General features: G+C 35.7%; 1 long non-coding RNA gene across 3 annotated transcripts; it reads left to right on the forward strand.

Annotated features, from left to right (window-relative positions):
• The first annotated feature begins 58,965 nt into the window (after positions 1–58,965).
• Positions 58,966–111,280, forward strand: LOC144287429 (uncharacterized). 3 transcript variants are annotated; one of them, XR_013355236.1, is made up of 5 exons: positions 58,966–59,239; positions 60,027–60,087; positions 63,859–63,946; positions 65,989–66,219; positions 67,453–67,619. It is a non-coding gene; the product is annotated as an uncharacterized LOC144287429 (long non-coding RNA). The 3 variants fall into 3 exon arrangements; XR_013355235.1 differs by lacking the exons at positions 65,989–66,219; positions 67,453–67,619 and adding an exon at positions 111,074–111,280; XR_013355234.1 differs by lacking the exon at positions 65,989–66,219.
• The last annotated feature ends 32,899 nt before the right edge of the window (positions 111,281–144,179 follow it).

The raw sequence follows: 144,179 nt of genomic DNA on the forward strand, positions 1-144,179 counted from the left end.
TTTATTTAACTGGGATTGTTAATACCAGGGGAGTCTGACAAAGTGAAAGCAGGGTAAAAGTTAGTGCAACTCAGTTCTTGTAATGAATGAATTAAGGTTAAGAGGAAAGAGGTAGAAGAAGGAAGTTAGGGCATGAAGAAAATGGAAAATTTTAGAAAATGGTAAATCCTTTTGAGTTTGACACATAGGAACAGTCATTGTGCAATTGTGAGTTGAGCCCTCAGAGTGGAGTACTTCAAATTAAGATTATGAACGGTTTGTACAAGTATTAGTAACAATAAGATTCGAGGTATAAAATTTAAGTACATTTTTCGAAAAATAAAGATTATGAAATCTTATGTTGCCCTCTCCCATACCGAAATATCATTTGCTCCAGTGAAACTAAAATCTTTGCTTTCACCACCCATTGGTCCCACTAATCTTCCTCTTCTCTATGTCTTCCTCAGGTTGCAGAATTCTACTAGTTTTTCATTTCCTCTTTGAGCAATTCTTGGTGACACTGATAATACACTAATTCCCATTAATCAACTATATTACTAATGTTAATATAAATTTTTCTAGGTTTCAAAGTGATTTTCCCCAGAAACTAGTTAACAGGAGCTTTACTTATAATGATATGCTTATTTAAGATATACTTATCACATAATTATCACAAGTTCATATTGAATGTATTAGGCATTTGAAGAACAAATGGACTAATAAAATAGTGAATGTATAAGTGAATAAAAGAACCAGGAAGCCACTATTTTCTTCTAAAATTTTCTAGATATTATTGAGATACCCAGACACTGGATTGACTAGATTACTGATCTGATGCGGTTTGACATGTAAATATTATTACTTTTTATATCTTCACTTGGGTTGATGTCTTAAACTGAAATGGAATATAAAAGACCTGAGTGTGACATCTGGTGCTGTTATTTAATTGATGATGAACTTCAAAAATGTCACATAACTCACATAAACATAATCTCTATGTTCTTAAAAAAGTGCATTATTAATCCATGTAATGGTGACATCAAAAATATTTGTATTCTGTGGTAGTTACCAAAAGTGAGATCTTGGTCAATCCACCTGAAACTTGTCTTGCCCATTCATGATAATGCTATCAATCACAGAGCTATTAAGAAGTTGACATAATGTGATGTCTTTTCTATAGCAATAGCTTAAGGAAATAATAAATATTTTTATAATCTCATTTTATTAATTTTGGTGAATGAATGTTTTATTTATATTCTCTAGTGCTTATATTAAATATTCTCATTTAAACTTTGAAAAACCTAAATATCACATATCAATATAAGTTAGGTTGGATAAATACTGGAAATTGATATACAAAAGCTCTGCTATACCTAAAATATAAACATATATATGATCCTATCTGTATCTTAATATATTGATTGTTTATATTTGCTAGGTTTTCAGCTTTGTATTTTTTCTATTGTGTAAAAAGAAATTTTGTTTTAAGCTTCATGACTTTGCTGAAAACATATATTCTTTTTTTTGTTGTTATTTGGTAATGGGTTACTTTATCTCAATGACATAAAAATATATGTTTAACAGAATTATTTATTATTCGATTATATTCTCCACTGCATTACATTAAGTTGCTATTTTTTCATTGAGAAGGTTTATTACTAAAGACTCTTTATAAATAATCACACTATATCTATATCATGAACAGAGCGAATAGATTATTTGCAAGAGAAAAATTAATACAGTTCACTCTCAGCACTGGTGGTCTAGAGGCAAAGAGTTCAAAATACAGACCCCCCCCATATTAAAAATACTCTGAAGATCATGAAAAATGCAGCTTCTATAGACCCAAAATCTTCAATATGACACTCATGAAATCATTTGGGTCTTCAAATATGTTACACTGGACTCATGGAATCCAGATACTTCCCTTTACCGGCCATTCACTTTTCATTAATTGGTCTGCTAAATTTGAACAATGATTATGTGTTAGATATTTAGCTGACTTTTTATTAACAGATTAGTTTAATACAGAAGTTCTATACCTGTTTAGTAAAATACATGTGAAAATAAATCACCCCATATAAAATGATTGGATCTGTACACATGAATAAAGAAAATTCTGGAGAATACGAATGTGGACATGAACTTGGAAGAGTTCAGAAACATCTCACATTCTATAGAAAAATTAACTTTTTAATTAGGTCTTGCAGGAGGAGAATGTTAGATTTCCTTCTGCCAATAACAAAGGCATATAAAATTTGGGAGAGATAAGATCTTGCAAGATTCTAAGTGACAGGCTCTGCAAATGACCCCTCACATAGCTGGAGTCAGCTATGTACTGTGGCCAAGTGGAAATGACTGTCAGGAAGTCTTTGACATTTGTCACAACACGATCTTGATGTTCGTCGGGAGAAATCATTTCCTCGATGTACAAACAAATGCTAAAACTTTAAAGCATCACATTAAATTTAATTAGTTAGTGTATTTTTTTACTTTACTGCACTGGAAATTAGTACATTTCTTTAAGCAGATGTTCATTCCTCTTGGGAAATTTATATTATTTCTGCCTCTTTTTAGAATGTGTGTCAGAAGACAACCGTACTCTATAGTATAAAGAGCAGAATCTGTGGGGTAGAGAGAATTGGAATAAGGTTCCAGCTGCACCCTGCAACAATTGTGATTGCTAAACTTCTCCGGGCCAAATAAATAATAAAATATTTATAAAATAAATAGTAATTTATTTTACTAATAAATAAAGTATATTTACTAATAAAGTATAACGGAATGAAGGTGACATCTATCCCTCACCTGTACAGAGATGTTATAATGCAAAAATGAAGCAATCAGGAGTCATAATGAGTAGGCCTGGTAGAAACTTCAAAAAGCTGAGTCTTTTGTTTTTTTTCCCTTCCTTTTACTCAGAAAATATTTATTTTATTTGAAAAAGTAAAATAAAGAAATGACTTCAATGGGACAAATGAGAAACAAGTTCACTTGGAAGTCTGTTCAATTATCAAACAATTATCATTAAAAGAATGTGTTATATTCTTCATATATATATGCTTCATATTAGTAAGCTTCATATTAGTAAGTTTTTAAAAGTGTCATGGATTCCTTTTGCAAATGCATTTGTATACTCTAACATGAGAGTAAGTTATTGGTATTCCATAAATACTCAATTAGATATCATTTATTTCTTTATAAGTTGCCATGAAGGCATGTTACATTTTTGTATCTGCTATTTTTTCATATGACTCCTTGGGCAATGCTGGGTTAGGACATTTGATTTACAATTTTGTCACTCTTTTCTTGAGTCTAATTAGCAAATATTATTTCCTTCTTGTGTTCCAGCAACTGGACAGAAAACCATTGGTGTTGACTGCATTTAGTAAAAGAGCCTCTTTATATGTACTCATAAAAACAGACATATTTGAGATAAGTATCTCTTAAAAGATCATAAAGTTTAAAAAGGCATCCTATGTCATGCTTATATTAATATAGAAGTACGTAAATGTTTTTGCGCCTCTAGTTGAAATATAATTCATAATATAAGTATTATTATTATTGTGTACTTTAGAGGTTCAAGTATAATTGGATCAAATTTCTGTATTTGCTTGCCCTTAGAATTTTATTTCCAATTTTGTATTTTACTTTAAAAATGAAATAGATATAGGAAAGGAAGGAAACATATATGTGCAACCAATAAGATTTCTAACTTTAAAAGACTGTAAAATCATTAATTGAAAGGTTTCTTTTACAGTGAACCTATACTTTGTCCAGTCAGTATCCATATTATTTTTTTTTCCTATGGAACATGAAATGGAAAATTCTATTTATTAAACGTTTATATTCTATACTTGACTGCATTCTCTATTAAACTTTAGCCATATGGTATAGCATCTGTTGAAGAAAATTCTTGTCTTTGTTAGATTCTGGTTTTAGGTATAATTAATTTGTCCTTCAAGATGCCAATTTACCTGCTACAGGTAAATATCACTTTCTATAGCCCAAATTACAAAGCCAAGCACTAGGAATATGTTGAAAAGTCAGGCACTATGGCTTCCCCTTGCAGTTAAGATATAGAAATCAGAAGAGCTGCTGTTCCCATCCTTATTCCAAGAATAGAAAAGTTAAGCAAGACTAAAAAAAATTACAGATTTGTTTCTGTTTGTTTAACCCATCAGAAAGCTGCAAGTGCTATAAACCAAGTACACTATAATGCAGAGAGTGAGGAGCCTTTCTTAGAGATGACCCATGGCTGTTTGCACTGCTGCTTGACAAGTCACGTGCCATAGGTGAGAGAGAGGAAGAGAACTAGACCCTTTGAAATACATATCCATCACCTCTGTAAAGGCTGATTTGGGAGATGGGAATCCAGAGAATCTCTAGTTCCACAGTCAACCTACAATTAGATTCAGATCTCTTCACTGGCCTTCATCTAACATATTTAGATACTTTTCTAAAAAGATGAAGGATAGTTAGATTGCTTAGGGACATCTGTGGAGCCTTATCCACACATAAGAAGAGTCTGCTGATGCTGGACATAGAGCAAGGGAGCCGAGGGAAATCTCTTTGAAGACTTCACTGACAGGACAGCTCTGCAAAGATGGAGATAAGCTAGGAAAGCAGAGCTTTCTCAAGACACAGAAAGCCAAGCGTAGCTTGAGGAAGTAAAAAAACTCCAGTGATGCAAAAAAAGCTAACAGTTGCATTTTGAGGAAACATCTTAAATGGTTTGAAAAACTGGGGGCTGTACATCTTAATGATATCTCCAGTCTTGCTGAGGTTTGGTTTCAGGCAATGTTGAAGGGAATGCCCTGATTCTGCCTGCAGAATATTTGGAGAAGTTAATGAATTGAATCTAAAGATGCTGCAGGAAACTTCCCAACTAGCTTACTAGGAAAATAAATTCACTCAGCTTCACATTCTAGGATGTCAACAAAAGGAGCAATGTGACTTTTTCTGATGTAAATATTAGGTAGTTCATATTTTTATGTATGTTTTCATTTTCTTTCTTCCCCAAAGTGTTTGCTACGCACTAATAAAAAAAAAGTATAAGATATCTGAAGTCGGAAATGTGGATTAGAGGCAAAATAGTCTGTAGAAGTAGGGTCGGAGATCACCAAAATACTAAAAAATTCAGACAAAAATTTTTAAGTAAAAATTATAAATATATTTAGAAATCTGGCCTAAAAGATAGACAATGTGTCTGAACACATGAGGAATTTAAGCAGAGAAACAATAACTATTAATAAAAAAAGGAAAGAAATAAAACTATCTCTAGTGACAAATGACATGATTACTTAGGCAAGAATTCTAAGGAATCTACATATAAAAAAAATCTAGAGCTAATAAGTTCATTCATTAGAGTTGCTCAAACCAAGATCTGTAGGAAAAAAAAAAACAATAGCATTTCTAAATATTAAAAGTAGATAATAGGAAACTAAATAAATAACCATTCACAATAGCTTAAATACATATGTTTCTTAGGAAGAAATAACGAATGATATGTAAGACTTTTACAATAAAAATTACAAAATATCCCTGAGAATAAACTCATATGTATTTTGCTAATTATTTTTTAAAAGGTGCCAAAGTAATTCACTGAGTAAAGAATATCTTTTCATTAAATGATGCTGGAATAACTGCACATCCACATGAAAAAAAATCCTTCTTACTCATACATTTATCTGAGCTGGATCATAGACTGAAAGGTAAAAGAGAAAACTATAAAATTCTAGGAGAAAACATAGAATATTTTTATGACCTTGAGTTCAGCAAAGATTGTTTAGAGTTTGCCAAGAGCACAAACCATATAAAAATTGATTAAACTTCATCAGAATTAATATTATAGGCACACCATCAACTGAGGGAAAATATCTGCAAATTCTACATCCAGAATATGTAAAGGAAATACATTTCAAAAAAGAACAGCTCAATTAAAAATGAGCAAAAGACAAAATACCTCGAAAAATATTTATAAGTGTCCAAGAAGCACAACAAGAGATAAATGCTCCACATCTGTATCATCTGGGAGATGCATAGTCAAATATAATTTTATTTTAATTTGAATATGCATTTCTGAGATAATTACTAAAGTTTAAAATATTGAAAATAGTAAATGTTGACATGAATGCAGACCTTGCTGACATGTTTGAAAAAAAAAATACAACTTTGGAAAACTTTATGTAGTTTCACAGAAAGTTAAACGTACATCTACCCAAGGTAGGTATTTACCCAAGAAAAATAAAAATATGTATCTTTAAAAAGTGTTGTATAAGCACATTCATGGTAATCTAGTGCATATTAGCCTCAGATAGAAAGAACTCATATGTCCATCAACATATGGGGGCAGCCCAGGTGGATCAGCAGTTTAGCACCACCTTAGGCCCAGGGCATGATCCTGGAGACCCGGGATCGACTCCCACGTCGGGCTCCCTGCATGGAGCCTGCTTCTCCCTCTGCCTATGTCTCTGCCTCTCTCTCTCTCTCTCTCTATCTCTCTGTCTGTCTCTCATGAATAAATAAAGTTTAAAAAAATGTCCACCAACATATGGATAAACAAATTGTCCTATATGTTATACAAAAAAAACTAACCATTATGCAATTAAAAAAATACTTCTAATACAACCAACAACATGGATGATCTCATAAACACTGAATTAAGCAGAAAAGCTACACACATACAAACACACACACACACACGCACACAATGATTCTATTTTATGTCTCTGAAAAAGCAAAACCTATACTGGGTGATAGAAGTAAAAATGGATGGTAGGCAGTGGGATACTGATAGAGAAGTGATCCAATGAAACTTTTCTGGGAGATCAAAATGTTCTATATTTTGATTGAGGTGGTGGTTGCACAGGAGTATCCAGTCATCAAAATTCATTGGACATTGTGATTTGTTATATATAAATCATACCTTAATATAGAAGATATTTAAAAGATTTTTTTACATGTGTAGGGTAGGCACCATAAACTTAAACCTTCTCAATGGACACATATATCAATTTTTAAAAATTTATGACTGAAAAAGCTAAAAAATGAGAAATATTCATATTGTGCAGTATAGTGCTTTAATTTTGTTACAATGAATATAGTTCTTTCCAAGGAATTTTTTTTTTTTTTTTTTTTTTTTTTGCTGTTGACTCATCACATAATTTTTCATATTTAAGCCCTGGTAAGTGTTTAGTAGGAAATGGACCAAAGCAGTATACAGCATATCAATAAGAAGACAACAATTGAAAGGCAAACTTACACTTCAGCTTTGCAGGCTTCTAAGCTAAGGAGTAGAATTTAAGAAATGAAAGTTTTAAAAAAAAAAAAAAAAGAAATGAAAGTTTTATATGAATTACAAAAGGTTTTATTCATACATTATAAATGTGATTTACTGGATGGAATTGTTTTATCTTCTGAAAGCATTTTTCTTCTACCTTGCACCACCAAACTAATTAACTTGGGAGGGAGTAAAGCAATGAAAAGATAAATTTGCCACATTAGCTAATATAATAAATATATCTACCATATTCAAAAGAAGACTCTTAGAAAAATTTAAAACTTGTCACTCTTGTTCGTGCACTCACCAAGTGCTTTCTATATGCTACACATCTCCTCATCTCTTGTTTAAATCTCTCTTAAAACTGCTCACTACAAATGTACTACACTTTTCACTCTTTTTTAAAATTCTAGAATTATCTTTTTGGACAAACATGTCATTGGATGCTGCATTATCCTACTTTTCCTATGATAATTCATGCATTAGATCCCACAAAAAAGCCTGGGTGGCACTGTTGTCACGCATTTATATAATTCCAAGCAGTTGCATTTAGCTCAGTGCTATCCCCAAAAGGACAAATCAATTTAATGTCTCATAGAAGAAATAATAACAATATTTTTAAAGAGCAAATAAGACCAGACACGAACAGTACGTGTATGCTTTAATCCAGCAAAATAACAGCCATCGTCCAATTTCATCGTCATTATTGAATGCTCTTAGCTATTTAAAAAAAAAATGATCTTAATCTCTCCCTTTTAAAGAATATTGGGATTGCTTCATCCAAATGGGATAGCTCAAAACAATGTTGATACGGACCTGGGAGCAGCTGGGAGAAAGTTCAAACACAGGTCAGCATGCAGCCTAACTGACCTAAGATTTCTACATCTTTAGCCTAAATTAGAAGAACACTAAAAATCAATGTACTGTGATGTGAAATGGCAGTTCTGAGTTTGTACACAAACAACGTGCAGAAATGTAGACAGGGTGTTGCCTTATAGATATGATGCATTCTGAAAGCCCTGACAAAAGCGTGCAAAAATAAAACATGAAGAGCTCCAGGCTCTCACCCTCCTCCCTCAAAACCTCAGATGAATTAAGTGGGTAGTAAAATGCCCTTCTACTGAACTCAGTATAGCCTATAAAATTTATATGGTTTGTAAAGAGGTACTTTATATGATAACTCCTCTGATAAGGATGAGGGAGAGAGAATGAGACCCAGAACACAAGTAAGAGAAAGAGACAGAATAAGGCAATCATTAGTGAATTGGACATGTCAAGGAACTGATAAGAGGTATTTTCTATTCCAGGGCTTTATTTTATGCATCCTGTCATGTCACCTTGTATATATGTGATTTATCAAATGCTAATATTTTATATTATATCACATTAAAGTTAACCATTAAAGAATAAAATCAGTTTAACTGACCTCAATCCTGTATTAACTCTGCTATGTGTGTCTGAATGATGTCTATAGGTTTGCTGTCATCTGACTACGTTTATGAAACATCTTAGCTAAGAAAAAGACTGAAGAGAAATTAGGATTTCTTCCATTTTCTATTTGCATAAAAGAGGGGTAGAAAACTTTAAAAAGCCACCTAAATAAGTACATTAAAGGTGATGGGAAAATACTATTCACCTATGTCATTATTATTCCACAGAATATTAAACTTGTTCCAGATTCTTCTGTTATCCAAGGAAAGAAGGCAAGGCAAAAAATACTATAGCATACACTGTATTACTGCTTAATACCAAAGATGCCATTTATATCAAAAGAGATTGTTACTTCCCTGGGTCTAAATTATAAAAAGAATTTGTCACTATAGATCCTTATATTAGGTATTGATCAACTGGTGGGAAACAGTGGTTTACACAGCAGTCAAAAGTAGTTTGCGGAAAAGCAAAGATTTCCCCAACTTGTCTTGTTCTTGGGTCAATCTGGTATAATACTCCAAGCCTCCTAGCTTCATGAAGGCCCTTCTCTGTGGTCTTACACTAATTTTAGGTGTTTCCAAGTTTCATTTTACTCTATGCTGATCCAGGTCTGGATCATGCATATGGATCACTCTATGCTGATCCATTATACTCTACAAAGATCCAGGTTCTGTAAAGAGAAGCCATGCAAAATGTCAAGTTCAAACATTGCCTGTTGATCTCTACTCTCTTCTATTACACCCTTTGTTCTGTTTAAAATCCACCAAATGGTTATGTGGTTATAATAACAATTGACTATTATAGACTATTAATATGTAATAAAAATCTTTTTCTAAAATTCTGAGAGGAAGTAGTGTCAATTCAGGAGCTTCAGGCAATTTTGAGAATAATAAGTTTACCTTTGGCATTTCTCAACTTCATTTGAATAATAGTTTAAAAATTTGTGCACACTATGGAAGGAGGCATACACATGGGCCTCATTCATTTACATCAATCAATATAACATGTGTATGTCCATTCTATAGTTATCTATAGTTTTCTACAACTAAAATGTTTATGAAAGTAAAAAATCAGCATGTAAATTGGTTGTAAATGCCTACATTAGAAATCTTGTTGGGGCACCTGGGTGGTTCAACCAGTTAAGCATCTGTCTTGATCTCAGGGTCCTTAGATGAAGTCTTACCTCAGGCTCCCTGCTCAGAGAGGAGTCTGCTGCTCCCTCTGACCCTCCCCCTGCTCAAGTGTCCTCTCTGTCTCTCTCTCTCTCAAATAAAGAAATAAAATCTTAAAAAAAAAAAAAGAGAGAGAGAGAGAAAGGAATCTTGTTTAGGTAGTATGTAAAGTGTCTTTCTCTGAAGAAAATGCACCTGTATTTAAAATTCATATAAAATGTATTACCAACAAATTGCAATATTTCTAATTAAACTTTGCTTTGAAGCGATATTGAATTCTTAGCCTACATAGACAGTCACAACAATTGAACGATTTGATTAAAAATGTAGACCATTGAATAGGAAGCATAGACTTAACATGCTTTATAGTGTAGGTCTCCCTCACTATCCAAAAGCAGACCATCCTTTATGAAATCTTTTGAAAGCAGAAATGGCATAAATTAAAAGAGTAGTTACCATTAGTTAGTATGGAAAATTTTTAAAGCACTCCCAGACACCAAAATTCATCTTTCCTAGGTTTTTTCTAAGATCTTAGCATACTTCTTGCCAATGGATACACAAAATAAATCAAGGTAAAGCCCATGCTCACAGACACAATTCAAACCTCTGGCCACTTGATGCTGAGAAGCTGAATGTGGTTTCTTGGGAAGAAGCTTAGGGGCACTAGTCTTGCTGCTCAGAATGTGCCCTGCAAAACCAATGCTGAACTTTTTTTTTCTTGTTTACTTTTTTTTTTTTTTTTTTCCATAAAGGTGAAAATCCTCTTTGGGTTGATTTTAGTTAGTGAGGACTTTTAATGAGGCCACACTTTGGAATGCTGGAGGTAATGAAGGGCTCAGTAAGCTGATGTGAACTTTTCCAGAACATGACATGGTAAAGGCTCTCAGAGGCAGTCTTGCCAAGGCCAGAAAGACTCTGAATACAACATCTCATACTTGTGGGGATTCAGGAAATGAAATATGATGAGTAACAACACCTAGTGGGTTTCTAAAAAGGCGGTTGAGAGTCATACGGTTGGTTTTAAGAGAGAATCATTCTAAGAGAGAAACATTTTCTCAGAGAACTACGGAACAGAGGGCAGGGGAGTTGGATCAGAAACTGGTGATTTCCATGAAAGAATCCCATTTGAAGTGTGTCTCTGCATCCTGGCTGTGTAAGAAAAGGACTGCATGTTATGTGAATAAACCTCTTTCCTTTCTTCTTCATAATCCTTTTACTTTCTAAGGTAAAACATGATAAACCTACATCGTTTCGTGGAGTGACACGGCGGAAAATAGAAGTGAGGCAGCCCAGGTGGCTCAGTGGTTTAGCTCTGCCTTTGGCCTGGGCGTGATCCTGGAGACCCGGGATCGAGTCCCACATTGGGCTCCCGGCATGGAGCCTGCTTCTCCCTCTGCCTGTGTCTCTGCCTCTCTCTCTTTCTCTTTTTCTCTCTTTGTGTCTCTCATGAATAAATAAAATCTTCAAAAAAAGAAAAAAGAAAAAAGAAGTGAAGGAAGCCCTCCACCTGCATGCCTATGGCCAGGAAGCAGCAGCCTTCTAAAGGCCTGTGTCTAGGACGACCAGGTAGTCCACAGGACAGCAAGGTGTACATGGAAGTGCTGGGGGAAGTGTGGACACGATGGAGAAATCTGAGGAGCAGGTATGGAATAACTGCATTAATTTTCCCACATACAGTGGGAGGAGTTCCTTAAAAAGGGGGAAACGTCATGGGACGCCTGGGTGACTCAGTGGTTAAGCATCTGCTTTTGGCTCAGGGCATGATCCCGGACTGCTGGGATCAAGTCCCACATCAGGCTCCCTGCATGGAGCCTGCGTCTCCCTCTGCCTGTGTCTCTGTCTCTCTCTCTGTGTTTCTCATGAATAAATAAATAAAATCTTAAAAAAAAAAAAAAGGGAAACATCAATTTTCAGAGTATGTGTGTGAAACATGGAATCTGTAAGAATACCGTTGCTTTCTAAATGTACGTATTCCTTACTTGGCTTTAAACACCCTTTTTTTTTTTTTTTTTTTTTTGCCTTGTGACAGTGTTTTGAGGCTAATGGTTTAAGCTGATACTTGTACCCTTGCTCCAGCTACATATTTGAAATTTAAATTTTGTGAAATGAAAAATGCTTTCATCAGGCCTTTTATTACTACTAATTCAAAAACTTCCTCAGAGATGAATGAATTGGCTCTACCCCCAGCTGGCACGCGTGGACCCTCCGTGGGCTGGGAGGGGTGGGACACATCTGCCAAAGCCACCACACCTGCTGGAGCCTAGATCTTCAGAAGGTGGGCTGGGAGATGGCTTTTTAACTTGCCGGCTTCCCAGTGGAAACAAAGACAATAATTTGCTCTATTAGATTATGGCTTGTCTTGGAAATAATCCAGCTTGGGAAATGCTTTAATTTTTGCTAGCATTCTGAAGAGACCATCAGTGAAAGAGTGTACTGTATGCATGAGCAATTCAGGAATTAAAAGAATGATTACAAATAACACCTCAGTTTTGAACTGCAAGGCATGTGAAATGTTCCAAAAGGGTATGTCTCAGAAGTATAACCGTACCTCTCAAACTAAAACATTGCTAAATGATCCTATCAACCAAGAATTAGGAAGCTACCCAGAGGTATCAGCATTGTTTTAGGAGGGGATTGAATCATATATTTATCTAGGAAAGGAAACTTTGTGCCTCATTTTCACTGTCCTTTTGTTCTTATTGACTTTTGTCATAATTTAGAAACAGAGCAAAACATTCCCAAACACAAAAGCCAAATAAACCTCGCTTTCTTATTACACCAGAGAGCTTCTAAGTAGCAGAGGATTTTGATTTAGATTCAGGCATTAAAATTAAATCACACATCCTAAGGAAAAATGATCTGTAATAATGAAAGCCACACACATGGGATATGAAAGTGCTATTGAATAATGAAGCAAACTATAGTTGCAGTGTGTGGGGCCAGTATGATTTAATGAAGAGTGCTTTTGAAAACAAATTTCTTCTTCGTGGTCGTCTATCGATCGCTGGCATATTAGCAAACAAATTACTGGAAGAGATGAATATCATAAATTAGAAAGGAATTATTTCTTCTCAATTAAAGTTGCTTCATTTTATGGATGCGTCAGGGAGGCTGTTAAGACGATGCCTGTAGGTACCTTTGCCAGGCGTGGCAGGCTCATCAATAATAGCAAGTTATCAGGGCCACCATCCCTTACCTGGTACCCGGTGACACCAGCCACCGGGTAGTGAGAAATCGTGTACTTCTGATACTGGCATTTCTTTCATTACTGGGCTCCTTGGTTCACTTCTCCTAACACCACCCAAGCTAGTGACCGAGGTCAACCTTTTTCTGCATTAATTCCAAGCCACTTTGAAAGCTCTGAGTTTGGGTCTCTTGCTTTTCTCTTCTTTTAAATCGGTATCTTTATCATGTTGGATCCACTTTAAGATTTTCTGATTAAACTGTTTATTAATGATAGTTTAACCAGGTTACAGAGTTCTATAACATTTTTTTGAAAACATACTTGTTTTTTTCCTGCTGAGTGATAAAGATCATTATAGTAAATACCTTTTTATTAGCAGATTAAACAGATGACAATCGGAATTCACTGAACTCATGAAAAGGGCTTTATCCACCCATCTCACTTTTTTGTGATTTTCATGCCACTAATGTTTTGGGAAAACATTGAGCTAGTTTCAATCGCTTTGATTTCAATCACAAAAGAATGCATTTTCCAGTTAGTCCTCATAAACTGGAGGCATTCTTGGTGGTGGGAAGAAAAAGTGCCAGTCCAGCTATTATCAAACCCCTGCCTGACCTCTGCTATGTGACTCTGCATTGATTTTACTTCAATGTTTGACTTCTAAGGAATTCAAAGTATGTAGCATGTCAAATAACGTTTAACAATATGTTAAAAAGGAATTATTTTTATTCATATTTATAGAGAATATAAAAGAAAATAAGAAAAAGGAATAAAGAAACAGTTTTCACAGTTGTGAAACTGTAAAAAGAAATCCCTGCCTTAGAGATTTGTGATGAAAATAATATGTGAACATGAGCAAAAGGGCTTTGAAACTACCACACATTCTGTATATAAGAGGGATCGGTGTGATGGAAATTGAAGAGCACTGATGTCCAGTGGTAACTGAACTTGTCACAAGACTTCCCAGAGATCAGTTGGGTCATGAAATTTTAGAGAAGTATCTGGAAGAGTCTTCTAAGAGAGCACCCAAATAATGGCCTCTTACTCACAGTGTAGAATGAAAGGCTAATGTTAAAATATCACAAATATTATTTAGTGGCTCATGACAGCTATTCTTAGATGTTAAGAATGGAGACGTTTAAGATACATCTGTTGGTGTTAACATAGAACAAAACACAGAAGCTCCAGGAAAACTGCACAGTCAGTAATTTTTTCTTTCCCACTTGCTGCTATAAATAACTGTCTTCTCTTTTCACATTATGGATGCTTTTATATGGAAACATCCAAGTGAAGAGAATGCAACATCACCAGATTAAATGAAGTGCTTCTATATCATTTTAGGACATGCTCTAGAAAAATTAAGATGTAATTATAAGGGAGAAAAAATACATGAAAAAATATAGTTTTGAAAAGTCTGGAGGCCATAGATTTATTCAATATATATTCACAAGTACCTGTAAAAATGTCATAGTTTTAAAATTCAAATACTCTTACTCTGGTGCCATAATCAAATACAACAAAATTATAAATTTTTAAAATAAAATTCTAAAATTTTAGACTCATTCTTCAAATACACTTATGTGTGTGTACATATAAATTTTGGGGATACATGAGGGTCAAGAGGGTCTTCTGGCACCCTATCTGTGTTTTCCTGTACCGACCCTGTTAGTCTACAAGCACAATTTAAATATCACTGAAATAGCTCTGCAAAAGTAACATAAGGCTGCTCATCTTTGGCTTTAAGGCACGAAATAAAACTAAAAGTACAGAAGTCTGACTTTACCATGAGCAACTTTTATCTTTAAAAGTACTTGTCAAAAAAATAAAATAAAATAAAATAAAATAAAAGTACTTGTCAAGAACTAACCATTTCTTCTACATTATTAGAGGTAATATTATCCATTTAGTAGAAGTAACAAGCTTCGTAGTATTCTCTGTAAGTTATTCTAGATAAAGTTAAGATGATTGAATTTGAAAAAAAAAAGTCTGATTGAATTATTCAACCTGAGTCATGTCATTATATTAAAAAATATCAAGATGTTTTTCTTTGCAACAAATCCTAATATATCCAGTAAATGACACCAGTACTACCCAGTCCCTTTCTACATTGCTTCCCTCTTTTATTATCAACAGAACATGTCCGTGAGTTCACAAAGAATTTCCGTTAAAAAAAATGAGCCTTACAAAATACATAAACCACAAAACTATTGTCAACAGTGCCACATGATTCTCTAAAACATAAAGTCCAATTAAAATACTTTTGGTGTAGATAAAGTCTGTGAATATACTATAATGTGAAGATAAGATGCTGAATTGACATTTATTAATCATAGTAAAATGTCCATTAAAATTAAATAGTACTGTGTTAAGCAGAAGCATTCAGGATGTCATAAGACAAATCACAGAATCATGGTTAGCTCCAGTTTCAATTGTAACCTGAGATCTGACGTTACATTTGGTTCTTCTCTGCGATGCTCCTAGTTCTTTCTATGACTGGTATGTGTTCAGCTTCATGCTGGCCTGTCTGTGGTCCCTCTCCATGACCGGAAATGGTTCCTTATTATCAATCCTAACAATGAATAACTGCCAACCAAAATGACCATATTTTACTTGATGCTATTCAATTTGGGGAAAACAAAGTAAAAGCCAGCAACGGAACAAACACCATTTAATTTTGCAGTTCCTTGAGATCTAGGCAAAAGTGGAGAAGTTTGTTTGCCAAAAGTGATAGCAGTGGTTGTCAAAGGAGAGCAGGTAGTGGACGTTAACTGAATAATCGAAAATAACAGACTCCACGAGGCCAGGTGGGTGTGCTGACTTCAGGTATGATTTTAAGAAATCAAGTCCCTCACTGTTGTCACATAAGACCTTAGAGAGGAACTAAGGGGTGACAGTGCTTTGTTTTCATTTTTATTTTGCTTTGTTTCTCCTTCCATTTTCCCAAGAGTCTGAAACCATGTGCAATCATCTCCATTATACCTTCCCACAGTGTACTTACCTTAAGCACTCGATTTTACTTCATGTTTGTCCATACTCATCACCATCACATCAGAGACAGAATCTAAAATGCATATTTAGTTTGAAAAGGTATAGATCAAGCCTCTGGGTTAAAATAATATGCAAATAATAATATGCAGAATATTCTATGTATAACAACCTAATTGGGTATTTTCTTGATACTGTGTGTATTTTTGCCTCTGTTCATGGTGACCAGCCATCTGGGTTCACCTTGACTGAAAGATATCCCAAAATGTGGGACTTATAATGCTGAACCTGGAATTTCCTAGCAAATCAGGATGGGTTGGTTACCCTAATTTTTCCTGTACATATTCTCTGTTAAATGGATGTGGCTAGCAATGCAGTGACCTCCAGAAGTGGAAATCTTCCCAATTTTGTCACTTTAGAGACAATAAAAGTGGGAGTATTTTCAAAAGAGAAACATAAGTGAATTTAGCAATAAAGTGTGAGACGTGAAGTATAGTGAATTAACAATAAATTTGAGTCTCATTCTGCAAAGGGTATTCAAGGGGAAAATTAGTATTCATCTATAATGATCAATTCATATATTATCATTTTCACAATGGTAAAAATTCTTGCCACATTAAAATGTAAATTAGGCATACTTCAAGGCATCCTACAATATTCTTAGGGAACACTTCCTAGTCAGATCTTTAAAATAAAACTCTACATGTACTAAGCAATAAGATACTCAACAAAGTTTATTGACCAAACTCAGTATTTAACACATTAAATAATCAAATTTCTAACACTCATTTGTATGATGAAAAGTACTGAAGAAAATGTTCTTTTAAGACAATGCTCCAAAGTTAGTCATGGGTCAATAGTGAACACCATCACTCTCCTCCTTATTTCAGTTATGAAATCCAAGTAGAGAAGGACCACAACAGAGCTCTCTATGAAATAATTCTTAAAACTACTGGTTGGAAAAATAAAAATTTGAAGTGCTTTCAATATAAAAAATTAATTAAAATAATTTTTATAAAGTTTACTTAAATGCACTCATTTCATTATCTTTGGTGAAACAAGCATTTACTAGAAAATCTAGTAGATTATTTAGACTGCCTTGATAATATCACACATACAAAAGGATATTATGGGGGCAGCCCCTGTGGCTCAGCGGTTTAGCCCCGCCTTCAGCCCAGGGCCTGATCCTGGGGACCTGGAATCGAGTACCCACATCGGGCTCCCTGCATGGAGCCTGCTTCTCCCTCTGCCTCTGTCTCTGCCTCTCTCTCACTCTCTCTGTGTCTTTCATGAATAAATAAATCTTTTTTAAAAAGGATATTCTGTAAAAGCATATTTTTTCTTTTTATTTCCCCTGTTTCTCATGTCCATCCCACTTCCTAGTGTTTCCAGGACAGCCACCAGGGCAGTCCTTGCACTTGGAAGCATGTCTCCACGTTACTGCTAGCACTCTAGGCTTTGTGATGGTCATTGTCACTAATTCTAACAGCATGCTAACTATTCTGCTTCTGTGTGTTGCTACCTTTCCCCATACACTCCATTCTCCATACAGATGCTAAAGGCATCTTTGTAATTAAAAAAAATAAGATTATTATCCCTTTGTCGAACATCCTCTAGTGGTTTTGCTGGGCCTTAGGAGAAGTCAGAATTTCAGTTTAAATGAGCTGGCAGGCCCCATGCTTCCCATACTCATCTGACACCACTCCCCAGGATCCTCTTCTTACACTATCAATTCTCAAGGATCCACAACTCTCTCCCTTCCTCTTCACCAGGTCCAGATCTGTTTCTCTCTGAGGCTCTGGCTTTGCTGCTCTTCAGTCTGTACCTTGTCCATCCAACCCAAGATGGATGCTGATTCCACCAACCAACCTCTCCTCTGTCACATATCATTCTGTTTTACCCACAGCAATTTCTGAATCTGAACTTAGCTTTTAGTTTCATTAGTTTTATTTCTTGCCTATCCATTAAAGGGGACTCCTTGCCATTTTATTGTTCTATTTCCCAGATTCTAGAAGACATGCATAGTAGATGCTCAACCAGCATTTGTTGACTTAACAAATTATTGACTACTCTGTTTTTCAAGCTTAAGATGAGATTTTTTTCATTAGGGGTTCAATGTTTAATTTTTTAAAGATTTTATTTATTCATGAGAGACACACAGAGAGGCAGAGACACAGGCAGAGGGAAAAGCAGGCTTCCTTCAGGGAGCCCAATTCCAGGACCCCAGCATCACTCTCTGAGCTGAAGTCAGACACTCAACCACTGAGCCACCCAGACTCCTCCAGTGTTCAATTTTTTAAAAACCTAAAATTGATATATGTTTTTCTTGTTCTAATCATCCTTTTTCAATTAATATTTTAATCTAGGGTGGAAACTTAAATGTATTTCTTGACCCTTGATCACACTATGTAGCTTTTAAAATGCCAGAAAAAAAACAAATATTAAGTTCATAATATAAAACTGGAAGACTTTTTTACTATATTTAGGCATTAGCTAAGATTGGAAAGATACAGCAACTATCCTATTTGCAAGATATAATTTTCTCTATATTATTAAACATTACTTGTGGAATCTCATATATAAAATAAAAGATAGCAATTAAAATTAAACCTTTACTAGAATTCAGATGTGTAAAATAATATGCTTACTCTCTTTTTATTTTGTGGCAAATCTATGGAAAATATCTCTTTCTTCATTTAAAAAAATGTGCACTGATTTTAATTGTTCAAAGGTAAAGGGCTTTTTTTTATGTTTTTCACATATCCAATGCTGTTGGATGAAAATACACACAACATACACACATACATACACATACAAATACATACACACAAACACACTCAAGCATACAGACATACATACATGCATCCATACATGCACATGTAACCATGCAAATATGCATCCATACAAACATGCACACACATTCACACACAAACATACACACATGAATATAAACACACACAAACATACATGAACACGCACACTATATATAATATATATAATTTACATACACAGAATGATATTACACATGCTATTTGGAAACATGCTTTATTCCAGTCAGTAAGAGATGTAGTTCCATGATAATGTGTATAAATACATGTTGTTTTTCTAAACAGTGGTAACAAGTGCCTTGCATGGCTATGTCATATAATCTATCTCTACTTAGTTATGGAATTTACATTTGATGTACCTTGCCAGACTGCTCTATCAGAAGCCCATATGAAAATAAACTTCCATATTCCACACCATTGAAAACTGGCAACATTGTGTTTTATGTTTATATATACACACACACACATATACAAACAGTATATAGGCTAAAACAGGTAATAAAGGTTATGATATTACCATTACTTACATTTTCACTATTATTCTCGTTTTCTAAAAACCATGGAGGCATTTGTTCTTTCTCTATATTTTGAATGCCTTATTTATAGAGAAAATGTGATTACTGAAGGTTTGAAATAAGTCACTTTTAATTCTATCTAAACCAGCATTGTGTGAAGTAGTTCTCAGAGAACTTTTGCTATATATCTCAAAGCCATGAGTGTATTCATTTACCTATTGCTTCCTGAGTCACATATGTTGTCATATTTCCCTTTACATTTTACTTCTTTTTCCATTTATCCATTTGTTGATTAAAAAGATTTGGTTTTGATTGTTGACCAAGCAAAAAGAGAGAGAAAATTAAAAATAAATAAATAAGGTATAAAATTTTTGAGAAGTTAAAACATGCCAAGAAGGAAATAAAAGATAAAATGGATTAAAGGACATTGGGAAGGTTGGTGTGATGGAAATGGAGGAGACATTTGCAGTAAATGGGATTCTAAGGTGGTCTCATTCAGAAGGTAAGATTGGAGAAAAGGCTTGATGGAAGTGAGGAAGTTAAGAAAAACAGTTAGTGGAAGACTTTTCCCAGCAGAAGGTATGTTTGGAGCAAAACGCTTTGTCAAGAGTGCATCTAATATGTTCTAGGATTAGCAAGGTCCTACACTGTTGAGCAGAACTGTACAAATTATCATTGCACAATTATTGGCATTCATCTAGATCCTCTGTAGCTCTCTATGTTGTAGTCCTGTTTCCTGACCTTCCATAGGAGACTCTACCTCTCAATGCCTCAATTGTCTCAATTAGAAGATGAAATCATGAAAGATATTGACCTTAGTGTGTAGATGAGAGCAATAGATGAATTAAACCATTTAAAACAATGCCTAATACACTGTAAGAACTAAAAACAAGCTAGCTATCCTCATTGCCACCACCACCAATGTCACCATTTCTCATCCAAGAGAGGTTTGTTTTGTAAATATCAAGCAGTTGGGCATTTTGTTATTTTGGCCAATTGTTCACCTCAACATTTAGTCTAGGTTGGTCCATGTCAAAGACATATATTTTTTTTTCAACCCTTCAGATGTCCAAGGTGAAAAAAGGCACCTACATCCTGGGGAACCTATGATGTGTCTTTTACAGTAGATGTTATTAAAAGTCTTGTCCTGGAGCCACTGTCAGATTGGGAATGTCCTGATCAATGAGAAATTCACCACTGGTTATATTCAGGTGAAATCCTACTATTTCTTCAGCCTTACAGTTTGCTTTAATAAAAGGGTTTCTTTGGTTTGTTTCTATTTTGACTTTCTGTTGTTATCCTTAGTTTCCTCCATCCCACAGACACACACTTGTTCTTGATGCTCCTATCCCAATGACTGCTCTTCATATGCCATTTTCCTTTCTGTTTCCAACTCACTTCTATAATGCCATCTTGACTGATGAGTGGAATTCCAGCTGGAGCCATTTCTCACTTGGCATTCTCAGTGATTTTTTTATCTGTGGTAGAGGAAATAGTATGGGCATGAGAAAGTGAATATCCTACATTTCTGGGCTCTCATTCTTGATCTTTCCCCCCAGATTTGTGGTCCTAAGTGAAGAATTTTTAGTTATATTTTTTTGCCTTTGTTAATTTCCTTCATATTCATTGTGCTATATAATGCTGTGCTTTCCTAAAAATGGGGTCAATTCATGGATTTCTGGAATCTGCATTTAATTTGTTCAAAAGTATTATTGATGTTCTATCCTAAAGCTTGTGGTATGAGCTCAGGGTCCCTCCCAAATTCATTGTTTATTACATAGTCTGCATAATGTCTCTCTTGTTCATTTTGGTCAGAGGATTAGAATACTAAAAGTCAAAGGGCAAAAAAGTTCAGCATTAGGAACTCCTGAATAATTCACCCATGTAAATAGAAAAAAATTCCCATTAAACTTTGCCTTCAACTCCTTAAAACTCATGTCATATATATTATATTCTATATTATATATGTCTAAGAATGTAAGTTTGTGGTTTGTAAGTTGAGTCTTCTCATGTTGCATACAGTAATTCATTTAAATTTTATTTTTCTATAAATATAAGGTTATAAATCATAAGAATATGTTTCAATATTGTTCCCACATTATTGATTACTTTTCTGAGATTCTTGTGGGGCCAAACATTCATTCTACATTCTGTTAACTACCATTTGCATAGCTTTTTGTCCTTCTAGATGATAAGCATTTTACAGGCATATAGTTGCAATTGTGATCTGAATTTTGCTTTCCCTTTAGCACTTGACTCCACAATGGCAAGCAGATGTTTTAGGGAAGAATATAATGTATACTTTTTCTTTAATGAGAAACTTGATATTCTCCTATGAAATGTTCCATTTACTTTAGTCTTTTGGTATGATGATATTTATTGGGAGGGGGAAGACGAAGGGAAGGTGTTCAGTCAATAACTGCTTATTGGTAGCTTTGCAGACCTATCAAATATAGTCTAGGTTGACCAGCTGTCATGTAACAGGGAGAAAGCCTGCTGGTGCAGTCTGAAGCCATGGGTCTAGTTCTGGTGTGTTTTACTGATAGCCCTAGTGAGAAATCATTTAATTTATTTGATCCTTAAATTTCTCAGCTATAAAAGAAAAAAAAAAAAAGGCTGTCCCCAGGCTTTTTCTATAAAATACACTCATCCTCTTATTTTAAAATAGAGTCAATATAAATTTATTAGTAAACATATCTGAATTAACTGAAATATCTATTCAGGAATCTTCAGCTGTGTGTCTGGTTTGTGTGTAGGCAAGCCAAAATAGCAGCTGAGTTGGTATCATCTGAGATCTGCTCAAAGCCTGTTTGCCCCAAATCATCACACCCCCAGCCTTCAGGTTTTTTGTTTGTTTGTTTGTTTTGTTTGTTTATTTTTTAAGATTTTATTTATTTATTCATGAGAGATACACAGAGAGAAAGAGAGAGGCAGAGACACAGGCAGAGGGAGAAGCAGGCTCCAAGCAGGCAGCCCGACGCAGGACTCCATTCCGGGTCTTCAGGACCACACTCGGGGCTGAAGGTAGTGCTAAACCGCTGAGCCACCTAGGCTTCCCCCCAGCCTTCAGTTTTAATTGGTCATGGCTACATCTACTTTGTATAGGCCCCTACTGACTTACAGACTTTCACCTTCATTCACAGGCTGTCATGGTGCCAGGAATCAAGCTTACTATACAGAATATCATAGTATATGGCAGGTGGTGGCATATTAAAAGAATGAAAAAGTGAATGATATGGAAATGTTAAAACAGCAAATCTAAAACATTAGACTCCTGTAATTTAGGTTATCAGTGTTAGTAACACAAATTACTTTCCAAACAGAGGTCATCACCTGATTAGTATTGGAAAGTTAGCTTTAAAAACAGAAACTGTTTTTATTTTTTACACTCAACTTTTTAGCAAATCTATAGCCTGTGACATAAATCACATGACAAGCCATTTGGTTTTTTTCACTTTATTATATAATTAACAGTAAAATGAAAGTAAATTCCACAAAAATCACTAATGCTTTTTTAGGCTTGATCTATTATTATGTCACTATTTCCTTCAAGCGTTTTGTGTGCTGCTTTTGACGCCTAAAATACTTCTTCTAAAATGGGAAATGAGATGGCTTTTTCAGCTGTCATGATTTAAAGACAATCTTTTACAGTACCTTTTGCAGTTTCATTTTTCTAAATATCTACGTCTACTTCCAATGCCTCTATCTGTAACTAAAGTACTTTTTCACAAGTTAGGAAAAATAAAATCTGATATTATCCTGAACACTTGGGCTAATAATATTTATCAGGTATTGTTTGAAATACTTTGCTTTTTAAATTAACATATCTTACTTTTGAAAGACAGCATGTATGATCAGTCAGCCCATAAATAATTAAGTGGTGCCCTCTTGGAGAGATTTACTCCTTTCTTCTGATTATGGTGGAGATTGAATTTGGGGTTCAGGATCAATTTATCAGTTGGCAATTACTCTTGACTTCTAGTAGCAGAGACCTGAGTGCATTGCTTTAAACATACAAATGTTTATTCTCATAAGTAAGAGTTCTCTAGAAATGGCACTGCAGAGCTAGAATGGGTGCTCCATCAGGTAATTAGGGAAACTTACTCCTAGCAGTTCTTCCATTTTATTACTATCTTCCATTTTTCAGGACTTGATATGGAACTCATAATCCAATATGGTTTTAGTAGCCCCAAACTGTCATGTCCAGGTACCTGGCATGAAGTGGTGTGCAAGTGGGTAGAAAACCTTTCAAGGTTGATGAGAAAACTTGTGTACTTCCTATTTCAAATAACAAACCTCTATCTATATCTTTTGCCTGATGCATGTTGCTCAGTTCCACACACTTACACAAGGCAGGCCATACCCCACGTCTCATCTTCCCATTAGAATTAGAGCTCCAGCAACAAAAGTTGAAGACGTTTATCTTATTCTTCTGTATATTCCTCATGACTCCTTTGGTTTAAATGCCTACTGACAATTCTCATTACAAATTCAGTTTTGTTTTTGATGCATGGGCATTTCCCTTTTTTTTTGGACTGACCTGTGGCTATGCATTGAAGTTACATTCAATTGTTATATTTTCCCCAAATATGTGTTTGCACATTAGCTTTGTCTAATATAATAGAGTCCTCAGTATCAATCATTGTGTTATATGGATAGGCATTATCACAATGAATTACAATTATGTTTCTAGAGACTCTTCTACCTCTACTCATTTTTCATTTTGGAGACTTTCTCCATGGGAGAGTTTGCTCAAAAAACATAAGGTTGAGTGGCAGAAAAGGGTATTTTCCTTCTACTTCCACCACAACTATCTGTACTAAAGCACTTATTGCCCCAAGTGGATGTTGTGGAGATAAAAAGGTGGCCAGAGAGCAGTGCATAGTGTATGTGAACTGGGGTCCAGGTCTCCAAATCCACACTGCCAGGTGATATGACTTTTGTGGTACTCACAAGCATAGAGTTACTTCTCTGCAGAAATGGTCCCAGAGGAGTGGTTTTATGAAATTTCCCAGCAAGCTTTTATGCACTAATTTTAACAAATATCCCTTTATATGTACATCACCAGTGACCTTTCCTCCTTAATTGTTCTAATTCTGAGCATAATTCACAACAAAATCAATGGACAATGTTTTCCAAGTGAAACAGTTGCTATAAACCCTTTTTTAAATTAAACATCTAAGTAAATTTAACCATTCTGTGATAACATCATGTCATCACGATGAATATATCATGTAAATTAGAATACGGCAAAACTGTATTTTTAGTACTTAAAATTAAAGGATGGCTTTCTGTCATTCAATATAGTTGATCTCTGCTTAATCACTATGGTTTTCTCCGAAAAGCCTATGTGACCATAACCCTATGAACATTCTTTAATATTATTTTCTGTAGCACTGCTGTCCCTTGATTTATGATTATGTGTTACGTTCATTGTTACATCTTTCAGCATTTATTTGCCACATGGCCTCTCCAATTCCCTTTGCATGGAATTAAACACTTTTTAAAATTTTTTCATTAAACTTAATTCTTGCCTTAAGACTTAAACTGAAGTGCAATTTCAAGATTATTTTACAGTCTATGGTCTCTTGATAGATCTTATAGTCGTCTTTACTTATTTATGTTTAGATGTCATAAAATCATATATAACTTTGATCATGACACCCTATTTTTTAAAAGATCTTTTATTTTTAGATAATCTCTATGCCCAACGTAAGGCTCAAACTTATGATCCTGAGATCAGGAGTCACAAGCTCTATCAACTAAACCAACCAGGTGCCCCTTGACACCCTGTTATGTTTTTATCTGTGATATATTGTTTTGGGGAGATAAAAGAATTAAAATTTAATTTCTTTTCATTACTTTGAAAAAATCTATAGATATTTCCATACATATCACTTAAAATAATAAGTTGTGCCTAGTGTATATCATTTATATAACCAATTCTATGCCAATAAAAATAGTAGACATATCCAAAACATACACTATCATATGCAATAGATGGGCATATTATAATCATATCTAATAGGTTCAATTTCAGGATTTTACTTCCAAATACATGCTTCACAATTCATCTTCAAGGTTTTTGGTTTAGGGTTTTTTTTGTGTGTGTGTGTGGAGTTGTAAGTAAATAATGACTATATAAGAAGGATAAGAAGACTTAAATTCTGGCATTGTTCAAACCAAAGGCTTATTGTATGATATTTGACTAATTGCTTAAACTTTCTGGTATTGATTTTGTCTATTTGTATATAATATTTTATCTTGCTGACTTTGAAGGATTTTTATGATGAGATGTAATAATAATAATAATGATAATAATAATAATAGAAATAATACAGTGATTTTAAAAAGTTAAAGCTTTTTATGTGTATAAAATAATTAACCTATCAGAAAAGTGGAGGGCTGTTCTTTTCTCCTCCATTTAGTTCTCTAGAAGTTAGTCATTTTATCAAGTGATTGATTAAGTTTTTTTTTATTGGTTAGATACTTGCCTTCCTATAGCTGACATTCTAGAAGGTGGAAATAGACAATAGATAAACACGCGAATAAAGTTGGTATATCCTGGGAGACCTGGGTGCTCAGTGGTTGAACATCCTCCTTTGGCTCAGGCTCTGATCCCTAGTCCCAGGATTAAAGCCCACATCTGGCTCCCTGCATGGAGCCTGCTTCTCCTCCTTCTACCTACGTCTCTGCCTCTCTCTCTCTGTGTCTCTCATAAATAAATAAATAAATAAAATCTTAAAAGAAAAAAGTTGGTATATCCTGATGGTGAAAGTGCGATGGTGTGCATGTGGCCATATGAGAAAAGTAACTCACTGTGTAGAATTGTGTTTGACTGGGTGGAGTGACTTTAAACATGGTACTCATGGAAGGCTGTTCTGAGCAGATAAAATATGAGATAAGATTGCAGAATAAGAAGCTAGCCAGTATACCAGTGAGAATGAAAAGTGATGGTGCATATGGCATTGAAGAATGAGATGGGTGGATGAGTACTATAAATATATGGTGGGAGGAGAGACTTGGCTATATTTGTTGATAGATTGGATATGGAGAATTAGGAAAATAGCTTGACTTACATATTTTTGGTTTAAGAAATTGAATATATAGTAGTATCATCTACTGAGATTAGAAAGAATGTGAGAAGGGCAAATCCAGAGCAGGAGAACAAGAGGTCTATTTTGTACATGTTACATTTGACATATATGTGCAACACCCAAGTGGAGATGTCAAAAAGGATATATGCATTTGTAGTTTAAAGGTAGGATAAATGTCAGAAATATGTATTTGGTAATCATCAACGTATGGAGGCTATTTGAGACCAAAGAGTGAGTTCATGTAGAGTTTGTATAAAGATAATGTGGTATGAGAGAAAGACAGAGAGGGATTGATCGTATGAAGGTGCAAGACTGGTATTCAGCATTTGGTATCTGCTCTTATGATCCGTGATTGTGTCACAGCCTTTTGAAAAATATTTGAAATAACACCCAGGAGAAGAAAAAGGCAAAAACCGAAAGAGCCATAAGTAACCCAGATAAGAAAGGCTCTCCAGTGTACGTGGAAAGACAGAATTTTACCAAGGAAGATATGGCCTCTGTTGTACCTCCATAGGCAGAGAGTGAGCAAGGTGTGGTGTTTTCAGGGCAGAATAATAAAAGATTTCCTACAAGAATGCTCTCAATATCACAGTGAATTCAGAACCAAGGTTACTTTTGTAAATGAGAAGTGGTGGAATGGTTTTTGAGGTTTGGGAAGAAAAGAGAATGAAATATTTTTCTGGAATGATAGGAAACCATCTTTCTAGTGTCACATAATAAGATGGGCAATGAGGGCATTTTGCACCTCTCCGGTACCTGAAGGAGAAACAAAGTTTGAGCAACACTGAAACAAGATATGAATATTATTATTCTTGTTATTGTTCTACAAGCATCAGTGAGGATGTGGGTAGCAGTTCTCACTACTTTGCAAAGTCCCTTTAGCCTTATTTCCTCTACAGGTGTTTTTGTTACCCTCAAACTGAGATTTAATCAGAGTGTATTAGATCTGGCAATGACCTCAAGGACCGTTTTTTCCAAGTGTGCCATTTTATACGAGAGATATGTGAGGCCCCTGAGAGCTTAACAATTTATGCGATTGTACAACTGAGTTGTGGCAGTCAGGAGAGCCTTGGTCTGCTGAGTTTTAGTTCTGCTCACAAGAATTTAGAATTCCTCCAGTAGATGCTTTTTTCAATCACCAAATTCCCACAACAGTCAATTTTAGATACCAAGGTATTTTCTCCTCACTAGGGTCACATGTACAAAGAACAAATCAGGAAAGATACATTAAAAAAAAAAGTCATTGTCCTAACATTTCCTTTGTGAAGATAAAATCAAACATGGAAATATATATTGCAGTTCCAGAAAATCAGTCATCATAATAACATTAGAACTTTTCAAATTAAATGGTTTATTATAATATAAAAGGAATAACATTTTCCGTATTATTTTATTTTTTTTATTTTTTTAAAGATTTCATTTATTTATTCATAAGAGACACAGAGAGAGAAGCAATGACACAGGCAGAGGGAGAAGCAGGTCCATGCAGGAAGCCTGATGTGGGACTCAATCCCAGGACTCCAGGATCATGTCCTGAGCCAAAGGCAGACACTCAACCGCTGAGCCACCCAGGCATCCCTCCACATTATTTTATAACATAGCTAATCGTTCACTCCTTCCACAGAAAATTATGATGATCTCATTTTCAAAAAAAACTAAAATGATGTACACAACTATATATAAAATGTATCTACACAACTGAGAAATTTAATTAATGTTATTTTCTATTGACTTCTATTTTTATATACTTGCACTGTCTATAAATGCAATTTTAAAGTTCCCAAGTGCAGTAAGTAGGCACAGATATGAATTTAAAGAGTCTCATTAGTGAAAATTGCTTTTGAAGTTGCAAATAAAAATCCATTTATTTTCATATAAGATCTTTCCAACAGAAGATCTCAAAACATATTTAATTGAGACATGATTTATATAAAGCAAAAGAGTGCCAAGTAAAGTCTTTATTTTGACTTCACACAAGAGCATATTACAAGGATAAATGGCCACTGAGTATCTGTTTCGCAAAGTAAAGCATGGTAAAGATATATATATATATATATATATATATATATATATATATATATATTCCAAAAACTCTGCACTATGATCCTGAAAGTTTTCATCTCTTCTCATTTATTATTTCTTCCATAACTCATTAGACATCTGATGAACCTACACATAGGACAGTTAAAGTGGCTTTGTGTCATCTATCACATTAAATAATAATCAAGGTAATTGGTCTAGTTTATTTTGCTGCTAATCAATTTTTCTTGTGAAATTCTAAGACAATGAGGAAACTCAGACTACGGATAAAATTTTAACAGCAAAAGTCACGCAATTTTTTTTCACCAATATAATTTTATATATATTTTTTTCTTTTCCTTTTTGGTTTCCAATATAGAATGTCTTTAGAAAATATCCAAGTAAAAAAAAAAAAAAAAAAAAGGGAAATATCCAAGTAACATTTTTGAAATAGCAATATACAATTAAATTACTAAATTAGGAAACATTCATCTGTATGGTATAATAGATTGTAAATATTAAGGTTCAGTGATCCAAGGAGAATGTTTCTAGAGAGGTAGAGTTTCAAATTATGAGCCACACATGAATAAAGCAAATATATTGAGTGTTTTTATTGATGGTATTTAGTTAAGTGCATTAGCAAAAAATACAAAGAGATAAAATTGTATTTATATCATGTCTAATATGTCTGTATAGATAATATTTCTATAATATACATTAATATAAAATGAATAATAAATAGAATGAATGGAATTTATTATACAAATGCTAAGTAAGACTTTTTTTAAAGAAACATTCTGCAAGGAAAACTACAGTAGAGTCCAAAACTAATAAGCTAGGTCAGCAAAACTTTAGTATTGGGAATTAGATTGGGTAAAGAGAGGAAGAATAGATTTTCTAAATGTCTCAAATTTATTTGCAAAGAGAAACTGTAGTAAAATGTCTACATAGATGGAGAGATGTGTGTTTGTTTAAAATAATATAAAATATATTTAATTATGAGAAAGTGATTAAAATATGCATAATTTAATAAATATCATCAAATACATTTAATTATTAGGATTTCTTGCTTAAGAGAGAAAGCAAAATTAAGCCAACATTTTAAGAAGCAGTGATTTAAAATTTGGAGTGCATGTCTGTCAAAAATAGTCAAGAAGTAGATGGTCCAGAGCTAGTACACCAAGGGAAGGCATACTCAATCGTGTTTTTTGTTTGTTTTCATTTTTTAAACATGAAAGCTTTCAGAACATACAAAGTAAACACAATAGTATACCTAAGCCCCCATTGGTCTGTCACCAATTTTAGACAATTGTCAACATTCTACCATTCCTGTTTCACTATATAGTCATCCACAATCTGCACTCTACATTCACTTTTTGTTATAGTTTCACAAATACATATATAAAGACAGAGAAAATTTCCATCACTTCAGAACATTCTTTACATTTACTAATATGCTGTTCAGATCTTTGAAGAAGTGTCTGAATCTTTTACCCACTTATTTTTGTCAAATTGTTTGCTTTCCATGTATTATATTTTGGAGAATTCTTTGTATATTCTGGGGTAAAACGGCTTTTACCAGATATTTTATTTGCAAAATTTCTTCCAGTTTATATATTGTTTTTCATACTTTTCAGTGTCTTATGGAGAGTAGAAGTCCTAAAATGTAATGTAGCTCAATTTATCAATATATCCTCTTATGGATCATGCCCTTTTTGTATACCACCTAAGAAATCTTTGCCCAGACAAAAATGTAGAGATTTTCTTCCTACAGAGATTTCAGAGTTTTAGGCTGTATATTTAACCCTTCGAGTTTATTGAGATAATGTATATATGTGATACATGGCATGGAAGAAATTTTATTTTCTTATGTATGGATATGCCATTATTCCAGTATCGGTTTTGAAAAAAAAATAATCTACTGCATTGCTCTTGCATGTTTGCCAAAAATCAAATTTCATAATTATCTATTTGCTGCTCTTGACACTAGTACCTCATGCTAATGATGACTGTGGCTTATAGTTGTGTTGAAGTCAGGCCTCACAAAAATGCTAAGATGTCATTCTTCATAATCAAATGCCTTGAGCATGCTCAGTTAAGTTACATTTTAACATGTATTTTAGAATGAACTTGTCAGTTTTAACAAAATGTGTCCTAGGATTTTGATTGGGATGACATTAAAGCTATAGATAAATTTAAGTAAAATTAGCAATATTTTTTCTCATCTATTACCACAATATATCTCTCCATTTATTTACAACTATAATTTCTTTTATCAAAGTTGTTTAGATTTCAAAAAGGATGCCTTGCCCACCTTTGTTAGATTGATCCCTAAATATATATTTTTGATGGTATTTTTTTTAAGATTTATTTATTTGAGAGACAGAGAGAGTGTGAAGGTGGGGTAGAAAGGAAGAGGGAGAGAGAGTCTAAAGCAGACTTCTCTGAGCTAGGAGCCTGACACGGTGTTCCACCTCACAACCTTGAGATCATGACCTAAGCAGAAACCAAGCATAGGATGCTTAACTGACTGAACCCCCCAGGCACTCCAATGGTATTTTAAGTTATACTTTTAATTTACATGTTTGATTGCATATATATATATATATATATATATATATATATACATATGCAATTAGGCTTTTTTTGTGGTTTGTTTTTGGGTTTTTTTTGTGTGTGTGTGTGTATTGATCTTTACCTTCCAACATTCACGTATTGTTTCTGGAAAGGTTTTTGTAGATTTCATAAGATTTCTCACACCAATGATCATATTGTGTGAATAGAGAAAGTTATATTTCTTTATTTCTGATCTGGATATCTTTTGTTTCATTTTTGTGCCTTATTTCACTGGCTAGTTCCTTCCCCCAACACAATGCTGAAAGATATGGAGAAATAGATATTTTCAGCTTGTTCTTGATTTTATGTAAAAAACGTTTGGTTTTCCATTATTGTGTGTGATTTTAGATGTAGGGACTTTGCAAATGTAAAGGATGTTGCATAATATGAGGAAGTTAACTTTAGTTTATAGTTTGTTTAGTGTTTTTATCAGTAAGGGATGTTAAATTTTGAGAGGTTTTTCTCAATTCTATTGAAATGATCATATGCTCTTTGAGATTTGGTGGTTGGCATCCTTCAAAAATATGGTTCAATTCATCTAAGTTGTAAAAACTATGACTAAAGTACTCTGTGGTTTTCCTGATCAGTAGGGCTAGAGGATCATAAAATTCATTAATCTTCTCAAAGATCCAGATTTATTGTTTTTCTATTTTATATTTCATTGATTCCACTTCCAATCTAATCCTTATCCTTTTATTTTTTCTAATTTCATAAAGGAGAATCTGATTTGAGATCTGGTTTCATTTCTAATATTGGTGAGGATGCTATAAAGTTCTAAGTACTGCTTTAGCTGCATCTCATAAAGTTTAATATGTGTGACTCTGCTTCCATTAATTCCAAATATTTTGTAGTTTCCTTTTCATTTACTCTTTGCCCCATGAATTACTTTTTGATTTTTTGAGGTATGATTCACATACAAAAAGCTGTACATATTTAGTACATACAACATGAAGGTTTTGGAGAGAAGTATACATTTATGAAATTATCACTGTAGTCTGTGTCATAAATATACCCATTATCTCCAAAAGTTTCTATCTAGTGTCATTTTAAAAAAGGCTCATTCTTAATGAAAATCCTGTTATGGTGAATTTATTGTCAATTAATGTGTTTATTGTTAAAGTAGAAAAATCTAAACTATCAAAGAACTTGCCTTTATTTAAACTTTATTTTTTAAAGATTTTATTTATTTATTCATGATAGACACATGGAGAGAGAGAGAAAGGCAGAGGGAGAAGCAGGCTCCATGCAGGAAGCCTAATGTGGGACTCGATCTTGGGTTTCCAGGATCAGGCCCTGGGCTGAAGGCGGCGCTAAGCCACTGAGCCACCATGGCTGCCCCTTTATTTAAACTTTAAAAAAGAATTATTAATGAATCTCAAATTGTCATTCTATTTATCATCATTAGTCAACACATTTTTATGATTTTTCAGAATACTGTTTTGAAAATATTTTTACTTTTTCAAACAGCCCTTTTTGTAAAAAAGAAAGTTATATGTTGAAGCTCCAGGCTTACAAAAAAGTAAATTTGTCAAATTAGAAAAGAAGTTGGCTTATAACTTCACATAACAATAACTTGAATTGTAAGAAATTGCCTATGCTTAACCACTTGACCTTCAAAAATGGCATTGTATGGTTCCACCTAACACTTACTATACCTGGAGGAATGAATGGTTGTTGGATTTTCCTTGAGTATTCCTACAGGCTCCCTGAATCCTCTCAAAGAGCCATTAGTCCATTTTTCAAGGAAATAAAACATGTTTTATTAAACATGCTCTTGTTTAAAGAACATATATTATAGCACTCCAGGAAAAGTGCAAGAGCAAATGTAAGATTTTTCTCAGATCTTCACCACATTAAGAAAGTGCTAATTAATGACAGTGCATAATTTGAACAATTGCTATGACAAACTTCTTCATAAGCCTATATTTCAAGGTTTGGAGACGTTCTCTTGATTTGAAATTAAATCAATTCCATCCAAAGGCACTCAAAGTAATGAAAATTCCTATCAATTAATATAGAAATAGGTAGTCTGGTCAGGCACAGATCACATCTTATTATCACCTAGTCTATCTTTAGTGTTAAGTATGCCATTTATATTTCATTAAAATAACATACTTCTGCAGAAACTAGATGTTCATTATTTTAATAATGGTATTAACTTAGAAATATACAGTAAAACCAATAGAGATGCAAAGAACAATGGTTAAAATAGCATCTTTCCACTCTGGCCTAGACTCAAACACAACTTCCATCAGATATCATGTCATATTAATTCATAATATATTAAGTTTATTCTTTCAAATGCAATGTGTAATACAGAACAATGCACATAATCTGTTTTCAATAAATATTTGGAAAGGGATAAACAATAAGAGAATAAAGAAAGAGCATAAGAACGCATGAAAAGATCTTTGAACTTTTCCATCTACTTTGCATTTAAAGAAACAATATTTACAGACTAATGAAAAATTTACAAAGTAGGCAAGATACCTGATTTCTCATTAGTTATTTTCACATTTCTACATTATGATATTTAATCTTAGGTATGGTATCCTTGAAAAAACTTTAAAGATCTATCAATTAATTGACAAATCTCCTTCCTCATAATACCTTTTAAACACATTGTTTCATCATAAAGGTAACAAATTACACTTCCTGAAAATAAAGTCAGTTACTTTTGTCATCAAAAACAGTTCATTGGAACACCTAAGCAGCTCAGGGGTAGTGTCTGCCTTCCACTCAGGGTGTAATCCTGGGGTCCCAGGATCAAGGCTTATATCAGGCTCCCCACAGGGAGCCTATTTCTCCCTTTTCCTGTGTCTCAGCCTCTCTATGTGTCTCATGAATAAATGAATAAAATCTTAAAAAAAAATGTTCATCAAGGGGCACCTGGGTGGCTCAGTTGGTTGAGCATCTGCCTTTAACTCAGGCCATGATCCTGAAGTCCTGAGACCAAGCTGGTGTCTGCTCCCTACTCCAAGGGGAGTCTGCTTCTGCCTCATTCTCTGCCCTTCCACCCCCACTCATGCTTTCCCTCAAATAAACAAATAAAATATTTTTTTAAATTTCATTAAATTAAGTATGTATATCATAGTGCTATGTGTTCTATAAAGAATTTTTTTAATATGTGTGTCTGCTAAGAATTAGTGGTCTCAAATAAATAGCACTATATAAAATAAAAATAAAAAAATAAAAAATAAAAAAATAAAATAAAATAAAAATCATTAGGCTCAATTCTTTTGGAAAATAGGACAAAAATAAAAATAGAAAGACAAAAAAGTTATGCTTTAATTTTTTTCTTAAAATATGTAAAGATTTAATTCCTGTTGGCATAACCTGAGTAGACTCCAAAGTGAACAGAAATGCAATTTGCAAGTCCAATTTGGTATAAGCTCCAACTTAGAAAGTGGGCCTTAGCTTCTGTAATTGTGGAGAAAACATTTGTGTGTGTGTATGGATAAAGAAGCCTCAATATTGCATATGGTACATTCTATGGAAACATTTCACCCAATTCCCTGTGGTTGCCAATGGAGATCTATTCTTGTAGGATCATAAATTTTACAGCCAAGCAAAACTTTTTCAATGAGCTGTGTTGCTGTCTTCTTTATTTTCATTTCTGTGTTATGACCTATTCTTTTGGTGCTTTAAGACAGTCACCAAAATGCCAAAGGATTTACTGAAACTTTCCATATTCCATCCAAAATGTTTTACCAGTGAGGGGAGAAAACCATGGTACAAATTTCAACCCAAACTTTCGGAGAAACACTATGATATCCTCTCACAAAGCATAAATATTTGCACAGTGGGTTACCAACAAGGCCTTCCATTCTTTTGTGAACACGAGAGACAACCAAATATTGAAATGTATGGGGGCACTCAAACCAATATGGCATGCATATTTATTTTGTAAGAATGTGAAACACCATGCTTGTTTTACAATTATTTTGAGCTAGTTATTCAGCTTGACATAAATGATATCAAAAGTCAAAAATGTCAATTCCTAAATGAAATAAGAAAGAATCTTCAATAATACTTTGTAATTATTAGTGTTTCCAAACTTGGTATTTTCAGGAGAAAATGAAATAGGAATGCCACTTTTCCAGATACGGATTCGAAGAACGGGCTAGCACAAACAGGCTAGGTCAATCTCTTTTCACTTTTCAGACTCCATTTCTGTGTCTGGCTATTTCTCCTGGAAACAGAATATTACCTTTTAAGTATCCTTAGAATTTCAGTCAGAAAAGAGGGCACAGACATTGGAAGCTCCAAACACTGGCTCTGAAGATCAGAAAACTATGGCCAAAGCCAGAGAGCTTCCTGCCCTTTCCCAGACTCAGGTAATGTCTATCATTACAATCATAATAGCTGTTTTCTTTCTTTTTAAAATGCCATAATGCTTATACATGTTCTGCAGTGTTAGCATTTTAATTAGTTAATATTATTACACTAGAGGAAAATACATTTTGACAAAATTTATTATTTGTTTATTTATCTATCTATTTATTTATTTAGTAGGCTCCATGCTCCCAGCTTGAACTCATGACCCTGAGATTAAGACTGAGCTGAAATCAAGAGTTGGACACTTCACCCGGTGAGCCACCCAGGCACCCCAGGAACAAGCATTTGAAATGATAAAAGAAGATTACAAACATTCCCAACCACCTAGAAGTATTGGCACTATATTAGCATGGCCCCCTTTTGGTCTCTTCACTTTGCTGGTTACACATCAGAGCTGCTTCTGTATGTGGACACCACTTTCTCACACTTTCAGATGTCCTTCAACTTTGTTTTTTATGGTGACATAACCTTCATATAAGTGCTTTATAAGATTTATTTTGTGTTTAACTTATATCCCACTTATTATAAATTATAATGAATGAACATACCTATTCATAAATTGGGGCCTCATTATGTAATGTATAACTTATTATTTTATCAGAAATAAAAGTTACAAGAAGGTACTACTTTCAGTTATGAAATGAGATACTGAGTACATTAAAAATTCTAATGAAATGGAAGCACTGACTGATATTGAACTGACATTGGTTTAATAACTCCTCAGTTAACAATGCCCTGGACACCCATTCTGTATTTGTGTTTAGAGAATATAATGTGGCAAAAAGCACTTCAGTGGTGAGATTAACTATACTGACCATAGCCAATTTGCTTGTACTCAGGACTATTATGTCACACGTTAGATGTATAACCTCATGCAAGTTAGTTTATTTCTTTCCCCCTTTATAACAAGGGGGGTTGCTAACAGTACACCTTATTTTGCAGAGTAGCTGTGAGGATTAGGGAGTTAATATCTGCAACTTATTAGAACAGTATCTAGTGCACAGTAAAACACAATGATATTAACTCTTATGATTGAAAAAAATAGATGAGGTCATTGAAGCTTTTCTAATCCTTCCAAGCTCTCCTTTCCCTCACGTATACAAATTTCTGCTTACTTTATGTCTTTACGTCTTTCAGGCTTACACAGGATCTACTAAAACAGAAATAGAGAAACATGTGCAGAGACGAGAGGAAATCAGAAAAATATCTGATCTTTTTCTGAGTGCTAGGTACTTCTCACTGAGTTGAGCACATTGCAAACTCAAAGTGTCTCCGTAACCCACCTCCACACTGACTGGATCAACTGTCCTTCCCATTTCTGCTCCGTGCTGTGTGGTGGGGAACCCTGGACACCCAAGTCTTCATGAGGAGGTGGCCTCATTTTGGAAGACTTCTCCCACCTCTTGAATTTTTCACCATGCTTTCCAAATGTTTAAGGCTATGCCAATTGTCACTAAAATTGTATAATTTAATAAAATGTAATAATCTGATAAAATGTACTTGTGAAAGGAAAGGAAATTGGTATTTCCAAAAATAAGTGGACACATTTGGTGAGATTTGAAGAAGTTGCAGCTCTAAAAATGGCAACAAAAAACTGCCACTCAATTAGGTATTTAAGAGGCAACTATAAAAGATGTGGGAAAATCATAAAATCCGATAGGCTTCAAACACACATGGATCTTCAAAAGTCATCAAATTCTTCTTATCCTAAAGAATAGAAACATTGAATTACAGAGCATGCATTATAGATTTGATCTTACTAAAAAGCCATCAGGAAAGTAAATCAGAAAAAAATGTATTCAAAATATATGAATTAGTTGTACCCTCTTCCAAAAAATATTGCACTGGTTATTTATTTGGTTGTTTTACATTTTATTTTTAGAGCAGCTTTAGGGTTATAGCAAAATTGAACAGAAAGTATAAATTTCCCATATAGTCCCTGTCCTGGTATATGTATTGCCTCCCACATGATCAATATTCCACATGCATTTTTAAAAACTTTCATTTTCAGATAATGGTAGATTTATATGGACTGTATAAAAGCATACAGAGAGAATCCTTCATGCTCTACACGTATTTCCCTCCAGTTGTGACATCTTGTGCAATTATAGTAGATCACAACTTCTGGTAGATCAGGATTTTGACCCTGTAGAATCCACTGACCCGATTCAGATTTCACTAGTTACACAGACAATCTTTTGTGTATGTGCACTTAACTATATGCAATTTTATCACATGTTTAGGTTTGTATGGCCACCATCACAGTCAAGATACAGGACATTTCCATCACAGAAATCTCTCATGCTATACTATTTATTTAAACAAATACATGTGAGGCATCTGAGTGGCTCAGTCAGTTAAGCATCTGACTCTTGATTTCAGCTCAGATTATGATCACAAGGTTGTGAGATTGAGCCCCAACTCGGGCTCTGTGCTGGACATGGAGCCTGCTTGGGATTCTCTCTCTCCTCCTTCCACCCCCCTCCAAAAAAAATATAAAGCAGAAAAAACAAAATGAAAAACAAATATGTGTAACATAAGCGAGACAGGGTTCTATGAATCTCCAAAAAGTTAGCTCATTAAATATTATTTTTTAAGAGAAAGAGAAATTAATGAATTTCCCTAAGTCATAGACCTAGGAAGTATCACGGTTCATTATTAAGCGTAGCAGAAACCCACAACATCAAGATCCAGAGTTAATGTCTCAGATTTTATGTTTACTCATACCACAATTGATGAAAGAACTCCTGTGTGTCTGTTTTCTGCTAAAAAATATACTTAATATATGTTTATGTTTTTTGTGATTTACCATTTTAATCATCCTTTTGAATTATTGAATAAATACTGCTCTTGGATGGTCTGATAAGAAGGTTGACTTACAGGGTTAGAACCTACAAAATTTTCTTAACTTAGGCACAATAAAAAATACAAAATTATATATTTTCATAAAACAAAATCCAAAAAAGAATCTAATGTGAACTTAGAATTTCTGTTAGAACCATAAAATTGACTGTCAATATAAAATTATTCAAAATCCAAGAAACTAAAAGCCATGACTAAATGAGATTCACTTTATTTTTCACATATCACCAAAGCAGATGGGGGACATTCTTTTTTGTCAATAAAGAATGGATTTGTTATAAGGAATCTAATAAGAGATGCCTATTTAAGCATCTACTATGCGTCAGAGCTTTGCAAAGAGATTGTGATCTCAGTTCTCATCTTTATCCTAAATGAGTCTGTAGTCCAGGAGGTATATACTGATAAATGCTAATGCTCTGGGATAAATGGAACCCACAAAGGCAGTTGAAAGGGAGATGAGGGGTAGTAGTCAAGGAATACTTTGTGGGAGAGATGACAAAGTCATCTAAAATGTAGAACTGGAAGGATTGAATATCTGGAGGTGGAGTAATGATGTTTACTGATAACATAAGGAAACTACTAAAAATAACATGGGAGATACATTGGACCGTGATAACACAGAGGGCCACAGTGGTACCAAAAGAACTACATTTTGGCATATATGTCAGGTGACATTAAGCCTAGCAAGAAGCCAATAGCAGAATTTCACCCCTGACTCCTAGAGCCACTGATGTTGCCTCCCTGTTTTGCCAAACTTCGAATTCTATTTTTGGGGATCTATAGTGAATATTGCTTGGGATACTGCCATTAAGTATCTCACACTGATCATGAGCACAGGTTTAGATTAGTATTTACCTGGTCTTATATTCCATAATTTTCACTTTCTAGATGTGTGAATTAAGCATAACATTGGTTCTTAGTGCTGTGTTTTAGAAAATATGGAAAGTAATTGAATTCATCTTGAAAGTTTGCTATTAAATTTCAATATAAATATATTGAATATATCTAATATATTGAATGTATATATATTTTAATAGAGTTTTAACCCTATATCACAGTGCCTGGCACATAGTAGCCCGCCAAAGGCAGATGTTACTGTTATCTTTGCCTAGCAATAGCTGACTATTTTGTCCAGATTTATAGTATTTGTCATGCATTGCTGGTGTTTTAGTCTGAATTCTGCTGGTCTGCTTTGATCCATTGCTGACCATTTCCTAATAGGCAAAAGGATGTGTTTTTATCTAATTCAGGTCTTTGCATGTGTGTGCCACCATAAAGTTATCATTTGGCTTAAGTTGCATTTGCTGTGAACATAATCCTGAGAGATGGCTAGGGCAAAGGGAGGTCAAAGCCTTGCATTCTCGGCACAGGCAGAAATATGTATAACAGCAAGAGAGCTCAGGGAGGAGTGTCAACAAGCAAGATTTCTGAAGTATAACACCGAATAATTAATAATACTGCAATATATGTTGATGGTATCATTTGCCCAATTTACATTTATTATTAAGTACCTACTCTGTATCAAACACTGGGGTGAATGCACAAAATAGGTATGATTCCAGTTGCAGCTCAGTGAAGGAGACAAAATAAAGAAATCAGAGCATAGATAAATACATAATTTCTGATTTTCATCAGGGCTATAAATTTGAAAAGAGAGAGAGAAAGACTTGAAGCAGGAATTAAGGTGAACATCTAATTTGGTTTCAAGAGTCAGAAAAGGCCTCTGAGAAAGTGACAGGTGAGTAATCACATGAATAACTGGGTGGCCATCTTGTGTGCTAGGTCCTTGAAGTGTTCCATTTTACATTTTACAACATATACTAAAATACAAAATGTCTTTATCTTCATTCACAATTCTTCCACCTCATCCAATTTTATAGTCAAAAAAAATTTTTAATGAGTAGGTTCTAAATATTCCACCTGCATTTAAGTGGCAGAATTGAAAATTCTGAAACTAGTATCCACTGTTTCTTCTTTAAAAAAAAAAAAAAGATTTTATTTATTCATAAGAGATACAAAAAGAGGCAGACACTTTGGCAGGGGGAGAAGCAGGCTCCCTGTGGGGGAGCCCAATGTGGGACTCAATCCTAGGACCCCAAGATCATGATCTAAGCCAAAGGCAGATGCTCAAACTGCTGAGCCACCCAGGTGCCCCTCTGCTGTTTCTTCTGATCTATACTTTATTCCATAGACACGCTTTCCTCTACTGAGTCCCATTATTATACGGAGTTCCATAAATTTTAAGAAGCAAATCAAAAGGAAATCACACATTTGGAAGAATGTACGCATTTTTACTGTGTGAAAGATAAATGCAATGTGTCTTCCTTTGATCAGAGAGGAGCCTCTGAAGAATTAATTCTACAGTAGACAGAGGGATAATTCGCTCAGCATCTTTGAATTTCATTCTGACTTATAAAATGATTCATGTTCCTCTGATATTTTAAAGATCACTTGTCATTACATTTTCCTAAGTTGTCATTTGATAGATTCAAGCGGCCCTAAACAAGCACCTCTGATTCAAAACAATGATTCTTTAATTTCGGGCTCCGCTCTACTTCCTGTCAATGTAACAGTGTCCCAGCTGATCTCAAACCAAGATTCTGTTGAATGTTTGTGAAACTGATAGGCTGTTCATTTCCCTGGCACATATTTTCATGTGTTGCTCAAGAGCTTTTAGAGGTATTTTCAGGATTTGAGAGAGCCAACAGAGGGAGACATGTGCAAGAGTGGAGATATACAGAGTGGATGGTAGGGGTAGAGAGAGAGAGAGAGACAGAGTCAGAGATGTAGGGAAAACAATGAAATAATGGAATGGTTTCTAACTGCTCACTATGGAAGCCTACTTTTGAGAGTGCTCCATAGTGAGAGCGCTTGTGTTAGGGTTCTTCAGAGAATTGGCTCACACAATTTTGGAGACTGAGAAGTTTCATGAACTGCTGTCTGCAAGGAAGAGACCCAGGGAAGCCAGTGGTGTAATTCAGTCCAAGTCCAAAGGGATAGATACCAGGCAAGTCAATGATTTGCATCCTATTCCAAAAACCAAAGAAAATGAGATGAGAAATTGTAATTCAATCAAGCAAATGGTAAGCAAAAAAGAATAAAATCCTCCTTCCTCTGCCTTTTGTTCTATTTAGACCCTCAATGGATTAGATAATGCCAACCCACAGCAGGGAGGGCAATCTACTGAGTCTACCAATTCAAATGCTAATCTAATCTAGATTACCTTCACAGGTACACCCAGAAATAATGTTAATTTGGGCATCTCATGACCAATCAAAGTGAAAAATAAAACTAATAAAACTAATCACAGTGGTGTTAGAATCAGAAGCTAATAAGTTTTCTTATTTATTTTTTAAAATATCTATTCATTTTATTTGAAAGAGAGAGGTAATGAGAGTAGAGGGAGGGGCAGAGGGAGAGAATCTCAAGCAGACTCCCTGCTGAGCAAGAGCCCCACACAGGGCTCCATCTCACAACCAATGAGATTATGGCCTGAGCTGAAACCAAGAGTCAGATGCATAATGCCTGAGCCACCAAGATGCCCCAGAAGCTAAGAAGTTATTTTAATAATAACTGCAACAACAAAACCTTTTCAGAATCTATTACAGTTAGGATTATAAGGACCAGTGAGAGGCAAATTTGAGTTGAGCTCAATGCTTCCTTCTTCCACCTCAGACACATGGCTATTGTGATCCATGAATTTGTGTAATCTGAGGACTCATAAATTCTTAAGAGACAGAGTAAGGTATCTCAATGAAGCAATCAGAACAAGCAAAATTGTTTGAAATTTTTTGGAAACACATAGGAATATTCCCAGAAATTCCAGAGATGATGTAAAACAACCAAGGGTCACTGTTGTATAGTTCCTATACAGTTATAAGAGATGGAATCTAAAGTCCTAAAATTAGTATATCAATGCTCATGTAAGCACTGTTTCCCCATATGTAAAAACACATTCTTAAAACCTTGGTTTGGGTCACTGTGATACCAAACTACATCATTACATCCAAGAGTAAATAAAGAACAAGGAGAAACATTTCAATAAATTATTAATCAATCAAAATGAAAACCAGTTAGTTAACTCACTGCAATTTTCACTTTTCAAGTAATTTGACTTGTTATAGATATAATCATAGTTTTTAAAAGTATGACCAGTGGAGTAATCCCTCCATGTACTTTTAAAATGTCCACACCTTTGACTTTTTCTTTTTTATGAAATTATAAAGAGATGTCACTAATACTGTATTTATAACTTAAAATGTTAGGATCTAATCTTTGCATCCTATTTAACTTATATCTTATTAAAGCTACAAATTTGAAAACCACTAATTATTTAAGGGACATTTTTAAGTTCCCTATACTTCTAACTTTTTAAATAATTAGATTAACTTATTTTACCACCTTTCTATTCAAAAGGCTGACTTAGTCTTTGTCACATGTTTAGAAATCAGATACCCATCACCTAGTGGCACATATGTAAAAAACGACAAAAACAAAACAAAACCCCAAAACCCAAGTTGGTTGTGAAAGAGTGTATTTTTCAAAAATATCTTCAATATTATTTGTCATCATGCATTCACCTCCAGAATCTTGCCATTCCTCCATCAAGTGGCACAATCTATGCCTCCTCCCCTTAAATCTGGTGAATCTTTTTGACTGCTACAACTAATAGAATAAGAAAGAAGTGATGAAATTAAAACCAAAACGTGAGATAGAGTTTTTCCTCTGTATTTCTTTCATTTATTGTGAAGTTCGGTATCAACAAAGAAACCCACATAGAGAAGAATTGAAATCACAGCTCTTATCTTTAGCTCCTGGTTAGTAGCCAAAGATTGCCAGACATGTGAGAATTGGACCATCTTGGAAATGGATCCTCCACCTTTATGGGAGCTGTCCCACAACTGATGTTCTATAAAGCACCAACCCACAGCTGAGAGGGCAATCCCTGCAAAATTATAGATTCATAAATAGATTAACTAGTAGTTGTTTTTAAGGCCTTAAACTTTGTAGTGATTTATTTTGAAGCAATTATTAACCACTATATCAAATGCTAAAAGAATTTAAGTTTCCAAACTTGATAAATAAGGCAAAATTAGGATTTCAAATTCTTTAACTGATATGTTGGAGCATTGTGTAACAGGTCTTCAAGAGGATTATTTAATTTTCTAGCTGATGAACCTCAGTTTGGCTGATTATGCACACTTGATTAAGACACAGTCTCTGTACAGTTATGTGTCAGCTTATATATTTTTTCTCCAGCAGAGATGCAAATGATTTCTGTCCTATAGAGAGAATAACCACAAAAGTTACAGTCTTATTGCCCTATAGAGCAGTAAACAGTTTTAGATCTATTAGCAAATTCTTTTCTGTATTCTGTAGCTGTTTGAATATTGATACTCAGTCCCTTAAGGTGTCTTTGAACCAGAATTACCATTCTATTTATTACCTCACTAATGAGCTACAAAAGTCTTTGGTATGTGTTCATACTAGAATGATAGTCATGTCTTTACTTCTTTGAAAAAGTATATTACAACATGTGTAAACTAAATATAATTTTAATTGAAGGAAGCTGGTGATATTAGTGAAAATAATGGAATACGGACCACCAAAAATTCTCTCCAATATCACAGCAACAGGAAAAGTGGCAAAAGTGGTCAGAATCAATATTTTAGAACTCTTAATAGAGCCAATTGCTTACAGCAATCTAAGGAGTATGCATTCAAGTAAAATGACTGGATTTTAGTAAGAACACTGAGATTTGTGAGATTTTTACTTATGTCATTTCCATCCTGCTCTCTTCAGCTCTGCAGGAGCCTTGAAAAACCAACAGGCACAATCATGGTCAAAGCAAGTTGACTGTCAGCTACAAGTGGGAACAGAATAAGAAGGAAGCTCCTCCAAAACCTCTTTTCAAGGAAAGTGTTATTATTTAACCTGTCTAGGGGTTCCCTGATTACTCCACTTGAAAGAATGTTTTTATCTGACCTGACTCAGAGCTTACCCAGTAGAAAATCCTTTTCTCTGGGGACATTTGTCAAAAACAATTAGCGGCAACTCTTTATTTTCAGCTGTCTCAAGTCATAGATAAGAGTTGAGGAAAGTCACATACAAAGTCATAGATAAGAGTTGAGGAAAGCAATAGGCTAATAAAAAAGCTTAAAAAAGAAAGACTGAAAAATGTAAAGCCCATAAGGGCTTTGAAAAACTGACATATTTTTGAGAATCTAGAAGACCACAAGCATGCATAGAGCTAGTACACATGTCAGAAAGACTTGAAAAGGTGCTAATCTCTCACTTCTGGCTGGCCTTGAGCCTCAATGGAAGCAAGACCTGAAACAGAGTTGCCAACTCTCTGGTCAAGCATTGAAACCACAGCCATGATATGCAAAGAACACTCTGGTAAAACTGGGAGATAAATGGTTCCAAGAATATAAAGAGATATGTGACCAATGATTAGCTGACTACTAAGTTAACCAGAGGCTTCATGACCACACATGACAAAAACACACACTTCATGATTAGTTCAGAAAAGTCACTAAGCAAACAAACACCATTACCACCAATAATAAACCCTGGGGATGAAAAAAAAGCTGGTTTCCAGAGTTGTCACATCATTACATTATTTAAAATGTCCAATTTCAACAACAACAAAAACAACAACAACAACAACAACAAAAATATGAGGCGTGCAAAGAAATACGAAAGTATGCCCATACACGAGAATAAAAACAATTAATAAGACTCTGCTTGTGGAAGCACAAACATTGGATGTATCAGACAGACTTTCAATCAGCTATTTTAAATATGTCCAAAGAGGGATCCCTGGGTGGCTCAGCGGTTTGGCGCCTGCCTTCGGCCCAGAGCATGATCCTGGAGTCCCAGGATTGAGTTCCACATCAGAAGCATGGAGCCTGCTTCTCCCTCTGCCTGTGTCTCTGCCTGTGTCTCTGCCTCTCTCCCTATGTCTCTCTCTCTCTCTCTCCCTGTGTCTCTCATGAATAAATAAATAAAATCTTTAAAAAAAATAAATATGTCTAAAGAACTAAAAGAAATAATCTCCAGGGAAAGAGAAGACAAAGTGAGAAGTTTGTCTCACCCAATTGGGAATACCAGCAAAGAGAGAAATTATGAAAAAGATCCATAGAAATTCTGTAGTTAAAGAGTACAATTATTATAGAGAAAATATAATAGAGAAGTTCTGTATCAGATTTGAGACAGTATAAAATTAATCCATATTGAAGATTGTTTGATTCAAGTGATTTAGTCAGAACACAAAGTAAAAAGAATGGCTTAAAATGGACAGAATTTCAGAGATCAATGTACATCATCAAGTGATCTATAAAATAAAATTTACATCTGCCAATTTGCTATTATACTCAAATGGGTGTCTAAGATGGAGAGAAAGTGGCAGAAAGAATAATTGAAGAAACAACGGTCAACAACTTCTCAAATTTGAAGAAAATTAGTATATTCACATCTTAGAAGCTCAACAAACCAGAAGCAGGATAAACTCAAAGAGATTTCATAGCTAGACAAACCCTAACTAAACTGTCAAAAGACAAAGACAAAAAGAGGAAAAGTTACTCATCACATACAAGAGATCTTTAATAAGCTTAACAGCTGATGACTCATCAGAAACCATAAAGGTCAACAGGTAATAGGGCTATACTTTCAAACAAAAGAAATACACTGTCAGAGAAAAATTCAATACACAGAAATGTTATTCTTCAAAAAATAAGAAATTAATAAATTACAACATCCCTATATACAACTGAGAAATAGAAGAAATATTAAAGAGAGTCTTTCCAGTCTAAAGAAATGGATGCTTGACAGTAATTCAAATACACAAAAAGAAATAAAAAGCACCATTAATTGTAACTGCATAGGTAAATATAAAACATGATATGAATGTATTTTCTATTCATAACTTTTTTCTCCTACTTTATTTAAAAAACAATTTCATAAAATAATAATTATAAACTTGTGTTGATGGATGGACAATGCTAAATATGCAATTTCTATGATAATAACAGCACAAACAAGAGGTCAAGACACAGAGTAATTTTTTTTAATATTTTATGTATTTATTTGACACAGAGAGAAGACGAGAGCATAAGCAGGGTGAGTGGAGCAGGAGAGGGAGAAGCAGGCTTCTGGCTGAGCAGGGAGCCCTACAGGGGGCTTCATCCCAGGACTCTGGGATCATGACCTGAGCCAAAGGCAGATGCTTAACCAAGTGAACCACCCAGGTGCCCTAGGAGAAAAGTTTTTTTATACTATTGAAATTGTTATTCATTCAAACTAGATTATTATAAATTAATAATTTTGCTATATCTCCATGACAGTCACTAAGAAAATAACTCCAAAATATAGTAAAATAAATGACAATGGAATTATAATGGCACACTAGAAAATATCTATTTAATATAAGAAGATACAATAATGGAGCAATAGATGAAAGAATAAAAGACATAGTACTAAAATAGAGACATAAACTCTATTTTATCAGAAATTATAAGTATAAATGGACTTAAAATTCAAACCACTCCAAATCCCCTCCAAACATCAAAATTATACAGACAGTATATGGTTGAATATCTTGAGAATTTTGACCTAGTTTTGAATTTTACTGGCTAATTACATTATGGGTATTATAAATCCTTAGTCAATTACACACTATTTTTAAAAACATGGCACAAAGCTTATTATGCAGCTACAACAGATGGATATTTTGTTAGTCTAGAATTTATATTATGGTCTTTCCCTCTTCTTTATCACTTTTATAATAAACTCCAGGCTATAAACCATATAGAGAAAAAAGGGAAGAAGGAAAATACAATTTTATCCATGCAAAAAAGAACAAACCTAAAAAGAGATTATTAATTTCCCATAAGCAGGATACAATTTTGGTAAACTTAAACACTTAATGTACATAGTAATTTAAAGTCTTCACTACAGGATATATTTGAAAGTAAAGCATCAATATACAATTATGTTTTTTTTTTTAGATTTGTATTTATTTATTCATGAGAGACACAGAGAGAGAGAGAGAGAGAGAGAGAGACAGAGACAGAGGGAGAAGCAGGCTTCACGCAGGGATCCTGATGTGGGACTCGATCCCGGGTCTCCAGGATCAGGCCCCGGACTGAAGGCGGCGCTAGACCGTTGAGCCACCGGGGCTGCCCTACAATTTTAATTATTAAGATGCACTTCCATAGCGACTTCTATGAGGAAGCACTGAGAGTTACAAACACAAGCCTATGTTAAGAACGTTATGAAAACACTCTTAAGAGGCTGACCATTAAGAGGCTGACTTCAGCTCAGGTCACGAACTCTGGGACCTGGGATGGAGCCCTGCATTGGGCTCTGCACTCACTGGGGAGTCTGCTTCTCCCTTTCCCTTTGCCCCTCTCCCTGCTCAAGTTCTCTCTCTTTCACTTTTAAATACATAAATAGAATCTTTAAAAAAAGAGAGAGAAAGAGAGAGCATTGTGAGTGGCATAACAAGTATGAATAAGCTTTCTCCAACTCTCAGCTTGGCAAGGAACACCTGGGGGAACTGTTAAACATGTAGATTTCCAAGGCTTCCTAGTAGAGATGCTATTTTATCAAATTTGGTTGAATTATGGTTTTAAGATGGGTCCGGGTTGTCTGTATTTTTGTAAGCAAGATCTAAATGAATTCCTGAAGCATGCATTTAACCAATTGCACTTTGAGAAATATGGCCACGGCACTATTTTTGTTTGCTTTTGACTCTGATCACAGAGCTATTGTGTTCAGGTTGATTACATATCTAAGAAAAATTTAAACTGTTCTTGACTTGAAAGTTTTAAGATATCAAATTGATTATTTGAGAGGAAATTAATTTACACTGTGAAAATAATTATGATCAATTTACTAAAGTAAACTTTGGTACATGTAATTATAAGAACTAATATAAACATATATTTGCCAAGTTAACATTTTATTCATTTTTTTTTTGCCAAGTTAACATTTTTTTAAAAGATTTTATTTATTTATTTGGGAGAGAGAGAGAGTGCATGAGTGGAGGGGAAAGGCAGAGAGAGAAGAAGAAGCAGACTCCCCACTGAGCAGGGAGCCTAACGTAGGACTCAATTCCTGAACCCTGGAATCATGAGCAGAAGGCAGACACCCAAGCAACCGAGCCACCCAGAAGTCCCCCAATTTAACATTTTTATTAAATATATATTGTTATATACTGTATATTATATATATTTTATATGTTTAACAGAGTAATGTACACCAGTTCCCAATGCCAGAGAAGGACTCCAAATACATGAAGGGTAGCAAAGATTTTCGCTATGCTAACTGCCAGGAATAGAAATCAAACACTTCTGCCCACTGTACCTTGGAATCAGTCACAAAGAAAAGCACAAAGCAGCCAAACACTGAATGGAACAGCACTTTTTTTCACACAGGAAAGGGCCAGAACAAGATTAGCTTCAGTAGTGAGCATCAGTCCCCCATTGCCAGGGGTCGCTCTCCATGCCCAAAGCAGGACAATCACCCTATATCCATCCCTTCTGTGTGCCACAGTTGGAAGACACTGTCCTCTCCCTCTGGAGGACAGATACATTAGTAGAGTTGGCCAGGTGTAATAGGATGCCTGTACTTGAAGTAGAGACAAAACGAATACTCACTGAGTCTGAAACAAGATGCTCTGACACAAAATGGTTAAGTCCACAAATCGTATGGGCTTTTTATCTCTTGGTAAGGAAGTGTTCAGGGCCCAAGGCCCATTCTTAAGCAGCTGAGTGTCATTAGTTGAAAGACTGCATGCAGGAGATTGCCTTTAGATATAAATATATGTAATACGTATATTTATTTTTATAGATATCTTTAGATTTTCATATGTGATATATATCATTTGTTAATTATATATAACACATTTAATATATGAGCATATATCATAACACTGGTACAAAAGCTTTGATAATCTCTATCAGGTATGGTTGGAAAAATACTTTGGAGCGTTCACAGACCTCTTCTTCTACCTCCAGGTTCTTCATTGACTTCTCCCATGTCCCACGGCATCAACCCTTCTTCATAGCCATTTCAGTCAGCTTACATAAACTGACCAGGATCCTATATTAGCATGAATTTTAAAAGTTAAATTGCAGAAGGTAGGATTGATTGCATATGTTATCTACCAAGCACCACTGTACTGGGTTCTTTGCAAAATTCCCTTACTATTTAATTGAAATTACTTAATTTGTATCATCCTATGCTTTGTCTTGTTGTGGGTTGTTCGTGTTTTTTTATTTGTTTTTGTTGACAGAATTTTGTAGATCTTTCAAGTGCAGAAGAAAGGCTTTTTCTAGTGTGTGTTCTGAAACATTCCTGCAACAAAGCTCTGCTCACAGATATGACAGTGGGAGATGCACTACAGTGCATCAAAAAGCTTTAAAGTTTTTTTTTTTTTTTTAATTTTTATTTATTTATGATAGTCACAGAGAGAGAGAGAGGCAGAGACATAGGCAGAGGGAGAAGCAGGCTCCATGCACTGGGAGCCTGATGTGGGATTCGATCCCGGGATCTTTTTTTTTTTTTAAAGTTTTTTTTTTTTTTTTTTAATTTTCAAAAAGCTTTAAAAGCACTATTGAAAGCAACTTTAAGACAAAGTACTCACTGGAATATTAACCTTATGCCCCTTCCCATTGCTTAAAGAAGTGGTTGAAAAACAACTTGGCTCTGTGTCCCTGCAGCACTTCATAAACTAAAACAACATGGCCCTGCAAGATCAGTAAATAAAATTTTGAACAATATTTGTACGATTAGCTATACACTTGGAAATATGTTACCACCAAATGTCATCTATTAGTAATAATTAATTCTTTCATCATTATATAAGTATTTAAATAGAATGTCTAATTTTTCTTCCTGCGTGCCAATAAATTTCCTTGAACATGCACCCCAACGTGGAGATGCCTGGTTTAGAGAAATCTTCCATTGCATGTTGGCTTTTGTTATGGCTGTATCATTTGTAAATAAAATTTTCTCCTTTATTTCTCCTCACAACAAATATTGTTTCTTTTAAAAACATGAATTCCAATCTACATTGCGGTTGTCATGAGTATGGTATGAAACGAATCAGTTTACAAAGTTCTTTCTACTATTCTTTCCTTCTATCTAAAAAGGCTCATAATTGTACAGATGATGCTACCAGATGTGATGTTTCAATAGCATCAGGCATTCTTAATACCATCTGAATTCAATCTCAATATGTATACAAAAGCATCACAGGTGAAAAGAAAAAAGAATTCCTTTAGACTCTTCCTACATGCCAATGGTCATGCTTCTGGCAATCCTGATGTTTCACTTATAATACCACCAAATTAGATTTGCCCTAATCTTTCTAATTCATGAGTGTCTACAGCATCCTTTGAATGGTTCTTCCAGCATATATGAAGTTTTGATAATTTATTTTATAGATGCATGCAAATTGTCCACAGGAACTAGCGCTTATTTTTCCTCTTTTGAATATATTTTTTGTATTTTTCCTGTCTGGGTTTTGTAAGATTATTATAGAAATTGAGGCAACTTATTGGATTCATATAATGGATAATATTTTATATTTATTTCAATAGCACTGACTTTCAACTGCTATAATTTTAATCCCATCTAAAAGCAACAATCAAAAACCTATGTGAGCTGAAAAAGAAAATAAATAGTTTAAATCCTTGGTTGTGGTGTATGTATCTTTTTGCAATTCAGCTGCGTGAATTTGTCATCTAATCTTTTCTAAAACACTCAGCAGGAACTTTAGGAGGGCCCATCAGATGCAATCACTGCATGATCAAACATTGGGAAAAGGGAGCTTTGTATTTTCCAACAGGAAATAGGATTTAAAGCATAACCTGAGATCGATGGTTTATTATCTTTCATTGGACCTCAGACTCTGGTTTCTCTTGTGAAGTCCTAAGCTGTTAAAATTTCAGATGCTTGTTTGACTAACAGTCACTAAATTGTAGGAAATTAGTGAGTGTTTTGAGTAATTTAAATATTTTTCCAAAGGTACACATTTGTAAGATAAAAGAGAAACTGGATTAGAGTTCATTAAAAAGAAAATAGGAATTCTAATTTTAAGTATTGCATGAAGTCAATCTTATTCAATCTTTTTTCTTTCTTTCTTTCTTTCTTTCTTTCTTTATTTATTTCTTTCTTTCTTCTTTCTTTCTTTTTCTTTCTTTTTTTCTTCTTTTCTTCCTCTCTTCTATCTACCTATCATCTACCATGCTAATTATTCATCTATCTATATATCTATATCATCTGGCTTATTATATGAGATTCAAACAGATCATAGCACACTCCATTTTATAATCTGAATTTTGTCTGTTAGCTATATAGCATGTTGTTATTTATATTTTTATAAACATTCACCATCATTGCCAAGAATAGAGTGTCATACTGATACCTGTGAGTTGTATTTCATTGATGGATGTTGTAACAGACACTATGGTTTGCATTCCTGATAATTATGTCCTTTTCTCTGTCAAGTTCCCAAATCTGTTTATGTGTCCACTCATTACTTGTATAACTTGAGGAAGTTCAGACTATTCCATTCTCCAGGAAAGAGTTCTGAGGGACTTAAAGGAATTAATGTGGCCCATTCCCCTTTATAGAGTTTTTGGGATGCAAATGAGAGAATTCTGGTAAATAGGATGTAACAAGTGGTACTTTGGATTAAATGTGCTGCAATTAATATGAGTTATAATCGTCAACACTAATATGTTCAAGAAATACTTCTAGCAGGACTCAGATAATCTGAAGAAATCTCCAAAGTAATTCCACTTACTTTTCAGAGGTTGTGATTTGAAAATATAATATCTGACACATTTTCAACTTTTGAGATCCAATTGTATTTTACGTTTTCATATTCTGGTTATAATTTACTTAATTATTTTTAGAAAGTTTGGATTTGTAGAACATTACAGTACTGAATATTAATATTTATCCAAATGTCTCAGAGATAATGACATTCTGCCCTATATTTGTTTATAAACTAAAGTTGCCTGAGTTCTCTGCCAATCAAATGCCACTTAAGACCTCAAAAGGAAGCCCTAGCTTTTCACAGGGTAATGGAGTTACACTATTGGGTGAGCATAAAGCAAAATATTTATATGACATTTTGTCCTGTCACAATTGTAAACATTTTTTAGTAATTAAAAAATATTTATGATTATTTCTTCACATGTCCAATGAAACCAGCTTCATCTACCGCTGTGAGGAAAGACTGAGGATTTGTAATTTTTAACAATATGGCTTTTGCTTTTTGCTAACTTATTTATTCAACAACTAGATTAACATTTTTTTGTTCTCACAGTGATTTACTTAAGGATACCGTAGGGACAGTTTGAGCACTTAGATACAGCAATTAGTTTTGAATACACACAAAATACAAGAAAGAGAGGTGATATCACATATCAAATACAGATCTTTTCATTTGCAGGTCTTGCTTTTCAGAAGTAAAGGAGCTTTCTCAGAGTCCTTGTGATTTTGAGGTAGCAGAACAGGAATGTGTGAATGACAAAGGAGGAGGAAGGGCTGAAATGAAAGCTCTGTAAATTCAGGAGGAAAATCAGGGATGTAGGATTGTCAGTTGCATGTTCCTTTTGCTCAAATATATCCTATCACTCTGCCCAGCACTCTGCAATTAATTGAGAAATATGTGTGCGTGTATGTAAGGTAAGAATTATGAATATATGGTATTTTTTTTTATCCCAGGGATTACCTGGTTCTTCCCAGACCATATTTATGAGGCCTTGAATTTCACAGCACAAACACATCTAAAAATGGCTCCATCACAAGTGAATTCAATGACAGAGGAAATGGTCTCTATACTGCATTTGATTCATCCATAATGAATGTAAACAGGGTCAGTTCTAGTCACCAAGTATAAGCCTTTTATTTTAAATTTACTATATGACAGGGATTCATTTTCTCTCCAGAAATGTGATGCTAAATATTGACCATTTAAAATCTAACAAAATGCTGAATAGAAAAGATTAATAAATCAAATGAATTAACATTGCAAATGCCTTTGAATTTTGCAGGTTGCCATCCAAACACTGATTTTATTTGACTCCATGGTACCATTATGCTAGCTGCTGCTCTAAATTTAGCTCATTGAATGCCTGATGAAATGTCATGTACTGCAAGTCCATTATACGCACATCAACTCTTCCATCTGCAGTTTGCAAGTTTAGACAGTTATTCTTTGAAAGAACTCTTAATGGGCTTTAACATATGATAAATTGTGAACTATTTCACCTAGGACAAGGCTCTCCTAGTCAAAACAGGTGCATTCCCTCTTCTAATGTAAAGACAAATTCAAATAAAGCAGTACCAGTATAGCCAAATTTTTTGTATATGTTTATAGGTATCCAAGGTACAGAATCCATTTAGTCAAATAAAACAACAAATATAAAACTGATGTTATTTATTGAAAACAAGAAAGCAACTCTAATAATAATAATAATAATAATAATAATAATGGAGGTTTCTTTACGGAAAACTCAGGTTACACGGAAGACACAATTCCATTAAAACTCACAGAAACTCTTCATGCGGGCGTTACTTCCCCTTTTATAATTGTGGGACTGGATCTGATGGAAGTTAATTATTTTTGCAATAGTCAAGGGGTTAATCAAAGCAGAGTTAGATCTGGGGCCTGGAAGCAACTAGTTTTGAAGCCATTTGGCTTCGTAACCATTCTACTAGGAAATTCTTATTCCCTTCCACTCTCAACAATTTGAGTTGCCATAGGCTATGGCTTCTAATTTGGATTGAGAAGATCAGAATCTGTTTGAGGTAGAACAGCCAGCTCTGGAGAAATTGCCTCAGCGTGTTCCATACCTTGAACTTCACAAGCTAACTCCCCATAGTAGGGCAGCGCTGCATTCAGGAAAATGCTTCCCTGTACTAAGTGAAGAGCGTGAGTCAAGAGACAGTGAGGATCTGCCCTGCTGCCCTGTTCTCAGTTACTGAGGGCAGGGTTGGTTCCCCAGGGGAAAATTAGTTCCTCACTTAGGCGATCAATATTTAAAATAATAGAATGCATTCAGCCACCTGCTAATTAAACACAGCTTTATAATCAATGCAAGTTGCATGTTTTGAGGCAAGAGCTCAAGAAATCATACAACTAATTATAATTAAATTACATTTTCAGTCTTTGAGTTCCAATTCCTTGCATTTTAAGACCATGTGTTTTCTTAGATATAAATATTTGGAATGCATACTCAAAGTTTTTCTTCCTCATTTTTTAGCAGAAATAACTGAAGTGATGTGACAATCAGTCTACGCCCTCCGGCTGCAGTTTTTCTTATCTTTCTCTTGCATATTAAGTATTTTTTTTCTCTTTTTCCTTTTTTCCTATGGGGCAGCGAGGGAAAGCAGGAAAGTGGGTCTGGACACATGTAGGCGATGGCCGCTGTCCCCAAGCCCAGGCACTGCAAAGGGGAAGCTTTCTCAGAATCCAACACCCCCACCACCAACAACAACCCATCTTCCCTGGGAGCACCCAGTGGAAAGTCTGCAAGAGGTGCAAAGCTTTCTCAGTCTGCAGCCTTCAAGGACTTCATACTCTCTCCATAGCCCATAGCTGGCCTTTTGAAATGCATGATAAATTTCTAGCTGACTCTTGCCAGCTATTGTGTGTTCAGGGGCATCTCTCCCAAATAAGCCAACACTCTGAACGTGCTTATTCCTGATTTGGGGATATTTGATTGCCTTAAGCATTCATTTCTTTTTAGGTTTTAAGGAAAGTTGCTAACTTACAGCCTGTCCTTCATTTTCTTGGTTGTAAGGGGAGGAGCAGTACATCCCTGTTCATCACACATCCAAGTTTCAGTGGCAGGCACAGGGACATAATTGCAGTGCATTGTTCTCATAACAATAACAGGTTTAATAAGATAATAGTGCAAAGAAGGAGTCCTTGTCCCAGTCTCTTGGAGGAAGAAAAAACTCAGTAGGAACCTATTAAAAAAAAAAAAAAAAAAAAAAAACATGGGATTCCAGGAAGAAGGGGAATTCCCAGGAAGAAGGTAGAGTTTGGGAGATGGTCTGCATGTGGAAGCAGCATTTTTGTGATCAAGGGAACCATGAACAGATTGGGACTGTTACAGCTTCAGTTCTGAGGGAAAAAGTGCCAAGAAGAAATGCTAAAAAGAGAGATATAGTCCCAGATACTATTTGCCATTTTAAGAAGCTTAGACCATGTCCTCTTATGACAAGTTGTGGCAGGGTTATACAAGAAAGTTAAGTGAAGAGCTTTACAGTTTACATGATTTTTTTTTTTTTTTTGAGAGAGAGTACATGTGATCAGGGCAAGGAAAGGGCAGAGGAAGAATGGGGAGTGAATCTTAAGCAGGCTCCACATTCAGCACAGAGCCTGACATGAGGCTCGATCTCATGACCCTGAGATCATGACCTGAGCTGAAGGTCTTGGGTAGAAATCAAGAGTCAGACACTTAACTGACTGAGTCACCCAGGAGCCCTCAGTACACATGAATCTTGAGTGTATGTGCAAATGATAGATTAGAAACACTTAATGGATGCAGAATGGTCCCTCAGCATTTTATAACAAAGATAAGAGAATAACAAGATTTTATAACAAGATAACAAGATAACAAGATAAGAGAATATGTTACAGCAATCATTAATGTGGATAAAGAATAATAGTATATTTGTTAAACCTAGGAAGTATCCTAAAATTTAGAGATTGACTATAAGTAATGGATAAGCTGATAAATACCTCCAGGTTCTTCATTTGATATAGGACACAGAAAGAAAGAGGAGCAGGTTTACTCAGAAGAAGATGATTTGGGGTTCTGACCATAAGAAGCCTGAGATGTGTATAGAACACCAAGAGCAATGCTCAGCATGCAGTTGAGCGCATGACCCAGGATGCAAATGAGCTGCCTGGTCTTGAGGACAGACTTGTCAGTTTTCAGCATGAATGTGCTGGTTTGAATCCTGTAACCAGGTGGAATGATCTAGAGATGGTGGAAGGGAGGGTTGGGATGGGAGCCTGAAGACACCACCCTGTGAATTCCAGAAAGAGCTGAAGAAGTGATGCTCAGAACTAGCCTGGAAGAAACAATTGTAAAGCCTTCAACATTGCTGGCATGCTACCGTGGACACCAAAGGACCGGAGCTTTACAGTAGGTTTGGAAAAAAGAAGACAGAGAGCTCTAGCAAGGGATGGACTGAGGAAAAAATAAAGGAAAGAAAGAAAAGAAAGAAAGAAAGAAAGAAAGAAAGAAAGAAAGAAAGAAAGAAAGAAGAAAGAAAGAGAAAGAAAGAAAGAAAAAGAAAGAAAGAAAGAAAGAAAGAAAAGAAAGAAAGAAAGAAAGAAAGAAAGAAAGAAAGAAAGAAAGAAAGAAGGAAAGAGGGAGAAGCAAACGAAAAAGACATTGCATCGAGCAATTAGGAGGTCAAATTTGAAAAGGCAGGCTCTGGATCATGCTGCAGGCAGAAGTCAAATTCCTAAGTATACAAGATATGCCAGACAATGAGCAAGTGAGGACAGACTATTTTTATGGGGAACGTAGAAGAAGATAATGAGACTAGAAGAGATATGCTGTCTTACTTTCAGGGAACATTGCAAATGATGATGTCATGAAGAATCCAGTTGGACGTGCCAAGACTAAAATGCCATTAGCACGCACGTGCATAAACATTCCAACCTGCATCGGAGACTTGGATTAACCTGAAAAGCCAAGCCATGTATCTACCCTCTCCTTCGTCTCTTCCCATAAATCTCTTTATCATTCCCTTTTCTTCTCTCTCTTGCCCCCCTTTTCTCCTCTGCCCTCCTTGCTGCCGTCTCTCATTTTTCTCTCTTTCTCTTTTTATCATTTTCATGTTTGCTTTTCCCTTTTCCAATTAAATACATGTAAAATTTATCTATGTTTAAAATAACCTCCTAAAAAGATGAGGGAATCAAGGCAAAGAGAACACTAACTCATGGGGGTCAGTTAACAAAAAAATCAATCACAAAGGGAACTTGGGAGCTAGGAAAGTGTTCTTTAAGGCTGGATGGTAGATATCAGTGATATGAGCTGTTGCCTTCCCCTGGGAACAGATGGATTTGATAAACTATCACCTTTTTTTTCTGGAAGCTTAGTAGTGCAAGGCTCTATCTCTCCATCTTTACATAATACGTACTATTTCAAGAAGAAAAGGAAACAAACATGCAATACTCTGTAAAATTCCTATGATAACATTCTCTATCCCGAAGTTAGGCATGCTTAGTATCTTAACGTTTCTGTTACAGAATCAGAAGGAACACGTGTATACATTCCTTCCTCTCGAGCCTCAATTTGATAAAAATCTGTAGTAGGTTTTTTTTTTTAAATGTTCGCCATTTCTTCCACAAGAGGTATTATGAACACACCAGAGCCTTGCACTTCCTTGAAATACTTTTGCCCTGGAAATTGTCCAGAGACATATCTCTGCTTTTCTCCATCCATGTGTCTTTGAGTGAGCCTAAGATAGAACCAGGAGTCAGACAGCATCATGTGTGCCTACAGATGAACCACAAATGGTGACAATTAGGTAGCCGGTTCCTTGTCCAGGCTTGACATCCTCTCTGCCCCACTGCATACCAGACAGACAAGTCCTCTTCACTGCAACAGAACACGGTGCTTACAGGCATGATCTGAACATGATAAAGGCAGGCAGAGTTGGAATATTCCTTAAGGAATTTATTTTATTATTTTGCTTCTTTCCTAGTTTTTTTCTTTGGCCAACATATGCTCATTTCTATTTAGGGCTTCACTCATTTATTCATTTATGGGTCTTTGTATAGTAATATTTTATCCATAGACCAAGAAATGTTTTAAAATACTAAAAAATGGAAGAAGAATGTACAGAAGAGAGCTAGAGGTATTTGGTTCACAGTTATTCGGTTCACATTAATTTGTACTTACACAAATTAGTAATAATTTCTATTTATTTTATTCCATATCTAAGTGTTCTATTTAATGTATGTAAATGATGAAGCACAATAATACAATCAAAACCACACAATTTAAGAGTAAGAACATATATGTGTGTATATATGTACATACTTATACATATATGTGCACACATATAACTGAATACAACATAAGACCATATAATAGATCCCCTTGGAAGATTGATATTGTGACATGTCCACAGCTCATATGATTATTATAACCAGTTCCACACACTTTATTACTGTGGTAAGTTGGAGATATAAATAAAATAGGATTATATAAGACTCCATTTTTGCAAACTTGAGAAAAGAGAGATTGTCCAGCAGGCCTTGAAAGAAGTAAGCCACCATGTTTTGAAAGGGCATCTGGACAGCTTCCAAGAGCTGAGAGCAGTTGTCAATTGACAGCCAGCAAACAAAAGGAAATCTTGGTTGTACAGACTCACGAAATGAATTCTGCTAAGATCTGAATGAACTTGAGAACTGATTCTTCACCAGACAAGCCCCTAAATGTGGATGCCATCTCTCGTGAACCTTGATGACAGCCTTGGGAGACCTTGAGCATTTACCTGACTTCTGACCCACGGAAACTGTGAGGCAATAGATGTTTGTTGTGTGAAGTCGCTAAGGCTGTGGTCACTTCCTATGCAACAATAGACATTAATTTAACGTTGATGAAAACTCACCATGTAAATGAGTGATCAGAAATACATACTATTCTTGTAAAATGTCTCAAAATACCTGATTACACTGTCAGTGTTAACATCTTTTAAAACAGTAGTCATGGCCTATAAAAGATGCCTAGGTGTTTATCTATGTCATGTGTGGATAGCACCCAGATAAATCTCAGGAAAAATGTATATGAAATGGTCAGTGTGTTAGCGATTATTGATATGGAGTGTTCACCTGAATGGTGAGCATGAACAGAAGCATGCTTGTGCCAACAAAGAGTAAGTATGGAATCAAGCATGTGGGTGTGGGTGGTTTGGAGATTTAGTGTGTGCAGGCTGTGCTCTCCGGGTAAGCTTGCCCAGAGTAAGGTATGGAAGGTGAGCTTGTCAAGGACAGGCGTGTTTGAATGGCCCATCTACCTGGGCCTGTAATTGTGTCTGAGCAAGTCAGCTTGTATTTCCGGGTTCATGTTTTTTTGGTTGTTGTTCTCTCTGTATGGATGTGGTATAGATAACCAGATTTCCCCAGCACACATTATCCTTTTTCTCCTTTCAGTCAGAATAAGTGCTTATTTTTGCAGAGATAGGATGTAAAAGTAATTGGTGCACTTCTTGTTTATATTCTTAAAAAAAGAGGTTATCCGCCCTTCATTTTCTTTTTTTCCACTTCCTTTTGGCTAGGACATGGTAAAAACTGGAGTTACTAAATTGGACCCAGAGATGGAAAAAAGACATTTAAAAAGGCAGACAAATCTCACACTCTTGAACAGTTCAGAGATGGACCTGAGACCATAACAAATTTTTATTTTGTGTAACTCATTGGATTCTCAGTGTGTTCTGTTTTAAGAGAAAAAGGAATGATATCTTGAACCCTTACCTAACATAGACTTGCCTGTATCTCTCTCTGTATCCCTCTCTGAGTCCCAGGACACCTTGGTAGCATTTCTGCCTCAGAGCTCCCTGCAATTTACTCTAGGGCTTCAAAAATACACAAACTTTTGCAAAGCTCAGAAGCTGACACTTCAGATGCTTCAACATCTTTCTCCTCATTTCTCCATATTTTTAGAGAAAGAAGTTCACCTGGATGTAGCTCAGCTGGCAAGTCCTGAATATGAGTATCCATGGAGGTAGTTTTATTCAAATCCTTTTTGCCACTTACTGGCAGACTTTGTATAAGTCAATTAAAACGTTTAAGCCTTAATTTCTACATATGACAATTGATATAATAATAACTCTCTTTTAACTCTCTTAATAATTATATTATTAAGTTAAATAATTATAAGTTGCACATAGAAAACAGTTGGCAAGTCAAAGTTAAGTATCTTGTCATTGAATACTGAGTTGAGACTGATTCTTACATTTGAAAAATCGCATTATACCTCTGTTGATATTGATGATGACGAGTCAGTGAAGATCCAATTATGGAGCAGAAGGGAGACCTTCAACTCCATCAAGAATAGGTTACATCTGAGATGCCTGTTGTATACATAGGTACCATTGTCTACCAGCTCCTTGTATATGCAATTCAACACTTCTTTATGCAGTTTGAAAAATACATATTGAGTCATGATGTAGGGTCATGGTTAAAAACATAAGAAAATGTAAAAATCATAGATAAAAGGAATGTAGAACAAGAAATGAACAGAGGAGAATCTGGGAACAGATTGCCTTGGACTGACACTTGAGGAAACATTAAGGAGAAGTTCCAGCAAAGGAAACCAGAGTTACATTCAGAGGATGGAAAGAGAACTAGGGGAGAATTGGGCAAAGGAAGATATAATGGAAATTGAATTGATAGGAGGGGAAAGTTAAAGAAGCTACCCTGTGACCTACTAATTTCTTTCATCTGAAACTCACTTGAGGGGAAAGAAAGGAGACAGATGGGCAGGTGGCTTGATCTAATCTCTTTGTCACCTGGACCTCTTATATTTGCAATGAGAAAGAAAACTTATCTCTGAAATACCCTTAGCAGGATGTCCCTGGCTAAGGGTCACTTGTAAGAAATTGAGTCTAATATCTAGGAGGAATGGCTCCCTGGAGAATGTCACATAAGCTGCATAACCCTTAACTGGATATAAAATAGAGATATAAATAACCTAAATAATCACACCATGTTAGATGAACATGGACCTCATTAGAAACCTCATCTATTACTCTGAACCAGAGATGCATGAATGATGCCGGAATGCAGGATCCTGAAGAGCTACCTTTGGCATCCTACACCTTTCTCTGCTTCAACTGGGCATTGAAATTACCACTAAAGCTCAACAATCACTAAAATTTCTGATTCTATTATTCCACTTTGACAATAAGATCCTCTGTGTTAGTGCTTAGTCAATAAAGAAATGTTTCAGAGAATACAGATAAATAATGCCTGAAAATATTGGTTGGATTTTTTTTTCATTTGGGCAAGCATTAGTGGGCAAACACTGGCAACATTTGTTGTCAGCAAGAATATAGTTGGCTGTAGATGAAATAACACATAAGGACTTAGAGACATCCATTCAAGCATTAAGAAGGTGAACTGAGAACAAAATGGAGGAAGTAAGTTTTCTCTGGAAAGATATACAGAGAATGCTTTTGTCCTTTTCTTCCCTTGGGTCCTTTCTTCCTCCTTTCCTTCCTTTTTTTTCTTTCTTTCCTTCCTTTCTTCCTCTTTTAGTTAAAGAGAGAAGTTGAGAGGAAGTCAGATTCAGAGCAGAAATTAAGGAATTTTCTATGGACAAAAGAGAAGCATCTCTTACTTTGATACCAATAGGAAATAATAAAGGATAAATAAGAATCCTAGAAACTTTTGGAAATGCAGAAGTTGGAGGATATCCTATTTGATGGCTTCTATTGTTTCAACAGTGTAGGCGACAAATATGGATATAATGGGGTTGAATTTGGGCCCCGAAAGAGGAGCGTAAGACTCAAACTGTAGCTGAGCAAATGAAAATAAGTGAAGGATCAAAAAGAATCAATGATAATCAATTGAGGTGCATTTGTTATTGGATTTCATGATACTACAGCATTGCATTTAACAGAATATTATGCATTTATTATTGGACTTTATGACATTCAAGCATTATATGTAACAGAATATTCTACCTTATGGTACTCCTCTCATATGTGCTGAGACCATTGTAACATGCACATATGAAATTCATTGTAAAAAGTTCTCTCTCTTAAACTTCTTTACTCAAGCCAAACCATGAATATTTATTTTGCAGTTTGAAAACCAATAAGCAAATTATCTGTCTTTAAATTTCTGACATGTCTGTTCTCGTGAGGTCTTTCCAAAGCCTTATTTTCAATAATTGTTCTCTTTTGTTGTTTTGTGACTGACCTAAAGTATCTAAAAATATATTTTATTAATCTCACTGTGTCTACTACATCCTGGAACCTAGGTCATAGAGTTTTTGTATTTGTTGTTTTTTGCTGTCCTCATCTTAGCTTCAGAAGGCAACGTTTTGTGTTTTATAAGAAATAGGAAAAAGAAAACCCTACCCATTTGCAAAATTTCACAATATCCACTCCCATTCCCCATTTTACAATACTCACACCCATCCCCAATGAAAGTCACTTCTACATCTTTCTCCAAAACAAGGATTATACAGCATCACATTAAGAGATATAAGAGTGGGAAGCCAATTTGTAAGGAGTCCTGAAACATTATACCAATACATTAATGAAACGCAAATCAGCCCCAAATAAGCACTCTAGTTCATACACATCTAAATTTATGGAATATTTTTTCGTATACACAATGCAGTCTCAAGTGTTTAAAATTCTGAAACACACACAAAAAAATAAATAAATAAAAAAAAATAAAATTCTGAAACACAGGAATGCAGATTCTAATGCTATTTTCTCAGAGTATGATATATTTTTACTAATTTAAATTTTAAATCCTTCCCGGTATAATAAATTGTCCATTTCAAGGAAAAAGTTAGAAAAGGAAACTGACAAGAAAATAACTAGGTAAAAGCAGAGACAGGTTTACGTCTTTTTAAATCATTGTCTACTTTTTTAGTGTAAATAAACTTATAAAGTAATCTGTTTTTCCTTGGATTTAAAATATGTTATGAAATCATGAATAGTGATAGAAAAATTAGTGATTAAGAAACAAGTTAGAAACAACATGTATCAGTGTGAAATACATTTCTTCCCATTCCATCTAAATAAATTTTAATCACTAAAAATATTGGTTTTTAAAAGAAACAATTTGGTATATTATTTGGTGACTCCCTGGTTTCATTATGGCAGATATTTACCCTATGATAAATATCTAAATGATCACTTACCTTTAAAATATACCCAATTTAGCTAAACTTTACGGGCTTGGATCATACCCACCTCTCTAATCAGTGCACTCTGCCCCCAAGGACATAATTAATTGCATAGAATAATAGCAATTTATTTTCATTCTGCATACAAAATGGAGGAAACAAGACACAATATCATAAGAAAACTAAGATCACTAAGTATTATCTTATAATTCTGTTTGGTTGGTGTAAGAAACTTTAGGAGAGCTGTAGCATACTTGATCTGGGAAAAAAAAGAGTTAACATACACTCCACTGACTTTAGACCTTGTTACTTGAAGTTTCCTGATCGAAGAGGAGCCCTCTTTACACTCTTCAGTGCTATTGACCCCTGAAATACTCCATGGAATGTCCAAACAATGAGAACATTTTCAATCTATAGCAATTCAATCCAGCATACACTTTTATTAACTCATTTTAGGCCTCTCTGTGTCATCGATAATCCAGGATCAATATTAGACATGATTCCTACCTTCTCATGATCTTCTTTTGACATTATAAATGAGCCATGTAGCCTCTATGAAGATCAGGAAGACAAGTCATTCATATTTCCTTAACGTTAATAATTCCTTCTTGGTGTGATTTTTCTCAGAGAATCCAAACATAGGTGATGTCAACAGTGAGAAAAGAGGAAGTAAGATGTGATTTGATGACTGACATATTCATCACCTGATCACTTGGTAAGCAAGGAGTACCACATGCTAAGGGTACATAGTTAAAGATCATCCCTGACACAAGATGGCAGCCTTATTAATGAATATTTCACTACCAGTGACCAGAAAAACATTCTGGTGGAGAGAAATAAGTGCATGACTTAGGCATTTAAAATATATGCAGAAAGCAATATATATAAAGAGTTGACTGGCCATTGAAAAATTGTATTAATTTCCTACCTTAATCAGCTTAGGTTGTCATAAAGAATATCAGAGCCTGGGTGGTATAAATCCCAGAAATTTATATCTCACAGTTCTGGAAGCTGAGAATTCCAAGATTAATTCCAATTAATACTAGTTCTGGTAAGAGTTATCTTTTGCACTTGCAGCTAACCACCTTCTTTCTGTGTCCTCACATAGTAAAGAGCCAGAGGGACCTCTTGTGTCTCTTCCTTTTCTCAGAAGGTGGCCAATCCTATTGGATTAAGTCCCCAATCTTAAAACCTCATTAAGCCTTTATCACATCTTTATAGATCCCATTTCTGAATAGTAGGGCTTCAAAAATAAATAAATAAATAAATAAATAAATAAATAAATAAATAAATAAATAAATAAATAGTAGGGCTTCAATGTTTGAGTTTGGAGGGGACACAAATAGTTCATAATACTCTCTGAAGAGAGATAACGAGACACTGAGTGCTATTACCAAGTAGTTAAAGGCTAACCATGGGAACTAGAAGTCCTTTCTGAAAGTTTATTAGGAGGTCCTTATCTCCTGTAGTGAGAAAGGGGACTAAGCTGAAGAATAGACTCAGAACCTGAGAGCAGTGGATCTCCAAAGAGGCTTAAATATTCAGTAAAAGCCAGCTTTTAGGCTAAATTTAGGACACTGCTTATGAAAATCTGAGAACCTGATATATAAGGTAGGATTTCTGGATGGATGCACTAGCAGATTTTGGCTTTGCAGACCCCCTGGGCTGTCATTGCTTGGGGAAGAAGCTCACCTCTCCTTAGGACATATAATCCTTCCCTTCTGATTAAAGATAATACACAAGAGGACAGAAATTCACCTCCAGGAGCCTCTGATAATGATAGTTTAAACTGAACATAATCTGCATAAGGACCTGCTGGGATTGACAGAAGAGGAATGAGATTATACAATAAAGGAGCTGCAAGAATTACTGAGCACATTTTTGTAGTATCCAGGGGAACATCCGTGGAATTAAATTTTGAGTGTGCTTGACTAGCAGGGCTAGAACTAAAGACTGGATAAGAAAGAATTAGTTGACCTGGTAGTACTTTCTTAGGACACAGAACTCTGACAGAGACCTTGAGAATGGGGCAAACACATTGGTAGCATGGGCATTTGGACCCGGGGGAAATTGGGGGACAAATCTCAGTGACTTATCCATATCTGAGTTGCTATCCCAGCTAGGAAAGGAGGGTCTAAAGAGGCTGAGGGGGTGGGCATGATATAATAGATATATTCTTCAATACCAGAGGACCTGTTCAAGGATGATGTTCCAAAGGAACACCCAGAGGATGTACCATTCTTCAAGGTCACAAAGAATGCTCTGGTGAGAGAGATACCCAAGTTCAAAGGTTGCTCTTCCTTGCAGACTAGGACTAATGTTAAAGTGAGAGGATCTTCTTTGAAATGATAGGATAAGGACAATTGTTAATGCATAATAGAAAAATACTCATATATAGATTTCACAGACCTGTAAAATTCAAAATATATATGGGAGATTGGCAATTGGGTTGGCACCACTTATTTTTTCTAGTAAGAATATAAAACAAAACAAAATTAAAAAACTAGATTCTACATCCAAAGTAGAATCTTTCATTGCTGTCATTTCATGAAAAGAAAGATATTTCAATAACTAATTACAAAATGAAATAATTTCAACCCTTAATTTAAAGGGTTTAATTTCAACCCTTAATTTCAACACTTAATGAATAAATTTGGCCTTGGGAGATTTTTACTGAGTTGATCTTTTCTTTTTTCTTCCTCATTTTGACATGGACCAATAAAATCTCACTGTGGAAATACACTGGTTGTTGATCAGCACTTAGCAAGAGTTAAATTAGATTTGGTTCCAAAACAAACCATATGCACCAAGGATAGTGAGCAACTCCATGCCAAGTACTTTGATGTGATTGAGAAGACTCAGATTGGAAGGTCTGAGACTTAATAATAATGTATTTGCTCCCTACTGAAGTCTCTTTTACATCTGTTGGGGAAAAGCTGCCTCACAGCTCTTGCTTGAGATGTTAAAGCAAAACTTCACCAGATACAGGTAAATGCAAATTTAAATTGGATTAGCTGGCAATGGATCAAAATTAAGACAAGTGAAATTGCCATCAGATCCTGAAAACATAATCTGTTTGATTTTTTGTGTGCGTGTAAATCAAGGTTTTCTCTTTTCACTGCTAATCAGAATAATATACACAAGGAGTGGCACTCTTCTTTTTACAGGGAGTAGGCTATTTTTCATCAATATCAATTAAATATGCTCAGTCTTAAATGTGGGTTGCACATAAAAAAAGGAGAAGACAATAAGATAGTGATAGAGTGCTGTAGATATATTCAGACCGATCCAGGAATCAGTTGTTAAAATTGCCTTTGGATAGGGAAGTCCAAAGAATTCTCTTGTCATATTCTTGTGCTATCCATTGCCCTGTACATTACAGTCTTTCGGGATCCCTAATTTTTGTGTATGATTCCTGTATTTTTATGTGTTTCAGAAACCTCAAATCTGTAGACGTATTCTGAATCCATTTTCCAGTTCATTAATCTTAGCTTTATGTTTGATTCTCCATTTGATTTGTTCTATTGGTTTTATCCCCACTTGTGGCTTTTGTTAATTATAACAGCAGATACCATACACTTACGTAGAGTTTATGCGTACCAGGCATGCATAAAATGTAGAATCTAATTTCTACCCACTACTATTACTTCACTTGTGGAAAGGCCAAAACTGGGGTTCAAGAACCAGAATGTTGGGGTCAGATAGAAAGGAAATCTTGACTCTGCTGATGAGTTTGGATTTTGTTCAATAATGAGCCAACAAGGGAGGGTTATGATAAAATTAATTTAAAACAGCAACCTTAATGACAAGGTAGGTGATAAATTAGAAAGGATTAAGACATGAGCAACCTTAGAAAAATAGTACAGGGTTTTAAGTGAGGGATTCTGAGAGGCTGAGATAGAAAAAAATTCCTTGGAGATGGAGAGTAAGGAGTGGATTAAAGACCTATTTTGAGGTAGAATTGACTTACTATGGTATGTAATGTAGATAGTATGGGACAAATTAATGAATCAACTCAGTGAAAATTGGGGTTTCCATTGTGGAGATATCCAATCAGAAAATATGTGGGAAGAAACCAGAAGAAATAAAGTTAGAAGGAAAATATCATGTCGTGGACAATATGTCTGTAGGATACAAAGGCTGTTCTGAAGAGGTACCTTTTTAAAATGAACACTTGGTCATATGTCTCACAAAAACCAATGGTAATATTTCTGTTCTCAGAATGATGTTCCACTGTTCAATATGTTCTAACAGAGCCTCTAAAACCAGACTCCATCCTCATTTTTGAATCAAGACTCACTTCAACACAGTCATTTGCTCTCTCTTTGAAGTTTTTTTCTTTCCTGTGAGCATCCCCCCTCAAGATCACATTCAAAAAATACTTCTACTTCTCCTCAATGTGTCTGTAAATATTTTTCTCATAATGGACTTCATTGAATTTAATGTTTACACATTTGTTTCCCTCAATACAGGACAGATGCTGTGTTTCACTTGGTTTTCTGGCCCAATAGCCAATGTAGCTAGGGCAGATTAATGTTTGTTGAATGAACAAATGAATGAATGAATGAAAGATTAGTTGAATAGCCAATGTCCATTAGAGAGTTGTAATTATAAATCAAGGGTCCCAAAGATAGGTCGTTCAAGAAAGATATTTAGGTGGCACCCAGAGAGAAGATCATTTTAATGGGAAACCATTGGTTAAGGGTTTCAAATGTTGAATAGGATGAAGACTGAGAAGAGGCTGAGTTTGTAATGAAAGAAGCAAGTATGGACAGAAATCATGGTTGGAGGATGGTAACTATCATGAGCATAGCATTGGGCAGTGCCACAGCAAGAGTATGATGATTTTTCTATCATCTATCTATCATCCATCTATCTACCTATCATCTGTCTATCTAGCTAGCTAGCTATCATCTATCTATCATCTATATAATTAGGTGGTTAGTGTAGTACTCTTTGTCCTTTTTATAAGGCAACTATAGAATGTATATGGGCCAAGCCAATTGAAATAACTGAAAATGTCTACTGAGAATGAATGTTCTTTTACAGCTAAGGTTCAAACAAAGAAAACTGGCATAATATTAAGAAGCCTGGACATCTGTAATGTCATACTAAACAGACTAATTCCTGAGAGATAAAAGTAGAGCTATAAATATAAACCTAAGTTCAGTTTAATTAGTGAGCTCATAGAATATATTAACATATACCCCCTTCTCAAATTTTGCACTACATTTTCACCTGGAACACATCAGAGCTACTTGAATATGGATTTATTTTGCTATAGAAAAAAATAATAAGGCTTAAAATATTTTAGTAAAGTGCCCAGGAAACATGTTTTGCAAAGTACTAAATCAGTTCATTTATTTTGATGGTTTAAATTTTGAACTCATCAACCAATCCATGTAATAAGACTAATTTTTCATTTAGTGATATTTCTTTACTTAAAACCAAAACTAACACATGTCTTTATGAGGTCTAAGATGAAATAAATCTATACATGGGATAACTATATTTTTAAAGCCTATATAGGCTAATTATGAAATTAGTGAAGTGTTACATTTAATTCATTGGGTTAATTGACCTATTTAATTGTGTTTCTCTTTAAATATTATATTGATTATAAAAGAATACCATAACCCCATAATTAAACAGAATTCACCAAATTATAAAATGTCTTTTCTCATAATTGATTCTATTCATAATATAAAATATCAATTTGCTGATCATAATTATGGTGTAACACACAACACTTGAGTATTAAAAAAAAAATGGTTTAGGTGACCTGTTACTCAATGCAGTAAAAAAAAGGACTTCAAGAGCTTCTGAAATAGGTCAAATCATAATGGTGATGTTGAACTTTTCAACTGAAAATAATAAGGTTTTATTTCCAGTGTTCACTGACCTAGCCTGAAACTTAATGTAATTTAGAAATAGTTTAGCTACATTTGGACTTATTTAGAAGCAATTGTTCACTCTGTGTCCTATTAAAATGGTTATCTCCGAAATGGTTGCTGATATCTGCATTGGCAATTCTGCTACAATTTGAGAATCTGAAGTGATCATGGCAAAAAAACAGTTACTGTTACTTTTTCCAAAACAGGAATTGATTATTAAATCATTTTGATTTTGGTGTCACTGCATATAAATACAAAAGCACTAGTATTATATTACTTTTTTTTTTCAAATTACATAATCATTGTAGCATGGGGTTGTGGTCGCACTATATTTTCTGGTTTATTAACTACTGCAATATTAAGAAAAAGAAAAAAAAGAATTTTCTTAGCCTAATTTCCATTTTATCATGATTGAAGAAAAGTATACTCTAGATCAAATAACATCTATCCTTTATATCAGGACATGTTAGATGCAGTTCAGACTATGAAGTTAAGCAATATGATAACTGATTCCACAATTAGATTTATTTATTTATTTATTTATTTATTTATTTATTTATTTATTATTTTATTTATCCATGAAAGACAGACAGATAGAGACATAGGCAGAGGGAGAAGCAGGCTCCATGCAGGAAGCCAGATGTGAGACTTGATCTGGGACTTCAGGCAAAGGCAGATGCTCAACTGCTGAGCCACCCAGGCATCCCCACAATTAGTTTTAAATTTTCTATTTACCACAATAGCTACTGTAGAAAACAATGTACCATCTGCTTTCATTCTGAATTTGTCTTCATAGGAATGTGAGGGCAGCCTGCTACCTCATGTCAGCATCCATTATAAGGCACCATGCAATGTGACATGACACGGTATGACAGATGCAATCCAACTCAATATGGCACCTGTGAAGTCATTGCAGATGAGGGAGTAGAGCTCATGTGCTCTCATATCTTAGCAAAGAAATATTGGAGAAATGCTCAGGTATTTTGTTTTAGTTGTTTCTATCAACCTAATTTTTAAAGAAACAAAATGTGCTCAATTTATTTTTCTCAAAATTCTCAAAGGAATCGATATGGTTAAGTAAAACTAGCAATCTTCATTTCAGCTGTCATTTCTCCCCAGATAATATTTCACAGGCAGAGGATAAAATTATTCAAAGTAAAATGGTAATAAAATCACAGCTTTACATTCTGAACATATTTTCAGTAGAAGACACTTCTTTAACCGCAAACCTATAAAATTGCGATAAACAACACATCCTCAGTATTTAAGCATATGGTATGTTGACAGTTTTGTTATTGTTGATGTACAAAACTTTGTTGTGGTTCTGATTTTGGGTTACATGTGTATTTTTCTTCTCCAAATAGATTGTAATCTTACTGAGGACATCCACCATGTCTTATGGCCTTGAATGAGAGAGAGAAAAATAAATACCCTCTAACAGCTAATATATAGAATTTAAGATAATTATAAAGGTATTTTGAAACTCATGATAAGAAATGTCAGTTCTTGTAAATCTTGACAAGATTAAATAAAACAAATATTTGCTTTAAAGTAGAAGCTCACAGTAGCCAAACTACAGAAAGAGCCCAAATGTCCATAGATAGATGAATGGATGAAGAAGATATGGTATATATTTATATGATGTAATATAAAAATAAAAATAAAATAAAATCTTGCCATTTGCAATGACGTGAAGGAACTAGAGGATATTATGCTAAGTAAAATAAGTCAATCAGAGAAAGACAATTATCATATGATCTCACTCATATATGGAACTTAAGAAACAAAACAGAAAAAAAAAAGAAACAAAACAGAAGATCATAGGTAAAGGGAGCCAATAATAAAAGAAGAGGTAATCCAAGAGGGAGACAAAGCCTGAGAGACTCTTAATCATAGGAAACAAACAAGGTTGCTGGAGGGAGGGGGTAAGGGGATGGGGTAACTGGGTGATGGGCGTTAAGGAATACAGGTGGAGTTATGCGCCCTGGGTGTTGTATAAAAGACTGATGAATCACTGACTTTACCTCTCAAACTAATAATACATTATATGTTAATTAATTGCATTTAAATGAAAAGAATCAAGTAGAAGCTCAAATTCATTATGGGTATGGTACATTTTTAAGAAAATATGAAATTTAAATTGATCTTAGAAAAAAATATATGTATTTTTTAAAAAATTCGGTAGGCATACTATGAAGAAAAACACATTTAAAAGGTTTTCAAAAAGGAAAGATTTTTTATTTCAAAAGCCACAGTATCAAAAATTATTTTTACATTTCAATAACAATACGGATATACTATTTTCATATTTAAGGAAGATTTATACAAATGGATTAATATGTTTGCCTCTTATAAAGTAGAAAGATATAATCTTAAAACCTGAAGATCTGGGTCTGATCTCCATGCTTTTCTGACTAAGTGATTTCTGGCAAGTTTGTTGGACTCTTGGTGATCTACTTGCCTTCTGAATAACATAGTCAATATGACATGATCTTATTTCTATTAAATCTCCATAGCACAAGGACAAAGTGCAAATTCACTTGGTTTCTATCAGAGTAAATGCTATGAACACTTGCGTTGATATCACTGACAACCTAAAATGAAAATCTCTCTCTCTACCTCTCTTGTTGTGCATATATATATATTTGTACCTGAGTATGTATACATACATATGTGTACACCAGTATATACACATAGATAACTAGCTTTTACAAATAAAAATAAGAACTACATCTAAGGACCTTGGCAGACAGAAAAGCTACATAAGGTTTTAATATAATTAATATAACAATCTAGATTATGTCATTGGACATTTTCTTGGATTTTCTCTCCTTACATGAGTCTAGTCAGGGTCTGAGTATTGTTTCTTTTTTTTTTTTTTAAGATTTCATTTATTTATTCATGAGGGATATAAGGAGAGAGGCAGAGACATAGGCAGAGGGAGAATGGGCTCCCAGTGTAGAGCCCAATGCGGGACTCGATCCCTAGACTCCAGGATCACAACCTGAGCCAAAGGTTCAGGGAGCCATCCAGGTGCCCAGGGTCTGTGTATTGATGTTGTCATATACCTTCTCAGATACTGCATGTTTGGCTATATTTTAGAGGAGATGTCAGCAATGTGTTTTGCCTCAAAAATATAAATGCAAGTATATGAGTGATGAACCAAAAAATATCCACCTTCTGTTTGATTAATGTTGAAACCAGATAAAGATAATAATGAAATCTTCACAACTGTCTATTCTTCCCAAATTAGAAATTACATTGGACTCAATATCAGTGGCATTTACAGTCTTCTACCGGACCAAACAAGCAGAGTTATTTTTGATTTTCCTTTTTCCTTTGATGGTGATAGTCAGTCCTTTATAGATTCAACTCTTTCCCTGTCAGTCTCTAGACTGACCTCTTCCTGTGGTAACAGAATGTATTAACAACTTCTCTCGTTTCTTCTTGTCTCACAAGGTAATCCAGATATTAGGACATAAGGTTAGGTACCATTTTCATTCTGCCCCTTCCATGTTTCAACCCCCCCAAGAAAAGTGTTCATATCTTCATATTTTATTCAATCCAAACACAGAATAAGGTATCACATTTTCTGTTGACCAATATTCAAGTAATAATGCTGGTATTTTTTTTTCTGTTGTGGTAATTCTGTGTTCCTAATCCTAAGAGACCATCCTACATGCTGGTCTTACAAAGTTAAAGCAAATTCACCATAAACTTGTGAAACTTTATCAAAATATATCATACTATGTATATATTTTCAAGGTTCAGGTCATTTATTCTTACTTGAATAACTTCCTTGGTAAGTTTTCACACCATATTAAATATTGCCTTGTGACTAACCATTTTATAATATCTTTTAAAGCACTGTAATCATGTATGTTTTATTGAGCAAGCACCATTTATAAAATGTAAAGTATTCAATAACAATATGCCACTTAAGGAAATTTTCATTTCTTTATGGTCTTTTATTGCTTGCCCAGAGGTTTTCATAGTTGGGAAAAATGAGTATGGGTCTATAATCTATTTTCTGAATAAACAATGTTATTATAAGCATTTTCAAATTATTATATAATCAGAACAGTTATCCTTTAGAGGTCACAGGCAAAATAATTATACTAGCAATTCGACTATACACCATATATATTATCTCAGTTGATCCCCTTACAAGTGCATGATCTGGTAATATTATTTCCAATTTTACACATAAGGAAAATTTTAACTTTAAGATATTAAGGGATTTGCCAAATATATCACCCAACTAGCAAATGGACAGCCCAGATGTTCGGACCCTCTATTAACAAAGTTGCTCATGCTTTTTATCTATCAGTATGTTCACTTACTCCAGGCATTTCCTCTAAAGCATTTGACTCTTAGGTCTGCTTTACTTTTGTGTTTGTATATTAGGTCCTTGGACTGAGAAATAACCTTCTATCTCCTGCTTACTTTTGAAACAAAATGCTGTGGTTCATAATATCCATCCATGTCTACATGACAAAGTAGGTTTGTTCTCAAGTAACTTCAGTTAGGTAGGTCAGCCTCATTTTCTGTCATCCCAACCATACAGTAAAAATAATTAGTCCTAATCCACTGAGTTCATTTCATATCTGAACCAGACATTATTCATGAAGTGTAGCTTGGTGAAAGAAATCTAGCAGTAATTTCATGGATTTTAACAATTATGAAAAAACAGTAGCATCTCATCTATGAATGAGATTAAGATTGATAATGATACTGGAGCAAACTATTACATAAAAATGAAATAATACCCTAAACACGCATTACTTCTTCATCAAATACTATAATTGATGGAAAAAGGGTTCCTCCTTCCTTCCTTCATTCCTCCTCTTGTCAATATCATCCTACTCCTTCTTCTTCTCTTCCTTTTCTCTTCTCTTCTTCTCCACCTTCTTTTCAGTTTTTAAATGGTCTTGGCTCAGATATTTTTATTCAAGATATTTATTTGTATAAATGCTATGACTACTTATATTTTCATAAATAATTGCAGAATGTTTTCCTTTTATGATATGCAATGACAATTAGGAGGTTTATATTTCATTACCTCTTATAAGCCACACACCATGATCTATACATATCAGCCCAGGCAAGCTTTCCAATAATCATGTCCTATTTCCCCCATTTAATAGAATAGACAGTGTATGTAGGTAGGTCAGTGCTGGAGTTGGGACCTATGTCTATCAAACTCCAAAGTCCATGTATTTTCCTCTTTTGTACTTCAAATAGAATCTCCAAAGAGACTGTTAGGTCAGGTAGCCACAGGTTTGAAAAAGTTTGCATTTTAACTTTAAAGAAATAAGTTATAAAGCTGTCCTATGTAATGAAGCTTTTGATCATAAAAAAATTAGAAAATAATGAAAATAATCTTTCTTTAAATTTTTAGATGAAAAAGTATAAAAATCTAGAGCTATTGGCTGCTAGAGCCGAAAATAGAAAAGATTACCTAGGGAATTGTTTCTGTACTATATTACTGCATGCAGATGTTTTCCTAATTGTACTGCTTAATAACAAATAAATACTATACCTATAGGCTTTAATAGTTTTCAATAAATAATTTCAGTTTAAAAATATGCTCTTCTCAAGTAACCACCCCTGTACATTTATTTGTTCTGATCAGATGTAGGGCCATTTTCACCTGCTAGGAGAATGTTCAAAATTTTAGCAAAAGGGGAAGCTACACAGTGTCCTGACAAACTGCATCACAAATTTAAACTTATAAAATGCCACTAAACATCTCTTTGTAATATTAATATATATATACATATATATATATCACTTATAATTAACAATTAAAGTAAAGATGTTAATAACTAATTATTGGAATTTTCAATATAGGAAATCAGTACAGGAAGCAAAGGGCATGTGATATGCACCACATCTCTACATGGTCCATCTCTTGATAAACATCTTACAAATGCCATTGAAACTTCAGGATTGGTAATTATAGGTGGATGGAGGTGCCAGAAATTTTGTTCTTTTGAGGAGACAAATTAAATGGCTTTGGGAATGGAATCCTTTCCCATGTACTACATTTTATCTATACATTTTCCTCCAACTCATCAATTCTAAAATCAAGATGCATCTAGGAATTGATGACATCTTTCATTCTTTGCTGGCAAATAGTAGCCACTGGCAAAATGACTACAATTCCATTTATTATCTTACAAAGCAAAAAAAAAATGTTTTATTGTATCTAACAATGTAAAAAAATCCCACAAATAGATCACATTTTGTCACAGTTTGCAACTGAGACATGTGCAAAATGGTTGTCTATCACCTGAAAGCAACATAAGGAAGAAAAAGATGACATCTCTTTTGGAATATATTAAATAGGTTTCAAATTTTCCAAAGGCTGAAGTGATCAGTATATATGCTATGTGGAATTATTCTTAAGCATGCATTATAATTTATAAACTTTTTTCTTTCTGAGCGATACATAAGATAATAGTATATTTAATCATTAATGGCCTTTTTGATTTAAGCAAAAACAAAGTCTCTTTTATATTTGCAGTAAAGCCTGCAATTTCATTATTTAGATTTTTAAGTCTTTTGTTCAAATGCACCTTAGAGAGATTCGTTGCAAATTTTATTAGAAAATTCCTCACTAGATTGATCAAAAGGCGTTCTGTTCAAGTACTGCTCACAGCATGGGGTGGAAATGGCACAGGATAAGAGGAAATGCACAAGTCACTATGGAAAAGATTCACAAAATGTTGACAGGTGCCTGATCCATCAGCAAATTGGAGAAGGACATTTATTACACAAGCAAGCAAATTGTTGCTCAAATATTGACTTACTTAAAATTAATAATAATTAATTAATCTCTGCTGCTTACCCATGATATGATACTCAAGATATAACAGATAAAGTGAACCAATCATTTGTAGAGGCTTCTAAAAAAATACAGTCGGTACATGGAAAACAGTGTCTCAGGGTGAATTAAGAGATAATAATATTTTCTCTGTTCAAGTGTTTCTGAAACATTCTAAGTCAATGATTTTATCGGTGTGTTTTCCTCTCTGCTCTTGACAGTATGAAAATTATTTTGCAAGAGTTAAGTAATGGAGAGGCTTTAGTAAATCTTCCCCAAAACTATGATACTGTTTAATAAATTATTTCAGCCAGGGAAGTAACATGACTGATACACTTTCCATATTGTTCTGCTTTCCTGAGAAAATATGAACAAATGCAAACGAAGACTTAATCGGAAACACGTCATTGGGTTGGCTTTCCCATTAGGATTTCATTAAGATCAAAAGGTCCTGTTTCATCCATTCCAAACCTTCACCTGGGGAAGTGATTTTATGAATCACGATCTGCTCCTACAGTCTTGCTTACTAGACGGGGTCACAATGTTACCAGAGCAGAGGAGAGGACGTGGGGGGTAACCCCTGCATTCCTAGAGAGTAGACACATGTGTTCTACCACTTTTCAGACTTGTTATTTATAGGTGCATCTACCAGTTTCTGTTTGTCAAAGGCTTGCAACAAGTAACCCACCGCTTTCAGAATAAACTCATCAAATAGACTGCTCATGTTCTATTCATGTAAGAGGAAATCAGACGTGGAAGCTTTCTAGCCTACCCCTTTGGTTCCCTTCACTGAGGACAACATGCCATATTAAAACATATCCAAAGACAGAGCATTATATTTCATTAACTCTCCCTATGAGAAATGAAATGTTGAAGCTTGTGACACATTTGACCATAATATATTTGAATATGAGTTGCTGATATGTTTTATCAAAAAGCCCTTGATTTTTAAACCTAGAACACTGGGATTCATTAATAGCCCCTTCATATCTCCCTTTATATTATTTTTGCAGCATTTTATTTAATCAAGTGAGTGGTTAGTGTTCCCAGGGCCTCCCTTACCACCCACACATACTTGCTGACATTATAACACTGACAAGGAAATAAATGCTTAAAAAATTGTGGGCTGGGAGTGAACTTTGCATGCCCTTAACCACTTAGCTAGACTCAAGTAATGAAGCCTCCTAAAGCAAACCCACCACTTAGGCTTTGTAAGTGAAACAGAAACAATGTTTAGTTCAACTTGTTATCTATAGAGGCATAAGTAGATGAGCCTTTTTTTTTTTTTTTTTTTTTTTTTTTTTTTTTTACCCTGAAGGACAACATCATAACCTTGGTGATTTGCTTAGAAATTCTGGCTTTCAAAGCTCAGCTATGGAATGCTTTTGGGGCATGTGCTTTCCCTATATTCCTGCACAATGAAAAGAGTCACTCTGGTTCCAGATATGTTTGCTGTGTTCCAATAGTTGGTTTTATAACCCATTGCCCTAAACTTGACCTTTTCCTATGGAAAGAGTGTTGAAATGTGGCTGGCTTCTGAGGCAAATCCATAAAAGCCAATGTAATGCATACTGAACACAAGTGTGATTCCAAATCCATAGAGGTCTCAGCCCCCTTTCCCTTGTGTCAATATTATTTCTATAGGAAAATCCCCTAAGCGTTCCAAGTGGGGAGGCAAGAAGCATCCAACTCCAACAAGAAAACAGAGGCAGCTCTCTGCCTCACTTCCTGCTCATCCTACATCTCTGAGGGAGACACCCCCCCCCTTTTTTAAATATATTTTAAAATATTGCCTTTTTAAATGGCAATATAGCCATTTGGGATTGGGTTAGTAACTCCACGAAGATGGGGTTATAATTATGTCAGGTCAGGACTGGTCTTCCCAGAAGGTTGTTGGAAGGTCACATACTCTTGTTAGTCTCTCCTTAGAACAAAATTTGCTTGGTTACCTCAACACCACCTTTCTTACACTATCACATGTAGTCAACATTTCGCCAGCTGTTTCCCTATCATCACCACCAGCAGCATCTGCCCTGAGTGTCTCTAGCTTTCATTTTTGCCTCCCCCTAAAAAGTGATGAATCATAGTGATGGTGGCAGCAATAGTGTAATCAGGCAAGGAGTAAACCATTCTCTTTGAACCATGGTTTTATTTTGACTAAATGAGAAACTTAATAGGAGTTTTCATATTTCAACAAAATATCAGATTCTTTCAGACTGACTGTTCATGTTCATATGTTGAGATTATAACCTCCAAAGTGATGGTATTTAGAGGTGGGGCCTTTGGGAGGTCATGAAGGTGGAACCTTCATGAATGGGATTAGTGGTCTTTTTTAAAATGTTCCAGAGAGCTCCCTCACCCCTTCCACCACATGAGGACACACAGAGAAGCCCACTATCTATGAACAGGAGATAGGTCCTCAGTAGATGCTGATCTATCAGTGCCTCCATCTTGCATTTACCCTCTGGAACTGTGAGAAATAAATTTATATTGTTTATAAACCACCCAGTCTGTAGCATTTTTTTTTTTCATTACAGCAGCCCAAATGGACTCAGACAGATTAAGAAACTTCTGGTCCTTTTACCTTTAGTGGAGTTAGTCATTCTCTTAGAAACATTCAAAATGGGACCTCTGTTTGAGAAAATGATTAGAGATTGAGAAGAAAAGGGACTCATGGGTGAGCATTACAGTCAGAGTGAAAAGCATTATAGAAATGAGCCCTGTTCTTGGTCCTCTCTATAAGGTGATCAGCAGAGGACCTCACTACACTCATCCAGGGGTTACAGAAGATTGGACTCTTGGGGGCAGCTCACAGAAGGGCAGAACATACACAGGAGGAAAACCCAAAGCCATAGTTGTTGAGTGGAAGCTAATTCAGTTACTACCTAGAATGTGCCACAGGAGAAGCAAATGTTCATTTGTAAGGCAAATGGAGAGTGACGAGACATCATGCAGCAAGGGACTGTGGGAGTTTCTGAGTGAATTCTGTTAAAAAATCAACAGTGCAAAGAGCATATTTATGAAGCCGCTTGTGTTAATCACAATGTCAAGGCTTATGTGAACCAAATTAAACAAGAAAACACAACAAAAAAAATCAAAGTAGAGATATAAATTCAGTGCTAAAGAGATGATTTCGTTCATGTGGGTGTGTCAGCCCCCAAAGTCAGGGAGTACGAAATGAGTTGACTTTTAATGGACAACTGCATTAATTTTTTCCTTTTTTTTTTTTGAAGTCTTAATTTAAATTTAGATAACAGAGTGTAATATTAGTTCATTTTAAAATTATTATTAAATAAAGTCCATACTTTATTCAGATCTCCTTAGTTTTAATTTAATGTTATTTATTTATTTATTTTTTTGGTTCAAGATCCCATTCATAATGCCATGTTACACTTGTGTGTCTTGTCTCCATAGACCCTACAGAGCCATGATGGTTTCTCAGATATTTCTTGTTTTTCACAACTTTGACAGTTTTAAGTGCTGGTCAGGTGTTTTTTCAATTGGGATTTGTCCCATGATCAGGCTGGGGTTAAGAGGTCGGATTAGGAAGGCCACCTAAAGGTAAAGTGCCATTCTCATCAACTCTTATCAACATGATATCTTGTTTATCCATTTATTTTCATTTATTTAATAAATCTACTTATTAAAATTTAATTTTGGTTAAAATTCAATACCAACTTATTTACATTTTGTTCAAATCATTCTGATTTTGGCCATTGAGAGCTCTTTGACTTGGCTCCTCTATCCCTTTAACATAACCGATCATCATGAATTAATTTTCTTCTGTATTTTTTTTCTAGAAGTGTTATAGTTTTACCTTTTACATTTAGACATGGAGCTAGAGAGTATTGTGCTAAGCAAAGTAAGGCGGTCAGGGAAAGAAAAATACACATGATTTTACTCACATGTAGAATTTAAGAAACAAAACAATTGATCATAGGGAAAAAAGAGAGAGGAAAACCAAGCCGTGTTAAGTCTTTGTTAATACTCTCAACATGAAATCCACGCAGAAATATTATTTCTTCCTCCAAAAGTCTACGTTAAAAATTTTACCAGAAAACAGACTGTCATGTTTCAGCTTAGCAGCGATTCATAGGGCACTCCCACACTTTAAGTTTACCTCTGATCATAGCAACTGTTTCCAGCTTTGCATTTCTTCTGTATGTTTGCATGAATTTAAATTACTTTTCAATAGCTTGTGTATCCTTGCTTATGTATACTCATTTTTAATCCTCTGTGAGTATGTGTCCTCTCTGCAGCCAGTTTATAGAATCTTCAGAAAAAGAGTGGAAGAAGCTGTTTGTTTGAATCTTTGTCTCATGCCTAGTACCAGACCATTCATGTTTGTAAAAAGTGTACTGAGCAAAGGCAAGCTGTTCCAACTCAACATATTTACTTCCATGTTGCATAATCATTCTGCTAGTCAGTCGTTAAATATCAATATGTCCATAATAATAATAGAAGGACTAGTGATAATAATAACTCTCATTTATTTTTACGGTAATTCATTTTTGAAGAGTTTTAAATTTATGATTCTAATTGTGAAAAATGAATGCACGGAGAAATGGACGGACATGAATATGTCTTATCTCTGTTGATGTTGTAAGGTGACATGACCGATTTTGGCATATCTAGTATTCTTGTTCAAAACTCCAAACTCATGATGAATGTCCTCTGCACTCTGCCTTCAATCTTTCTAAAAGCAACAGCTAAATCTCAATCACATTGAGCAAATGTAAAAAATACACAATGTTTCTTTGTGTAAAATGTTTCTTGCATATATTAATATCAAAAGCAACAGTGTACAAACATTCTAAAATGTCCATAACAATAGTGACACAAAGTATACATGAAAAGGAAGTGAGTAATTTGTGACTTCAAATTTGTTAATTTTGCTTGACAGATAATTTAATTTTGTTTTAACTGCCTTCGTATACAAGTTACATATTTTCCCATTTCAAAAGATTCATGGACTAAAATAAACTATAGGTAGTTAGCAAACATTCCCAGAAGTGACAAGTTACCTCCGGATTCTTTGGTACTAATAAATAATAGGTGAATATAGAAAATCGGGATGTGAAAAACTTAATAAAGAAGATTTTCTGTGTCTAGATGAAAAATATCTATCAATACGACTTACAGAAGCTGCTGGATCAAATCCATACTTAAAAATCTTAACTCTAGCTAAGAAAAAACACGAATAACACATATTTATGCATTCTTACAAATCATGGAACGCTTTTTTATAAGATGAAATACAAACATTTAAGTGAATTTCACACTTGCCTTTAGAGACTGTTGTCTTATATGAATCAGTTTGTGAAAATGAAATTTTAACATTCCAAAAATACATTCTAACTTCAAATGGAAAGAAAAAAAAATCCCTTTTTTTTTTTCATCAGATCCATATGGTAGCAAGACCAAACTAATGGCCTTAAAACATTTCTCTAAAGACTTCTCAATTCCTTTAAAATAATTTCAAAATTGCTGTAAAGCCTCTATTCACTAGAGGAAAGTATCACTAAAAAGTTTATCTGCTAAATGAGAAAGGAAATATGTTCAATTTAATATGTAGTATGAACACCTAATAATAGCAAGACCAGCAAAATATCTCTCTCATATTAGATTTCAGCTTTACCTTCACTAGATGGGATTTCCTACTGGGAGGAATCTAACTTTTACACTTTCATTAAAGCCCAGGTTCGTGGAGGCAGAGGTGCTGAGCAGCGAAGGGAGGGAAGGAAGCAGGGGGCAGCAGTGCCCCATGCTGACCCTGGGGTGAGAGACTGGGCGCCTCCTGGGATCAGCAGCTTCCTCTGCCTTGTTCTGCAGGACAGGACGGGAGTCCCATTTCCAACCTCCAATTCGTAGAAACATGCTTAAATCATTCAAACATGTTAACTAGAAATGGGACATTTGTCCACAATTGGACACATTTGATGCCTTGAGGTTTTGTTTTTTTCTGTGTTTATGTTTTTTCCCTACAACTCTGAAGCACCCATGCTCCCCTCCTTCAAACTTGGAAGGATTAGCACAAATTCCCAGCCCACTTTGGAAGGAGATAATGCTTTTGTCCCTGTTCAAGGGTTATCCAGTGGAGCCAATTTCTTACATGGCAACATCCAGAGGCTCATGTGTTTGCCTCTGAAAGTCAGGCTGTCCTTTCCCCGCATGTGGGGACCAAAGAGTGCCAGGTCTCTAGTGTGACAGCCTTGACAGTAAAGGAACCAGAGAAGACAGCCCACTTTGGTTGGCTCTTCACTCAACTTCTGACTTTAACAATGGGACCTCCAGCCACTGGGCAAAGAACAGATGAGGAAGTGACAGAGAAAGCTTATTTCTTCATCCAAGGAATGACCTCAAAAGACATTCAAGCTACTGTTTTCTTTTTTTGGGGGTGGGGGGTGGGGGGAGGGTGTCCTTCATGATCCTTTTATGGAAGCATGGGTTTATTATCTCTCAGAGATCTGATCTAAGTATCCTGTATCTATAACTCTATCTGTATTCCTATCAGTCTCTCTATATAGACAGAAATGTAATCTATTTTTATTTCTTCATATAAGATACAGATCTTGTAGGCAGAGAGATAGGTTAGGAATATGAAAAAAATACAAATTCAAAGCATGAAATTTAAAACAATCTGGAAGCCACCCTAAAGAGAACTTAACCTAATTAAGGCAAAAGCAATTCAACAAATTTAAAATCAAGTAGGCATCAACTCAATAAATAAAAGTAAAATGGTAGAAAACAGCTCCAACATCAGAAAAGTATGCTAATACAGAATAAAGTATATATTAATGATGTAGATAACAGAAAAACAAGAATTAGAGACATGAAATTCATCCTTTTAAAAATAAAAGATAGTAGGGTTTTTTAAATAAAAGAATAAAAAGATAAATCTGAACCATCAAAAAATAGAGATAAATAAAATAAAAACTCAGACCATAAAATCCAGAATGGCAGATGTAGCGTTTTGCTGCTGTCTTTCTGGCACTTAAAATGTGTTTAGGGCAGAGCGGGCACTGATTTTATTGTAGATTTATTTTTTAACTGATACAATAGCCTACAAAAATATATCTTTGAGGATTTAATTTCTTACATAGATAAGCCTAGGAAATAAAATTAATATCTATTAAAAGCCATAGAAATCAATTCGAAAATCTCCAAAATATGTAAACTTGTCAAATCACTAAGGTGTACCCTTGAATCTAATGTAACATTGTGTGCAACCATACTTAAAAACAAAAACAAAAGAGAAATAAACAAAATTTCCAAAATCTAACAATAATAAAAAGACATTGGTGTTAAAGATCTAATTCACACTTAGCATAAAAACGCACACCATCTAAAAGTTAACTTGTGTATCTCTGTGTAAGGTCTGTCTGTCATCTATCATCTATCTATAGAGACACAGAGGATTTTTATAAAACTATATGAACAAGCATAAAAGTATTTTTTTTTGCATAAAAGTATTTTAAGCTTCAATTTATCCCAAGTAAAATATAAATGAAAATAGCATATTATCATTTTGAGTTACTTTAGCATATGATAAAATGATTTTGGAAGTATGAATGAAAAGAATTTGTCAATATATTTTTTAAATAATAATAATGAGAAGACTTGATATACAAGATATTAAAATACATTTTAAAGGACTATATAATTTAAATGTTCTACTCCTGAGTTGGAAGGAAAGAAAGAACTTAATGGAATAGAACCAAAGTGCAGAAGTAAACCTTGATGCCTAGATTTTAGTTTATGCTAAAGATGACACTATGAAAAAATAATAAAAGAAATATATGATTAATAAATAGTTGTAGAGTAACTTGTTTTAAAAATAATAAATTAGTTCTTCTACCTTATGTCAAATATAATATATATAGATAGCATGAGATAATAAAACAAAATTTAAAAATAATAAAATATTGGTAGATATTTCCTTAATTTGAAAGTAAGATTTTGTAAGCACCTATACAAAATCATTATAATTTAAAATGTTACATTTAATTTTATACACTTAAAATTATATAAAAGCAAAGAAAATTGACCTTTTAAACTTGCTAAAACTGTAAGAAGAAAAATATTGGTAGTATATGACCAGTGGTTATATAAAAGATTTTAATATCAATCAGAAAACATCTATCAACAGATTTTTATGTGAAATAAAAAATCCAATAAATATGCACTTATAATAGTTAATCTTAGAAGAGGACAAAATGCAATTTAAAACAAGGACAATCTATTTGTCTTATAATTTTAGAAATCTTAAGAAATTTGTATTAGGTGCCGTAAAATGGACAGTTTAAAAAAAATCTACTGTGGATCTACTTTGAAAAAAAAGAAAAGATATAGTACAGTATTAACTTTCATATGAGAATAAGTGAAATAACCTAAATACCTCCAAAATCTGATTGATCCACTAAACTCCATGTATCTATAACATAGAAAATCATGAAGCTAACAAAATTCCTGTTCTCAAAGAATACTTGATGATAAGGTAAATAATTAGATGTAATATTATGTGAAAACATAGGAGTGATTCACATAAATAAGCAGCAAAATTTCACATTTGCATTTATTTATATGTATGTAATTATGTTTATGTGGACCACTGAGTGAGAATAATCTCACCAGGAGAGACAAATATAGACCAAAATGTTAGGATCTCTACATATGCTAACATACGGCTATTTTTCCTTTTTTACTATGTATATAACATTGAAGTTTTATAAAGTCATTATGCTGTTTCATAATTAAAAAACGGAAGTTGCTTAAAAGTAAAATATCATTTTTAAAAAAAGATTGAGAAATTTAAAAAATCAATACATATATACATTTGAAGATTCATAAAATTGTTTTTTATGATTTTCAAACAATAATTCAAATCAATTAAAATTATTAATTTTTATCAAGTAACAGGCTAATTAAATTCTCTTAATTAGCCTATTTGCATTATTGCATCTGTGTTTTCTCAAGACCTATGGTTCATTTTAATAGCAGATTTCCTTCTGATATTAAGAAAAAGTTTCCAAATTACAATGCTTTGAGACCTTTGCCCACTCACAATTAGATCATGTTAGTTTGCTTTATTTCATTTCCTTTCCCAATGTCTGTTTTTAGAAATCAGGGAAAAAGGTTTTTTGTTTTGTTTTGTTTTGTTTTCCTCAAATGAATTAGAACTTAAACAGGAAATGTTCCAGAATTAAAACTCTCAACAATGTATTTGGACAGGAGACACATTTAGAAGGACTGTTAATTTTTATCTGAACGGGCCAAACAATAGAAATCATATGACATATAGATACATCTTAAAATGAGACACTCTCACGTGACCATTAGAAATCTACATGTAGGCAAATATAAAAATGTGACACATTCCATAAAGGGCAAATATGCTTCTTGAAAATATATGTTTATATTCTACAAACTACAAAGGTCTTACTGTTTCTTGATTTTATATCTTTCAGAGTCCTAATCATTTCTTTTTCCAATACTCTCTTTTAAGGAATAGAGAATCTGGGCACTGAAGGAGAGCATGCTTTTCCGCCTTGCTCACTTTATTGTGAGGCATCCCTGATTAATAAGATTTATGGCTGGGGCTTACTCTGCCGGGCTTTAGGGCTATTTTATTTTACTGTAGTCTCCACTGTCTCTGTTCTTCCTCAGGAATTGAACTTTTTACCTCCGGGAATCCATATGCTCACTGGATTGCAGAAAACACCAAATGCTGCTTAATGGTATTTCTGCCTCAAAAACTGTAACAATTATTTTCATTTCAAACTTTATGGCCAATGAAAAAGCTCAGGAAAGGAAAGAAGCACTCTATGTTGTGCTGAACATATACAATTCATTAATAATTTACACTAAATATAAGCAGGAAAAGGTCGAAGTGTTCCCAAACTTTAAATGTACTTTTTCCCCCTTCTTTTTTCTAAATTTTATTTGGAAAATATTTTCTGGCCTTTTGTAAATCTAGTACCTCGCAGATTTGGGCATTTTGCTAATATACAACATTTTTACAAAGAATGCTTAAAGCTATCAATGCACATGAAATCAAGATCCTACATTTCTGGGGAAGACTTATAGCAAAGTATTTCAAAAGTAAATCCTCTGAGGGTGATACTAGGTCCCTGGTTTGCTCTGTTCTTCATTTGTTCACATTTTGTTCACTGTTAAGGACTCACCAGAAGGAAATTAAGAATGAAAGTACTGTTCTGTGTAAGAATCTTCAGTGGGAGTAAGATGATATATATCAGCATTGACCTGCAAGTTTGGTAATAAAAATCTGACCTGTCATCTTTGACCCAAATATTTGTAAATATTCTGCTTCTGGAATTATCACCGTGGCATGCCCCGAGCAAATCCAGAGCAAAGAAAACTCAAAGCTAAGAGTCTTCCGTGGAAGTCATTCACCGGCCTTATGAGGGGGAAAGTAGCAATTTTCCCAGCATTGTCCTTTATTTGTCTGTTTCCAATGCTTTTTTGCGTAAAAAGACGATTTTGAATTTGCTGATTTGCAGCATCTTTTAGCATACGGTGTCTTCTTCAAAGCGATTTTAAAAACCTTTTGTAGTAAACGGGGGGAGGGTGGGGGGGACAATTTCCCCATCTCTATCGACGTGTTCCTTGTAAAAATAAAATTCCCTCAGAAAATGTGCAGTATGCTTAATCCTAAATGAAAGTAGTTGCTGCAATGCTATTACTTAACCCCGAGGCATATGTGATTTCCAAAGAAACAAATTCAGCGTTTAATTAACTCTGAAATCCTCCTGTAAATGGAGCTCATATGTGTGTGTCAGGTTCAAGGCAGGATGCATTTAGAGAAGGCCACGGCTCGGAGGGCTTGCGGCCCTGCAGCCTCCGGCCTGCCCTATCTGCGGCGGGCACATTCCGCACATGGCTACATGCTCTAAATTAGGGAGCGCGGGGGGTCATCGAGAGTGCACAGATTAAAATTGTCAATAGACCTCAAAAATGTCTCGGAGGCATGAATGAGCCTGTCACTTTCCCTCGGCCTCTCCAGCAGATGATGGATTCACTCTGTCCCCATCACAGAAGCCGTGAGACCTGCCCGGGTTGGTCCGTTATTCTGCATCCTCAGCCACCCTGAAACAAACCCGCTCTGCTGGAGCCGAGGCCCGTGCAACAGAGCTGATGAGGGCCTGACACATCGAATTAGAGGGCCCTGCAAAGTGGCCTGGTGACTCCATTGTTGCAGGGACCCGGGTCTGGCTCCACCCGGCTTGCCAATGACACGAGTAACTTTGTTTCATTTTAAATGGGGTGTGTGGGGGGGGACTTTTTGCTAGGGTGAAGTCATTATTACTCTGACCCTAAATATTTTATTTTTAGACACATTCCTCAGCCTTGCATTTCCCCAGCACCTTAAAATCCGGGTTTCCTGCCGACCAGGAACTGCATTCGCAAGGAGGCCGATTCACATATGACTTTACATCAATGGGATGGTGTTTTATAATACTATAATAATAGTATTTATAATACTATGGCGTGAGAAAAAGCAAGGCAAATGACTGGCAAAGGAAAAAAACAAAATGTGTGTGAAATGTCCTAAATTTTTTTTCCAAAAAAAAAAATAATAATAAATTTTAAAAAATAAAGTAATTTTTTCCCAATAAAACCACGTCTATGAGTAGAACTAGGATGATTCGGTAGGATTTGGCACAGCAATATAACCTTGTTTGAAAACTATTTAAAAATGACTAATCATCTTCTAAGAGGTACAGAACAATCAGAACAATTACACCTCTGATGCTCATAAACATCCTTTGGATACATTCACATATGAATTTACACAGCAAAATAAATCCATCTCTCAGTAATAGACTCAAAGTTTTTGAGTCAATATTCCCCCAAAGATGCTTACCATTAAATACATCATCATTTCTATTTATGCAAATGCATTATTCTTTCTTCTTCCAACTCTAGAGAATTTGGAAAGGTCACTGTCCTGTTTTTCTCTGGCAATCCTGCAGCTAATACCTTTCCTGCAGTCTTACTTGCTTGAAACATCAGTTGACCCCGGCGGGGGGTGGGGGGGTGGGACAAGTAATATATAGAACAGAGGTTAAAGAATAATGGATTTTTAAGTCACTAATTAGTGGCACATAGTATCTTTTCACATCTCAACTCAACAGAGTGAAGTTTAGATTATAGAAGAGAGATTGGTTGGATATGCTAGATCAAGTTTTAGAAATAAATAAGAAACCAGAGTTCAGCTGGCCTGACCCTCTTCCTCAAAATGCACACGTTAATCTCTCTGCTCCATGTGTGGCCGCTCAGGAGCTAGGCTGTAGTGCACCCACCGGATGGAACCTCTGCCCTGAGTTCTACAGGCCACCTTCTAGGGCACTTAATTGAAGCGTCTAATCTTAGACATTTTTCAGATATTTGAGGGATGTGATAATGCCAACAGAATGTAACATATAAAAACAACAGTTCATGAAATTGTTATTTTTCTCTGACATCTTTTATAGCTTTTCAAGTTCAGACTATTCAGGGAGGGTTTGGGATTGGTCCAGATTTCTAAAATTTGATAAAAGATTCAACAAAGTCTGTGTTTTATTGCTAATACTTAGATATTCTTACAATTGATTCCCTCAGCCCGGACTAGTCTAATGATCATTGTGAAATGTAAATGTGATAAAATGACTTAACCTCAAAAACCAGATTGGCCTTTTTATTGCATACATGTCACAAACGATGTGTGACTACAGGGTGGTTTGGGGTTTTCCTCATACACATGATGTCTGATGTTGCAAAAAAGAAATGATGGTGTTTTTTTTTCTTAAAACTTTCAGAGGTTGTAGGAGCACTCAAGACCACCCACAATTTTTATATGGTATAGGGGCATAGGAAGAAACAAGTTCTCATAACTTGTTATGACTCTTTTGCTTTTGTTGTTACATCTGTAATAGAAACTGTGAGTTGAGGACTTCCCAGAGGGTAGGGCTCGAGTAATGTGCTTCCTGAGTTGGATGGAATTCGGAGGATTCCAGGCACCAGGGGCCACAGCTGATCTCATGATCCATGATGATGGTGTTGGACAGCTGGTCCTGTTCAGTTCCTCTGTCAGAAGAGGCAAGAGGACTTTTCTCAAACACTGCATTTGTATCTGAACTTAATTCTTTCTTGAAACATTCAAAAATTATTCCACACATGATCACCCATTCCCATGCCTACCCATAGATATCTCAGAATCGCAAACAGTAGACACTTATAACAGCAGACAATTATGAAGCACATCTACAATTGCAAAATCTGCTGTGGTTAAGTCTGACAGTATATAGAACTGTTATGCTATTTAAGTGGTGAAATAATTTACCTAAGGTTATTTTCACTCAACATATTAATGAAAACAATGATATTTTCCCCAACATGCTTCAATTAAGCAAAATACATAGGACTGAAATGGTACATAGAGGAAATCCTCTGGGATTAGTCAATGAGATCTTATCAATGAAATGTGAACATTGAAAAAGTGGCAGAGTGCTCTTTCAACGAGGTGAAGCTGGGCAGTAATAATAATAATAAATCTTATCAAATACATAATTTATCAGGTATAAAACCATTTTCTGCTTACATTTCCATTATTGGAAATCACACTGTAGCCATAACAATTTAACATGTAACAACTATCAAGTAAAATTCATTCTGTGTTTTTAAGACAAAAATATACTACCATAATTTGTTTTTTTCTACCATAATTTCTACCATTAATTTGAAAATTAATCATATGTTAGCTTAAATAATTAATGTGTCATATAATCAAACATATAGTGTATGAACACAAATGTGAGTGATAAAATAAAGATAATATAAGATAAAAATATCATTGCAATCAATTAACACTGCAATAAGACAGTACTTCTTTCCAGATAAATATATAAATGATTTTAATGCATTAAAAATATATATATATATAGTATTTGAAGTACAGTTTTTAAATTTCTGTTTTTCCAAATTGCCAAGTGTTTGCACTATTATCTTATGATACTTTATTGTATTACTGTAACACTACCATATGATTTTCATTGTCAGAATGACAGATACTGAAGTCAATGTGGTTTGAAATAGACAACTCAAATGAGGTGGAATAAGTGTTGCTAATACATCTAATTTTTAATACCAGCTTGTCAATATAAAAAATATAAATTTATCATCCTTTTAAGCTAAGATTTATTGATGTAATAATGCTGAATTAAAAAAAATTCTTTCACACTCTTAAAAGAATTCTATTTAGATTTACATCAGGGTTTTATTTTATTTTATTTTACTTTCATTTCAAGAGTGGAAGTAGCAAAAAAAATTTTGAAAAGTTCATACAGAAGAGTCACATGGTTGAGTGAATGGTTATGGCATTTAATAAAAGGAGAGTGCTTGAAGGGGAGAATTGGGAAGAAATCAGTGGAAGGGAAAACCATTGTTTCTGCTTTGTCTAAACTTGGTGCATCTACTAATGAAGACAGCAAGTAGGGAGTCAGATGTAGGCATCTGGTGGTCAAAGAATATGGCTGTGCTGCTGATTGCAATGTAAATTTGAAGGTTAGTGTATGGATGCCACTTGTCATGGGACAAGTAAGGTAACCTTGTGGGGGGAGTGCAGATATACAGATTAGGGGTGAGGGGGAGCCCTAGAACAGGGCTCTATTTGGTGCATCGATAAAGTAGAAAAAGAAAACAACCAAAGAAATGTGAGCACATTGCCAGTGACTGGGTAAAATGTCAAGAAAGCCGAGAAAAGAAAATTTTATGAAAGAGAGAGTGCCAAATGCCAACAAGATACAATCACATGAACACTGACCTTCAGGTGTGGCAAACTACACAGGACCAGCTCTGGAGGGATGCTCTAGAAGTCTGATCAGAGTAAGTGGAGGTGAAACTGGGAGATGGAATAGTAAGTAAGGCAGGATGAAGGGAAACTTTTGGAGAAATCTAGCTGTGAAGGAAGGGAAGTCAGTACAAAGACAGGTAGGAAGAGCATAGGGGACACAGGTGTTGAGGTGAATCTTTGAACAGTGACTGTTCTTTCATGGCCACACCTGGAGCAGTTGACCTTAGGGGTACAGATGGTCAGAAGGGTGTTTGAAGAGTGAGGTATAGTTCTTGACTGGTTTCATTGTTTCATTCCTGTGCTGAGAGTCAAGTGGTAGAGGAGTTGGTGATTTGAGAAGGAATGAGACTGTCCCCCTAGAGAGTGGGAAAGACAATTTACTAGAGAAATGGAGTTGTATAACCCCATGGTCGAGAGCCTATTTGAGATCAATGGTCATATACTTGATGTGAGTCCATCCAGCAAGTTTCTGAAATTTTTATCCAGCAACATTCACCTGCATGTGTGCAGCCTCTGCAGGGGACAGAGCTTCTGAAGCAGCAATATTTCCACAGGTGAGTGTGTCCCCCACTTCAGAAGGGCAAGGAAGTTAATGATGCTCACAAGAGCGTGATTACAGTGCTAAGTGCAAAAAACAAAGTCTGGACAATGAGGATAGTCAAGATACAGTAAAAGCCAAGCAGGATCGGTGCATTCCTTGGTGATTGTGATGGACAGTTGTGTAAAACTGGAAGTTGGAAAAGTCAGAGACAGGTGAATCAAAAGCAAACATTTGAAATCAAGATGTAAAAGTGACACAGATACTGATGATGGGAAGAGGCATAGCAGGGTGAAGTAGCGCATTTGAGAAAACGGTAGAGGAAAGGAGGTCCAGGCATGGACAAGCCAGTGATGTATTGGGTGGATCATCCTTGCGGATGTTCTGGTTTCCAAGAATGATGCAAAGGCAGTGGGGGAAGCAGGAAGGGAGACAGTACAAGTCATGCTAAAATTAATACCAGGAGAGAAGCGGTATGGAGAGGTCATTAACTAATCCTCACTAGGAGGGGAAATGGCAAGTATGATTTCATGGAATATACTCCCAGTCTTCTGGGCTTGAACGGAGGGGTGTCTTCAGTAACACTAAGTATTTAGGTAGCAGGATCTGGGAAGCAAAAGTTAAATCATGATGTGTACCGTAGTTTCCAGTGTATACTTTCTATCATACGTAGATTAGCAATGTATAACACTGGATAAAATTCTCAGGAGGCCCTGAGAGAGAGAGGAGCAAGGAGAGGTCATGCTTGGTAAGATAATTGAAATTAAGTTTGGCAGATACAGGAAGTATCTAGTTTTAGAAATTATAATTAATTCTTGCAAATGAGAAATTCAATAATCATATTAATCTTAAGACCTAGATGTGTTAAAAAGCAACAGAAAAAATTGGAAAAGACATAAACTCAAAATAAATCTCTATTGTAAAGAATGAGTTAGGAACTATAAGGAAGTATACTGCTAAGGTCAGATGCCTTAATTTTGCCTGTATATATATGGCTCATCAGGGACTGATTTCAATGTGAAATGTGTGTGTTTGTATGTGTGTGTGTGTTTAATAATACTATTTAGGTATGCTTTAAATAACATTACACTTAAAACACATTTGAGGCTCTGGAAATTTGGTTGTACTAAAAAGTTCAATAGTAAAAAGTATAGGTATAAAGGAAAAACAATAAAGCTACTTACTATGAAATTAAATATTTCTTTCAATTCATAAGTTGTCATAGTATTATAAAATCTATACTGGTTTCACTACATATTTGTGTATTGAATAAAAATGCTAGTGGTCATAGCTCTAAATATTTCACAGTGAAGCCCACTATGGATTTTGATCAATGTTCATTATTAGGTGTGTTTTCTGGGTATAGACTTTACTACAAGAAACTTCGACAGAGACATAATCTTTAGAGATGAAATAATGGTTTAGAAATTTATATTTCTTCTTTTTTTTTGAGAGAGAGAGAGATAGAGAGCACAGGGCCAGGGACAGAGGAAGAAAGAGAGAAGCAGACTCCCCACTGAGCACATAGACTGGGTGGAGGGCTCCATCTCACAAACCCGAGATCACTACCTGAGCCAAAATCACAAGCCAGACACTTAACTGACTGAGCCACCCAGGCACCCCCACAATTTGCGTGTACTTCACTTAGTAAGCTTGCTGTACCCTATATACATTTACATTGCAATAAACATTTAACCTAGTGGATTTCTCCATGAGTATTTTGATAAATGTAAAATTAGTGATATCCAAACATAAATTCAAAAGAAATATAATCATAAATTCAAAAGAAATATAATCTCATGGAAATGTCATTTTGCTATGGGTGGGCCACACTTTTTATGACTGTCATGTAAATACGACATGAATTAATTATAGCATGATTTTATTTTTGTTACATTTCATTGGTGAACATTTGGATAATGTAATTAAAATTAAAATGTGCTTGTTCTTGGGTGGCTCCATGAGAAGCAAAGCTAGGAAATAAAAGTAGATTCAAATTCACTGAATCTATGTGATTAATATTTAACCTAGGCATCCAGATTAGGGAACGTTAATTACATTTTAATTTGAATGCTCTCATTAGATCACTGAGAATAAATGTTAATATTAGAATATTTAGAATGTTAGGTCTTTGTGAATTTGGGTGATCTTTCCACCTTGAGAAGGAGATAGTCCAGGATGAGTTTGGAAATTGTGATCATCTAATTCTAAGAATAGGGACTTTGACTAGATCTATTTCTCCCAACAAGTTTTTAATAAATGTAAATTTTGGTAATGAATCTGTTCATGTAGCATGATTAATATTACTATTTGAAGACTGACATCTATCCACCTGTAGATTAATGTTGCCATTTGTCCTGTGGAATCAGGATGGAGAAATAAGAAAACACATAACAAATGTGGTGTTTCTTTGATTAGTTACTTGACAGGGGCAAGTTCAGGTAAATATTAATCTCAAAAGGGAGTGCCATACTTCAGTTAGCAAAAAAGAATACGAGAAGAACTTTGGGGTTAATGGATCCTAAAATGACTTGGGAAGTCTCTCAGAATGTTATTGTTCAAAAAATAAATGAAAAGAAACTAGATTAATGATGATAGAAGGAGACATGTATTAATTACTAGCGGAAGGAACAATGGTAAGCACTTCACATGTATAATTTCACTTTATATCTGCATCAATCTGAGGGAATAAAGCCTGATCTCAGTTTCCTTTTCCTTAGAAAATGCTAGTATTGGATGATATTAAGAAATCTGTTTGTAACTAAAGTTGGGGACCGGTATGCAAACCTGGGTTTATTCAATTCAAATGCTATTATGTTCTGCAGGCCTATTGGATGATTCATTAACAAAAGTAAAAATAAAAGAGCTTCATGGGCATAAAAGTTTGGAAAACCATGTTTTGTGTAACAGATATCTGTTTTGAAGTGCCAACCTACATTCATGTATTAATATATATGAAGCAAAATGTATTAATCATGTATTAATATCCATGAAGCAAAATAAAATTTAAAAAGTCTATGTCTAAAGGAAGAAAAACATTTCATACTTATCTGTTCTTTTGTATTTAGCTTTTAATTTTAAGCTATCAAATCAATGAAAAATATCTGGCTTAGAATCCTGGGACTTGAAAGGTAAAACTTGACAGGAGGGACTCTATTCACATGTATAAAGGATAAAGGATAAGCATAAAGGACCCACAGATTATGGCACAGATGTGTACAAATATGTGTACATTTTGATTCATGGCAAATAGATTATAAGCATGCTGTTGATAGGAAAGTAGTAGGCCATGCACAGTTTTTAAATCTACTCAGTTAAATAACTGGAACAGATTTTTTTAAGAAGAGTAAAACTGCTTTCAAGTAAAGCTTAATTAACCACATTCTACACCAGGATAAAGATTAGCACAACAACATTTCTAATATTGTGCTGGACTAACAATGTCTGAAAGAATCTAAAGCAATGCTTAACGTAACTTTTCCCCTTGAATCAGAGACGTTTGGGAAATATAAGAAGTTGTGATATTTATGAGATATTACATGAAGGTATAGTCCACCATTGAGGTGGATGGCCTATATCTTTGAATGGAAGGGAATAACATCAAAACAAAAGTTAGAATAAAACATACGCTAGGGGGGAATACCACAAATAATGTTTTTACTTAATGTAGCATCGATCATAGACAATTTTAAAAATATGTCACCTCCCATAGCCTTCATGCATAAATCATATCTGTCATGTTATTTTGGTCTGCAGTATATTTGTTCTAATATTTCCCTGCTTGCTTAATTTTGGGATCAAATGCATCTGATTGTTTATACACCAAATGCCACAATGATGATGGTAATTTCTATTCTGTGTTCTATAGCTCCTTTTAATTGACACTCAAACAACTGTTTAAACATTAAAAAAAATAATAATCAGCTGAAATGGATTATGCTGGATCATATAAATAATAAACTTGTTTTATTAAAATTAAACTTTTCAACCAAATGGAATTCAGGAAAATCACCATACACGGGCACACTAGCAAAATGGGCTTTTATGATATGCCCACTTATTAGGAGAGAAGTTGGTAAGGGGGAAGGGGTGACTTTTACTGAGCACCTACCATGTTCAAATTAGACAGTCCAGTAAAAATTCTCATTAAATTTCCCTGTCTTCAATGGATGTCTCAAAACTTACTGGAGGAATGTTAACTATAGATCTAGGGGGAAAAAAGTTTTCTTTTGATAACAGAGGGTTGCATTACCAAGATTTCCCCAGGGTGGGTCCTCATGATCTTAGGAGGGGCAAGCAGGAGCAGGAGAAAGTGAGTGACAAAGTCTCTCAATAAGTGATCGGGCTGAAGGTTCAGGGGAAGGGGAGAGGCAAAGGGCATTTACATTGAGGAGTAACCTCCCATTTAACAGGCAGTGGACATTTAAGTATATTTTCCCCTGTCCTCCCATGAGCCCTCTGAAATATTAACAGCCCATTTTATTGGAAAAGTTTCTTGAGGCTGAGAACATTTATACAGGTTATTCAAGGTTCCCCTGCTAGTAAATAGTGAAACCAGAGTCCAAAATCTAAACAAACCTACTATATAATCACTCCAATAATCCATGCTTTGTCAACAAATTCTTGCTACACAAAATGATTCATGACACAGAACTAGCAGTGTCCTCATCTGGGAGCTTGTTGGAAATTAAAACTCTCCCACCCCACACCAGAGCCACAGAATCAGAACTTGCATTTTAACAAGTTCTCCAGGTGGGACGCCTGGGTGGCTCAGTGGTTGAGCATCTGCCTTTGGCTCAGGTCATGATACTGGGGTCCTGGGTTGAGTCCCACATCGGGCTTCCTCTGCCTCTGTCTCCCTCTTCTCCCTCTGTCTCTGTCTCTGCCTCTCTCTCTCTGTGTCTCTCATGAATAAATAAAATCTTAAAAAAAAAAAGTTCTCCAGATGATTCTTATCCACGTTAAAGTTTGAGAAGTCCTCACTAAACTAAAACCTTCTCATGGAGCAACAATGGAAGCAATGGAAGCAGGGTCAGGAACTCCAAATGTGGGTGAGCCAGAGAGGATTGAAATATAGTGAGACTTAACTCTGCAAATGTAGAGCATCTGCTGGGGGCCGCTTCTAAGGCCAGTCTAGAAATTAATATATATATTACAATAATATTAATATATGTCAATAAATATTATATATATATACATATATATATATATATATATAAAGATGTGAATTAAAATAACTTTGTGAATTATCTTCTCCCACCCCCAGCAATTGGAACTTGAGGTGCTGACTTGGGCAAGGCTGGTATGTTGAAACCAGAATCCAGTCTCCTACATGTCAGCGCCTGGATCTGGGTTTCAGAAAACGAAGTGCTACCTCCTGTGAAATATGATAGTATACCCTGGATTTTTCAGAATAACTCTGATTTCAAATATCGGGCTGTTCTTAGAGCAGATATAATGTTAGAAATAACAGTCTAATATTTTGACACAGATGCCAGGGTATTTATTGAAAGGCATATCACGGAGATCAAATACCTGCATATATAAAGCTTAACTTTTTAAAGTGTTGATTTGTAAGAAATTTCAGTGACTCTAGATGGATGCTCTAATGTATAACATTATGATGTGATACAAATTCTATTTTAAGACAAAGCAGGAATCTATTGATTTTTTTTCTTAATGGTTGATGATGTTGTTAAATGTTCGGTTGTTGTGTGTCACAGTTTTTTCACATTTATGAACAGTCTTGAATTTAAACATTTCATGTGAGTGCTAAATTGTGAAGTCATTTGCTCACTTAATATTTATTGTTTAAAAGATATTAGATATTATTGTGGTTTTTAGGGTTAAAAAATACCTGATATGGTTCAGCAAATGCACACAGATAAGAAGTAAAGATGAAGGGCACCTGGGTGGCTCAGGTCATGATCCTGGGGTCCTGGGATCAAGTCCCACATTAGGCTCTCCACAGGGAGCCTGCTTCTCCCTCTGACTGTGTCTCTGTCTCTCTCTCTGCGTCTCCCATGAATAAATAAATAAAATCTTTTTTAAGAAAAGTAAAGATGCATGTTGTTAGCTGCAATTTAGAAGGACAGACGATTCAATGAACACAAAAAGAGAGAGATTCATTCAACTTGGGATGAGGGTAAGTCCTTCATAGGAGATATGAAACTTAAGATGAGCAATGTTGGTGATTACTCCATGAAAACAGTGGCTGGGAAAAGTCAGGGGAATATGCCCCAGGGAGAGAGGGGTCAGGAACCAGGCATGGACACCTTTGGCAAAAGTACAAGTACTTCAGAATGACTGACCTGTGAGACGTGAAATGAATTTACCCAGTAACCTGTCTGTGTGGACAAATCTGATGTACAGGAGGTTGAGCTTTGTTAGTTGGATGATAGGGAGACTTGAGGGAGTGAATAAAATGATCACTGTAGCGATTTAGGATTTAGGAAAACCATTCTGGTATTGGTGTCCAGGGCATAGAGTAGAGCGAAAGAACCAATTAACAGGAGGAGAGACTTGGTGAGAGATTAAAAAAGCAATAAAGCGACTTAATGTACTTTTCCTTTACAATATGCTTAGGTAATGGAACAAAAAAAAATTGAAAGCAGGCATCAGTATTCCTTCTTAGGAAAAAAATTAGGAAAGCTTTAATAAATGACTTGAATGGTAGGTAAAACCCTGAGGGCATGGGTTCATAAAACAATTGATCTTCCTCAGCAAAGGTGAAAAAACTCTGGCGAGTAAGTGCAGAGGAGAGAGGGAGCCAAGGAAAATGAGTAAGGGTGCAGAAACACAGGAGATCTGGGTCTGTGGGATACAAAAACTGCAGGATTAGATGGTGGGTAGCAAAAAGTGGAAGCCATCATCAGAGGATGAATGGAACTCCAACCAGTCGTGAAGGTCAACCTCAATGGTAAGTGGGGGTTTTTGTTTTGTTTTGTTTTAAAGTCCTAAAACTTTTTTTTTCTTGTATATTGGAATTGGACTTTATTTTTTTTAGAGCAATTTTAGATTCATGGCAGAACTAAGTGGAAAGTACAGAGATTTCCCATATTCTCCATGCCTTCACACACCACAGCGTATCCACTGTCAACATCCCCCACCAGAGTGCTATATGGGTTATAGTACTCATCACTATCACACTGACACATCACTATCACCCCAAACCCACATTTTACAATAGGATCCATTCTTAGTGTTGTACATTCTGTGGGTTTTGACAAATAGATAATGCCATCTATCCACCATTCTAGTAGCATACAAAATAGTTTCACTGTCCTAAAATTTCTGTGTGTTGCCTATTCATTTCTATCTCCCTGCTAACTCCTGGCAACCACTGATTTTTCCCCTACAGTTTTGCCTTTTTCAGAATGTCATCTAGTTAGAATCATACAGGATGTAGATTTTCAGATCGACTTCTTTCAGTTAGTAACAGGCATATACAGTTCCTCCATGTCTTTTCATGACATGATAGCTCCTTGCTTTTTGGTAGTGAATAATATTCCATTGTCTGGGTGCATCAAAGTCCTGTCTAAGTTTTAGCAGTTAGGAACAGAGCTGCTATAGGCATGCATGCAAGTTTTCCTGTGGACATACGTTTTCAACTACTTTGGTTAAATATCAAGGAGAGGGATGACTGGCCATATAGTAAGAGTGTTTGGTGTTGTAAGAAACTGCCAAACAATCTTCCAAAGTGGATGAGCCATTTACACTCTCATCAGTAATGAACTAAAGTTCTCATTGCTCCACATCATTGCCTGCACTTGGTGTTATTAGTGTTTTGGATTGTGGCTATTTTATTTTATTTCTTATCTTTATTTTGTTTATTTACTTTATTTTAAATTTAAATTCAAATAATTAACACATTAATTAATACAATAGTGTATTATTAGTTTCAGAGGTAGTGATTCATGAGTCTTATGTAATACCCAGTGCTCATCATATCAATGGCAGGTTAAAGGATCAGCAGAAATAAGAAACTAGCTATGTATGCTACACGGGCAGGGTGACATTCCAAATGCTAAAAGCCCTCTGGCACATACTCTAACCAATGATAAAAGGAAAACCTGTATTTTCATAGAGGAGTTATCGCCTGAATACAAGTCTTGTTTAATTTGTTGACAAATGTTCACTTAATTTGGAGCTCATAGTAAGGGGATTACTTAACTACTCCCTGAAGGAGTCACTTCTATTTCTCATAAAATCTGTGGACTTTTGTAGCTAACATAGGGTAGGAGTCTCACCAGGTCAGTTAAATATTGAGTCTTCTTTATGTTTGGGCTTGTGTTTCCAATCTAACTAGTTATGCCTTTAGTGTGAGAGCCTTGATATTGTCTCAGGTTTACTTTCCAGGACCTGGATTTTTTTTTAAATAAATATTTATTTATTTATTCATGAGAGACACAGAGAGAGAGGCAGAGACATAGGCAGAGGGAGTAGCAGGCTCCATGTAAAGAGCCTGATGTGGGACTCGATTCTGGGACCCCAGGATCACACCCAGAGCTGAAGGCAGATGCTCAACCACTGAGCCACCCAGGCATCCCTCCAGGATCTGAATCTTAAATTTCTAGCTAAACCACCTAGACCAGGGTTTTCAAGTTAAAATATGGCCTAATGGCCATTATACAAAAACAAACACAATCAAAGGAAAGGTAAATATATAAAGAAAAGTCCCACCAGACTTCCCACCATTCTAATATAGCCACAGTTGGCTCTGTGGTAATACTTCCACATATCTCTTGCAGGAACATGGATGCAACATCATGATGAAACATCATGTGTGTGCCTTCATTGTAGACACGGTGTTTTTATCTGTTGTGCTCTGTTTTGTTTTTACTTGCTCACATTAGTATCTTGATCATTATGTTTTTTTCTATCTGTGTGATACCAGGTAATTACATAACCTCTCTGTTTCAGTTTCATCATCTATAGATAGGGGTAAAAGTAAGACTTAGGGAGTGGTTTGGGAATTAAATTGGTTCATACATGTAATGCAATTTGAATTATGCCTGGCCACAATAGGCACTCAGCACTGGAGGACTCATTTTTGTCTATTACTATTACTGTACTTACCAGTGTTATGAGTATTCATTCTTGGTTCTAAGACCATGTGTGACTTCCACTTGACCTTGTCCCATGTTTGTATGTCCCTGAGGGGCTCATAGATCTCTTTTATGATGTACCATATACATTCAGGTGGTGGGGTGAGGAGGGCGTGTTACCTTTGTCCATCAAAGTTATGTTGGAATAAATGTGGCCCCATGAGATGATGATGTCTTATGTTGGATTTTCATTTCATAAGAAAGCACCTGCCTCAGTTATAATCATTCTGCACAGTGTCTCCCTTGACCCTGACTCCTCTCTCTTTTACCCAAAAGGGCAGTATTGAGGAGCACCTGCAGAGCCTTTATGAGGGCTGCAGTCATGCCTCCTCCACCCCACTCCCAACAGTGTGGATGACAAGGAGGGAAGAAAGCAGGCTCACTGCAGAGATCCACTGGAAAAATCACTATAACGTGAATGGAAACAAGAAGTTCAGAGAAGATTTAGCAGCAGGATAGCCCCATGACTCAGAGGCAGATAAACCCACTAAATGAGGGATTCAAGTTGTCTTCTCTTACAATTCATCTATGGTTTTAATTAGTGCATCATAGCTATAATTTACCCTATTTCAAATATTATCACTATCCCTTCAATGGTTTTTGCCTTGATTATTATCTGAATTCACAATACTAAACATGGTGCATTTTCATTCAACACTCTTGTAATCACACTTAGGTCATTATTCCATACATTAAAAAAAAATAAGCTCATCTAAATTACAGTAAAGATCAATGTATATGTTGCAAATGGCATCAGGTTTCTTTTATGAGAAACTATATCTATAGTTACTTGGAACCATACAGCCTTACTTTATTACTTTTCGTGCAAAACTCATTACTTCCAAGGATGTTTGAGATGTTATTTGAAGTTGACAGGTTATGCTTGGATGGCAAATAATATTTTTACTGATTGGCAAAAAAAGTTATTAATATTAATTGAATTTTGGTTATTTCTAATTTTATTTAATGTATCAATTAATAAAGCCTAATAGAATCTAGGAATGTGATTTTAAATCAGAAGTGTTTTATGGAGGAGCTTTACTTCTTTTCTTTGATACGTGGCTTACTTAGTGATTGTGTTCATTGTATCTTAGAAGCTCAGGTAGTCAGTAAATCAATGTGTTTTAACCAGTTAAATCAACCACCGAGGGTGTACTTTTTGAAGCTTGTTGAATGGCAAATTTGCTTATTTAGAATAAAGTTTTAATCTATTGTAGGGAGTAAAAATTGCAAACTACAAATCTGCCCTCAATTTAAAAAAAAAATCAAGTGTCAGGAGTAAAATAATATAAATATAAATATGTTATAGTCCTTCAACATAGCATTCTTTTCATCGTTAAATCTTAGCCAAAAATACAGGTTTGTTTTGTGGTCATCTCAAATGGAGTTTAATTCAACTTAAAAGGAAAACAAAAGAAAGTACGTTCCTTGAATTTAAATTGCTTACCAGTTTACTAATTTCCTTTCACACAGTGAATAAACACAGTTAAAGTTATCGCACATCGTAATATATAGAGAAAGGTATTAAAAACTAGCTCTTGGAGAAATCACTTTATCACTTAGTCTGCTGAGCCTCTATCTGCTCTGCTTGCATGTGTAGCCGAATAACTTCAGCAATATTTGACATTCTTTATGTTACTGCTATTTATAGCAAGAAGCTAACAGGACAAAGGAACATATTCATTAAAAATCGCTTAATGGACAAAATGTTTTAAAAAAATGATATTTTTAAATGGATGAAAATGATTCAATTAAGCCGCCCCTACGATGTCAAATATGTCCATGTCTCAGTTCAAGGGGAGGCAGCGATCACAGGATGTAGGGAAATAGTCCCCAGCCGCTGAAAATACAGGATTTAATCTACAGTCAGGAAACACGAGTGCCTCTGGCCCTGGGTAGCTAACCCAGAGACCTCGGGGTGCTGAGCTAGAAAAAATGAAGTCTGATTTTGACTTCATCGTATAAACAGAATGTCATCTGCACATCAAATTCCACCCACAGTGAACCCCTGGCATGGTTAATGATTATAATCTTCACATTTAATCACGGGAACTCAGTGACAGGCAAACAAAGGTTAGCTAAACTGACAGTTCAGATGGTTTCGACAGAGAAGAACTCCACAAGTTTTATTTTAAAATGTGTGTCTACAATTCAAAACCACTTTTCCTGAAGTGCAGTTTAATTTGTGTGCAGCCGACTTGGAGGCAAGAACGGACAGGGGGCTTTGCCCTCTGCGGGTAAGACTTCTGCGCAGGTTTCTTCCTGAAGCCTCTTTTTCCAGTGCTGCTTTCCTAGGTGACTTAAGTGTGTGTTCTTTAATTAGAAAGCGACAATCTAGATGAAAAGTGGATTCTTTTAACAGAAACTGTTCTCATGTTCTCATGTTTCTCCGAATCCTTCCAGTCTTTTGAATTAGTTTTTCTAAATAATCTCATTTTAACATGTCTTATTCCGTCACAGTTCATGCAAACAAATCACCTATAATCTAATAAAAGGAGGAAAAGAATTTGGGGCATGTTATTTCATAGCATGTGTTCAGAAATCCGAAATGACAGAAATGCAGTTTCGGGAATTTTACACAAACACACCATGAAAATAAGAATTGTTTATTATACTTTAATTGGATAGGCATGATAATTCAATCAACACATATTTAATCAGTGGTGACTACTCTTTGTCTAATAAAAATTCCAAAGTGCACAAAAATTTGAATAGTTATGTTTAATAAATTTAAAAAATTCGTATTATATTCATATTATATAAATGTGTTTTGTTTTTATAATTTTGGTACCTTTTCCAACATCATGTTTTCCCTTAAAGATAAGGTATATTTCAAAATGTATTAAAAATTATTTGATGATTTAAAATTTATTTGGAATTTATTAATTCATCAAAATATACACTATGTTGCTTCTTTTCATAAAACAATATTAGAGGGGATCCCTGGGTGGCGCAGCGGTTTGGCGCCTGCCTTTGGCCCAGGGCGCGATCCTGGAGATCCGGGATCGAGTCTCACATTGGGCTCCCGGTGCATGGAGCCTGCTTCTTCCTCTGCCTGTGTCTCTGCCTCTCTCTCTCTCTCTCTCTCTCTGTGACTATCATATATAAATAAAAATTAAAAAAAAACAACAATATTAGATAATTTTTATGAATACTTTGTGGTATTTAATCAATTAGTAATACTAAAATAATTCCTTTTATTTACCTTTTATGACTAGTTTTCCAAAAAATGGACTTGTTGTCTTTATTTGGCATCTAACGTAGCTTAAGAATCTTGAGTCTTAAGAAATCGTAAAAGTCTTTAGAATTAAAAATAATCTTATAATTTTATGATTTTATTTCTGAAAAAAAAAAGTTGTCTTCAAAACATCTACCAAAAAACAAAAGAGAGAGAGAGAGTTGGGGTACCTGGCTGGCTCAGTCAATGGACCATACAACTCTTATCTCAAGGTTGTGATGTAGAGATTACTTAAAAAAAATAAAATCTTTTAAAAAAATAGAAAGAGAGAGAGAAAAAAAAATCAAATACATCCAGGTGTGAGCAGAGTTCTATGGGGTCTGATGTACATATAAAGTTCCATTTTAAGAGATGATATAAACTCATAAATAAAAAGATATGCAAAGAAAGACATCTAATGTACAGCATGATGATAATAATTATAAATACTGTACAGTATACTGAAATTGCTAAGAGGATAGACCTTAAATTTAGTTTCAACACATGCACACATACACACATGAACACATGCTGTAACTATGTGAGGTGATGGATATGCTGTTTAGCTTGATTGTGATAATCCTTTCACATTGTATACATATATCAAACATCAAATTATATATCTTAAATATATGCAGTTTTCGTATGTTAAGAGTCTCAAAGTTGTTAAAAAGTCAATCTTTTAAAAAACTCAACAAATAATAAATAATAAAAAATACTCCAAATTCCAAAATGCACATATTCTTAGTAACTGATTGCTTGACAAACTCTACAATACACACACTTAATATTTAGCTACATACACTTTGATCAGCCTTTCCATAACACAATATCACTTGTAATATTTTCTGTAGAGATAAAAAGATAATTTTGTGGCTCTTTTAGCTCGACTAATCAAAATTTGCTTTACATTATTGATTGTTTAGAAAAAAAATCCTTTCGGCTGCACAACTGTAGGATTTTTATCAAATTTGGGGAAATTTCTGTCAGATTCTTTCCCATCTGAGCTGTTCCAAACATATCCATTTTTGGTAGTGCTGCTGCAATTTATGCTGTGCAAATATAAGAATTTTGATAAATGCCATTTTGCATGATACTCAACAAAGAAAAAATAAAACGTAAGATAAATTTATAATTTTATACAATGTATTAGAAATATTCCTGACAAAAAAGAACTTTCAACTGATAACGGTTCCATGACCATAACAGTAACAGTTTTCATATGATGTTTTCAGACTCCTACAGATTTGATTCTGACTCCATACATTGCTGAGTTTGCTTTTCCTCCATGGGCCACATCCCTGGAATGTGTGTGTGTGTGCACAGAACACTTCATATCACAATGGGGGTACAGGTCCTGGACTGTCCAGCTGAGAGCAGGAGTGTGATGGGATGGAGGAAGCAGGTGCATTCTTGGAAGCAACTTCCTCCCCAGGACAGCTGTCAATAGTGAGCTATATGGGGAAATGATGTGAACCACAACATTATACCCACTAAAAGTATCGTCACTCAACCTTCCCTTAGCAGCTCCTCATAGCTGTTCTAGCAGCTCAAGAGAACAGGTGATGGAGGGGAAATGTGAATGGAAAGAAAGAGTGATCCTAACTAAGTATGTCACTTTTGCAGATTTTACAGACATATGTGAACACACAAACCATGTGAACACATTGTTTGTTCAGGACCTTAGGAAGGCCTCTGAAAGGGAGGAGGGTCCCTGAAGCTTAGTTCCTTTATGTTCATGAAAAATTTTCCTGTAGGTACAGTGTAGATAATATGATCTGGATTCAGTAAAAAGATTGAGTATCTTTTGATATCAGAGTTGTTTTTTTTCTATGAGTCATACTAAACAGGTATGAATTTTGAATTATATAGATTGGTTTTCATAAAATTTCTCTCTTGCCCTCTTGCCTCTTGTGAACATATGTTCACAAGGGCTCAGGTCCAGGCATACACCAATCTCACATTTAAAACCTCAGAGGCAATAAATACATATAACAGAGGTTCTATATGACTCTCATGAATTTCCCCTTTAGTCATGTCAAGAAATTATGGAGAATTAAAGACTAAAATCAGGGTTAGTCTAAACTCTCCACGTTTTATCATCTATTATTAAACTGAACCAGAATCAATTAAATACAACTATTAAAACTTAGATACTAACGAATAGCCCTCTGTTATTTCCAAAAAATCAAGAATAAATTAAAAAGCGCACCAATTGGGATAAGAAACAGTTGAGAAGATTCACATTTTATTTATGAAAATTTAAATAATTTCAGGAGGGAGAAAATCCCAGAAATCCCTTTTTATTGTCAAACAAAATTATATTTATGAGAGAGAATTTATATTATGGGTGTTATTAATTATATAGATGTACTTTAAAATCATAAAGAATGCTAATTATTACCTTGATAAACTATCTCCTGCGTTGTTCATCTTCATGGGTTATAATTATGTAAAAAAACACAAACTTATATTATATAAACTCATGTACTCCCAACAAATAAAAATACACTCTTTGATTCCTTTACAATTTGATAAGAGTCAGATTTTATAAAGTGTACACATTTTTTAAATCCACAAGTCGATGTTCCTTTCTATATTACTTTTTCCATTCAATCAAAATTCAAGTGCACAGCGTCTACAGTTTTGTCCTGAGGAAGGTTACTGTAATGTGAGTTGTTTACAATGAAAGTAGCTTTTCCTCATCTGTTATATATATTTGAACTATTTGCAACAGCAAACATTACCCATTCTAAGTGTTTCAGTGATGGAATACCCCATTTGTGATCAGGTATCTATTTATCTATTTTAGTAAATTATTTGGGCAAATGCCCTGGGAACCCATCAGAATATTTTTAAAAATATTTTAGTTATTTATTTGACAGAGAAAGAGAGCACAAGTAGGGAATAAGGCAAGCAAAGGGAGAGGGAAAGCAGGGTTCCCACGGAGCAGGGAGCCCTACTGGGGCTGGATCCCAGGACCCCAGATCATGACCCAAGCCCAAGGCAGATGCTTAACCAAACTGAGCCACCCAGGCACCCCTCATCAGAATATTTTAAATAGAGTGTGCATTCATAGAAATGCTTGTTTTTTTGTTTTGTTTTGTTTTGTTTTTTAATGTATAAATGAAGATCAGTAAAATCTGTTAGAAGGTGACAATTTTGCATATAGATGAAGATTAGGGATGATGAAGTGGCAAAAGACCTTTTTTCATCTATTTCCGAGGTTATATAACACATTGCTTGAGCTGTCAAGATTTCATTAAAGAGGAAGAGAGAGGAGGAAAAAAAAAAATGATGTTGTGTTTTAAGCCTGGAATGATAGAACGATAGCAACGAAAGAGATTAGAAGTGTTGTTTATTCTCACATCATCGATTCTGGCCTGTAGACATTTAAACTGATGCAAGAAACAAGCCGAGAATGAATGGGTGACTCATGTAACTTTTTCAATTTTATAGCCACAGAAGCAGGGCACCGCGACTTATAATCCCGGGACATCTGCTATCTGTCTAATGGGGAGGGGGTGACGTGAAGGGAGACTGATCACCTTTCTAGGATAGTAGGTTAAGAACTAAAGATCTGCGAAGGGTACTAACTAAGACAGAACAGAAGCCCAGGGATCTGAGCCCAAGCTGACGCTCTGGGGCTGGGCCTAGCCCTGAACCGTAATAACAACAGCGAAACGCTGCTGTGCCTTGGGGAACAGATGCCAGAACCCCAAGGCCCTTTTCTTAAAAAGAAGCAGGTGAGATCCAGCAAATAGAAAACGTGAGTCCGACGTGAGGTTCTTTAGGCAGGTCAGTTAGACTGAGCCCTTTTTTGAGAAATTTTAAAAATAGGGAGCTGCCGTATGTAGGTCACATACCGATGGAATGGGATGATCCGTGTAGCAGGTGCTTTTATTTTATTTATTTATTTATTTATTTATTTATTTATTTATTTATTTATTTAGCAGGTGCTTTTAAATGGCCAAGTGCGCTGTGGGTAGCGGCTCTATGAGCCCCGCAGAGAAGCGTGGTGCGGCCAGAGGAGGCATCGCCGCGCCCTGCTCTCAGGTGGGCTTCCCCCCGTCTGCCTCTGGCACAGCCAGTGCCTCAGTTCACTGGTTATGTTATCTTGATGATATACATTTTCACTTCCCATGCTGATCTTAGAACCTGACCCCATGGAAGAGATTCAGTGTCATGCGGATTCCATCTGAGAGTGGAAGTGAAGTGTGATATAGAAAAGCTGTCCCAAGGGCTGTCGTGGGAAGGTTTTCCCCACAGACTGCGGTTCTCTGATGAATGAGTCTTTTCTCAGGATACAGTCCAAGTGCATTCAGGGCCCAGAGAATAATGGTAAGCCGCTCTCTGAGACCCCAGCGGATAAGCATCAGTTATCCCCAGCTCTATTGAGATCAAATATAAAACGGTTGCTTTGTTTCCCAAAAATGTGCTGCGTGCACCTACCGTTCTCCCGATAGTCTGTGGGGTTATCAGAAATTCCATCCTGCTGCGCTCAGGAGCACAGACAAGTCAAATGTGTGTTTCACAGATTCTCCGTGAGAGCACAGAAAGGCATCGGAAATAGTTGCATAAAGCTAGAGTATCACGGCTTTTGCAAAGCTACTTGCCATCACACACAGAGCGGCTTTTCCCATCAATCTTAATTAACTTTAAAAGTCACTATAAGCAGAGTCACAGAGGTAGCATTATTTGTCATAGCTGGTCACGTGTAAGCTGGACCTCCAAACACTTTGGAGAGTTACAACCTACAACTATAGCAAGAGAAGTTAAGCAAAATCTAAAGCAAATATTGAACCACAAATAAAAGATTTGATATGAGTTTAACTGAATGAAGCAGATTAGCAAAGAAAGATTTCCCCAAAGGGAAATACAAAACAAAACAGAACAAAACTCAGAAAAATTTCCTTGCTTCCATACATTATCATTTCACCAGTATTTATAGTCAGCAAACCATAAGGTTTGCTCCAAAAGGATGTCTGTGTGTATAATATACAAACTACAGATAAATTTATCATTTCACAGTGTCCTAGGAGACAAACCCATGATCTACTCTTTGTGATAGCTGCCACCAAATTGCTGAAATCATCAATTATTGCATTGTACTCCCCCACCCTGGCACTCGGTGCAGACAACCAGAATCCAAATCCCATCTTCATAAAGGGCTAAATAAAGTAGCAGTTACAAAATGACAATTAATTTTGATTTATGCTTAAAAATGTGTCTTTTTTTAAAAGAAAGCCTCCACGAGTCAACTAGATCATGGTAAAACAAAAATGCAAAAAGAAACCAAAGCCTTATTTTTTTTTTCTTTTTAAATTAAAATAGTATCATGTGTCTTGTAGTTTTGTAGGAATGCAAACAGTAAACTCTACAATTATTTTTATTGTGATTAGCTAGCTCAAATTTAAAGCCTCCTATCATTTCAGTGGTCAAAATTATCTTGATTTATTTGAAGTATACAATCCGTTTTTTCTGTATTTCAATGTTTTTTCATGCAGATTGCCTTTTTATGAAAACATTCATTCCACTGACATTTAAAATCAAAGCAAGAAAAATTAGGATAACATATAAATCATGAAAACAATGCTCATTTCACATGGCTTATTTTACTGTTATGTTTATTTTGAAACAATCACATATGTAGGAAAACCTTGCAACCATAGATGGTTAACTTATTTTTTCTAAATTGCTTGAGATGAAGCTGTCTACCCAATGCCCCATCACCCTGAAATAATTGAGTGTTAATATCTATGGACAAAAAACAATCTCCCATGACCAATGCAACTCACACAATCAATAAATTAACATTAATACATCACTGCTATTTAATCCTTAGACCTCATTTGTGTCTCACCAAATAGCTCAATAATATCTTTGTGACAAAGGGGTTCAGTTCAGAATCATTGCATTTAGTTTTTATCTTGCTCTGGAGTCTTTGACTTCGGAAAAGTCACAGAAAAGTCTTATCTATTAGTCATGACCTTGACATTTTTCAAGATTGCAGGCTAATTATTTTGTAGTGTTCCTCGGTTTGAGTTTGGCTTCTTTGATATTGCCTCACGTGTTTAGACTCAAGTTAAGAATCTTTGCTGGAAAGAAATACTGTGTTTTTCCAATTGCATCCTATTGGGTAGAGCAGAATTTCAATTTGCCCACTACTGATGATGTTCATGGGGATTGTTTGGTAAAGTACTCGTCAGGCTTCTCCACTGCAAAATTACAATTTTCCTCTTTTTTTTTTAAGATTTATTTATTTATTTATTTATTTATTTATTTATGATGCACATAGAGAAAGACAGACAGAGACACAGGAGGAGGGAGAAGCAGGCTCCATGCCAGGAGCCCGATGTGACTCGATCCTGAGACTCTAGGATCGCGCCCTGGGCCAAAGGCAGGCGCTAAACCGCTGAGCCACCCAGGGATCCCCAATTTTCCTCTTTTTTTAAAAAAAGATTTTATTTATTTATTCATGAAACACAGAGAGAGAGAGAGGGAGAGAGAGAGAGAGGCAGAGGGAGAAGCAGGCTCCATGCAGGGAGCCTGACGTGGGACTCAATCCTGTGTCTCCAGGATCGCACCCTGGGCCAAAGGCAGGTGCTCAACCACTGAGCCACCCAGGGATCCCCAATTTTCCTCTTTATAATTAATAAGAATTTGGGGGGGAAGGGATGGGAAGTACTTAAAACTTTGTATGTATCCTATGCCTCATGAAACTTTTGATCTTATGATTTATTAGTTCACCTCTCAATGGACTCAGGTTTTATAGTCACTTAATTGGTTGTAATATCTCATCAGAATACTTAATTCTGATAGTCACATTCTCCAAAATTTGCCCAGGGTAGAATCCTTTAAGGCAGATGACCTGTCTGACCTGTCATTATGATTCTCAGAACACTTCTTTGATTTGTGCCACAATAACGTATTGTAGACTCATTTGGTTCTCATCTGGCCTCTGCTCTGGAAGAAGTGCCCTGCTTCCTTTTATCCATAAGGTTGTGCAGTTTTCTTGGAAGGACATATGTAAAGTCAAGCTGATCACAGTCATTCAGTCGGAAACAATGCTGCCGATGTTTTGTCCCTAACCATTCAGGGGTTTTTCTCTGATACTCTCCTATAAGCTGTGGGCCTCATTACTCAGGGACCTCCAGTCATGTCTCACCAGACTGAAAAAACTTCCACGCTGCTTCCCAAAGCCTTTCTGTAACATGCTGCTGTAGTGCAGTGGCAGCGCCCCCTGTCCCGCTTTGTGCCACCACTCTTGGTAGATATCCAAGCGGAGATATGCAAGGTATTAGAAGCCCCCAGGTCTCTGCCAAAGCTTCGCTCCCCTCCCTATATCTCCCCATCCCCCCTCTTTCTCGGGATGTAACATCTGATGCACACTTCCCCTCTCACAGAGTCTGCCTGATGAAGAGGGCAAGATGACGGAAGAGTAGGGGGTCCTCAACTCACCTGGTCCCACAAACGTACCTACGTAACTTTTAAAGCATCCGAACACTTATGAATTCAACCTGAGATTTAAAGAGAGAACAGCTGGAATGCTATAGGAGAAAGTTTTTCCTTCTAACAAGATAGGAAGATGAAAAAATAAAAAATAAAAACAAACAAACAAATAAATAAATAAGAATAAAGTGGAGGAGGGAAAGCCTCCAGGACAGGAAAGCCCAACTCTAGAGAAGCAGGAACTTAAAAAAAAATCTGTGCTGGAGTTTTCCCTGTCAGAAAAGTGCTCAGCAGGGAAATTGGGCACAATTGCAGGAGGGGCAGGGAAGCCTCGAGATTCCTGGAGTCACTGTAAGAGGAGGGACACCCCGGAAAGCTCAATGCAAACCAGGTCACATAAAGGGCTAGAGCACTGATGAGGGCATCGGGGAGAAACCAGCTGGTTAGGTGAATGGCTCCAGATGGAGGTGGCAAAGCCATCCGTTTGGGAGAGGCAGTCCCCAGAGCACAAGTCCAGTGGCACAGAGCCCCAGATCCCAGGGCACCCAAGTGGACACAGCCTGTGATCCTGTGTTCTCCTGGGACAGGAGGAAGCAGAGAGGGCACAGGACAGCGAGAACTCTCCTTCTGCTGGGCAACCTGCAAGCTGTGCACCTGGGCCTGCCCCTTGGGAGTATCTAAGCCAGTGCAGACTGGGAGACTGTGGTTAGTTACTCTCAGGGAGCAGACTCCAGAGCTGGAGAGCTGGCCACCACCAGTGTTGTTATTCTTCATTGTGTCACCTTGCACCTGGAAAGGCGGGGCCGCCAGGGAACGGAGGCCTCACGGGGTAAACAGCTCTCACTTAGCCCAGCACCTGGGGTGGGGAGGTGGGGAATCTCCCCCAGGTACACACACCTGAGAACCAGCACAGCAGGCCTTCTCCCAGAAGACAAGTTGGAAGAACAAGAGAAGAGCAAGTTTATTGACCCAGCATTGCTAGAAAGCTCGAGGACTGAGGGAAAATTGAGGGAAAATAGTATATAGAGCTAGAGGGTCTCCTTTTTTTTTTTTTCCTTTTTCCATTACGACTTGTTTTTATATCAGAAGAAAAATTTCCAATATTTTTTCTCTTTTCCCACCTTAACTACAATATTTTACCAGCTCTTCATTTTTAAGTTTTTTCCTTTTTTGACTTTCATATTTCTGCAATTACATGTCTTAGAAGTATTTTCCACTTCTGGATTCCCTTCAACATATTCAATTTAATTTTGGTACATATATGAGATATGGGTTTTTGTTTTGTGTTTTTTTTTGTTTTTGTTTTTGTTTTTTCTGCCTTGCTTTGTTTTACTATAGTGGAAGTTAATACCTTCTAAAGCATGACCAACATACACTCAGAACCAAGTGGAATACCACACTATTTCAGTCTGTGAGATTGTATTGTCTCTTCCTTCCCATTCTGCCCCCATCTTTCATCTTGTTCATGTTTTGGTGGTCAATGTTGGAGTATTATATAAGTATTGCTGATTCATATAAATTTGGAATTAAAAATCATCTAACATACAGAACAAAATACACTCAGAACCAAAGGGATCACCCTCTAGGACCCCTCAGGTAGACTACATTCTCTCTCCATTACCATCCATTACCACTTCTTCACCACCATCCACAGCCCCCCACTTTTTCTCTTTTTTCTTTAATTTTTTTTAATTCTGGTCTCCAACCTCATCTGGAATCACCTAGGGTGTATTTTACTTAGGTTGTAGTTGACATTTTTGGCTCATCTCACTCATACAGCCACTCTGCACTGAACAAAATGACTAGAAGGATGAATTCACCACAAAAGAAAGAACCAGAAACAGTAATCCCTGCCACAGAGTTACAGAATTTGGATTTCAATATGAAGTCAGAAAGTCAATTCAGAAGCACAATTATAACTCTGCTGGTGGCTCTGGAAAAAAGCATAAAGGACTCCAGAGACTTTGTTACTGCAAAATTGAGATCTAATCAGGCCGAAATTAAGAATAGATTAGATGAGATGCAATCCAAACTGGATGTCCTAACTGCTAGAGTTAATGAGGTGACATAGAAGACAAGTTGATGGTAAGGAAGGAACTGAGGAAAAAATAGAAAAACAATTAAGAGACCATGAGGAAAGGCTTAGGGAAATAAGTGATACCCTGAGAAGGAAGAATTTACATATAATTGGGATTCCAGAAGAGACTGACAGAGAGAGAGAGAGGACCACAAAGTATATTTGAACAAAGCGAAGGTGAGAACATCCCTAAACTGGAGAAGGAAACAGGCATTCTGATCCAAGAGATAGAGAGGACCCCTCCCAATAAAATCAATAAAAACTGTTCAACTCCTCTACATTTAATAGTGAAACTTGCAAATTTCAAAGATAAAGGGAAAATTCTTAAAGCAGTGTGAGACAAGAGGTCCCTAACTTATATGAGGAGAAATATCAGATTAACAGCAGACCTCTCAACAGAGATCTGGCAGGCCAGACAGAGCTGCCATGATATATTCAGGGCACTAAATGAGAAGAACATGCAGCCAAGAATACTTTATCCAGAAAGGCTCTCATTCAGAATAAAGGAGAGATAAAGAGCTTCCATGATAGGCAGAAATTGAAAGAATACGTGAACACTAAACCCACTCTGCAAGAACCAGGACTCTGTAAAAGAAAGAGGAAGCCCAAAGATATAATCCACAAAAACAGGGACTGAATAGGTAATATGATGACACTAAGTTCATATCTTTCAACAGTAACTCTGAACGTGAATGGGCTAAATGATCCCATCAAAAGGTGCAGGCTTGCAGACTGGATAAAAAAGCAAGACCCATCTATTTGCTGTCTACAAGAGACTCATTTTAGACCTCAGGACACCTACAGCCTGAAAATGAAAGGTTGGAGAACGATTTACCATTCAAATGGTCCTCAAAAGAAAGCAGGGATAGCAATCCTCATATCAGATAAAGTTTATCCCAAAGACTGTAGTAAGAGATGAAGAGGGAAACTATATCATACTTAAAGGATCTATCCAATAAGAGGACCTAACAATCGTGAATATTTATGCTCCTGATGTGGGAGCTGCCAAGTATATCAATCAATTAATAACCAAAGTAAAGACATACTCAGATAATAATACACTAATTCTGGGATACTTCAACACAGCACTTTCTGCAAATGACAGATTTTCTAAGCACAACATCTCCAAAGAAACAAGGGCCTTAAATGATACACTGGACCAGTAGGATTTCAGATATATACAGAACTTTACATCCAAATGCAACTGAAGATACATTCTTTTCAAGTGCACATGGAACTTTCTCCAGGATAGACCACATAATGGGTCACAAATCAGGTCTCAACTGATACCAAAAGATTGGGATTGTCCCCAGCATATTTTCAGACCACAATGCCGTGCTCGCTTCGGCAGCACATATACTAAAATCAGACCACAATGCCTTGAAACTAGTCCTCAATCACAAGAAGAAATTTGAAAAAACTCAAACACATGGAGGTCAAAGAACATCCTACTAAAAGATGAAAGGGTCACCAGGAAATTAGAGAAGATTTAAAATGATGCATGGAAACTAATGAAGATGAAGATACAGGGGATCCCTGGGTGGCGCAGCGGTTTGGTGCCTGCCTTTGGCCCAGGGCGCGATCCTAGGGACCCAGGATCGAGTCCCACGTCGGGCTCCTGGTGCATGGAGCCTGCTTCTCCCTCTGCCTGTGTCTCTGCCTCTCTCTCTCTCTCTCTCTCTGTGTGACTATAATAAATAAATAAATAAATAAATAAATAAAATAAAAAGAAAATGAAGATACAACCATTCAGAATCTTTGGGATACAGCAAAAGTGGTCCTAAGAGGGAAATACATCACAATAAAGCCTCCTTCAAAAAATTGGAAAAAATAAACCTTCAAATACACAACCTAACCTTGCACGTAAAGGAACTGGAGAAAGAACAGCAGATAAAACCTACACCAAGCAGAAGAAGGGAGATAATAAAGATTTGAGCAGAACTCAATGAATAGAGATCAGAAGAACTGTGGAACAGATCAAGAAAAACAGGAGTTGGTTCTTTGAAAGAATTAATAAGATAGATAATCCCCTAGCCTGCCTTATTAAAAAGAAAAAAGACTCAAATTAATAAAATCACAAATGAAAGAAAAGTGATCACAACCAATAGCAAGGAAATACAAACGATTTTAAAAGCATATTATGAGCAGCTATATGCCAATAAATTAGGCAATCTAGAAGAAATGGATGCATTTCTGGAAAACCATAAATTACCAAAACTGGAACAGGAAGAAATAGAAAACCTGAGCAGGCCAATAACCAGGGAGGAAATTGAAGCAGTCATCCAAAACTTCCCAAGACACAAAAGTCCAGGGCCAGGTAGCTTCCCAGGGGAATTCTATCAAACATTTAAAGGAGAAATACCTATTCTACTAAAGCTGTTCTGAAGGATAGAAAGGGATGGGATACTTCCAAACTCTTTTTATGAGGCCAGCATTGCCTTGATTCCAAAACCAGATAAAGACACCACCAAAAAGGAGAATTATAGTCCAATATCCCTATGAACATGGAAGCAAAAATTGCCAAGATACTAGCCAATAGGAAGCAACAGCACATTAAGAGGATTATTCACCAAAAAAAAAAAAAGAGGATTATTCATCATGACCAAGTAGGATTTATCCCTGGGATGCAAGGTTGGTTCAACACTCATTAAACAATCAACGTGATAAATCACATCAACAAGGAAAAAACAAGAACCATATGATCCTCTCAATAGCTGCAGAGAAAGCATTTGACAAAATACAGCATCCATTCCTGATCAAAACTCTTCAAAGTGTAGGGATGGAGGGAACATTCCTCAATATCTTAAAAGCCATTGATGAAAAGCCCACAGTGAATATCATTCTCAATGGGGAAAAACTGAAAGCCTGTCTCCTAAGATCAAGAACACAACAGGGATGTCCACTCTCACCACTGTTATTCAACATAGTACTAGAAGTCCTAGCCTCAGCAATCAGACAACAAAAATACATAAAAGGCATTCAAATTGAAAAAGAAGTCAAATTCTCCCTCTTTGCAGATGACATGATACTGTACATAGAAAACCCAAAAGACTCCACCCCAAGATTGCTAGAACTCATACAGCAGTTCAGTACTGTGGCAGGATGCAAAAATCAATGCCCAGAAGTCAGTGGCATTTCTATACACCAACAATGAGACTGAAGAAAGAGAAATTAAGGAGTCAATCCTACGTATAATTGCACAATTGCACCCAAAAGCATAAGATACCTAGGAATAAACCTAAACAAAGAGGTAAAGGATCTATACCCTAAAAACTAGAGAACACTTCTTAAAGAAATTGAGAAAGACACAAAGAAATGGAAAAATATTCCATGCTCATAAATTGGAAGAATAAATATTGTGCCAATGTCAATGCTACTCAGGTCAATTTACACCTTCAAGGCAATCCCTATCAAAATACCATGGACTTTCTTCAGAGAATTGGAACAAATAATCTTAAGATTTGTGTGGATTCAGAAAAGACTTGGAATTAGCCAGAGGAATACTGAAAAAGAAAACCAATGCCAGGGGTATCACAGTGCTGGATTTCAAGCTGTATTACACAGCTGTGATCATCAAGACAGTATGGTACTGGCACAAAAACAGACACATTGATCAATGGAACAGAATGCAGAACCTAGAAATAGGCCCTTAACTCTCTGGTCAACTAATATTCGACAAAGCAGGAAAGACTATCCACTGGAAAAAGGACAGTCTCTTTAATAATTGGTGCTGGGAAAATTGGACAGCCATACACAGAAGAAAAACTAGATCATTTTATTACACTATACACAAAGACAAACTCAAAATGGATGAAAGATCTAAATATGAGACAAGAATCCATCAGAATCCTAGAGGAGAACACAGGCAACAACCTTTTAGAACTTGGCCACAGCAACTTCTTGCAAGATACATCTATGAAGGCAAAGAAAAAAAAAAAAGAACTATTGGCAATTAATCAGGATAGAAAGCTTCTGCACAAAAAGAAACAGTCAACAAAACTAAGAGACAACCTACAGAATGGGAAAAGATATTTGGAAATGACATATCAGATAAAGAGCTAGTATTGAAGATCTATAAGGAACTTATTAAACTCAAGAAACAAACAATCCAATCATGAAATGGGCAGAAGACATGAACAGGAGTCAAAACCACAATGAGATACCACCTCACACCCATGAGAATGATGAAAATTAGGTTTATTCCTAGATATCTTATGCTTTTGGGTGCAATTGTGCAATTGTATGTGGTATTGATTCCTTATTTTCTCTTTCTTCAGTCTCATTGTTGGTGTATAGAAATGCCACTGATTTCTGGGCATTGATTTTGTACCCTGCCACATTACTGAACTGCTGTATGAGTTCTAGCAATCTTGGGGAGGAGTCTTTTGGGTTTTCTATGTACGATATCATGTCATCCGCAGAGGGAGAGTTTGACTTCTTCTTTGCCAATTTGAATGCCTTTTATTTATTTTTGTTGTCTGATTGCTGAGGCTAGGACTTCTAGTACTATGTTGAATAACAAGACAGGAAACAACAATCCAATCATGAAATGGGCAAAATACATGAACAGAAATTTCACCAAAGAAGCCATACGCATGGCCAATAAGCACATGAGAAAATTCTTTGCATCACTTGCCATCAGGGAAATACAAATCAAAACCACAATGAGATACCACCTCACACCAGTGAAAATGGTGAAAATTAACAAGACAGGAAACAATAAATGTTGGGGAGGTTGTGGAGAAAGGGGAACCCTCTTGCACTGTTGGTGGGAATGTGAACTGGTACAGTCACTCTGGAAAACTGTGTGGAGGTTCCTCAAAGAGTTAAAAATAGGACTGCCCTATGATCCAGCAATTGCACTGCTGGGGATTTACCCCAAAGATACAGATGCAGTGAAATGCCGGGACACCTGCACCCCGATGTTTATAGCAGCAATGTCCACAATAGCCAAACTGTGGAAGGAGCCTCAGTGTCCATAGAAAGATGAATGGATAAAGAAGATGTGGTCTATATATACAATGGAATATTACTCAGCCATCAGAAAGGATGAATATTCACCATTTTCTTCAATGTGGATGGAACTGGAGGGTATCATGCTGAGTGAAATAAGCCAATTGAAAAGAGACAATCATCATATGGTCTCACTCATATATGGAATGTAAGAAATAGTGAAAGAGATTATAAGGGAAAGGAGGGGAACTGAGTGGGAAAATTAGGGAGACAAACCATGAGAGATTCCTAACTCTGGGGAACAAAGCGTTGTCTAAGGGGAGGTGGGTGGGCGGTTGGGGTAACTGGGTGACAGACACTGAGGAGGACACTTGATGGGATGAGCACTGGGTGTTTTACTATATGTTGGCAGATCGAACTTCAATAAAAACAAACAAATAGAAAAACAAAGAGTCTGCCTGAGTGAACTTTCTGCAGGTCACTCACCCAAACAAAAATCCCCAACCCCACATTCCTAGCTCCTCTGCTGCACTCACCTTTGCATCATTCTGCACCCATCAAAAGATGGTTTATCATATTTCCCCATCTTTTCTAGCTGTTTCATCACCAGCTATAATCAGGTACTCTCTTCTGATTATATTAGAAGACTCTTAACTTCAAATTAATAGATTATTTCCTCCTTTCATTTCTCTTCTTGGCTTTATACAGGCATGTTTTTTTTTCTGGATTAGATATAAATATAGTATACACACAGATCTTTTGTGTGTGTGTGCTTTTTTTGCGGGGGGGAGGTTGCAAATAGGTAAGGGCAAGAAAGTGTTTCTGATTGCCTGAATTATCTATAATGGTCCAAAATGTGTGAATAAAGTAGTTTTTGTTTGTTTCTGCCTAAGCAAAAGGGAATAAAATGCATGTGAGTTGCTTTTCTTATTTTACTCTCTATACTGTTATTTTAAATGCAAAGACTATTTTTCCCCCTTCTGTCGAGATAGGCTGTATCCTACAAAAAAAAAAAAAAATGGATTTTCCTTATAATTTCTTGTTCTGCAGAGTCACTTTCTGAAACTAAACAAGATTCCCATGGCTATCAATCTGTCCAGGCTCCTCCCTGTATGTAAACAGGTGCTTTGGGTTTTGCACCTAACCCTTGAGAATTGTATTTGGCTGGGTTTTGTTTGGTCATCACTATCTGAGCCCTTTTTCATGGACGCTTTTCTTATGATCCTAAGGTCTCTCTCACACATCCTGGAAAGTGTTGCAAGCAGTCCTTATATGGAGGCTCTAATTTTTTCTTCGTTTTCAAAAAACAAAACAAAACAACAAAACAAAACAAACACACACAAAGAAAAAGAAAAAAAAGAAATGCTCTCTTTGCTGCTTTTAGATTATTTCTAACAACAGAGGGAAATAATACCAGCTTTGCATATCTTCAAACAGGGAATCAGCAAATCTATTATCCATTATCATTCTATTAATTGCCTTGTTTTTAGGGTGAAATATTCAGTATAAAGGGTTGGGTATGCAAAATATTTTCCTAAATCCTGTAGCTCTTTTATAAAAAAGAGACCACCTGGTTGCCCATATGTTACATCTTAAATTGAATACTTAAGGTATTACCCTATTTACATAATAGCCAAAGATGAAAGCACTTGAGACCAAATCAGAGATATAGCAAAAGAGATGGAATGATGATTCCCATGATTGGAAATGAAGATGCATGTACATAGGGAGAACCCCAGAGAAGATGCTAGAGCAATGTGACACTACCCAGCAGGTTTCTAAAAATTAGTGATCAAATGTGAAGCTTAGAGGATCCTGCAACAAACCACTTAGTTGAAATCTCCTATAGAACTACAGTGATTTGGAAGAGAGAAGATGCTTAATAAAAGGCCAGTTACACTGAAGTGTTTAAGATTTCAAATTTCTGTTTCCAAGTATTATAAGATCTTGGGGGTAGAGATGGACCAGCCAAAGTTGATACATCAGGAGGTAAATTGAGTTCCTGACCACTAATCTCCTAGGCATGGAAGTGCTTTCCCTCACATCCATGGAATTCATGGTGTCCCACCATGCAGCTTAATTCCTCTGCAATCTTCAGTGGAGAGATCCCGCAGATTCTAGGGTTGAGGGCTCAGTTCTACCAGACTACGCTTCCTCCTACCACTATATCAGAGGCCTGTTGTAAGCCCAGGTTATTATTACCCATCCTTCTGACCCACAGGCTGGAGATTACAGTTCCTTAGACTCTCTTTGGACTTCAGATGTCATTCCAAACCCAGGTCCTTACTGGTGCTTCTAACCAATTGGCCATAGTCAGAAGTTCCCACCACCCACCCCTTCCCTGGGTTTGATTAACTTGCTAGAGTGGCCCACCGAACTCAGAGAAACATTCTACTTGAAAGTGACTGGGTTATTATAAAAATGATATAATTCAGGAACAACGAGTTGGAAGAGATACATAGGGCAAGGTATATGGGAAGAGGGAGTGTTTCTCTCCCTTCTGCAGGAACACTGTTCTCCCACCACCTCCACAGTTTCATCAGCCCAGAAGCTCTTCAATTCCTGTCCTTTGAAGATTTTATGGAGGCTTCATTATTTAGGCATGACTGATTAAATCATTGATCATTAGTGACTGAGTCAACCTCTAGCCACTTCCCCTCCCTGGAAGTCAGGATATGAGACTGAAGGTTCTAGTCTTTTAACCACTTGGTTGGCCCTACTGGTGACCAGCCCCATTCTCAGGGTGGGGCTTGCCAAAAGTTATTTTGCTGCTCTTATCATTTAGGAAATCTGAGGGTTTTTAGTGTTCTGTGCCAGAAGTGGAGAAGGAAGACCAAGGCCATATTTCTTAATATAAATCACAATGTCATTGAAAGTCATGAGGGCCACTAAACCCTCATCTCCAAAATCTTTAAAATCCACAAGCACTCACAACTAGAAAGATGAAGAAATTCCACAATATTTTCTTTTTGTTCACCTTTCAGGCACCCAAATAATTTTAAATCCTCTGGTGCATTAGTCTATATTAGACATAAAAATGAAAAATACCATATTGCCTTCAGGAGTGCTTAAAATCTCAAATAAATAAATTGAATTTTTAAAAACGATATTCTAAATGTGCATCTCACCTCAAAATGCCAATATCTACTTAATGACCTTGTTTGTGGTATCATTACAGTTTCTAGCAAGCTCTGGCTAAAGAAACTTTCAAAAATTAACAATAGTTAAAAAGCAGGAGGAGATAATTATCCTCATTAATGAGGTTGCTTACCAGATTCCACAACAGTCGCTGGCACAGCAGGAAAGCCAGGCTATTTTTATGTCAGATATACTTATCCTTGACATTCTTTAATTACTTTTCTTAATTTTCCTTGACTCACCTTAACTGCCAAGGTGTTGTGTCCCGCAAATTGACCACCAATTACAGATAGATCGGATGACAACAACCCATCGTTGGACATTGTAGAACATTGATCCTGAAAAGGTTAAGTTCCCTTAAAAGAAACCAGAATCACAAACTCTATATTAAATCTCAACGCTGATTTTTTACACTGTGGGTGAAAAACTTAAAACAGGATGAGAAGATTGTCATTCAAGTATATAATTTTTAAAAATCAATACTATAAAGTCTGCAATAAACAATGATATTCACAGGGGTGAGAGAAGGAATAATAATTTACAAAAATACTGAGTACTGATGATTTCTATGTGTGGAGCCATTTTAATTTTATTGTTTTGTTCCATTTATACAGCACTCTGATGCAGTGAAAAATCAATCTGTTCTTTATTACCATTCTTGGTGGTTTAAGACAGGATAAGTAGCTTGACTAAATGCTAGATCCTGGATTAAATCTCGTAAAATTGACAAATTATTTTAATGCAGTGGCATGTTTTGGGGAAGCAAAATAAATCCCCTGACAGTCTCATCTGTGGTTTTCTAAATTAGAAAATGTTAACAGTATTTGAAAATAAAACAGTAATAATAAAAGCAATCAAGTGGTTTGATATCAGTTTCGCATTATAAAGGGTTTTTTTGTTGTTGTTGTTGATTCGTTTCCAAATGGGAAATCCTTAGTTTGCTCCTATAAAGCAAAAATGGTATAGTGGAGTGGGTTCCTATGAAAAATAAAATTAAGCAACATTTAAATGATGGTGCAGGAATCATTATTGACACATAGTTGTAAAGCCAATTAATAAAGATGTTTAAGCCACTCAAAGTGGTAGCAAAGGGTAAGAAAGCTGAGAAGTAATAGCCAAATGCAAAGATCTCTAACATCAATATAATCAGTATTATTTTCACGGCCTTTGCAATTGAACTCAGACATGCCATTTTACGTACATTATAAGCAATCTCTAGGGAATCATTTACAGTCTTTTAAGGTATATGCTTTAAATTTCTTTCCTACTACTAGGAAAGGTTTTGACATACTTGTTATCATGATTAGCATAGTTCCTTGTAAGAGCAAAATTAACAAGTGATGTTTATATTACCAACAATGTATATCCCTTGAGTACTAATTAAATAAAATTGTGGCCATAGGTGACAGAACTATTCATGCTGACCTCTTGGCCATGGGTACATTTTTGAGACACATTCATCTAGAATGCTGCTGGCACCAATTACAGTGGAATAGTAACTTCATTCATGTGAAATATATTGCCTGATATGGGATATTAATATCATTGTCTGCTTAATACCAGGGTTCTAACTAAAGGGTTTTATCAAACTCATCAGGCATGAACTTTGTCTATGGGATACCAAGACCTTCAGGTAAAAGTCTCAAGAGCAAAGAGGAAATCAATAATTTATCAGTTAAGTTTCTTCCTACCATTGATTTTCCAGGTTTAAGATTTTAATTCTTATAGCTTATAGTATAATGTCTTTCAGTTCTTTGATATGCTTTTTCCTGTACCTAAATGTCCCACAGGACACAGTACAATCTTTTTTTTTTTTTTACAGATTTATTTAGTTATTTGAAAGAGAGTAAGAGAGAGAGAGAAGGGGAAAAGGGTAGAGAGAGGGGGAGAGACAGAATCTCCAGCAGACTCTCCCCTCTGTGCAGAGCCTGATGGAGGGCTCAATCCTACAACCCTAAGATCATAACCTGAACTCAAATCAAGAGTCAGATGCTTAACCGACTGAGCCACCCAGATGCTGTCAGTCAATCCTATTACAATGAAAAGGAACTGGAATTTGTACTCATGAAGAATTGGATTTGTATCCAGATTTTGGCAAGTTAACTATTTTACATCATGATCATATTTATGAGCTGCAGTTTCCTCATTTCACGTGTAATATTTGTGCTCTGGAATTATATTTAGAATATCTGAACCTTATACCATACCAGTAGCATTTGTGTCTCTCATTAAATAGAATAATTAATTAGGGACACCTGGGTGGCTCAGCAGTTACGCATCTGTCTGCGCCCAAGGTGTGATCCCGGGCTCCTGGGATCAAGTTCTGCATCGGGCTCCCTGCATGGAGCCTGCTTCTCCCTCTGCCTGTGCCTTTGCCTCTCTCTCTATGTCTCTCATGAATAAATAAAATCTTTAAGGAAAAAAAAGAATATTTAATAATCTAGCATATGAGTTAGCTTATGCTCTCTACCCATGTAACTTGTTGGTAAGGCACGTGGTTTCTGTTCTTATGATCCCCACGGAGGCCTTAAATAATTTCTCTGCCACTTGGTTATATACCCACCCTCTCTTGCAAAACAAAGCTCATCTTTTTAGGATTACATATGCAATTTTTCTAAATTATAATTTCCTAGTTGTTGGAATATGACTCTCATGCCATATTCTATTATCATAGTTATGTCTTTATATTCTAAATAATGTCCTCTTCAATAAGATTGAGAAAATAAATGGTCATTTTTATTATTTTACCTGTTTCTTGAATACTTTATAGTTTTAATTTTATTAATTTAATATTCTTATTTTATTTATGTATTGTTCTTTGCATTATTTTTTTTGAACTTTAGTGTTTTCTCAGATGATCTCCTCCTCCCCACCCCCTCAGCCATTGGATAAAACCCCTACTATACACATTTTTTGCTCTTTCCAAAGTCTTTTGTGTAAGGCTTCTGTGCAGGACACCTGGCCGCCAAAAGCAATCACACTAACAGTCGATGTGTCTTTATTAAGCCACTGTACCGAATCTGTACTTACTTCCCTAATTTAGTGGGTTCCCCCATCTGCACAGTTCCCTGGGTCATTCTTTCAATGGTTGAGAATTCTCTCTATACTCTGTATCATTTTATTTCCACTTACTTATTTCCTTACAACTTCTGGTGTTTTTCATCGATGTGCTACAACACTGACATCTCCCTCCATCCCTCCCTCCTCTGCTCCCTTCCCACCTACCCCATTTCTTGACTTCTTTCTTTCTTTTATGCTTTGCCATTTTCTTCACATTCTGGGAATAGAATATTCAGGCATTTGATCAAATCTCAAAATATCAGTCAGATTTTCTATAGTTGAGAAGTTTTATGGATCCCCTGAAAATCTCTAAATCTATCTTTGCATGAAGCACTAAGTGTGGTGTGAAATATATCTGAATATAAGAACGTTAATAAATATTTTTAGATGTCCGTAACTGATTTATTCTCAGTAAGCCACATTTATGGAGCAAAATGCTATTGTAGAACATTACTTTTAATAGAAAGCTGTCTTCAAACTTTTAAAATAATAGGGAACAATTTTAAGAATTATGACATCTTCAAACTAATTTGGATAATCATTATTTTCTTTTTTAATTCTTTTATTCTTTATTTTATTTTTTTAAAGATTTATTTATTTGAGAGAGAGAGCATGAGCAGGGGGAGGGGCAGAGGAAAGAAGGAGAAGCAGACTCTCCACTGAGCAGGGAGCCTGATGTGGGGCTCCATCCCAAGACCCTAAGGTCATGACCTGAGCCGAAGGTAGATACTTAACTGACTGAGCCACCCAGGTGCCCCAGTTATTCACTACTTTAAATTAACATCTTATTCACTTTATGAAACAGGTGATAAAACAATATGCATCTCTTCGGGGATTTTCCCCCTTTGCTTTATAGCACTTAAAGACTCACTTAAAACATAGTCACAGAAGTTGTAAGAAAGAGTCAGATTACATGATTGGTATTCATGATGGCACTCACCAATATTTGGCTTGGCTCTGTGTCTCAATGCAGGAAACCTAGAAGAAAAGATTTTTACTTGAATAATATTACAAAGCTTTATTTTTAGTGGACTAGTGGATAGCATCCATATGAATATACCTTCCCCTCTTCCTTCTGTTCATCCATCCACTGTCCTTTACCACTCAGTAATTATAAAAATGATTTTCAACCTTAAAAAATTCAAATAACTATGATTATCAACACCATTTATTAAGCAATATAAATCTCACACTGAGTTATAAGAAATACAAAGTGTTTTAAATACAAATAGCCTTTATGCTGCAGGAATCTCAATGTCAGTCAATGAGACAGATTCACATTAAGAATACAGACAATAAACAGTTCCAAGAGTATTATGTGAATTTAAAATTTGAGAGTGATATGAAAGGGAAGAATGTTTCCTGGAATTTAGAGAAATAAGAGAAATGTTAAAAAGTAAAATCCTAAAAGCAACTTAACTCCTGGCCAAACCCTTACCATAAACTCCTTTGAGTACTGTTGTAGTGAATGAGATTGGGGCCCTGATACCCTGATACCAGCAGGTGCTGTTGAGGAGTCATTCAAGAACCTCCTGGAATCAAAGATCTCCAGTATTTCTCAGAACAAATGGGAAAGTATACCTCATTTGGGCCAAAATAGGTTGCACGTTCCTGGCAGCAAAACCTACAAACGGAAGTTACCAGGTAGTTGATATCTCTCTATAGTGAAAATAGAAAATTTAAAAATAGAAAATTTGAAGCTCTATTATAGGAGCTCTGTGGTCATCCTTCTTGGGTTTGCAACTTGGCACTAGCCTACTTAACTTTCTAAAAAACAGTTAATCTCAATCTTAGTTTATCTAAATTTCAGTCAAGTTCTAGGTCATATATCATTATCAGTGATGGCCACCACTCTATCTAAATGTCATGCGTTCAATCTCTCTTCTTCTCTCAAACTACCAGGCCTCCCTTTCCAATATCACGTTTAGCTGGTTACCATAGACTAGAGAGCCACACACAGCTACCCAACCACCAGCATCCACATCCTGTAATTCTGCTGTCCTGAGACTTATCATAGATGAACCATCATAAGCACAGCTACAGAGACTCTCTCCACTTTTGCTGCATCTCCTGTTTTATTCTCCTTACACTAGGACATGATTTTAGTGATCCTCTTCTATCCTCATATCATCTACTCTTTGCTCTCTAATGGACCATCCCATCAGCATCTCAAGAAATCATTACTCCTACACCTCATGCATAAGTAAAGCAATGAAAAGACTACTTTTGGTATTTTTTTTTCTTTTTTGAAAAGACTGCTTTTGAACCCACTTACCTGCTAGTGATTGCCCGTTTATGTGCTTCTGATTGTCTCCAATTTCTTCCCACATATTCTCAAAACTCTCCAACAGGCTTTGGTTTCCACAATTCCAACAAAACTACCCATTTTAATGTCACCAATGACTACATAGTTGAATCCAATGGTAAATTTTAGGCATGTGATACCCTTGATTATTCCTCCAAGAAAATAAATGCTTTATTTGATTTCTAAGGATGCCTTTTGCCCCTCATTTCCACTTTCCTCATTCAGTACCCAGCAGTCTTCTTTACTGCAGTTTCTCTTGGCACTGGAGATCCCTAGGATCCTTCTCTTGTCTACACTCTCACTTTCCTGTAGATCTCTCCAACCCACGATTTGAAATATTATTTATATATAGATTACTTCCCGATTTATTTCTCTATTTCCTCTTTTCTACCAAACTTTAGATTAATATGTACACTGGCAAAAATATCTCAACCTGGATGTTGAATCCTAATCTCAACACATTCCAAAACAAGTGTCTAATTATCTCCAATCTGGCTTAAGTCAGTTAATATCATTCTTCTATGCAGAGACTCCCATAGCTCTGCTCTCTGCCCTTCCCTACATTACTTGATAAACTGGTTTCCTCTGCTGAGAATAATCCTCTCAAATATATGCTTTGCTGTGTCCGTTAAGCCCAACAACATATTTTTGCTCAAATATCACCTTTGCAATGAAGCTCACGTTCACTCATTATGTAACACTGCCTCCCCTCACCGATCGCTGCTCCATGCAGACCAACCCAATCCCTGTTACCCTCCTGTGCTTCTCTGGCTGTCCAAATCCTGTTGTGTTATCCTTCCCAATACCCTACATAATGTACCTATTAGTTAATTTATTAGTTTCACTGTTTATCATATATCTCTTCCTTCTGGAAAAGATGCTCCAAGAGAGTAAGTAGGGGTCTTTATACATTTTCTTCAATGGCAGGTAGTTGATGCTCAATGGATGTAACTTTTTTTGTAGTTATGTAAAGAAAATTTATTGAATGAGGGGAAGAAGAAACTTTTATTTTATTACATTCAGCTGCTGATTATATGGTTTGTGACAGGTTATATTTTCCAAACTGGATACAATAATATTTCCCATCCCACACATTCTTGTGAAGGTAGTTTTGCCCCACCCCCATCAAAAGCTAGAGCCTATTTCTTCAACTCCTTGAATCTGCATGAGCCCTATGACTGTTTGGACCAACAAAATACAGAAGTAACCCTGTGCCAGATCTGAACATAGCCTTTAACTGGCCTGATGCTATCTCTTAGGAGCCAGATGCAATAGAAGACATAATATTTTTTTTGTATATTTTTTATTGGAGTTCAATTTGCCAACATACAGCATAACGCCCAGTGCTTCAATGCCTGTCACCCAGTCACTCCAAAAACCCACCCACCTCCCTTTTCCACCATCCCTTGTTCGTTTCCCAGAGTTATGAGTCTCTCATGTTCTGTCACCCACACTGATATTTCCTGCTCATTTTCTCTCCTTGCCCCTTTATTCCCTTTCACTATTTTTTATATTCCCCAAATGAATGAGACCATATAATCTTTATCCTTCTCCGATTGACTTACTTCACTCAGCATAATACCCTCCAGTTCCATCCACATTAAAGCAAATGGCAGGTATTTCTTGTTTCTAATGGCTGAGTAATATTCCATTGTATACATAGACCACAACTTCTTTATCCATTCATCTTTCAATGGACACCGAGGCTCCTTCCACAGTTTGGTTATTGTGGACATTGCTGCTAGAAACATTGGGATGAAGGTGTCCTGCCCTTTCACTGCATGTGTTTCTTTGGGGTAAATCTCCAGCAGTGCAATTTCTGGGTCATAGGGCAGTTCTATTTTTAACTCTTTGAGGAACCTCCACACAGTTTTCCAGAGTGACTGCACCAGTTCACATTCCCACTAGCAGTGCAAGAGGGTTCTCCTTTCTCCACAACCTCCCCAACATTTGTTGTTTCCTGTCTTGGTAATTTTCCCCATTCTCACTGGTGTGAGGTAGTTTATCATTGTGGTTTTGATTTGTATTTCCCTGATGGCAAGTGATGAGGATCATTTTCTCATGTGCTTGTTGGCCATGTGTATGTCTTCTTTGGTAAAATTTCTGTTCATGTATTTTGCCCATTTCATAACTGGATTGTTTGTTTCTTGGGTGTTGAGTTTAATAAGCCCTTTATAGATCTTTGATACTAGCCCTTTATCTGATATGTCATTTCCAAATATCTTCTCCCATTCTGTAGGTTGTCTTTTAGTTTTGTTGACTCTCTTTTGCTGTGCAGGAGCTTTTTATCTTAAGTCCCAATAATTCATTTTTGCTTTTATTTCTCTTGCCTTCATAGATGTATCTTGCAAGAAGTTGCTGTGGCCAAATTCTAAAAGGTTGTTGCCTGTGTTCTCCTCTAGGATTCTGATGGATTCTTATCTCATATAGACCTTTCATCCATTTTGAGTTTATCTTTGTGTATAGTGTAAGAGAATGGTCCAGTTTCATTCTTCTTCATGTGGCTGTCCAATTTTCTGACCACCATTTATTGAAGACACTCTTCTTTTTCCAGTGGATAGTCTTTCCTGCTTTGTCAAATATTAGTTGACCATAGAGTTGAGGGCCCATTTATGGATTCTCTATTCTGTTCCATTGATCTATGTGTCTGTTTTTTTTTTTTTCTCCAGTACCACACTTTCTTGATGATCACAGCTTTATAGTACACCCTGAAATCTGGCATTGTGATGCCCCCGGGTCTGGTTTTCTTTTTTAATATTCCCCTGGCTATTTGGGGTCTTATCTGATTCCACACAAATCTTAAGATTATTTGTTCCAAATCTCTGAAGTGGGATCCCTGGGTGGCGCAGCGGTTTGGCGCCTGCCTTTGGCCCAGGGCGCGATCCTGGAGACCCAGGATCGAATCCCACGTCGGGCTCCCGGTGCATGGAGCCTGCTTCTCCCTCTGCCTGTGTCTCTGCCTCATTCTCTCTCTCTCTCTGTGACTATCACAAATAAATAAAAATTAAAAAAAAAAAAAAACAAATCTCTGAAGAAAGTACATGGAATTTCAATAGGGATTGCATTAAATGTGTAAATTGCCCTGGGTAGCATTGATTTTTCAATATTAAATCTTCCAATCCATACGCTTGGACAATTTTTCCATCTCTTTGTGTCTTCCTCAATTTCTTTCAAAAGTGCTCTGTAGTTTTAGGGGAAAAGATCCTTTACCTCTTTTGTTAGGTTTATTCCTAGGTATCTCATGCTTTTGGGTGCAATTGTAAATGGGGTTGATTCCTTAATTTCTCTTTCTTCAGTCTCATTCTTAGTGTATAGAACTGCCACTGATTTCTGAGCATTGATTTTGTATCCTGCCACACTGCTGAATTGCTGTATGAGTTCTAGCAATCTTGAGGTGGAGTCTTTTGGGTTTTCTATATAAAGTATCATGTTATCTCCAAGAGGGAGAGTTTAACTTCTTCTTTGACAATTTGAATGTCTTTTATTTCTTTTTGTTGTCTGATAGCTGAGGCTAGGAATTTTAGTACTATGTTGAATAACAGTAGTGAGAATGGACATTCCTGACATGCTCCTGATCATAGGGGAAAGGCTCTCAGTTATTCCTCATTGAGAATGATATTCATTGTGGGCATTTATTTAATAGATGGCTTTTAAGATATTGAGGAATGTTCCCTCTATCCCTACACTTTGAAGAGTTTTAATCAGGAACGGATGCCATATATTGTCAATTGCTTTCTCTGCATCTATTGAGAGGATCATATGGTTTTTGTTTTTTCTCTTTATTGATGTAATCTATCATGTTGATTGTTTTACCAGTGTTGAACCACCTTTGTATCCCAGGGATAAATCCCACTTGATTATGATGCATAATCTTAATGTGCTGTTGGATCCTATTGGCTAAAATCTTGTTGAGAATTTTTGCATCTGAGTCCATTAGGGATATTGGTCTATAATTCTCCTTTTTGGTGGAATCTTTGTCTGGTTTTGGAATTAAGGTGATGCTGACCTAATAAAACGAGTTTGGAAGTATTCCATTCCTTTGTATCCTTTGGAACAGCTTTAGTAGAATAAGTATTGTTTCTTCTTTAAACGTTTGATAGAATTCCCCTGGGAAGCCACCTGGCCCTGGACTTTTGTGTCTTGGGAGAGTTTTCATGACTGCATCAATTTCCTCTCTGGTTATTGGCCTGTTCAGGGTTTCTATTTCTTCCCGTTCCAGTTTTGGTAGTTTGTGGTTTTCCAGAAATGCATCCATTTCTTCTAGATTGTCTACTTTATTGGCTTATAGCTGCTTATAGTATGTTTTTAATATCGTTTGTATTTCCTTGGTATTGGTTTTGATCTCTCCTTTTTCATTCGTGACTTCATTAATTAGAGTCTTTTCTCTTTCTTTCTAATAAGGCTGGCTAATGGCTTATCTATTATTAATTCTTTCAAAGAACCAACTCCTGTTTTGTTGATCTGTTCCACAAATCTTCTGGTCTCTATTTCATTGAGTTCTGCTCAAATCTTTATTAACTCTCTTCTTCTGCTGGGTGTAGGTTTTATTTGCTGTTCTTTCTCCAATTCCTTTAGGTGCAAGGTTAGCTGGTGTATTTGAGTGTTTCCAATTTTTTGAGGGAGGCTTGCATTGTGATGTATTTCCCTCTCAGGACTGCTTTTGCTGTATTCCAAAGATTTTGAAACTAATCTTCATTCTGATTAGTTTCCATGCATTTTTTAAATTCTTCTCTAATTTCCTGGCTGACCCTTTCATCTTTTAGCAGGATGGTCTTTAACCTCCACGTGTTTGAGGTTCTTCCAAATTTTTTCTTGTGATTGAGTTCAATTTTCAAAGCATTGTGGTCTGAAAATATGCAGGGGACAATCCCAATCTTTTGTTATCAGTTGAGACCTGATTTGTGACCCACTATGTGGTCTATTCTGGAGAAGGTTCCATGTGCACTTGAGAAGAATGTGTATTCAGTTGCATTTGGTTGTAAAGTTCTGTAAATATCTGTGAAATCCATCTGGTCCAGTGTATCATTTAAAGCTCTTGTTTCTTTGGAGATGTTGTGCTTAGAAGATCTGTCATTTGCAGAAAGTGTTGTGTTGAACTGTATTATTATCTGAGTATGTCCTTACTTTGGTTATTAATTGATTGATATACTTGGCAGCTTCCATATCAGGGGCATAAATATTCATGATTATTAGGTCTTCTTGTTGGAAAGATCCTTTAAGTATGATATAGTGTCCCTCTTTATCTCTTACTACAGTCTGGGATAAACTTTATCTGATATGAGGATTGCTACCCTTGCTTTCTTTTGAGGATCATTTGAATGGTAAATGGTTCTCCAACCTTTCATTTTTAGGCTGTAGGTGTCCTGAGGTCTAAAATGAGTCTCTTGTAGACAGCAAATAGATGGGTCTTGCTTTTTTATCCAGTCTGAAACCCTGCATCTTTTGATGGGATCATTTAGCCTATTCACATTTAGAGTTACTTTGAAATATATAAACTTAGTGTCATCATAGTACCTATTCAGTCCCTGTTTTTGTGGATTATATCTTTGGGCCTCCTCTTTCTTTTACAGAGTCCCCCTTAATATTTCTTGCAGAGTTGGTTTGGTGTTTACATATTCTTTCAGTTTCTGCCTATTGTGGAAGCTCTTTATATCTCCTTCTATTCTGAATGAGAGCCTTTCTGAATAAAGTTCTTGCCTGTATGTTCTTCTTGTTTAGTGCCCTGAATATATCATGGCAGCCTTGTCTGGCCTGCCAGGTCTCTGTGGAGAGGTCTGCTGTTAATCTAATACCTCTCCCCATATAAGTTAGGGATCTCTTGTCTCTTGCTGCTTTACGGATTTTCTCTTTATATTTGGAATTTGCAAGTTTCGCTATTAAGCATCAAGGTATTGAATGCTTTTCATTCATTTTGGTGGTGGGGGGGGATCTCTCAATATCCTGGATCTGACTTAACCTGTTTCCCTCCCCAAATTAGGGAAGTTCTCAGCTATGATTTGTTCAAATATGCTTTTTGGTTCTCTGTCCCTTCTTTCCCTCTGGAACCCCAATTAAACATAGATTTTTCTTTCTACACTGTCTTTTATTTCCCTTAATCTTTCCTTATGGTCTTTTTAATTGTTTTTATTTTTTCCTCAGCTTCCTTCCTTGCCATCAACTTGTCTTCTAAGTCACTCACTCTTTCTTCTAACTCATTAATCCTCATAATTAGGACGCCTGTTTGGATTACATCTCATTTAATTGATTTTTAACTTCGGCCTGATTAGATCTAAATTCTGCAGTAATGAAGTCTCTTGAATCCTTTATGCTTTTTTTTTTTCCAGAGCCACCAGTAGCTTTATAATTACCTTCTGAGTTGGCTTTCTGACATTGAATTGTAATCCAAATTCTGTAACTCTGTGACAGAGAGTACTGTTTCTGATTCTTCTTTTGTGGTGAGTTCTTCTTTCTAGTCATTTTGCTCAGTGCAGAGTGGCTAAAAATGAGTTGTACTTGTTAGAAGCACAAACTCTTCTCTCTTTGCGTTCAGCTGTTCTATCTTTAAATCTCAGGTTGAGGGCAGCCCCGGGTGGCTCAGTGGTTTAGCACCACCTTCCGCCAGTGGTGTGATCCTGGGGTCCCGGGATCGAGTCCCACATCGGGCTCCCTGCATGAAGCCTGTTTCTCTCTCTGCCTGTGTCTCTGCCTCTCTCTGTGTGTCTCTCATGAATAAATAAATAAAATCTTTAAAAAAAATAAAAAATAAAAAATAAATCTCAGGTTGAATTTGTAGGTTTTCAGGACGATTTGAAAGTTATCTAGGTAAGTTGGTGGGGACAGGTGACTTGGGACCCTACTCTTCTGCCATCTTGCCCCTCCCCCTTCAATGAATGTAGCTAATGAAATAAATAAATGAATAAAATAAATCTGTTAAATATTGCCATTATGAGTACCACAGAATAGGCTTGTTGCAAGAACTAAGTGAATGATTCAATTTAATTTAGTTAGCCATGTGGCTGGTAAAATTAAGCCCTCAGTAAATGTCAGTGTATTGTCATTAGTTTGTATCAGCTTGATTGTCTTATTATTTAGTCAATGCTGAAAAGGTACTGATCAAATACCTTTTTAAATGTTATGGCAATAAAAGTATTTGGGAGAAAGTATATGTGGAAAACACTATTTGCGTACTAATTTTCAACAGCACCAGTACAAAATTGATATTTATGTTTTATTTAGGACAGTAGGTATCAGAAACACATTTTAAAAAACTTCTGTATCTATTTTATACATATATGTGTGTATATATATGTTTACATATAAATTTGTGTGTGTGCATACATATGTTAATTATATTAAATGTACATACATATTAACAAAATTAATGATATTTTTCCATCTTGTTCGAGTTTTATTACTGAATAAAGCAAAAATGTATTTTGCTTTGTATTCTCAAATGGTATTTGAGAAACTGACATTTGCTTCTATGGTTGGATATCTCAACAAATCATGAAGAAAATTCAGACAAGAATGTCACAGTAAATCATTACAGTGTCAAGAATTGTTCTTTACATGTGCCTCTGTTCTGCTTTTCCATGTCCATTTCCTTCTAAACATTGTCTTTGCATTGTCAATATTCCTAGAAGAAATATTTTTGAGGTTACATACTGTTTGTATTTGGTATTTTTTTTATTCTCATAAACAGAGCAAATATGATGGCACATTGACAACCCTTTCCAAATGTGTTAGAACTCTGACAATATTTCTCAAATGCATCCACATTTTTCTATCTGATCATCTCAGTCAGAGCAAGCAACCAGGTATAAGACAAATGACACCTGTGTCCAACACACCTGTCCAATGAGTCCTCCACAATATTCAGACAACTAGTTATATAATCAAACCCTTTATGCGTTTCCCTTGCTTAAAAGCTCCCTTCTGCAGAACAAAGTTCAAATTCTAGTGAGCAAGGCCCTCAATGAGCTTCTATCATTAACCCATCTTACCACAAGTCTTATCTTTGTCTCCTCATTTCCACAAGAATGTTAGGCATAATAACTAATTAAAAGTGCCCTAATGTGCCACACTCATCTCTGAAACATTGCACAGGTGTCTCCCAATGTGTCAAATTAAATATATCTTATATATAGTCATATATAATACATGTATGTGTCTCCACCCAAGAGACTTTACTCCAGACCTGGCTAGCTCCTATTCACCTTTCAAAACTCATCCAGGCTTTAGTTCCAAGGGGAGTCTTTGTTGACTGCACATGATTTGGTTTACAGACTCTCCTCTATGTCCCCACAACACATTTCACTTTGCCAATTATAGCATACCCCATGTCCCACAATTCCTAGCTTGTTTGTTTGTCTTTCATAGGAGGCTACAAAATTCTTGAAGCAAAAGCAAAGTCAGGCTTCATTCTTAACCTAGATAGTAGTTGATTCAGGGGAAATACTCAATTATGGTTTGCTGATTGTATAATGACCCCAAAATGGCCAGCAAAATCTAGTTTCAGGACTCACAATCATATTGGAAGACTGATGGTGTGATGACCTCAGTCAGTGCATCCAGTTTGGGTCTAGAAGTGACCTGGCATTAAATCCCATCTAGAATCTCAAGATCAGATAGTTTTAGCCATGTTTCTAACCTTAATGTAAAATTTAATTTTTTTCTTTCTTTCTTCTTTTGTTCTGTTCTGTTCTTTCATTCTTTGACATTGACTAAAACATTACAGCTAATATTCTTACTAAACATTGTCACTGCTCTTAACTTTTACTGTTTCTTATTTTCCTCGAAGAATTTCCTCTCCCCTACTGATGTAATTATTTCCCCTCAGAATGCAGCTTCTATCATTGCCTCTTTCAATTACATCTGCCCATCTTCCAATATTACCTGTATTTCCAGAGCGGGTGGAGGGTAGGATTGTTTTCACAGCTTTTGAATGCAGAATTTTAGATTTATCATTTCTCTTGCAAAAATCTCTTCTTCGACACCCATTTTCCTTAACAAGTAATTTTATTCTTAAAACTTATTTGCCACTGACTTCTATAAAATCCCAACCCCCTCTCAACCTTCTTTAATTACCTCCGACACTCTGCCTGAGTTACTGTTAATACCTGATTTATAATTAGTATAGTACAAGGATTATACCTAGCCTTATAAATTTTTAATCTACTCTACTTCAGTGACTGTATTCTACTTCTCTTCCTAATTTTATAAGCTTCTGTGGTGTTTCATTGCTTCAATTCCTTCTATAACCATTTTAAGAGCATTTTTCATTTCTGTTTTTCCACTGCACATACCTAGGCAGATCAAATGCATGAATGTACACAAACATCCATATTCCCTGCTCATATCTGGAGTTTGAGAAATTTGAAACATTGCCCAGGGGCCACATAGAAAATAGTGTCACTTTAGTGAAAAAGCTGAAGTGGATCCTGAAAGAATTTACAGTTGGAGTCTGTCAGCTAAGCATTTTCTTTGTGCCAGGGCAGAGATTCTTTCCTGAGGAAAATGTGAACAACATGTATCTGTCTGCCACAATTGCTGAGGTGGAATTAAAAGATACTTAGAATAACTGGGATGTGGGGCTATCAGATTGTACTTCCATGTTGTCCCAGGGATGGCCAGGACAAAAAAGTGGGTCCAGAGTATATGACAGAATAAGACCATGTTGACTTTCATTGTCTGCTAGTGGATATTTGTTACTTTATTGTCCAGTGTTATTTTTCATTTATTTCATGACTCAGCTTTGATTTTGAAGGTGGTTGTAGTTTAAGTCAATTAGTATATCCTAACCTCCCAGTCAAAGGGACTCATGGTCCAGGGCTATGCAATTAATCCCATTTAGGCCAGTGGGATCCAGACTCAGAAGTCTTATGTATACTCTCAGAGAACAGCATCTCCTCTTTTTCTGTTAGCTTTGGGGATGAAGTTGTACTCTTGGGGCTCTAGAACCGGCTATATAGATGTTACTATTTCAGGGATGGTGTTTACACAGGAGTGAATACATCCAAGGTGGAAAAATGCCAGTTTCTGGTGACATCTCAGTCCTTGGATTATGTCACTTTAGTTATTCCCTTGAATATTACTTCACATGACATAATGAATCTCCTTCTCCTTATGCTAGTTTGAGTTGGATTTGTTGTGACTTGAAACCCAGTCTCTCTTGAGTAATACAATTGTAGCCAGTTTAAAGATAAGAAAATTCAGAGGCTGAGAGGTAACATAGTTTGTCTGAGCACAGGAAAGAGTCCAAGCCTAGACACAATTCATACTTGACCTTAGATGCCTTCCATTGGATTATATACTTCCAGCACTTACCTAATCAGTGGTTATATGGTTATATTGGGTGATTTATTAAATAGTTTGGCTCCTTTCAGTTGCCAATTCTCTTTCAATTTAAATATTTTGGCATTTCCATGATAAAGTTTTCTTTCTAAAACATAAATATGAACATGTCTTTCCTACTTAATTATTGTTCTCTAACCTCCTAAATAGATTCCTGGTTTAGTGGGTGGACTGGAAACTATGATTCGGTCACACCAACCATGCCCTGACCTATTGTTTCCCATTTCAGTAAGATCTTTGCCCTAGAGAGGTCTCTGCTCCCAATTCTTCCCCAGACCAAGAGGTGCAGCATCTTATCTAGACTCATTCTGAGCGGAGATGATGTGTCATGCTGTGATTGTTTATACACATCTTCCTACCCTTGAACTGTGCTCTTACAGGGCAGGGACCACTTTGTATCCCAGTTTTAAGAGAATAGATGTTAGTAGATAATAGGCACCCAACTGGTTTTGAATGAATTAACTAATAGTTTTAATTTTTTTTTAATTTTTATTTATTTATGATAGTCACAGAGAGAGAGAGAGAGGCAGAGACACAGGCAGAGGGAGAAGCAGGCTCCATGCACCGGGAGCCCGACGTGGGACTCGATCCCGGGTCTCCAGGATCGCGCCCTGGGCCAAAGGCAGGCGCCAAACCGCTGCGCCACCCAGGGATCCCTAACTAATAGTTTTAAAAGCTGTCACTTGTGTTGTTGAGACTTCCCAGACTGAAAAACAAAGTTTTTACAAGTTTGACAATGTTAGCTAAATTAAGTGGATACAAAAATAAAAAAGTCATCTTGTCATCAATAAGATAGCATTCATTTCCTGACAAAAATAGACAATCACTGATAAAATATCCATCCCCCCCACCAAAAAAGTAAAATTTTACTCTGACTCCAAGCATCCATCAATTTACAGAGGACAGAGAACGCGAAAAATGGCAACAAGAAAAATCAGAAAGTATTTAGACCATAGTATGGGACTAGTTACTCAGTATCATTTACAAATGTTTGCAAAAGGAAAAAGTGATAGCAAGGGAGAAATGACAGATTAAAAGAGACTTGTGACATATCAGCCACTTATAGCATGTAGCTTTTTGAATCCTGATTCAAGCAAACAGATTGTAAAACAAAATCATTTATGGAATGCATGGGGAAACTTGAACACTAGATATTTGATGATTTTAAGAGTTTTTTAAAGGGTAATGCTATGACGGTTATGATTTTGATTAAAACCATATCTCCTAGAAATAGATATTGAAATTGTTGACAATAATGACACTGATACTTGGATTCCTTTGGAATGTATACAGGTTTGAAGGGGGTGGAGAAGATATAGATGGGATGATACTGGATAATTTAAAGTCTTTGATGCAGGATGATGAGGGTCATTATACCATGTTTTCTATTTTAATGTATGTTTGAGGTTTTCCATATCAAAATGTTTTCAAATATACTTATTGTCTAATGATCAAGTAAGTTTTATTTATATTTAGGTGGAGAGGATCTAGGAATCTATTTAAAAATGAATACTGCTTTTTCTGACATCAATGCACACAGGACCAGCACTTTTATACAGCAGTGACATGTTCAAAACCATGGTGAAATTCAAACACATTATTTCAGCACGATTATCACAAAAAGAAAAAAAATTCATAGATTTCATGGATTCTTTTCTTCTGCTCTTCATCCCTTTAAAATAAAGCAAAGGTATTGTTATTTCTATAGAAGCCAGTTTTCTGGCAGCTGTTCCTTAGGAAATGTTAGGGCAACATTTTGGCATCCAATTATGCGTAGGTACAATTCCAATTCAAAAGAGAGTTGAATTTTTGTGCTCGATGGGTATTCAGGTATGGGTATCAAATCAATGGTGAAAAGTAATGCAAAATAAAATCATTTGCAAACAGTTTGTACAGAGAATATTCCTATTCTTCTAAAAGAAACAACAGATATTTCTTGAGATAAATGCTGCATTTTCAGTGGATTTAGCTCTATAATTAATTCTATCCCATCTATCAACAAATGAAGGAGCTAGCTTGTCTTTATTTATCAGATTGATATCAGATTACCAAGTTATAGCAATTGCTGGTATTTGTTTAGAAGTAATTCAACTCCATTTCCCTTTGGAGAGGACTTACTGAAGTAAAACAGAAGAAAAAAAAATAAAGCACTATGCTCCTTAACATTTATGAATCAACATCCTAGATGCTGCTCCCTTGCCTTGAAAAACGGTGGCTAAATCAAACCAAAACAGCATGGCATTAGATCACAGGATCCACATTCCTTTGGGATTCTACTTAATGCAAATTCCACTTTTGGAGTTGAAAGGAAATTAGAGAAGTTTAGTGTGGATAAAGTGTTTCAATTCAGGCATTTAAAAGAAACTGGATAAACTATCGAACATCTGCTCAGTGTAATCACATTGGGGAATACAACATCTTGAAAGGAAGCTACAAAATAAATAAATAAGTAAATAAATAAAATAGCTGCTTTCTCCATAATCTAGCACCCAGTTTGAAATATTATTATTGAATGATTTCCATTGCTAAGTAATTTTTCAAAACCTTTTGAAACAAAACCCAGTCTCTATCCTATTAAAACTTTAGATAATGCATGGAGGCATAGGTTAACAGATTCTTAATCCATGGCTGCACCAGTCTGAGTTTCTGGGTCCTTTTTCCCTACATGAAAGTGACTCTATCTGCAAGTATTCTATCTTCATTTATCTCGCTTCTCCTCGATGGCTGATGGAATAATGGTGTGGTGACTTAGTGGTCTGAAACATGTATATAGGGCACCATTTTCTCTACTAAGTCTTAATCTGGCTCATATGAGGGAGAATCCATTTATAGACATGTTTGTTTCCATAGCTAGACTTATTCACTTGATCCAAGGATCAGCAATTGAAAGGCTAATTTCAGGGAGATAGCATCAGCCAGCTATTGAGAGCTGCCAATCTTTGAAGCTCCTGTTGGCTTAGAAGTAAATCATACACAATGAAGGCATAGAACATTAAAGGCAGAAATTCTGTAAAAACCAGTTGGACTGATTAGTACTAAATTACTGATGTTCCATCTGCTGGGGTGGTCATAATTTTTTTTAACTGCCTGACTAAAAAGCTTCATTTCACAAAGAATCCGTGTTCAGTAGTCCCATGGGATGTGCTTTATGGATGTGCAAAAGAAGGAGATGGCAACAAACTTATAATCATCTTACGAGGGTTTAATGCCACCATTGAGAAAACTGCAATTCACATATGAAGGCATTAAGGAAATATGTTTCCAATAATGTGCAAATATAAATTTTGCCATCAGGGTGCTGAATGGGAAGTTAAGATTTAAGCCGCCAGATTTTCATACTTGTACATAAAGTGATGAGTAAATGGATGAGAATTTGTGTCACATTGTAATGTCTTATATCAGTGCAGATGTTAAGGTCAATGTCCAACAATGAGCTGCCCAGAGGAGAGAGAACCAATCACCTTTGAGTGTTCCCTTCTGGCCGAGGTCATTTAATATTAAAGATTATTGCATCTTAGCTTAATGCAAATAAATATCTGACCCACCAAAATTATTGTATAATGATTCCATGTTTTCCAAACAGTTTTTCATCATGGTTTATCTTTTTTTGTAGATTTGCCTATAAGAGCAATATGTGCAAATCATAAGGACTTAGAGTCTTTTTGGCCTCCTGGCAGAGATATTTCTCTGAAAATGATATACATTTTTGAGAGAATATTCCAGTAATGTGATATTTATCATTGTAAATTAAAATATTGGAAATCTAGTATTTTATATTATTTTCACATATGTGCATAAGAGATGAATCTGTAATCAGTAAACTGACAATTCAGTTGTTACCCTGCAATTATTTTGAAGGTAGCAGAAAATGTAAATTAGGCAATTTTTCATAGAATGGCTATTAGTAGACAAGAAGTTGCTCTGATAACTTCATATGTTATACAGCTTAGGCTTAGTTACACATACACCAAACAACCCTTGAACCTCAGTAGCTTGCAGCACCAAGGTTAGTTGCACACATGTATTATATTTCCTTCAGTGTGGACCACAATTCTCCTCTGTGTTGTCTTCATCCCAGCACCCAGCCTGAAGAAGCAATCTGTAAAATCATGGGTCTTAGAGCAGAGGGAAAGAGAGATAGGGTTGAAAACATGGTGGTCTTAGAGTCACAATGGTACACAGGACTTCCAATCATAGTCCACTGATCAAAGACTTATGGCCAAGTTCATATTAGTGTGGAAGAGATGCATTGTCACTTCTGAGATTATTAAAGAAGAGCATTCTTGTATTCCTTGGTGTTCCCCAATGAATACGAATACCATTAAAATAAGGCCATCTTTGCAAATATATTTGGAAAAAGACATGGTCAAACCATCTCACAACCCAACATTGATTGAACAGCATAGCTTTTGACTAACAAGTATTATTGTACCTTTTTTTTTTTTTTTCAACCAGTGGTAGCCGTAGCCCTGATTTTATGTTCTTTCCCTTCCTAAAGTGTTTAAAATATACAATTTCTGGGTTCCTTTCATTTCCAGAAAATAGTCAATTCCGAACCAGCTTTTTGGAGATGTGGTCACAACTCCTCTGGGATTCATTTACCCTTACTGCAGCAAGCTAAATTAGCCTAACTTTTGGATGACAGATACATCCCCAGTGGTCTCTGGTCAGTGACCTTTAATCCTGGGTAGGGAGAGTGTTCATTTTCAACAGTAATGCCACTGACCACACTTATGATTATCTATTTGTAAATGATGTTTCTGGTTGTAGCAGCACACCAGCAGGCACTCATGCTCTTAGCATTCTGTGCAATATACTATCATAATGTGTCAGTAACTGAACACTGGTTTGAAAAAGCAAATACTTAGATTAATTTTAGATCTATCTTTGTGTTTACAAATACTTTTATAACTCATTCCTTTATATTTCTGTTTTTAAAGTCCAATTATTTGAGTATATTTTTTTCTTTCTCAAAACTAAGCATAGGAAATGAAGAGGAAGTGTCCATCACCTATATTCTCTAATGGTAGAATAAGTTATTTACAGGTAATACAGACAAATTAACTTACTAAAAACTAAAATTAGAAATTACTTCATAGGGGTTTAATGTGATATCAATCAGTTCTTTAGAAATAAGAATTTCTGGGACTCCTGGGTGGTTGAACATCTTCCGTTGTGGTTCAGGGCGGGATCCTGGGGTCCTGGAATCCAATCCCATATCAGGTTCCCCATAGGGAGCCTGCTTCTCCCTCTGTCTTTGTCTCTTCCTCCCTGTGTTTTTCATGGATAAATAAATAAAATCTTAAAAAAGAGAGAGAGAGAGAGAAGAATTTCTATAGTGGACTGGATGAACAGTTATTCATCAAAGTCTTCCATAGAAGAGATATGAAGAAATTTTTATTGTTAGATTTTATTTAGTTAATGTATGAAAAATACATTTTTATATATCTGATAGTGGTATTTTTATTTTTCACTCCTCCTCTCAAAAAAAGAAAGCCAAATCTTCTTTATTTACCTAGAATGAATTAACCTCCAGTGCAATATAAGCTATTATCAAGGCAGAGGAGTGGGAGAAAGAGAAAGGAAGCGGAAATTTTGCAATGAGAAGTAACTGCTCATTAAACAACTTAGGAGGGAAGCCTGGGTGGCTCAGTGGTTTAGTGCTGCCTTCAGCCCAGGGCGTGATCCTGGAGTTCTGGGATGGAGTCAGTCCCACGTTGGGCTCCCTGCATGGAGCCTGCTTCTCCCTCTGCCTGTGTCTCTGCCTCTCTCTCTCTCTCTAATGAATAAACAAATAAAATCTTTTTTTAAAAAAAGAAAAGACAGACTATTACACATTTTAAAAACTGGTACACATACAGTCTAGCTCAGGAGAGAGTGGTGGAGTGGTAAGATAAGGAGGGCAAGCAGAAGCAAGGCCACAAAGGCTCCAATCAGCATCCCAAGGAACCTATATTTTATCCTAAGAGCAGAAGGAGGTTTTAAGAATTTGCATCAGTGGGGACACTGATATTATTAATGTGATAGAAGCACAATTCTGGATGTAATAAAGAGTATAGTTTGATAGATATCAAACTGAAGATAAGGAGGTGGTGAAAACACTAGTGGCAGCAACCCATACACAAAAATGAGAATAGGCTGCCATAGAAAAATGGTGGTGGATTTGGAAGAAAGGGAATAGATGGGGTTATATTGAAGAGATTGTAACTGCAAGATTGGTGAGCAATTAGACTGTGTAAAGAAAGCCAAAGAAAAGTTAAACACATCCAAGTTTGTGAATAACAGAGATACTTATTATAAGAAGGAGGGCAGACAAGAAGTAGAGATAGGACTAGGGGATGGATTGAGTCTAACTGTGGATACATTAGGATTAAAAAGCCCGTGAAGCATCTATATTGATATATCCAGACATGAGTTACATACATGCATCTGATATTCAGAAATAAAGAGAAATAAAATTCACCATGAAAAAATTCTATTCTATGCTCATTTTCATTTACATGGTATCAGAAATATGAGAGTGCATACAATTGTCTAAAGTGTCTCTAAAATGAAGTTTTAAGTCTGGCTAACATAGAATCCCAAAGGACATCAACATTTATTGTATAGAGAGAGGACCACAAATTAAACAGAAGAAAAGCAACATGAGAAGCAAAAATGAGTGCACTGTTGGAAGTTGAGGTACAAGAGTTTTAAAGGAATATAGTATCATTTATATTGCCATTTTCTCCCTACGAGTAAAAAAAAAAAATCTAAGTGCTAATAGGAAGGACCCTACTAACATTAGGGTTCAATTTCAGTATGATGTGGTACAAAACAAAAAACAAAAAAAACCCAGAATTTTGTAAATGAGTGATGTGACTCTATTTATGTGAACTGATCTTAATGAGAGAAACTTGGTTCAAATACCTTTATTAAACCAAAAGATGCATTAATAACATCAAATAACCTGGAAGCATGGGTGGGCCCCAGGAATAAGTGAAATTGGGGTCTTGAATGTCAGGAGCACACTCTGCATTTAATCTCTGACTTTCATGTGCATTTAGGTGTTGTTTTTCCTCCCACCTCAACCATCAGGACTGGAAGAGTTTCTTCTGAGTATTTGTTGGCCCCTTACCCTTAGCCACAGAATGAACATGTATAGAGCAAACCTGAACCTATGTGCAGCAAAAGCCAAGCCCAGCTAGTGGTGCAG

Source organism: Canis aureus, chromosome 17 (assembly GCF_053574225.1).
Source record: "Canis aureus isolate CA01 chromosome 17, VMU_Caureus_v.1.0, whole genome shotgun sequence".
Taxonomy (NCBI): Eukaryota; Metazoa; Chordata; class Mammalia; order Carnivora; family Canidae; genus Canis; species Canis aureus.